General features: G+C 42.2%; 6 protein-coding genes across 11 annotated transcripts; 1 reads left to right on the forward strand and 5 right to left on the reverse strand.

The window, feature by feature from the left end:
- Window positions 1-17,458: 17,458 nt before the first annotated feature.
- On the reverse strand, window positions 17,459-34,514 carry kansl1l (KAT8 regulatory NSL complex subunit 1-like). The gene is given in 17 exon segments (XM_056437024.1): window positions 17,459-17,916; window positions 18,277-18,493; window positions 19,331-19,451; window positions 19,780-19,892; window positions 19,987-20,080; window positions 20,394-20,477; window positions 20,479-20,504; window positions 20,870-20,967; window positions 21,218-21,364; window positions 23,235-23,351; window positions 24,516-24,690; window positions 26,072-26,231; window positions 27,068-27,171; window positions 27,368-27,520; window positions 27,999-28,164; window positions 32,363-33,430; window positions 34,264-34,514. Coding segments are annotated over 15 exon segments (2,838 nt in total). The 5' UTR covers window positions 33,427-33,430; window positions 34,264-34,514; the 3' UTR covers window positions 17,459-17,916; window position 18,277.
- A 1,704-nt stretch (window positions 34,515-36,218) lies between these two features.
- On the reverse strand, window positions 36,219-40,297 carry LOC130202084 (uncharacterized). The gene is made up of 5 exons (XM_056427359.1): window positions 40,101-40,297; window positions 36,899-37,066; window positions 36,808-36,823; window positions 36,508-36,729; window positions 36,219-36,431 (listed from the first exon to the last, which is right to left on the reverse strand). The coding sequence occupies exons 1-5, from the start codon at window positions 40,295-40,297 to the stop codon at window positions 36,219-36,221; spliced, it is 816 nt and encodes a 271-aa protein (XP_056283334.1).
- A 2,019-nt stretch (window positions 40,298-42,316) lies between these two features.
- Window positions 42,317-54,512, reverse strand: heg1 (heart development protein with EGF-like domains 1). The gene is made up of 15 exons (XM_056427360.1): window positions 54,092-54,512; window positions 49,256-50,726; window positions 48,914-49,028; window positions 48,243-48,684; window positions 47,786-47,899; window positions 47,573-47,695; window positions 47,336-47,439; window positions 47,183-47,238; window positions 46,610-46,770; window positions 45,589-45,723; window positions 45,252-45,294; window positions 45,123-45,160; window positions 44,877-44,964; window positions 44,026-44,203; window positions 42,317-43,838 (listed from the first exon to the last, which is right to left on the reverse strand). The coding sequence occupies exons 1-15, from the start codon at window positions 54,360-54,362 to the stop codon at window positions 43,695-43,697; spliced, it is 3,483 nt and encodes a 1,160-aa protein (XP_056283335.1). The 5' UTR covers window positions 54,363-54,512; the 3' UTR covers window positions 42,317-43,694.
- Window positions 54,513-57,124: 2,612 nt separating this feature from the next.
- Window positions 57,125-71,855, reverse strand: slc12a8 (solute carrier family 12 member 8). 3 transcript variants are annotated; one of them, XM_056437550.1, is made up of 14 exons: window positions 71,717-71,855; window positions 71,071-71,130; window positions 70,783-70,929; window positions 69,682-69,873; window positions 69,357-69,588; window positions 63,948-64,061; window positions 63,765-63,852; window positions 63,275-63,362; window positions 62,664-62,810; window positions 59,751-60,369; window positions 59,549-59,646; window positions 59,333-59,450; window positions 57,905-57,965; window positions 57,125-57,634 (listed from the first exon to the last, which is right to left on the reverse strand). In XM_056437550.1, exons 2-14 carry the CDS (start codon window positions 71,122-71,124, stop codon window positions 57,466-57,468), a joined length of 2,127 nt encoding a protein of 708 aa, XP_056293525.1. In that variant the 5' UTR covers window positions 71,125-71,130; window positions 71,717-71,855; the 3' UTR covers window positions 57,125-57,465. The 3 variants fall into 3 exon arrangements, with proteins under 3 accessions (XP_056293525.1, XP_056293518.1, XP_056293534.1); XM_056437543.1 differs by having other exon boundaries at window positions 71,010-71,130; XM_056437559.1 differs by lacking the exons at window positions 71,071-71,130; window positions 71,717-71,855 and having other exon boundaries at window positions 70,779-70,866.
- Window positions 71,856-72,436: 581 nt separating this feature from the next.
- Window positions 72,437-82,180, reverse strand: znf148 (zinc finger protein 148). 4 transcript variants are annotated; one of them, XM_056434308.1, is made up of 7 exons: window positions 82,087-82,180; window positions 79,578-79,963; window positions 78,180-78,305; window positions 77,938-78,061; window positions 77,680-77,763; window positions 77,465-77,583; window positions 72,437-77,130 (listed from the first exon to the last, which is right to left on the reverse strand). In XM_056434308.1, exons 2-7 carry the CDS (start codon window positions 79,938-79,940, stop codon window positions 75,493-75,495), a joined length of 2,454 nt encoding a protein of 817 aa, XP_056290283.1. In that variant the 5' UTR covers window positions 79,941-79,963; window positions 82,087-82,180; the 3' UTR covers window positions 72,437-75,492. The 4 variants fall into 4 exon arrangements, with proteins under 4 accessions (XP_056290283.1, XP_056290269.1, XP_056290259.1 ...); XM_056434294.1 differs by lacking the exon at window positions 82,087-82,180 and adding an exon at window positions 80,964-81,237; XM_056434284.1 differs by lacking the exon at window positions 82,087-82,180 and adding an exon at window positions 80,059-80,939.
- Window positions 82,181-92,352: 10,172 nt separating this feature from the next.
- On the forward strand, window positions 92,353-120,118 carry LOC130201469 (dehydrogenase/reductase SDR family member on chromosome X-like). Its single transcript, XM_056426508.1, has 7 exons — window positions 92,353-92,504; window positions 93,295-93,402; window positions 101,887-101,955; window positions 111,356-111,457; window positions 112,123-112,330; window positions 116,176-116,383; window positions 119,033-120,118. Exons 1-7 carry the CDS (start codon window positions 92,399-92,401, stop codon window positions 119,207-119,209), a joined length of 978 nt encoding a protein of 325 aa, XP_056282483.1. The 5' UTR covers window positions 92,353-92,398; the 3' UTR covers window positions 119,210-120,118.
- The last annotated feature ends 1,778 nt before the right edge of the window (window positions 120,119-121,896 follow it).

A 121,896-nucleotide genomic window follows, 5' to 3' on the forward strand; every position in this document is an offset into this window, starting at 1 on the left:
TGTGTGAGTGTCTGAGACCAGGTGTGAACGTGTGTGAGCGTGTGTGAACCTGAGAGCGTGTGTGAGCGTGTGTGAACGTGTGTGAACCTCTGAGAGTGTGTGTGAGCGTCTGAGACCAGGTGTGAGCGTGTGTGAACGTCTGAGAGTGTGTGTGAGCGTGTGTGAGTGTGTGTGAGCGTCTGAGACCATGTGTGAGCGTGTGTGAACATCTGAGAGTGTGTGTGAGCGTCTGTGAGTGTGTGTGAGCGTCTGAGACCATGTGTGAGCGTGTGTGAACATCTGAGAGTGTGTGTGAGCGTCTGAGACCATGTGTGAACGTGTGTGAACGTCTGAGAGTGTGTGTGAGCGTGTGTGAGTGTGTGTGAGCGTCTGAGACCATCTGAGAGTGTGTGTGAGCGTCTGAGACCATGTGTGAGCGTGTGTGAACGTCTGAGTGTGTGTGAGCGTGTGTGAGTGTGTGTGAGCGTCTGAGACCATGTGTGAGCGTGTGTGAACATCTGAGAGTGTGTGTGAGCGTCTGTGAGTGTGTGTGAGCGTCTGAGACCATGTGTGAGCGTGTGTGAGCGTCTGAGACCATGTGTGAACGTGTCTGAACATGTGTGAGCGTGTGTGAACGTGTGTGAGCGTGTGTAAACGTGTGTGTGCGTGTGTGAGTGAGCGTGTGTAAACGTGTGTGAACGTGTGTGAGCGTGTGCGAACGTGTATGAACGTGTGCGAGCGTGTGTGAATGTGTGTGAACGTGTGTGTGAACGTGTGAGCGTGTGTAAACGTGTGTGTGTGAGCGTGTGTGTGAGTGTGAGCGTGTGTGAGTGAACGTGTGTGAGTGTGTGTGAGCGTGTGTGAGTGAGCGTGTGTGTGTGTGAACGTGTGTGAGCGTGTGTGTGTGAGCGTGTGTGAGTGAGCGTGTGAACGTGTGTGAGCGTGTGTGAGTGAGCGTGTGTGAGCGTGTGTGAACGTGTGTGAGCGTGTGTAAACGTGTGTGTGCGTGTGGTGTGTGTGAGCGTGTGTGAGTGAGCGTGTGTAAACGTGTGTGAGCGTGTGTGAACGTGTGTGAGCGTGTGTGAGCGTGTGTGAGCGTGCGTGAGTGAACGTGCGTGAGTGAACGTGTGTGAGCGTGTGTGAACGTGTGTGAGTGAGCATGTGTGTGAGTGAGCGTGTGTGAGCGTGTGTGAGTGAGCGTGTGTGAACGTGTGTGAGCATGTGTAAATGTGTGTGAGCGTGTGCGAACGTGTGAGCGTGTGTGAGTGTGTCTGAACGTGCGTGTGTGAACGTGTGTGAGCGTGTAAACGTGAGTGTGCGTGTGTGAGCGTAAACGTGTGAGCGTGAGTGAGCGTGTGAGCGTGAGTGAGCGTGTGAGCGTGTGTGAGCGTGAGGAACGATGTGGCGTGTGAGTGTGTGAACGTGTGTGAGCGTGTGTAAACGTGTGTGAGCGTGTGTGAACGTGTGTGAACGTGTGTGTGTGTCTGAACGTGTGTGAACGTGTGTAAACGTGTGTGAGTGTGTGTGAACGTGTGTGAGCGTGTGTAAATGTGTGTGTGAGTGAGCGTGTGGTGGCGTGGTCATGAGTGTGTGAACGTGTGTGTGAGCGTGTGTAAACGTGTGTGAGCGTGAGTGAGCGTGTGTGAGTGAGCGTCTGTGAGTGAGCGTGTGTGAGCGTGTGTGAGCGTGTGTGAGTGAACGCGTGTGTGAGTGTGTGTGAACGTGTGTGAACGTGTGTGAGTGAACGTGTGTGAGCGTGAGTGAACGTGTGTGAGTGTGTGTGAACGTGTGTAAGCGTGTGTGAGCGTGAGTGAGCGTGTGTGAGTGAACGTGTGTGAGCGTGTGTGAGCGTGTGTGAGCGTGTGTGAGCGTGTGTGAGCGTGTGTGAACGTGTGTGAGTGTGTGTGTGTGTGTGTGTGTGTGATCTGCCAGGACAGTAATCCCATTCTCTGCTCCCTTTGTGTAATCTTGTGCTTTCCTCCAGTCTAGGTTCCCACTCACCCAGCTAAGGGTCCTTGTTGGACATCCTCTTCTGTCAGACCACAACCTCATAACTTTTGAATTTATACTACCGAGTGCACCAGATGTCTAACTGACAGTGCTTCTGTATTTGATTTCAATCTAACAGAGGACTCCTGGTCTAACTTTAGTCCGTCCCAGATTGATCATCTTGTTGACAGTGCCACAGGCTCTCTGAGAATGACACTGGACTTGATAGCCCTCTGAAGAAGAAGACAGTGAGGAAGAGGAGGTTTGCTCCTGGTATAACCCTCAGAGAGCAGCCTATTACTCATCAGTAATGCACTGTAGCCAGGCTGACAGAGAGTCCAGTGGTAATGACTTTATGAACTTCTTTAATGAAAAGATTTTAACTTAACCAGTGCCAATCTGTCCTCAAGTGGAATGGCCTTTGTATATTTGAGATCAATTATCTGGTGATGTGGATTCAAAATTGGTTCACGCATTCGTTTACTTGAGACTGGATATCTGCCTGATGGATCACTCCTCCCCACCGCCATCTGCCTGATGGATACTGAATTGAATTGGTTCTGGAAACATGTTGAGTGGCCTAATTATGATAATCATATATTTATGATTTTCTGTTGGAGCTTTCTTTAAATGGCTCATTGTAGCCCAGGCTCTGTTGTTTAACTTGATGTGCAATATTAATATATTTGCTTGTTTTTTATAGCAATAAAGACCCCAGACCCCCTAGGGGGTCTACGGTTTTCAAAAGGTTAATCACATATAAACGCGCTCTTAATCCACATAATTTAATGTTCTTTGTGCAGTTTTTTTTTCTTTTGGTAACTTCTATGGCTTTCATTGATTATTATTATTATGCTGGTATAAGTGAATGAGGGAGATTAAGCGATATTGAGGGAGAGGAGTTGCATCCCATTTTAATGTAGGGATTTGAATAAATGTGAGCAGAATCAATTTAAGACACATTTGGAAACCCTAATCCAAATTAATGGATGGGATTAATGGATTAATGGATAACCCTTGATTCAAAGTAACCTTATCTTTTACTCTGTGTGTCATTCAAAACTGTTTTACTGCATGTCTGGATAGTTACATGCCTTCAAGCTGATTTGATCGTTTTCACAATGCAGGGATAAGTAATGGGAAGAATGGGACAATGATGGAAGCTCCACTCTTTTTCCTTCAAACACCTGTGACTTCCACCCACACATGGCTTCATGTTCTTTGGTCGGCTGAAAGACCCTCCAGGAGGATGTGTACACATGACCACCTTCCATATGTTATCATCTTAGGACCTAGAAAAGCTGCCTCTTCTCATGAAAGTAGTCTCTTAAAACCGGCTGTTTATTTCCAGTAGCATGTCCCTTTCTGTGCCAAGGAAGAACATTTGTTTTCCTTAATCCTTTTTTCTTTTATTCATTGCCGTTTTGGACAGTTTACAATTCCGAATGTGAATTCTCTGTAAGGTGTTGATTCATGTGATATCTTGCAACATTTTTTTAACCCCCACTTTTCTGTTTGGGGTTTGTGGACAGATAATCTCATTCCTCTGCCAAGCAATCCTCTTTTAACATCAGCGTGTGGTTGATGCGTGGTGCTGGTTGCTTCGTGCAGCCTTCTCCTGCCTTCGATGGTTTGACCCAGCAGAGAGTTCAGCACACGGTGCAGTACGTTGTGTGAGGAAGGGTGCGATCAAAATAGGGTTTAGCGAGAGCAGATGGTCAAAGATTAAAGTCTACGAAAACAAAGCTGCTTCCCCTCCCCCTGGAAAACCTACCCACAGGTTACTTACTTACCCACAGGTTGCTTTAGAGAAGGACGGCACACACACAATAATGGATGTGTGATCATCTTTGGAAGTGCCGCAGTGAGTATGTCAACATAAAGCTCTGTGGTGCATGTGGTGGTATATAGCGTTGGTCCTGCTCTGAGGGGAATTGGTGGCCGTCATAATGAAGTTACATGATCGGATTGGTTTGTCAAGAGGAGAAAAATAGAGTAACTCTTGACACACAGCGTTCAAAAGGGTTAACTTCCAGATTAAAGAGTTACATCATCCAGCATCTATTCTCATCGAGTACCAAGAGACGTCTGTGTATTTGTACAGTGTGTGTGTGTCTGCGTTCACTCTGTGTGTGGGTCCTCGTGTGCGTAGGAACGAGTGTTTATGACATAACGAAAAGAGGCACAACTTGCTTCCCCAAAGACGACTGATGAAAAGAGGAAATGCAACACTTCAAAACAATGAAGGAATAATTCATGTTCATTTCTCCTGTCTGACTTGGAAGCTTTTGAGCTCTGAGATCCCACAGATCTGCAACACGTTCCCAACCGCAGATCACACACACGTTACAAAGCGTCTGGTGACACTCAGCAATATGGTGGTAAACTGGGAAAGCCAGCATGCCAGGCGATACAAAACAAGAATCCGATGTCAACTGTGGCCAAAAGGTGATTCAGCATTTGTCCTTTTTTTTTTTTTTTTTTTACATGTCGTACCCTCGCTGCTTGTTTCACAGCTGAGACTTCTGACATTTCCGGTTAATCTGGGGTGTAATGACCTATGACTAACCCTGTTGGTGTTAATGGGACTAAATGCCTCTCTGACCATCCCTGGCGTGAACAACTTTTCACATATCTTCGGTGCATTTATAACTGAAATTGAAGTTTTTTTCCATTCAACAGCTTCTGCGTCTGTCCTGCGACGCAGACCTTAAGACACCATCAACCTCTGTGCTCCACCAAGACACGCCGTTAAGAGGAGCCGGGCAGTAATACTGAAGCATTTCCATAAAGCGATGCCAGATGCATTCATCCTGACAAAGCGATTTCTGTGAGCTTATGTTATACAAAACCACTTTTCTGTTTCGCTCTGCAATAGATTATTACACCTCCATTGACAAAATGTCTCTGATGGCTGTAGGCTGCTATCAGATTGTGACACCTGTCATTAGTGCACAAATTCCTTCTGGAGAGAAGCAAGGAAAAAAAGATAGTGAAGGCCTGGGGATATTGGTGACAATTGACTGATATCTATTTCATTTTGAAGCCATTGTGGGAGGAAGTGGTGGATGGTGGGAAGTTGTTGGGCACTGGGTGGGTAGATGGCTGTCTTTGGGTTTCTGATAAGCCAGGTGAGTCCCACTATGTGCACTGCTCACACATTCATAAAGGTTTGTCCAATACTGTCTCAGATTTCTAATATAGTGTCTGTATCATTGTTAAGCATAAGGGTTGTCCAGCTGTCAATTAGAGCCCATTAATCATAATTGTTTACTAATCGTGACATTTTGATTCACTTCCCAATAAATATGTGCTGATTTACAATATATATTTTGTATTTTACACATCAAGTAATGTTATTACTGTATTATCAAGATTAAAATGCTGGTTGTATTGTTGACTTCCTCACTAAACAGTGTTTCTCTGACTGGCCAGCCGTTTAGTTGGACTTCTCTGCATATACTCTTCTAAAACACATTCAGTAAAACACAACATGAGAGCTCAGCTTTTGCAGCCGATGGCTCCCGTACTATTTGCCAGTGGTGTAAAGTAACGAAGTAGAAGTACTTCGTTACTTTACTTAAGTAGTTTTTTTGGGTATCTGTACTTTATTTACTTCTTATATTTCTGTTTACTTTTACTTTTACTTCACTACATTTTGCAATGAAAACTTGTACTTTTACTCCGATACATTTCCCCTGAAACAGTATCGTTACTTGTTACTACGGAAAAAAATAATCATGAGAAACATCGTGGACTGTTGTGGAACACACCGCAGCGCACCTGAACGCAGCACGAGCACCAGGTTGGGGATCAGTGGTCCTTGCCGCGTGTTTTCTCTTCCCAGTGATGCCCAGGATGTTAGCGAGCGGCTACAGAGACGACTCATTTCATGTGGAGCAGCAATGGAAGCTACTCGAGCAACCACGGGGACCAAGATCAACGTCCGTGGCCATATTAGGGCGAACTCTTTTCTTTTGTCGGAGTGAAAGTTCCTTCCTACCGGATGAAGTGCCTCTTATGCCGACCGAAAGCTACGGAGATATTGGCCTTCAAAAACTCCCCTTCAAACCTCAGGAAACACATTGAGGTAAATTAAGATTAATCCCATGAGCCGCAACGTTAATGTTTAGTCATCATAAACCTGTTAACATATCTAGCAGACAGTGTTGCCCACAGGATTGTAGTCAGTTATATCTTTGGCAGGAGGGGGAGGCAGGTGTCTGATTGTCCTACGCATGTTGTACGTTAGGCTAACGTTCGCTAGCTATCGTTAATTAAATGAGACAATTAGCGTGAGTGGAGTAGACGGATCTCTAGCGAGTTAATGAGCTGAAGAAGTGTTGACAGTTGTGAGAATTTGTTGATTTGAGTCGTCTTAGCTATAATATAATGCTAATCATTACAGCATTATTATAATTATTTGTATTAATATGATAAGAGTGACGGTCCAGTAATGGCGACGATATTGATTTGGGACTGTTGTTGTGTTTAACTACAGAGATACAAGTACATATTCACAAATCAACTCTGGATGCACGGACAGTGCATGAAACTAAATGTATAAACTTCAAATTAAAACAAACTATTTTGTACAAAACTTTAGGTTGGGGTCATGACATGTTAGGAAGTGTTATTAATTCTATCATGTCTGTAATACTCTCACTTTATTTCAGGAATGGACTAATCAAGCAGCACATGGAAGAACCCTCCCTGCAGCTATGTGATGCCACCAGGTCCAGTTCATCTGATGAAGAGGACTTCTTCGTCATCTCAAGCGCATGACAGCAGCAAACAGCTGGATGGAGACGTAGATCACGTTGACTTGATGAAATGCTGCTCTACTGTGTGCTGCTGTCTGTGAAGCGAGACACACTCTACCAGCACCATCAGGGCCTGTGAAGCTAGACACACTCTACCTGCACCATCAGGGCCTGTGAAGATAGACACACCTGCATCAGGGCCTGTGAAGCTAGACACACTCTACCTGCATCAGGGCCTGTGAAGCTAGACACACTCTACCTGCACCATCAGGGCCTGTGAAGCTAGACACACTCTACCTGCACCAGGGCCTGTGAAGCTAGACACACTCTACCTGCATCAGGCCTGTGAAGCTAGACACACTCTACCTACATCAGGGCCTGTGAAGCTAGACACACTCTACCTGCACCAGGGCCTGTGAAGCTAGACACACTCTACCTGCACCAGGGCCTGTGAAGCTAGACACACTCTACCTGCATCAGGTGAACGGCTCTTCAGCATCGCAGGACTCGTCTTCAGTCCCAGAAGAGAGACACTGAAATCTGTCCATTTTGAAAATCAACTTCTTTTGAAGATGAACAATACATTTTTCACTTTAAAGTGATGATTCTGGTTGTTACTTTTGGTTCTGCTTTTTTCTGTGTTAATCGTGTCTTTATATTTTAGTAATTTCATAGTATTCATATATTGCTAAGTTCATCCGAGCTCATACTCCTTGTTCATGGCGGCCACAGCACCCAAACAAATAAACTTCATAATTCTCAAAATTCTGACCCTTTTTTTTTTTATTAACAGCATTTACTTTTACTTTTACTTTCAATACTTAAGTACAAAAAAAATCAGATACTTTAATACTTTTACTCAAGTAGTATTCTCATAGGTGACTTTTACTTTTACTTGAGTAATTTTCCAGTCAAGTATCTTTACTTTTACTCAAGTATGACTTTTGGGTACTTTATACACCACTGCTATTTGCACATATTTAAAATACATTTGCCGCACACGTGAGCTTTGTGGCAAAAACAGTCCCATTCACAAAGCTCAAAGCTAATAGCCAAATGACTTCACAGGGATGGTGGGAACTGAAGTCAGCGTGTCCCGCCCAGACTGCACAGTGATCACGGCAGCAATGATTGTAGTTGAAGGCATTGTCCTGCTCCGCTCATCTATTTGGGGATGAAGTGACATGCTACAACGCCAACATTAGAAAGAAATTTAAAAATGAAAAAACAAGTTTATCAAACAAATTAAATTATATACAAAATGTATTCCTTACCAAAAACAGATACAAGATACATGCAAAAAACCTTTCCTACTAAAGGAGAGGAGAGGAGTTTGGTGAGCTGTGACTCACCCTTGTGTTTTTCTGGGTTGAGCCCACACATGTTTTTCTATGAGCTCTCTATCTGTTTTGTCGTGGTGGTGAGACTATGGCTCTATTGAGATATCTATATCCTAAAGACATCTGACATCAGACTGGTTCCAGAAATAAACTCTGCATTCAAAATTCTACTTGCAACTTCTGTTGATATATTTATGTATTAGCTCAGCAATGGAGAGCTGGCCTGTTGTTATCTCTGACAGTCTGCTACCTTGCTGCTGACAAGTGTTTTTTTAACTATTAAAAAGGTGAACTTTCTTGCGAGAGTACAGTAACTGTTGTAAAAAGCTCATAATGTATATACCATTGTTTGAACCAACATCAATGATGGAGGTTCAGTACGCTCCACACAGCAGTGGTCCTGGCGTATCCGGAGCTGACCGATTCGAGTGTGTTTGACTGAACTGATCTCAGCTTCCCACAAACAAAGGGTCAGTTAGCTGGACGCAAACTTTTCCTCGTGGGAGAAACAAAATCGTTGAGGAATAGAAACACAACAAGACACTTCTCACAAACGCTGCTCATATCCCTGTGCGGTGAAGCAGGTCTGTGAGTGGACCATGTGGATATCCTTCAGGTGAGGTGAGCCCTTTCCGCTTGAACCACAGACAAAAATATAGGTAGTTCCTGAGCTTCGACTTGTCAATGTGATGGCCCGCTGCCAGACAGAACTTTAAAGAACACTGAGGTCAGCATTATGCAGTCCTTCAGGACTATAACGCTAATCTAAGATTATCAATTTAATTTCTTTGATGATGGAACCATTGGTGAGATTTTCATTTGATGGACATGAGATGATGGTAAAGGCACTAAAATCTGAGTCTCAAAAGGTAAAAACGACCACTTAAAAGGTTGTCCATTCAATGATAATAAATGGATTGCGGAAAATACGTTTATCTCGAATCCATCTTATTCTACCTTGTTCTTTTATTTACTGTCCCTACCCTTGAAAAGAGGGCATGTCAACTTCAAGTGCAAAGATAAACGCGTTAATCCTGGATCTCAGTACTGGTGTCAAGGCAGTTTTCACCATATGACTCGAAGCAATCCGTAAACTGTTATTAATAGCTTGCTGTGCAAAGTGTCTATTGTGAAGTGACAACCGACTACACACGTCTTTGAGAAAATCACTTCTCAAACAAATGAAAGAGTCACATGTGGTTACTTTACGCACACGGTATTTCTGTACTGAACGTCTGCTACGTTGCACATAATATGTAACAGAAAGCAGAGCAGCAACTTCTCCCTTCTTCGTGAGCATGTTGACCAACAGGCTAATCTTCCAACAACCTAGAGTGCTTCACTTCGGCAGAGCGAGGGGGAAAGATTGGCAGCTCGCTGGCAGACAGGCTGGACCGAGTGTGTGTTGGTGCTACTGCCAGAGGAGCTCCCACTCTCTCTTCTTTCATACAAAGAGCTTTGCTATATTTCCTGTCCCTCTCTCTAACACTAACACACACACACACACACACATCAATCATTGAACGTGTGAAGCGAGGACTGCCCGTTTGTGTATTTTGAAGTGTGTGTGCTCGGCTGCCTAAGTATCTTTGTAGGAATCCGGATGAGGGCGTCTCACTGACCCACTGGGCTTGTGTAAAGCTGACCTACAGTCTTTGGCACCGCACTGGGACCTGGCCTGCTGCAGCACTCTACCTGGACGACTCACTGACAGCAGACTGCACAGAAGACCATGAAAATAATCCATGTTGTGATTGGTTCCTTTTGATGCCTCTCCAAATAATGTATGCAAGTCATATTTTACTGGCCATATATTACAGTTAATTCAATCAATCCTACCAACATTTTACAAATACTGTAAATGTAATTGATGAGATAGGTCTTGGAGTCCATTAGGCATGTAACACATGATCAGACAAAAAATCGTATTAATAACCTAATAGTCCAAACAATGTTCTCAGGAGCTGATTTATGACCCAAAGGATATACGTGTATCTACATTAGAGCTTCAGTGCAGTGGACTATGAAGTGGCCTTGAATATGAAGGTGAACACACCTTCTTATGGTCTTTACTGCCACATGATGTACCTGTAGGCAGCATCCACACCACTGTGTATGTTTGAAAATGCATCATCCGTTTTTTTGTTTGAAAATGATGACACGGACACCCACATTCACGTCTTCATTGGGGCTCGTCGGTCCTGACGTGTCCTTCCCTTATTAGCCACGCCCCTATCAAGTGATCCTTTAACATCATTGACCGTGACTATGAGAAGTTCATTTCAACATAGATAATGAATTTCAAGTGTCGCATGACCTTGTTGTCTATGCTAGCAGCTGTTGTGCAATTCAATTTGGCATTTTATAACACCACTACACTGTGAAGGAGGCCAGCTATTGTTTGAGTGCCATTGTGCGTTATGTGATGTATGTTTTCAGGTGTGATAGAATGGGCCGAGATATTTGTGAAACGACACTCTGGACAGAGATTGATTTTGTTGTAAAACGCAGTTTTAAAATTAAAATGTAGCAATGTGGATGTTGCCTTAATCTGTCCGTCTTTATTTTGGGTAACTCTGTTGGAGTCTAAAACACTGACACCAGGCTCCTCCTGACTGGCACCAAGAAGGGAGTCTGGTAATCCCTAAAAACTAACCTCCCTTAATTGGTTACGAGTTAAATAAGCAATTGGTTTCAAGGTTCTGTTTTCAAAGCACTGAATGTTTTGCTCTTTTCCTTACTGAGCTCATCTGGCCCAATTATTTGGTTTCAACTTGCCAGTTAAAACCAAAGGAAGATATTCAGTTTCCAGACTGCAGAATAGTTAGTCTCATTATAAGGTTTTCTCTTCTGTTGATGTTTTTAAATCCCATCTTTCAATCCATCTTTTTTGTTTTTTTGTATTTGTTTTATATGCAAATCCATTCTTCTAGGACAAATGGACATTTTTATCACCTCCACTCCTAATGAGGCTGAAATCCCAGGCTGTGCAAGGCACTCAAGTCGTGCTTAATCTATTCCGAAAAGTCCTATGCATCTATCTACATACCAACAAATGTCCCCTTGTGGGATTAATAATGTATCCATCTATCTATCTATCATACCAGTTGATATTGTTTGGTATTGCAGGAGGTCCATGAAAAAGAGCTTCCCTTGTAAGAAAACCATCATTGCTTTGGTTCATCTTCTGATTTCTCCTCTGATATCTGACAGTCTTCCAATCAAGCTTCCTTTGTATTCGACCGCAGTAAACACAGGCACTGATTCATTAGCTCAGGTATGGACCACCCATGCATCACCCTGACGTCTACCCGTTCGGCTGATGTCTTTGCAACTGATGAATACTTAATGAATATTCACTCGCTATCCAATTAGCTTCAGAATGAGGTTTCAGAATGAGGTTCTGGTACTGTGGTGATGAACACAAATCAGTAAACTCAGTCGACCATTTCACTTACACTAAATTTCACCAAATCTATATATCAAGCAGGGTTTTTCCTGCATAGAGAAAATGTGGGCGTGCGCCTAAGCCGTTTTCCCGAACGCCTATGACAAATCCCGAGCGCCTAAGGGCTCGATCACACCAGACTCGCCTCTCAAAAACACATAGCCCGCAAAACCATTGATTCCCGATGGTACGGCACGACTTTCAGACGCGCCTTTTAAACGCCACGCGGCGCGGGATTCTTGCATTTTTCAGGGGCGGTTAAAAGTTGAAATATTCTCAACTTTAAGCGCGAGGCGCGGAGGCGCACAGCTCATCAACGTCACACTCGGCCAATGCAGCCAATCGAATCAAGCAGGAGGCTTTCCTTCCTGTTTTCCCGAGAAGAACCTCATATTATATATTATATTAGCGGTATTTAATGACGAAGATCTTTATCATTCTAAATCTAAACACGACTCAAACTGACTCCTGCTCGGTCGGAAGTGCAACTGAAAGCCTCGCCATCGAGACACAACTCATGGAGTAGATGGTGGTGTTCGCCGTACTCTTTCCTTTCTTTTTTTAAATATATTGAACCCAAAATCAATGGTTGGTTGCGCACGCAGGTCTGCTCCACAGGGGCACAGCGCTGTTTTGCCAAGGCGTTTTTGGTGCGGCTACGTTTTTTATAGTCGCGTCTGGTGTGATTGTGCCTTAAGGCAAAAAAAGTCTGCGATGAAAAACAAAAAAAACTGTGTTCATCACGTGCATGTCAGCGAATATGTTCTCAATAGTATGTTTCAAGGAGGCTACAGCCGAACCCTCGTTCTGTTTTGATCAAGAGTAATCGAGTTGATAAGCGTGTCTTCTTGTCTGATCAATACGCAACTGTGAGGTGCGCGAATGGACAGAGAGACACAGACCGTGTGAACAAAAAGAAATGTTGGGAGCACCGAAGACCCATTTTGACCCAGGAAAAACCCTGTCAAGTATCGAGCGCCAATAAAGGGTAGTTTTACAGTAGCATGCATACACACACACACACAATCAGAGAGTTGTTAACACAAGATGCTTGTGAAAAACAAACGCTATATGTATAGTATGTCGACCACACCGATATCATGTCAGACGACGAAGCAGAAGATACATGTCAAGAGCAGCACGCAACAAATAAGCAAAGCTTTGTAGAGCCTCTCCTCTGTCCTTCTTCACAGTCGCGCTTGAAGCAAGTAATAGCCAAAGGAATCGATCAAGAGCAGAATATGCTCCCGTGCGCAACACTTCCAGCAGGCAAAAAGCCGACCTCGTGAGAGATGTCGATAGACGACCGACCTGGCCTTCAAGGAGTGTGAGCCCTCAGCGAGGAGGAGCGAGGAGCTGCTCGTCCCACCGTTCATGACTCGATGCACCCCAGCCTCATCCCGAACGCAGCAGGCATTTACATGTATCTGCACACTGTAGGCAAGTGGATGTGACAAAGGGAAAATCAATAGCCAGCCCCTTTATGTAAATGAGATTGAACTGAAAACTGCATGCACTGAACAAGACATCGATCGCGTTTAGGTTCACTATTTAATATGCATTCAGGATGAGGTAAACGATCTCTGAGGTGTCACAACCCAGACTGCTTCCTGAGCTGCGTTCGCTGAGCTGGCATTCCAAAGAAGCTCAACGAAGAGATCAGTGTCTGAACGCCACCAGCTTTCACACTCCGTTCCACATGGATTCAAACCACAACCAAAAAGCAAATACGCAGCAACTAAAATGTGAATGTTTCACATGAATCCCCATGGTAATGAAGACGATAACAAACATGGACATATTCGGCTTTGAAATTGTGTCTTCAATCAGAGAGAGGGAGCAGCCCGGCCACATGACTCAGCACCGACAGGTCTTTACCTATATCGTTGCACCGGTCTGACACTGTAATAAAGCAGCGTTTATGAGATTCAAAATCACGATAGCATTTCCATAAAGCCATGTCGTCAATGTGTTTGCGTGACCTCATGCTATAGCTTCTTATAACATAATGTGATATAGGCACCCTGCAGCGTTGCACTGCTACCGCAGCAAGGCAAGTCCCCGCAGTGACCGCAATCGGTAGCGGCAGAGGCTTCGTGTGGCACAATGCAGACAGCATCCATTCAACACGCCAACTAAAAGAGCATCCAACTGCGTAATTGGACCGAAAAGAGCTTCAGGCAATCAATGTGGATTACCTAGGTCCGAGATTTGCTTCCTAGATCTGTTGCTCGGCTACAATTTCCTATCGGACTTAAATCGTGTAACCTTACTAATTTAAAGCCGGCTGGAAAACAAGAGTCGAGCCAGGACAGACTCACGAGAAGCAGGACTCTACTGGAGACGAACAATGCGCCTTTCTCCAGAGGGGCAGCTCATCTTTTCAGCTCCAATGCGCGTTGAAATGGTCATTCACCGTCCGTCATTGACTGACCATTCAATGACACACAACATTTTAGTCGAATCATTGCACATTCATACACAATCTCTTGCATCATTCATCTGTTATAGAAATAAAGAAGACCTTTTTTTCTTCTTTTTTTTACCTGTTCGGTGCGGTGTCTCAGTGCAACTCCGGGGTCTATCGGACACAGAGGCTCCGCAGCCTACATGGAGCTAGTACCGTAGTGACGGTGCTAGTCGCGCCGGGACTTTTCTTCACCACGCTGCTCACGTAATTACGGTTTTGTGCTCCACGTTTTTCTGAAGATAATTGGAGACATAATTTAAAAACGCTGTGTGCATAACACTTATTGTAATGTGTGGTAATGCAGTGGTAGTGTACACGTAGCACTAACTCTACTCACCATGGCAGCAGAGCCAGCTATATAACCTATTTGTAGCCAACTGTATGTAAAATGGTGAAAATGTGCCCGAGGCTGGTCCTGTTTAGAAAAGTACAGAACACTAAGCCATAACGTTTCAATGGGCAACACGTGCTTCATAAACATTTCATGTTAAATAAAAAGGTATAAACGGATCTGTTTATGTTTATGTTAGCCTGGTTTAATGTCAGCACACACGTGTTGGAGAGCTAGCTCAACCAACTCCAACTCGTAACAACAACGTCTCTTATCTTAAGCATTTGAATGTATTGACATTACTTACCATTGTAGTATCTTTTTTTTTCCAAAACTCATATATATGCTGAGTTTGACGATAAGTGGATTGTGTTTATGGGCTAATACTCGAAGCCTTGGAGAAGAATAATTTCGCAGCCTGTCTTTCCAGGAGAGAGGGCGAGTACAATCACTGGCACCGACAACTCAATGGCAACTCACTGGCACCTCACTGGCACCTCAGTGGCACCTCAGTGGCAAGTCTGTGGCAAGTGCCACAGACTTGCATAGATAATGTATTTTTTTAGGCTTACTTACAATATGCAATACGATATTGCTGTACAATACTGCTGTACTATATTGAATATTGTTTTGCTACTACTACGTTTCACTTCGTAATATATAACACTTATATACCATGATATGTATAATGTACCCGCCTTTCTTTAATAATAATAAATATATAATTAATTTTTTTACCATGTCATACTGTTATACCTCCATGAAATTCTCCTTTGAGGAGATGCCACTGTTAGTCTAAAGTGTAAGCACTGGCACTCAGTGACACTTGCCGGCACTTGCCAGCAGTTGCCAGCAGATGCCACTACTAGTCAAAAAGTGCCACTACTAGTTAAAAAGTGCCACTACTAGTCAAAAGTGCCAGCAGACGGAGGGTCGGCCGCAGTGACGAGTCTGCGACGATTTAGTGACAAGCTTCACTGAAGTGCCCGGACAGCGGAAGAAATCACTTTCATGATCACAGAATGGAGGAGCTGCGGTTTAGCTAGATTGATAGATATATATATATATAATTAGTGTCTTTTTGTAGACACTTACTTACAATATGCGATAGTGCTGTACATTACTGCTGTACTGTATTTAATATTGTTTTGCTTCTACTACGTTTCACTTCGTAATATATTGTAGCGACCCTGTGAAGTGGCTGTCAATCACAGTGTGGCACCGTGCATGCTGGTCGAGGGGGCGTGCCTGTGATTGGCGGAGTAGAGGGGAGGCGGGGTTAACCTGTCGGAAAACGGGAGTTAAGGGTGGTTGACGGGAACCATTGTTGTTGACGTTCGACCTGCTAAGCTGAGAGGAACACGCTGTATGTGTTGGTGGATGCCCAATAAAGGGAGGATTAATAACGTCGTCCCGTCTCCGTGTCATCAGTGCCATAACGTCCGAGACGTTACAATATCATGGTATATAAGTGTAATAGATTACGAAGTGAAACGTAGTAGTAGCAAAACAATATTAAATATAGTACAGCAGTAATGTACAGCACTATCTTATTGCATATTGTCAGTGTACAAAGACACTAATTAAATTAGTGTCTTTTTATATATACACACACATCCATCTGTGTATCTAGCTATTTTAGCTATCTATCTAGCTAAACCGCAGCTCCTCCATTCTGTGATCATGAAAGTGATTTCTTCCGCTGTCCGGGCACTTCAGTGGAGCTTGTCACTGAGTCGTCGCAGACTCGTCACTGCGGCCGACCCTCCGTCTGCTGGCACTTTTTGACTAGTAGTGGCACTTTTAGACTAGTAGTGGCACTTTTTGACTAGTAGTGGCATCTGCTGGCAACTGCTGGCAAGTGCCACTGAGTAGCTGTGGCAACTACTGGCAAGTGCCACTGAGTGCCAGCGTCGCTAGGGGGATCTCGCCCCTACTGGTATATTGTGGTCGTGATGCTGTCGCATTACATGATGCTATCCGTCCACTGTCGGCTTGTTGATATGTAAGAGCACCCTCCGGAGTGCAACTGTTGTAGCTACATGCTTCTAGAAATACTATCCAAAGTGCTGCTCTTCGTAGTTGTGTCCAACAATGTATCACCAGTTTAGTCATATTATTCCAGGTCAATGAACAGATGTTTGAGGGATTCTGTTTTAATTGCAACTTCAACTGGCTGGCATGGCCCCCCATGTGGGCCCCAGAGGCTCTACCTGAGTATAATAGGCTTGTGAGTTCGCTATACTGCACATTTTACATGGCATTTTCTAAATTAAACCTGCTGCTTTCCAAGAACACAAGTTAAAATTAACATTTTCTTCAGCAGACATCTGTCGCAATGGAAATAGAAAACTTGATTATCAGCCAAATCCTATTTACTCCTACTAACTTCAGATTACTTTCTGTAAATGCATTTCATGTGGTTGAGTTTCTAACTCTGGGCACCCTGTCTCTCATCCCAGCTCTAAGGCAAATAGCACACAGGCAGATGAGAGGGATGACCTTGGGATCCATGGAGATCCAGATAACCCAGTAAACGCCCCCAACACGGTTCCCTACTCAGTTTGTCTTAAAGTGTCGTCTTTCTGCTCAAAAAAACACGTCACCATCACTTGTTTGACTCTTTCATAGAACTCTTTATTACTCACATCTACCATTAGGCCCCTTGGTAGATGTGAAGGATATTATAAGAGGAGGTTATGCACATTGGATCAAAGTACGAGCTGTTTCTCTAATACTGTCGTGGTGAACTCCATTAATGGTAATCACCCACATCCCTGAAATGACCTCACATTAGTTTGTCCTTCTAGTCCTATCTTGCATCAATGACTTGTAAAGTACACTTGCCAGATATATTACACGTGACTGAAATAAATGTGTGCATGTCTAAAGGCACCTAAAATACATACAGTAAGAACTGTTAAGGAATAAAATGTCTACGAATTGAACCTGTGCTCATCCATGCATGTCATAATTATATAACGGTTTCATCCTGACATTTCTGCCTCCACTTTCACACGCTGTGAGATGTAGCGGAGCGTTTTGAGTTTAAAGGAAACCTGATGGGTTTTTCTGTCCCCACCCTCATCTCTGCACTGGTTACCATTTGAGTCAGCCACAAGAAGACTCTCAAAAAGGTTCTGGCTGGAAAATGTTTAATAATAACTTTCATAAAAAATATATACCAAATGACGTTATCAACACACACAAAAACATGAAGTTAAACAGCACATGTAAATCAAGTAAAAGTTACATAAATATGTGTATGTGCTAAAGTCTTCATATGCTGACTTTTTAAGACAACTGTGAAAATAAATAGTAAGTGTCAACTACGTACAGTATACAAACCTGAGACCACAGTGGGGTTGTGCTGGTACACATCTCTTTACATACAGTACCTTTTATACATTAAAACCTGAAAGTGTAGCAGAAGCTACAGTAGTTATGCTACAATACTCACAAAGTACACCTACAAAACACTTTTTCTTTAAAGCATTTCGAAAATAACATCAAATCACTGTTCTGGAATGTATTAAGTATCCAAATTAAGGTTCCTATGGCACATGTTATGCTTGTGGTCCCAAGCATCAGGAGATCTGCAGAGCAAATAAAACAGTGAATTAATTTGAAGAAATATAAATATAAGAAATCCATTAACACATAAATAATCCTTTGTGCTATAAATTACTAATTGCACAGATAACTAAATAAATGACTAAATAAAGTATTAAACGAATGGCAAAAAAAGTATTTACTAAGTGACTTATGAGCTGAAGGAAAGAACTGAATTACTACATGTTAATTGTTTTAGTAATAATGGCATCCATATGATTTATTATAATTCTTATAATATATACAATTTTAATTATTTCAAAATACTTATAAAAGAACAGGATTTAGTAAAAACTTGCCAAATTAATCAACAATTTAAGAGTTTGATGTATTTCTCAACTCACATCAGCTGCCATGAGATGTGCTGCTCTGTCCACCAGGCGGCGGTGTAGCACCACATGACGGAGCTAGGGAGAGGCAGGAGTTGTAGTTCTTCGAAGTGGAGCAGGCAGAGCCAAATTCCGGCCATCCTGATGGGACTTTGTCCAGGTCATCAGCGAGAAGAGCTTCTTCCTCATCTTCATCCAAAGGAAACACTCGTGGCTCCCAGGGTGTCTGAGGCTGTCGGAGGTCAAAGGGCATATGAATGAAATGAGGAAAATCTACAATTCTGTTCATATTAGACACCTCTATAAATTAAATACATTGCTTTTATACCTTTAAGAGTTTAGTATTTTTTTTATTGATAACTATATATTGAGCTTTATATATGCTTAAATATTCTTTAACTACATACAAACTGTGAAATAATGTCCAAAACTCAATAATTGCTCCTCCAATATCCGTCCCAAGTACCTTCATTGAATTTAGATTTGAAAGGCTGTATCATGAGGGTGCATGGCTCTGATGTCTGTTTATCCTGCTTGAATCAAGGTCTGTATGGCTGCTGGAGGGCATAAGAAGTGTGAAGCAGTGAAGTGGGGGATACTTGTGGTGTGGAGACGGTTGATATGGGCAGTCTGGCTTCGTCCAGCTCATTCCTTCTCTAATCAAAGCAAAGTGGTTCAGAGCACTGCAATCAAAGTATCATCAACTGGTGCAGAGTGGAGACGTATCTGTGTGCGCTCGCAAGGATGCATCCAAGCTTTTTACTCACAATATGAGTATTGATTAGTCTGCAACACATTTGTTTGTTATTTCATACCCTTCTACTCATCTACAGGCTCGTCTGTAACTGGAACGTTACAGAGAATAGTCTTTCAGCAATCTCCAGAGATTGAAGAAATGATAATCTACAAGCAACGTACTTGTAAATCTCCTCTTTATAGCAAGGTAAAAATAGAAAACTGCTGTGTATGATAAGTGTGCGTTCCCTCTGATGGCACATAAATCATCGTACTCCAATATTCAACGTTTGTTTGGGGGTTGGGGCTTCAGCTGTGGTGCTTTTGATCTTACCAACCACTCCTCTGAGCTTTGCTGTTCACCAGAATCCAGCTGAGCACAACCCAACTCCATGGAGCTCTCCTCTCCTGATGTGCACATCCCGCCCCCGCTGCCCGACAACCTGCTGCCAGATCTGGAGAGAGAAAACAAGCACACCCCATGAAACTTCACAAGTGAATGACTCCACATTCCCCTTTCACACAGGCTATATTTATGTGCACAGACATGAACAAAACAAGTCTGCAAGAGTTGCACTAAACTTAGGGTTTAGTGCAATTGTCAACTGTATCTCTTCTGATAAAAGCTTGAAACGGGTTTGAGAAAGGCAATGCAATCTCCCCAAACCGACCTGATGTAATTCACCTCGTATATTGGCATCATCTGATGTCACGGTATTCATCGTAAAAGTGGGTAACGTTATACTTCTGAGCCTGTGTGAGTGTTTTCAATTGTGTTTCCACCTTTCAGGAAGCCTGCAGCATTTTCTTTTTCCCCATGACGACCAGCGTAATTTCTCCCTCTGCTCCACGTCCAGGTGTCTCTGTGCAAACACTGTGTGAGAGAGATCCTCCACCTGAAACACACACACACACAAACACACACACACAAATAAAGATGGTATTCTCTTCACAAATTGCACTAAACAGCTCAAAGGGATGAGACGCTACCTGTTCCTCCTCCTCCTCCTTCTTCTCCTCCTCATCGTCGTCCTTCTTCTCTGTCTCGCTGTCCATCAGAGGCGATGTGTCAATTCCCCGCCAACTGCAAAGAAAGACGCACATTTTGAGGTGACAGACAATGATGGTGGACAGGATCCCCTTTATATCAAAGTCACATTTAATGACAGCCAAAATGTATCTGATAATCAAAAGGCAAATTAATACATATTAATACATACATAAGAATAAGGAGAGGCATTGTAAGTAATTCTGATTCATATTGTTTGGAGACGGTGACCACCCACGGTAAATGATACGTGCTGTTAAAATTATTAGCTTTCAAGAAATATATGCTCCAAAATACAAATCCAGGACCGTAATTCAATGTGAATCCATTCTTCACTTTCGCTCCGTACCTGGGTGTCAGGATGTCTTTGTACTGCAGCCTTTCCACTCTAGCCAGAGACATGGGGATGACAATGTTGTCGATGTTGTACACACTCTCCCTGGCGTTTGCGAGCAAAGCCCTAAAAGGAAACGCGGGATGACGTTTCACACCAAGATTCACAAGTGTTCTCATACATCTTCATCCCCAGGTTGCCGTGACACTGGTTTTCTGGAGTAAAGCCAGCTTGTTTCCTTAATTAACTCATCAAGAGAAGTCAAGAGATGCTTTTTTATTTTAGTTTTATGGTTCTGTTTGAGCGATTTAATATGATCTTGACCTGGTTTTAGGGTCATGGCTAATGTAGGTTAGGTTAGGGGTAAGGGTCAGGGTTCTGGCATCAAAAACCCTGACATTAACCCTGTACATGTCAATGAGAGTTTTCACAAGTATACACACTGTGTGTGTGTGTGTGTGTGTGTGTGTGTGTGTGTGTGTGTGTGTTACTTGTGAGGCCTTCTTGCGTGAGAAGCGTGAGTAGCTCTCCTCCAGCACTTCATCTGAACTGTTTAGGTCACAGAACTGGTACAAGACGTCTTCCTCATCTGGATATAACACATACACATGTCAACAAAATATTGTTAGGCTGGAACAGGCACTGTATTATAAACAACTTTTCGTATTAAAAAAAGGTCATTTATACCCCCCTCCATATATATTATTTTAAAATACATGTGCTTCCCAATCCTGCTGCTCTGGATGGAGCATATTCACCAGAGCCATTTAATGAAGAAAAGAAGATTGACTGTACATGTGCAATGCAGTGTGAACGTATACTTGCACACACACACACACCTTCTGTGAGCCTGTGGATGTGTCTTCTCTTCCTCTTCCTCTGATTGGCTCTCCTGCATTGACTCTGGGCGGAGCCTGCCCTCCTGATCGGTGACAGACCCATAACGCTTCTTTTATGATGCCGCGCATGCTGCTTGTGTGTGTGACCTATAATGACACACACACAGGAATGTCCTTTCATCCCGAATGGCTCTTCAGCTCCTCAGGGATTTCATGCTTTGGTTGAAGTGTACAAAAGCTAATCGTTAACCATTTGTCTTATTATTTTAGCAGTTGATTTCCTGTTTCTAGCTCGCACCACACCAACAGCTCTATTTGCTTCACAACATGAAACCGTGCAGTTAATTAAATGAATTTACTGTCCTGAAGACACGTTGATGTTTTTTTAGGGTTTTAAATAGTAACTTTGTTTCTCTTACATCGCTCAACATAACACTGCCTGCCAGCAGGACTAAAACGAGTTATTGATGCACAACCACAGATGTGCACACACGCGTCTTCTTCGCCCTCGTTCTAGTGATGTTATCGTCCATGATGACTGTAAACTGCTGATCCAACTGATTTCATAAAGAGAGGAGGAGGACAGAGGTAATGGAGGAACAAGAGAAAAATGATGCCTGGAATCCACCTTTCCTTCCAATCATAAAGTACATCACACTGTACAAACACCATAGTGGTCTATTTATTCATCTACGTCATCAGTGTTTATTCTCCATGCCATTTGCCCACATTTCCATCGCTTTCTTGCTTTGACTCTTTATGTAATCTCACTGTCTCAGGGGACGCCGACTTGATTCCTTTCTCTGTTATTGACAGAGGAGAAAACAATCATTCAAGCTGACAGGAAATCAACTAAGTGGTGGGTGAGTGAAGTCTTCCTACGTTTACAATTGGCCTCCTTTGTGTCTCCTCCCTTACTCTCTTTCTACCTCTCATACACCCCTGAGAGCTTTAATTCCCCCTCACCTTTGTATTGAACACAAACCATCTGGTACATCCTGTCGAGTCAACTCACCCTGGGCGAACAGGGAACATTCTGTGATCAACCGATCACTGATCAATCTACAGCGTGGACAACCATGGGAGCAGGAAGCACTTAAAGTCCTGGAACCACAGCTGCGAGAAGTAAATGACCATTTATTAGCTTCAGACTAATGTAAAGAGACATATATCGAGTGCCAACTGATTTTATTTCCACCTACTGCTCGGTCAGAAGCCTCAGACAGACCCAGTGGGATGTCTGACGTGCTCGGAACCGCTAACGATGCGACACAAGGAGATAGCGAGCAGGCGCAGCAGCGATTTGATCACAACGACCAAATGGGAGAATTGCCTAAACAAGATGAATTGTCAGTTTATTTTGATTTGATTTTAATTATTTATAACTTATGGTTTAGAAACAATGTAAACTACAAAAGTAATTTGAATAAATAAAAAAAAGTCAAATGTTTTGTTAGTATAACTAATATTCAAATGTTCACAAATGGTATATTTACAATATATTTTAATGTAAAAATAAACACTGGTAAATTAAATATTATTTCATGCTACGTCTTATCAAAAGGGGATCAATGCGCCAACAGTAATGTCGTTACAGTAATTCCAATAAAACCCACTGTTGAAAAGTTTGGACTGTGATGCAGCAGCAGGTATATAGTGCTGACTTTGCATTAACGTCAAATTGCCATCGGCTTCAAACACAGACTTCGGTGCAGCTCCACCACAACAAAGAGAAGTGGATCAAAAGCCAGTGAGGCTCCTATCTGTGCGAGGAATCACAACAACAACAAGAATGCAGGTGCTGCCTTTTGAACCCTTCTCCTCGTGTCATCGTCTTCATCGGTTGTCTCTACGACAACAGAGCGGGTTGCGGGCATGCTTCAACAGCTCACCGGCAGCGGCGAAACATATCGGCCGAGGAAGGTGCGCCGGTATACCGTGGCAACGGAAAAGACAGGGGAGCGCTCGGGAACAATACAGGGTGTGCGATCAATCCCGGTAAAGGGCAGCTTCTTACTGTTGTGCAGTGGTGTGGAGCTGCGTCTCTTGTAGTATGCCTGACTGGATGGTTGGACACTGATGAGCAGGGGCCTTTGGGACCACTCTTCTCTGGCCTGCACTCTCAGAGGAGTGTCTGGAAGAGAATGACAGAGAAGGATTTTAAAGTATGCGCTCAAAACTGTTTTCACGATTAACTACTCAGCACGCCTCAATGTGCAAGCAGGCAGTCGAGGGCAACACGATGATCGTGCGCATCCATTGCTTTCTGTGTAAGCCCACACGCAAAACACACACCCCTGTTCTAGTCGACGTGCCCAGTTATCACTACGTCAGCGTGGCACAGGCGTCGACTTGCAAGCGACCCGACTCGGCCGGTTTGTGTTCTGAATAGTTCGGCCAAGGAAGCAAAGAAAAGCCTCTCGTGAGCCTTTCAGAGAACAGAAGATGAAACAATATGACAATGTTTCTTTCAAAAGACAAACAGAGTTGCTTCAAGTACAACGGTTCTTTAAAAACAAATGTTTTACTGGGTTTATTTAATAAGGGACAGTGCACATTAATAAAAACATTTCAGTAAATGTGCCAGAGTTAGCCAAGAGGCTATTTTTCATCTGTAGTCCCAAAGATGCTGATGTTACTTTTTTTTAGTTTTTGCTGATGTTATGTTATTTTTCATCTGTAGTCCCAATGATGCTGATGTTATGAAAACTAGAACCTAAAAACATAAGATTACATATACAATCTACAGACAAAGCAAATAAAAAAAGGGAGAACAATGTTCAAATGGACAGAATAAAAACATAATATCAGAGACACAATGTAAAAGCATACAGACTAAATGAAATATAACCGCAAACAGGTGGACAACAAGAGAAGACACGCAGGTGGAGTAAACGGTGGACCAGCAAAGTCCAGACATACAGAGACCGGACAACAGACAGTCAACAACTGACAGACAAAGTGAAAGTCCAACCCGGACAGATGGAGGAGGCGTTACAGTCTAGTGCTGACAGAGCTGGGTAGTAATGTACCATTTCTTTGTCTCAGCTTTAAAAGAGTTGAATGATTGTAGCTCTCTGATAGATACTGGAATGTCCCCTCTCGCTGCACCTCTAGTTGTGAGCCCATATCCAGTTCGTGTGGTGACAAATTGTTTGAGAGGAGGAGAGCTCAATCCATGTATGATGTCGTACATCAGACAGACGTGCACATATTTAATCAAGTTATCCCAACTAAGCAAGTTGTAGTTCCCTCATCTTCCCACATGGCCAACGTGATGAAGTCATGTTCCTCCTACCGAATGAAAGCGAGCGCACGGGGCGAGGTGTGCTGTTGGGGGCCCTGAAGGACAGGGACCTACTGGAGCTGCAGTCTGGATCAGAGCACAGGTCTACAGGGTCACAAGACGAGCAACAGGAACAGGACGATGACGAGAGAGAGGAGGAGATGGTAGACGAGGGCTTTCCGGAGTCCTGACGCACAAGAGAGAAAGAAAACAAGAGAAATCTTTTTTTCACACGATGAACTGGAGTATTAACCTTGTTTACTCGTTGTGTTTTGTTAGAGTATGAGTCACAGGGATTTAAAGAAGCTGCTTTCCGACCACACTGATTAAAGAAATTAAGTTGTTAAAGAGCTTTCTTTGTCATCTGGCAATGTCTCAACGGTGGTGGCTTTGATGCTGCTTCGTTTTCCAATAGCTACAAGCACTCTGGGCTTTACGCTCTGCTATGAGTAGCATTGTGTAGCAAGATGTTGAAAACTACTCCACGTTAATGGTATGATATGTTGACATATATATGTTTGTATACATGTTTCTATCAAAGGCGCCATTGATTCAAAATCCGCTCTGACCCTCTCAGTTACAACAGAATAATTATTTTAAATGTGGGTCAAAACTGGAACACAATCGGTTAACTATTCACACACCCAGCAGGCACTGAGCAACCTAATCATTCATTTGAAGTTGTTGTTTTTTCTGGCCACCTAAATCTTTATTAGTGCAGGTTTAAGTAAAGAGATCACCAAAAAATGTACACAAACCTGAAATTAAAGTATCGTGCATGTAATATTGCACATACAAGTACAACGAAAGTAGAGGTGTTCTTACTAGAACTGTGTGAAGCTAAGCAGAGCAATGCCAACCACTTGACTTTTGACTTGTCCAGAACAGCGTGCGTCTAATGTGAGAGCTTCAGAATACTCACATGCACTTCTCTACGTGAAGCAAATCCAAGAGATATTAGTGCTTGATTAAAAGCAGGTCTGCGGCTTTGAACATTAACTCCAGTTTAATTTGATGACCTATTTTAGTTATTTGGCATTCCAACACTGACACCCGACAAAACACAACTGCTTTGAAGATGCATCTGACATGGATACGAGGATAATCTAAATGTAATAAACTAATTAAAAGGTTTTGTCGCCTTGATGCAGTGACCCACTTTTTATAATTTTCCAAAATGTATTTAAAAACCAAAACGGGTCTACGATTGGAATTTCTAGGTGGAGCAATGTAATGAAGTTAATCTGGGCAGCCATACAGTAATTCGGCATAGTTCCTCTGGTGTCCTCTTTATTACCGTCTTTACTGCCGACTCCTCGGAACAGAGGGTGGAAATGACAATGCTGCTGTGTTTCGGCATCCATCCATTACCGACACCACTGTGCAGGGACATGGGCGGCACACATGAAGACACACTAATGTGTCCCTGTAGTGTGTGTTTCTGAAGCACAGAGCGGTTCTAAAATAAGAATAATCTCATGGAAGAAATAATTAACGGTACTAACTGGGCCCAATGGAGCAGCAGATCATCCCAGAAATGAAATGAAGGAGACTGCATGTGTGCCTACCTGTGGACTGCTGGGGTTGCAGGACTTGATGGTGAACAGTTTAGGCTTGTGGTAGGTGACCAGAGGTCGGGTCCGGGCACACACGCACGACACATCAGCTTTGGCGAGCCTCCTCCTCGTAGAGCTCCCAGGATCAAAAAGAGAGACTCCTTTCTGACCACTGCACGGACGAGATCAGGTGAGGTCACGGAAACGTCAGGGATATGATTCGTGCTCAGATCACAAGTATTAAAAAAGATTTCCAATGTGTTGTTTGTCTTTGGTATTCTCTGAGAATAATGATCCAAAAAAACTTTTTTTCACATGGCTTTTATCTTCAGAGCCAGATGGAGAGTTAAAAATGCAGCGGGGATTTAAGACACGAGGAGATGATTCAAGTCGGGCCAGATGGTGGGGACCGGCCAGGCTGTTTTATCAGGTTATATAACCTTGGCCAATGCCAACCTCTGTTTTATATTTTATATTACATGTATGCTCTGTTATTGCAGACACAGCTCTAACTATCAGGCAGTGTTGTAGCACTCCAGCTTGGTTTCGAGACTGGTGTCCAGACCGCTTTAGAGGGCCTTGGAATATTCAGTACATTTATTCCCTCTTGTCTCTGCCCCCGACAAAGATGACAACACCAAGGATATCACTAAAGTGTCTATGCTTAGTCTGATTTAGTTGTGATTGCTCAGACTTCAAAAAGTAAACCAATATCTAAGACATTTCCTCATTGCATACATATATCGTACATTTACAAAAAAAAGTGACTAAAGAGGAGTTTTCATTTCAGGAGTTTGCATTTGTTTTCTGTGGGTGTTTTATCAAATATATACAGCAATACATGATCTATTTCCCCCTTGTATCTCGTGTAATCTAGCATCATTCAAAAGTCCCATGTATGAATATTTCCTCTGGCAATCATCTACTGCAAATAAGTGACATGCCCCCAACATATTCCTGTGTATGTGTGTGTGTGTGTGTGTGTGCGTGTGCGTGTGTGTTCTCTACCTTGTGAAGGCGCTCTTGCCTTTCCAGGTGTGTGGTTGTTTAGAGAGCGGTGAAAAGCTGTGAGGAGGCATCAGACTGCTGACAATCTGGCTGAGCTGAGCACTCTGCAATGACAACATCATCCATGTCGTACTCTTCACAGGTGATTCAACTTCAGGGTGAAATGCAACTAATCTCTCCAGTAGCAACACAACCCCAAGTTCTTCAGACTGATAAAGCAGACGGATGTTCTCTTGACTTCGTGTGCCGAGTTGTGTTCCCCCGGTATTCAAGGTGTGCGTGCCCGGTCATCCCTCCTACCTGTCTCTCGATGTTGTGCAGAAGGCGTGTGGGGCTGCACGGGTCCATGTCAGCGTCCGAGGCTGTGCAGGACAACACGGCCATCTCACTCAGCAAGGTCTGCTGAATCTGTCTGTCCGTCAGCGGCTGGGACTCCGCAAGCACCACTCCACCCTGAGACACACACACACACACACAAACATGGGCCTCACCTTTTAACATACACCGCCCTTTGAGGGTGGTCTGCCTGAACATAATACATTTAGACATTTCATTTGTACACTATGCCACAAACCTCATCGTGATCATACAATAATTACAACGGGGCATTTCCTCTGAAAAATGTACATAATGACCGAAAAGACGAGTCCGTCGACGCACAAGAAACCTTTCACGGTGACAGCAGTCCCTGAAAGTGTCATCGCTTAATGCCACATGCAAACGTGACTACGGTAGCTCACCTTTCTAGAACATACTTTCGCTGTCGTGCTCGTCATATTTATTACGTTGGCTGACCCTACACATTCTCTTCACGCTAAACCGACTTGTATCAAGGCCTGAATAAAAGCCCTTAATAATCTATGGCTGCCCGTTTTGGCATTATCTGTCAGCTGCCCTTTATCAATGTTGGCACAGAGGACATTTGTCTTACCTTGGTCGAGCGGATGTGCTTGTAGAGCTCCACCAACCGCTGTATCCTCCCCTCCAGCTCGGCCAGACGGAGCTGCAACCAAGTCCATCTGCTGCCCAGCTCCGCTCTCTCTTCCAGCCACGGCCCCTCACAGCTGCTGCTGCTGCTGCTGCTGCTGCTGCTGCTTCTGGAAGGAGCGGCAGGGTGACGGATCACAGAGAAGGACACTTAGACCCATGTTGTGGTTTTATAGTGTCATGTTCATTAGACCCCAACACAACCTTGCGAGAAGAAATTTGGAATATGGCCAGGAATGCAGAAAGAAATGTCAGAAGAGTAAATGCAGTCCTTGTCAATCCCCGTGTTTGTACTGCAGCACTGTGTCACCTTATGACCTATGTTACACATCCATGTAGCATGTGAACATGGTTAAGCATCCCAGATGCCCAGGGTGCGAGGCGGAGGGACTTTGCCGAGGCCCACAAGCTTATCTAGGCCACAAAACACAACACATGGCATTGTGTGGTGTGTACATAGAGGAGGTTTCCATGGCACTGGCCTGTTCAGTTAGCATTTATCTTCTGTGTGGTCTGCTGGCTTCAGCCAGGCAATGGTTGCTATGGCAGTGCGCTTGGACCTTGGCAGGGAGGGACTCCCCCTACTTCAAACACTCAGTTGCAGGCCGAAGAAAGGTTAGGCCAATATGCAAGCAGCTCTACACGGGGGGGGGTTCGACTGTACCCTTTGGTTTTGTGAGGTAGTTGTTTTAATACCAGCCCTTTAAGTTAAATAACCAAACTGTTGTTCGCTCGCCTGATCGTAGTTACACTGTAACAGTTTAGCTCCACTCCTTCCTTTTTGGATTGGTTGTTTTTATCCTGTCACTAACTATCACGTCATTCCAGATCCTGCTTCCCATCTCGTCAATCCAACTCCCCTCACCTGCCTCTGATCACTCCCTCGTTAGTCCCTCATTCCCTTCACCTGGTCCTCACGACCTTCTCACCTGCCTCTGATCACTCCCTCGTTAGTCCCTCATTCCCTTCACCTGGTCCTCACGCCCTTCTCACCTGCAGCCCATCCCCTCATTAGTCCCTCACTATTTAGCTCCCTCACTTCCACGTGTCCTCTGCCAGATTGTCTTGTGTTTCTCAGACCAAGCCCTTGAGCGTTCCACTGTGTGTTCGTTTATTCGGTCTGTTCCGTTCCTGACAATACTTTCAGTAAAGGATCTTTATCAGCATTATCTGTCTCCTGACAGATAATGCTGATAAAGACATACACACAGTTTGTTGTAGACATGAAGGTGAACTTTGCAGTTGAAAACAAAGTCTATGATTGGTTAATGACTGCTGCTGAACTGCGTTCCACCTGAGCTTATATCGGAGCAGGTTGCCTCCTTCCTCTACTAACAATGACCAGACCAAAGCTCCACTGCAGCTCCTTCCAACTGTATAATGAGAAAATTCCTGGAATTCTTTGCCAAGCCGTCGGCGAGTCGGTGGGAGAGGACAGGAGAGGAAAGGTTGCCTTGTGCCCGTTGGTGTGCAAGTACATATTTCTCGTGAAGGTTTTTGCATTGCTGAATAACATGTAGGGTGTAGCAACCAGATGGCAACCCTCCATGGTGATAACGTTTTAGAGACTAATCCTGGTTGAATGAAAGGCCAGCCCCAACAAGCTGTGGTGGGTTTATGAATGATCCCATTTGGCTTGTGTTTACGGCTCTTGCAGCAGCATTAAGGCTGTTGGGTGTGTGCTGCGCCTCGACGTTCCAACCCGTAGCCGATCTTATATAGTACCGTGAATAAAACTACAAAAATGTACAAACATACTGAGAAGGAGCCCTGGAGGTATGAAAGGCATGTGCTCGTGCCATGGCAATGTGGCCACATGGTTTCAAATTAAAGTCCAACCACGTCACCGCTTTACAAGTTCTCAATGTTTTCTAGAAAGGGGGACGATGACCCGCCCCGCCGACAGCAGGAGATCTCCTCTTCAAGGAGGAACCTGCCATAAAAACGCCCCAGGGGAGGTTTACTGATGCAGCATTATTCAACTGACTTGTACAAAAAGGCAAACTGGCGCTTCCAAGATGACTGGAGCTGGACAAATAAAAAAGACACACACACACACACTGGTGAACAGCCTGTTTCCTGTATAAACAGTTTGGGGAACTGCTCCTGTTTATTGCACTGATACAGGAAATAAACAGAAGTGTTGAAGAAATAAAATGGTCCTGCACCTAAACCAGACTTGACAGGAAGAGAACACTAAACGGAGACCAAGCCGTTACCAATAGCTTCATAACTCTGGCAGACAGCAGACATCTCTCTCCAAAGAATCCTCTTTCCAAATGAGGTGTATTGCCAGGTATCGATTTTCAGTTGTAATTCCGTAAAGCTAATCAGTTTTATTTTCAAATAAAATGATAATGGGCAGTAAATATTTTTGTCTGGAATTTCCTAAAGCACATATGCAGTAAAACGCTCCGCAGTGTCACTCTGCTCCCATTCCCTGCATGTTTGTGTGTCTCATTAACATAATGTATTCCTGGACATTTGCCACAATATCAACAAGACCAATCGAAAGACTGAACAGGAAAATAATATATGTGCACAATTCTGATTGCGATAGTTTTTGTGTGCAATGTGCAGTTTTCCTGCCAGTTGATACGGTCTTGTGGTTTCATGCACAAACCAAAAACAACACCCCTTATGGGATAGAACATAGAACCAGGGTTTTCATTAATTTTGCCTCACCTGGGGTCACGTGCAAGAAGACACACACACACACGCACGCACACACACACACCTAAAACAAGGCAGAGCACTATGGCCTGTTCCAGGCTTGCTGGCAGCCCGTGTTTATTTCCCCGCCTGTGGGCCGAGGGAACTGGCTCGTCTGTTGAATGGATGACTGCAGCATGGAAAGAGAGCGTGTGTACGCAGGACAAAAAAATGTCATCACACTCTCCACAGCTGGGGAGGACAAAATGTGAGCTAATGACAACCACACTGTGAACTTCACTGAGCGCCAAGTGAAATATGCAGCTCAAGCTGCAGAGACACAGTGGACCTCAGACACGGAGACGGCTGACTTTCCAAAACGTTTAGGCCTCTCCCATTGACACCATATGTGTCTTCTTTTAAAATAAGTTCCCTCTCGCTGGGTCTCAGTGTCTTCATCGTCCTGCACTGAAGGGCTGTGACAGTCCACCTCTGTGGACCCTGAATTGAAACAAAGGCATGGCTCCAGCGTGAAGCACAGCTGGCTTCCGGCAACCACATCCCCCAAAAAGCAGAACAAATATGTTGGCAGTGAGAGCACAAATAAGTTTGTAAAATATATATTTTTTACATTTTCTTTCAAACTAGCTGCTCACTTCATAGTCGACGTGGTTCACCTCAACTTACTCGGTTCAGGGGATTTCTAAATCTTCTCCTGTGTAGCTTGTTTAGTTAGGTGGAGTAACCAGCTGTGACATGTGATCCCACTGTGGCTCTCAGAGATACGTTCAAAATAAGGAGCAGGCCTCGAGGAGACAAAGGAAACTGGACTCACTTAATTTGCTTGTAAAAAAAAGACCGTTCTGTGTGAATGTGTGAAAAACAAGCAAAACAAGTCCACAGATTAAGTAACAGTTTGTAAAGCACATACAACCAAATCCACTGATGACAGTGGAAATCCAATCAGTTCATAGCTTCGCATCATATTTGAACGGTAGCGTAAGAATACAATGTGTTACGAAGTTACATTTGTCTTCAATGATTGGCAGCTTATTGGATTTTAGTCTTGACCTTTATATCCCAGCTGCCAAAAGAAGTCCGCTGTCGGGCTTTACGCTGCGTTCACACCAAAAACTTATTCGCGACACTTTACTCCATTTGTGGCTTTACGCGCGTTTCGCTTTATTTGCGCCTTCGAGGGGGGCGGGGCTTATCTCCATGGCTTTACTTTGTGGAAACGGTTATCATTTCCCCCATCCACAATGAAAGAACGAACCACTAGTTCTGCTTTACTTGTTGCGGACGTCCCACAAACGTCGGAACATCTCACGCCCTCGCGTTTGTGTTCACAACATCCCCCGTCGGCTCACGCAGCGACAGCACGTCTGGATGACCGCTGCTTCCAGCGCCATGACAGCAGCAGCAGCAGCCAATTAGATTCACCAACAGCGGAGCAGCTCGACGCTGATTGGCTTTCGCAACTCGGCGTCGGGCACATTTTTCGGCAAAGTTTAAATATTCACGCATCAATTGCATCCATTTCCGTCTGTACATTGACTTTGCATGGGATCTCCTCGCGCAAGAAATGTTCAATGCTTTTGGTGTGAATGCAGCATTAGAGTTTGAGTATTGTTGATTCATGAAGCTTCTACTCACACAGGTGAAGTCTTGGTTCTGCCAGGGATGTTATCCTCCTCCTCCTCCTCCTCCTCCTCATCTGAGCAGCTGCTGGCCGTGGCCTCGGAGTCCAAAGCCTCCTGAATGCCCCTCAGCACCGCATGGCTGGAGCGGCTGAACTCTGTGAGCTCTGTGAAGGAGCACGTTGCTGTGGACGACTCCCGCCAGGAACAATGGGTTTCACTTCCCACTTGCGGAGGCGGGACACCAGAAAGCGTGGAGTCCAGGCTGTCGAGAGACTGACCGTGCCTTTTCAGCCCCTCCAGCTGCTGGTCGCAGTGGAGCAAAGCGTGCGTTCCGAGCAGGGCTTGCAGTCTCCTCTGGAGCCTCTGAGCTCGGCCTACCTGCTCCGTCACGGCCGCCTCCAGCTCGGTTCTGGACGGCAGCCGGTGAGAGTTCATCCTGCCGCTGCAAGGCCGCACCGAAGATGGAAGACGTCGGCCCGTCGCAGCCGCTTTACCCCGTGTCAGCGTAGGCGGACGTGCAACGAAGGGAGTGTAAACCTGGGAGTCTCTCTCCCCATGCGAACACGAAGGAGGAACACTGGTAAGGATAAGAGGGAAGTGAAGCACACCATCTGGCCCACATTCAGGAGCACCACTGAGCCCATGCAGCAGGCGAGCCTCTCGGCTATTGTGCTCGGGGTCAGGGACTAAAAACATGTCTGGTACACCTGGGAAGACGCAGGCCGCCTGATGAGAATTTCGCAGGACTTTGTTGAGGGAAAAGAGACTGAGGAGGGAAGCAGGGCTGGGATGGAGCACCGTCTCACACTGGCTGGCGGACGCTGGCGGACACGGGGAAAGCAGAGGGTCGGCAGGGAAGTCCAGGAGGATGGCAGGGAGACCGGAGTCCAGGGAGGGACACCGAGACAGTGTCAGCCACAACTTCTGGAGGTCTCCATTGTCTATGGGCCTCATTGGAGACTCCAGCTCAGTACCACGCATGGCTCGAGCATCCAAGTCCATTCTGACAGTAGCGGGAGGCGAGGACAGGTGGATCCCATGGCCATCTTTCAGGACTTTGGAGAGAGCTGGGACCATATCCCTGACGGTTAAAGTAGCCAATGCAGCAAACGTCAGAGTCTGCACCTTAAACCACCTGACAAATAATAATACAAAAATAAAAAGTAGATTGTAGTTAGTAGCTAATGAATCAAAAATAAATTAAGAAAAAAAATCATCCTAAAATGTATTAAAAAATAAATCAGAAAAATGTATTACGAAATAAATCAGAAAAATGTATTCAAACATAAATCATGAAAATGTATTCAAAAATAAATCATGAAAATGTATTTAAAAATAAATCATAAAGATTTATTAACAAATAAATCATAAAAATGTATTCAAACATAAATCATAAAAATGTATTCAAAAATAAATCATCAAAATGTATGACAAAATAAATCAGAACAATTTATGACGAAATAAATCATAAAAATGTATTCAAAAATAAATCATGAAAATGTATTCAAAGATAAATCATGAAAATTTATTACAAAATAAATCATACAAATGTATTCAAAAATAAATCATAAAAATGTATTCAAACATAAATCATAAAAATGTATTCCAAAATAAATCATAAAAATGTATTAGCTACTGTGTCTCTGGTTGAGACACACTGCAATGATTGAATATTGGTTGGGAAATTAGACGAACGCCAACTGACGTTGACGCATTGCGTGACTAACGGGTCGACAGGTAACGTTCGCAGGGAGCTCTGTAACGCCAGAGTTCCGTTAGTTTAACGTTGAATTAACTTCGCCGTGACATCACTTAAACAGTGTGAAATAGAATAGCTACGCTAGCTGAGCTGTGTCCAGTGACGGACGTTAACACGCCGGAGAGTATTTATGTTATAACGTAAACGTAACTCACCTGAGGGAACGTTCAACCGTCGATTTAACATCGTTTATTCCAGGAAGAATTAACGCTACGGCTCAACATAACGTTAACCTAAATCTTCATCGTTATTTTACCCCTTTGCGGATCCTTCCTGAAAATGTAATCTGACTAATTGTCTGGGGATCCAAGCGGCTGTCCAACGGTGACATTTATGTTGTTCTCCTCTCCTCTCATCCGCCGCGAAGCCTCCTCCTCCTCCTCCTCCTCTTCTCCTTCACTCATCAACTGTAGAGAGGGCGAAACACAGCTGAAGGAGGCGGAGCCGGACCAGACTCGTGATGCCTTCACGACCTCTTCAGAAGCTCAGACGTTAGGAAATGCGAAGTGTACAAATTCCACAACCCATATTATGAAATATAATTTGTTGTCTTACACTCAAGTTAGAAATATAGCGTCACGGTTTGATTGTACCTCAAAGAACCAAATGTGGGCTCAAAAGTTGTTTTTAAATTAGATGTTAAAAGTGCACTGCATTCACCAATATTTGTATTATTTTTATAAATTAATCCGTCATTTTTGTACCTTGTAATTATTTATTGTTTTACGTATCATCTAATAATCAACAAAACCTAAATGTGTACGTTGAGGCAAAAGATCTTATGTTCATGACATTCCTATCTCATAATTATCTAAAAAATACAAAAACATTAATCGGTAAGAAAAGACATCTGAATGTCATAATTATGTCGCCCACGTTTTAGTAACATGCATGGTTAGATTTTCTCATAATGATAAGTCTTCATAATTACATCCTAATCGTGAGTTAGTTATCTGAATCATATTACTAGTATTATATGTTGTATATATATACTAAGTCACAATAACTGAATATAGTTTTCGTTGATGAACGCATAGCACTTTCATTGAATAGCAACTACTAAAACTTACATTTTATTTCACAAACAGCTACTATAACAGCTGGTGCAGTTGCCTTGTGTAACTGGCTGCTATCACTCATCCAGTGCCAGCGAAAGAGGGCAGAAGAGCCCAGTGTTTGAGATTTGACTGGAAAAAGAGGACTCTCTTGTTTCGTTACAACTCTATGAATCCTGAACTGTTGACATGTCTGAAAACTCAAAAAGTAGCAGGAACCATGAAAGATTTAGGCCAACAACAAACTGATGAAGAAAATGTGGACCGATGTGACAGGATAACAAAACCACAAAACAATATGGGGATTTATTTAGTATAATTTGTTAAGTATATAACAACAACACAGACATCATTTAAACCATTAAAAATGTATACATGTGATAAATGTTTGATACATTTTAATATTGAGACTTAAATAAGAATTACAAAAGAAGCATACATATGTACTCCTTTACACAGAATGACATAATATTAATCAGTGAATTACATTAACTTTGGAGCTATTTGTCAAAAGAATTGGCACAATTCGACAACTGGTATTTCGCAATGCCATTTTATACATTTGGATCGTTTGACCCTTCTTATTTATAGTCTATGGATTGACCAGCATCAGAGGGGAAAATCATTGCCTTTTAACTGTATACATTTTACAACTGTTTCTTACTGTATGGTATTTTTAACATAATAAGTATGTCAACCCATCAAGCTTGTTAGAGAATTTATTGAACTCAGTTAGAGGTAACACATCACTTATTTGTACCTGTTTGAGGAATGAGGGTTGCAGAAATTAATGAATTTTAAAAAAGGACATTTTCTTATTGTATTTAAATATATTACTTGAATCTAACAATTTTCCAGCTGCAAAATTCTGAACCAATGCACATTAAAAATAGAAGTCAAGCAGTTACAAAGCTATATATATATATTAGTAATATTAGTAAAGATACAATTGTTTACATTTGAGGGGGCCTCTATATGTATATCACATGAAACAAACCTTTCACATACATCTGAGGTATAACGAGTTCCATATTTTAACAGAACATGTCAGGAGCTCAGAACTCCTCTGATAATGTTTCAAGCTTCAGGCGCAGCTCGCATACATGTTGATTGAAGTGTCTTATCTTTACCTCAGCAGAGCCCTGGTCTTCTGGTTTGAGCTTCAGCATCATCTTCTTCTTCAGACGGTTGTACGTGAGGTGCTTTGCACCACTGAGCTGCTCTAAGCCAGATGTGTGCTGCTCTCTGCCTGAATACAGCCTGACCAGCTCCCAGGTTGAACAAGGTGCCCGACATGTACAAGTTGATAACAGTAGAATCAGTAAAATTATACGTTTTCTTTACCAACTCCCCCCCAGGAAAATCATTGAACGCGGTCCAGATGGCACAGAACGTATACAGAACTCCCTGTAGGATGCCGGTGACGGTGACCCTCAACTGATTCCTTAACTGTGGACAGGACATACATTGTCCATTTGCTACCATGCGACGCATGTGTCCACCCAGGTAGAGTACAGTAGAACCACTGGACATCAACATAACACAGAAACAGCAAGCAAAGTGGACCTTTAGTATAGAAAACACAATGACAAACAAATTTCCCGAAAAATGTTCAAAAGGATTGTTCTCAGTGATGTGACGAACCTCTGTGGAATTGTTGCTGAATCCAAGTCCACAAAATTGAAGTAAACACATGGAGGTAAAGTACAAAAAACTGTAAATTCTCTCAGTAAACCAAATGCAGTAGATGATGGATTTGACATTCTTCTTCATCCAGATGAAGAAAGCTCTCTTTGCAGGTACAATCTGGCAGCAGTAGAAGAAGTTCAGCCAGACAGAGGAGGTCATACTCGTGTACATACCACAGACCATCACCAGATAGAATAATTGGGAAAGGATGTTGCTGTTAGAAAAGTCCACCACAATAATTGACACCACGTAAGTTATTGTACAGCAAATAAAGGACCCCAGGAGAAGCTTCAGAGGTTGTTTGATCCGTTCTCCAGGAAGTGGAAAGACCATACAAAACATGTAAAATGCAGTAGTCGCGATGCAAAAAAAAATTAACAAAATATTAATTATGTAATATGTTAGAAAGTCCATCTTTAATCTGTTTGCCTGTCCGTATTGGTGTCTTCTTCCCTTGTCGAGAGCTTACAAATAAAGCTTGTAAGGCTCTCCAACTCTATTCAATGTACTGAATCAGAGGTATTTGCATCGAAGGCAAATCAGAGTATTTAAATAAATCATATTCTTGGGAAATTGCCAAGAAAAAGGAATACAGACATTACTTCATGTTTTTATTTCATGGGTTGTTAACTATTTTACAACATGACTATTTGTGATTGTCTTTACAAAGTTGGTTTTGGTGATTTCAGCATGCACATCGACTCCTGTGAATGTAAAATAGCTCCAGAATTTCTGGACATGCTTGGATGCTTCAACTTTCCTTAGCATGTCAATTTCCCCACCCACAACCACCGCCACACCCTGGACCCGGTCTGCTCCACAGGACTCACCATCAATCACCTCTCTGGCTCTGACTTCACCATCTCCGAGCACCTAGCCATCGTCATGGACATTGACATACCCATGCCAGAACTCAAACAGAAGCACAACCCTCCGTCATATCAAGTCCATCTGCCCCTCATCCCTGTCAGCTTGTCTCACTGAAAAACTCTCCACCTCACAGACCTGGTCAACCTCTACACACTGTCCCCCTGCCTCCATCGGCGTTCCCGTCTCGACACCAGAAATGTCTCTTTCACCCACTCTCCCTGGTTCACACCTGAACTCCGCCTCATGAAATCCCGTAGAAGTCGACTAGAGCAACTCTCCAACAAAACCGACTGTAACTCTCATCCACGCCATGGACTACTGCAACAGCATCTTTTACGGCACATCCACCAAAACCATCAACAAGCTACAATACATCCAGAATTCAGCTGCTCGTCTGCTCTCCCACTCCCAGAGACCACATCACCCCAGTCCTTCAAAACAACCACTGGCTCCCCAACCAGCAAATAATCCAGTTCAAGAATCTCCTCTTCACATAGAAAGCCCTTCACTACCTCGCTCCCTCATACCTTTTTGACCTCCTGCGCCGACGCCCTCCCGCGACCTCCGATCTGCAGACGCCAACCTCCTTAACCCCCCTACTCTGTCCAAGCATCGGACCTGGGGGGACATGGCCTTCTCCGTCACTCCCCACTTTCAAAACAGCACTTAAAACTCACTGATTTTAATCAGCGTTTGACCTGTGATGCTAGTTTTGTATGTTTTTGTTTTATTTCTTACTGTTATGTCATCCCTCTTGTTTATTGTTGCTTCTATTGTTTTATTTTTTCCATGTTCGTTGCCTTAAATACCTTTTAAAGCGCCATGCAAATTAAATATATTACTAATATTATTATTGTTTAAACTTCAAAGAAACGCGGAGGAGAAATATGGATCAGATATGTATTTAGTGCTTATCATAAATGCATAGATCTTACATGGCAATATTTCCAACAGGTCATGAAGGTAAAATATTCAAGTTAATTTATTCAAGTATTTATGTGTATGTGATTGATGGAACGGTATTGTCATCATTCTTGATGTTTTGCCCTTTAATTACCTTTAGTGGTTTTGAGGATTTGCCAGAAAAAAACATGAAATAAAGAATCATTGTGAGAAATGACTTCTACCCAATTTAAATCTCTTCTAAAATTATGTTCCTGTATGTGTGTGTGTGTGTGTGTGTCTATGTGCCTGTGTGTGCAAATTGCCTCGTGACAAATTCCCAAAATGGAAACAAATTAGCATATTTTCTAAAATATGGACCAATTTATCTAAAATGCGAAAATAATGTTGTGTGATAGCAAATGTCAGAATGTTTCCATTCTTTCTGACTCAACATTTACATATTTTTGGCAAACTACTTTCCACTCATGGAGCAACTTTGTTCTAGTTATCCTCATTATGTTAACCATTGACATGTCTGAAAACTCCAAAAGTAACCTAATAAATAAATTAATAAAGTAAATTAATAATTTATTCATTCAAACTATGAAACATGAATACATGTGATTACTGTTAGATACATGTGAATAATGAGACACAGTAAACTTGGCTCTTACCTAAGAATTAAAAAGAAGCATACATATTTACTCCATTACACAGAATCACACAACTTAATATAAATCAATAAAATACATAAACTTTGCAGGCACAATTCAACAACTGGTATTTCGCAATGCCATTTTCATACATTTCTTAAATCGTTCATGGTAGATTTCAACATTTCCAACGGATCCTGAATGTATTATTTTGGATCGTTTAACCCTTCTTATTTATAGTCTATGGTCAAAACCTCTGTCAGCAACAAAGGGGAAAAATCATTGATAGAAATATATATTTCTATTTCTTTTTTGGGGGAATATTATTATTTATTTGAATATATTACTTGAATCTGACAGTTTTACAGGTGCTAAATTCTGAATGAATGCATATGAAAAGCAGGAATCAAGCATTTACACAGCTGTACATATCTAATATATATTAATGAAGATATCATTGTTTACAGTTGAGGGGGCATCTAATGTACACAACATAAAACAAACCTTTCACATACATCTGAAGTATAACTAGTTCCATATTTTAACAGAACATGTCAGGAGCTCAGAACTCCTCTGATAATGTTTCAAGCTTCAGGCGCAGCTCGCATACATGTTGATTGAAGTGTCTTATCTTTACCTCAGCAGAGCCCTGGTCTTCTGGTTTGAGCTTCAGCATCATCTTCTTCGTCAGACGGTTGTACGTGAGGTGCTTTGCACCACTGAGCTGCTCTAAGCCAGATGTGTGCTGCTCTCTGCCTGAATACAGCCTGACCAGCTCCCAGGTTGAACAAGGTGCCCGACATGTACAAGTTGATAACAGTAGAATCGGTAGCAGAGTACAATACAATGCCCCCAGGAAAAGCACTGAACGTGATCCAGATGGCACAGAACGTATACAGAACTCCCTGTAGGATGCCGGTGACGGTGACCCTCAACTGATTCCTTAACTGTGGACAGGATAGACTTTGTCCATTTGCGACCATGCGACGCATGTGTCCACCCAGGTAGAGTACAGTAGAACCACTGGACATCAACATAACACACAAACAGAAAGCAAAGTGGACCTTCAGTATAGAAAACACAATGACAGAAAAATATTTTTCAAAATATTTCTGAACATCGTTCTCAGTGATGCCATTCTGAACCTCTGTGGAATTGTTGCTGAATCCACCAAAATCAAGGAGTAAATACATGTAGGTTATGTCCAACAAACTGTAAATTCTCTCAGTAAACCAAATGCAGTAGATGATGGATTTGACATTCTTCTTAATCCAGATGAAGAAAGCTCTCTTTGCAGGTACAATCTGGCAGCAGTAGAAGAAGTTCAGCCAGACAGAGGAGGTCATACTCGTGGACACACAAGAGACCATAAACGCATAGGATAATCTGAACATTTGGAAGGTGCGACTTGAGTTCAGCGCGATATCTGACACAGTGTAAGTTATTGTACAGCAAATAAAGGACCACAGGAGAAGCTTCAGAGGTTGTTTGATCCGTTCTCCAGGAAGTGGAAAGACCATACAAAACATGTAAAATGCAGTAGTCGCGATGCAAAAAAAAATTAAAAAAATAGTAATTATGTAATATGTTAGAAAGTCCATCTTTAATCTGTTTGCCTGTCCGTATTGGTGTCTTCTTCCCTTGTCGAGAGCTTACAAATAAAGCTTGTAAGGCTCTCCAACTCTATTCAATGTACTGAATCAGAGGTATTTGCATCGAAGGCAAATCAGGGTATTTAAATAAATCATATTCTTGGGAAATCGCTTAGAAAAAGGAATACAGACATTACTTCATGTTTTTATGTCATGGGTTGATAACTATTTTACAACATGACTATTTGTGATTGTCTTTGCAAAGTTGATTTGTTTGTAGAAAGTTACAGAATACAGTGTCTGAAATGATTTGGAGGATTTTCCGGAATAAAACATGACTTGAACAATCATTGTGAAAAGTGATATTTCTGCCTGATTAAAATATATTCTATGTGTGTGTAGTAAGTTATACCAACATGCCCTCTTGGAAACAACTTCATGCAGCTCTTTAAGAAATAAAGAGTAGGTCGGTAATATAAGTCTTAACCTGAATTCATGTATATAAAAACAGAAATCAAGTATTTTCCGATCTGCGAATATAATTTATATCAACGAGAAAGAAAAAACTGTAGAAAAACTAAATTGAGTACTTGTGAGGAATATGCGTTGTGAGCTTGTCATCTTAATGAAGACAGCACAATAGCTAACAACAGGTCAGTTATTTGTACAGCAAATCATCACGATGTTGAACATAGCAACAGGCCGTGTTAGGCCACAGGTTAGAAGGTCCAGTCTAATGTTTGAGTCCCGCTCAGGCTTCACCCTCTGAAGTCTGCTGTCCTTTGGAGAAGCTGCTGACTCATTTGTCAGGGTCTTCTTCCCTTGTGGGGCTCTTCCAGACAAAACATCCGAGATACTCCAACTCTGAGCAATGTAGCAAATCTGAGCTATTTGTATCATATGCAAATTAAAATATGGAAATAAAAGGTGTTTCTGCTGATCCCATAGAGATAAGTATACATTCATGTATCCATGTTTTTATAATCGTTTACAGCATGATTATTTGCACGGGGGAACTCCAGGGATTTAGTATTATACTTGTGGAGACTATCACTGTGTTAATGTTATTTTTAAAACGCTTCATATTTGTAGTGATTACTTTATCTTATATCAATTCATTATTAGTAACAAATAGAAGAGATAGGGTGACAACTGAATTGTTAGTTTTAAGTACTGCAAAGAGAACCAAAACATTGGGCCTGTAGCAGCATTTTGATCGTAAAAACAGACTTCAGCATGTTTTAAATCATTTGACATAACATGACCTTTTTCACAAATAAATAATAAAGACTTGTGTTCGAACAAATTCTCCTGTTATAGGCATTGAGCATTCAGTAAATGTGCAATAACACTTTGTTGAAACTATTTTAACCTGTATAAAGTCAAACTCAAACTGTTATATAATAGTAAATATTAAAGTTATCCAAAAATAAAAAATAAATGACAAGGGAGTGTTAGAAAAACTGCCGTGCAAATCTTTTTATTTAAATAAGCACATCTGACTAAAACGCCAGAAACAGATGCCATAAACACAAAGACAAAAACAGTCACATAAAAATAATACTTCATGTCAGAAATAGCAAACTAATTATGATACAGCTTTACATTCTTTGCAGTCATTGACAGTTGTGATCCTCGTGGTAGTTAATTACCACACACACACACACACACACACACACACACGCACACGCACACGCACACGCACACGCACACGCACACGCATCCCTCTTCAGTCCGTCAGTGTGTATATGAGATGTCCAGTATGCTACATGTCAAGGACGTGGACATATAGGAAATAAATACATGTTGGCACCAAAATTCAAATTGTTTCATCAGTTTAAACAGAACTTTGTGCATCCTTCAGTGGTTTGTCATCGTCTGCTTCCATCAACACTTCATTCTTAGACTATTATCTGAGAAGAAACTGAATATTTTCAAATCACAGCAGTGGCACGCACATTTTCATATTCCAGCACTTAAATGACCATGTCAATGTTTTTGCATGTTCTAGTCTATTTGCTACACTCCACAAACACTTCACATCACTGCTGGTTCCTTGTTTGTTCTTAATCTGTGTTGTTTCTCTACATCCCAGAGATTAATAATCACAATAAATCACATTCCTGTCTGTGAGCACAGTGACTGAACACAGTGAAGCCCTTGTCTGCTTGGAATCATCGTGCATCAACGCAGTTGAGATTTGTTAAGCAGATCTGCACTGCGTCATCAGGGAGCAAATCGGATTGTTTACTTTCAGGAAAAATCTACCTCAAGCACGTTTAGAGCGTCTGCATATTGCTTTTCATCCCACGGTGAGGAAGTGAGTCAGCAGCCGCCTGTGAGGCATGACAAAACAAATTAAACTGTCAACACAGCAGCAACACAATGTGTGAGATAAAGTAAATGAGCTAAAACATGCAAAATACTGAAATGGTCACACAATGACACGAGGGAAACATTTTACTTGCAAAAAAGTTGCACTTACATAAAACGCCCACGCGCACACGCACACACCAGCATTTACATAGTTAAGTGTGCAGCCCTACAGATGATCAACTGGGCTCTAAGTGTGACATCAAGTGTAACATGTTTTGTATTTTACTTTTATCTTACTTGTATACTTCTATATCTTTCATCCCTGTTTCTTATATTTTGCGTTTTGTTTTTTATTCTTGTGTGTTGCTGCTACTGTCACGACAAATTTCCCCTTGGGGATTAATAAAGTATATATCTATCTATCTATCTATCATATCAGATCACACAATTTATAATTTAAGAGACAGTAAGTTTATGTGTATGTGTATGTGTGTGTGTGTGTATGTCTGTGTTTTTTTAAGGTTAGTTAGAAGTAGTCTCGTCTTCGTGAATCGTCACTGATGAAGGAGGGGTTCCACTGGGCGGGGTAGATGCACGAATGGCGAGAGCCCGGCAGACCCGTGAACGGATACAGGCCGTTTCTCTCAAGGTCTGAGTTCCGCAACGCAGGCTGAGGAGAAGAGCACAGTAAGAGAGAAAATGTGTAAGAGGCAGTGAACGGTTTCTTCTCTACCGATAAATTCGGAGTAAAGATTCATCAGCTCTAACTCAACGAACAAACAAATGCGTCACTTGAACAATGAAGACAAATCCAGCAGTGGGAGATGAAGCTAGAGTAGCGTTGGACGTCTCCTTACAGAGTAGTAAATGTCCGTCATCTGCAGCAGGTTCTTGGTGCTGCCGTTCTCTTGCATCTCGATGGTCTCCCTGCCCCACTCCGTGGAGATGCGGTTATTTTTGGGGAAGTCTGTGTATGGGGACATCTGCAGGTCTCCACTCTTGAAGATGATCTTGTTGATGTCATTCTTGTCTTTCCTTTAAGATCAAACATTAAAAAAAGTCAAACCTGCCAAACGTCACCAGCATTTTTCCATTCACCAAACCCCTGAAAGCAAAGAAGCTGTGTGTCGCGGATGAACTTTAGCCTTTAAGTGACTAAATGTTCGGCGAATTGATAATTGCACTTGTTGTATAATAGGACTTTTTGTTTGGTATTCATCAACAAACTAATACTGTTAAGCAAGGCAGATTACTACTTTAGTATCTGTCATGAGGTGTCACGGATGTCACAGCGAGAGAGGACGCAAATGCTGACATAACTTCTGCAAAACCAATATTTAATTTCCACAAACTAGACAGGATGAAAAAAGCAGACCAAACGGTACGAAGCCACCACTGGGGAATGAGACAACAGGGTTTACATACACAGGCAGGCGGAGGTGATTGGACAACGGGAACGAGACACAGGTGGACACAATGAGGGCGTGGCCAGCAATCACACAGAAGGAAACAATCAGGACCAGGGCAGACAATCACAGGGAGACAAGACGACACAAGAACTTCAAAACAAGACACAAAACAAGACACAAACTCCGGGTCGTGACAGTATCAAGGAAATGTCAGTTTTAGACCTGGAGATAAATTACACTGCAAACCAAGAGTTTAGTTACCACGTGTTGTACTAACAATAGCATAAGATAAGTCTTACTTGCAACAGGTGACAATGAGAGCAATGATGAGCATGAGGAGCAGAGCGCCTCCTGCAGGTGACACCACGATCGCGATCAGCTTGTAAACTGCAACGTCAAATAACAACATATTAAATGCTACACTTTAAAAACCACAGTGAAGATCATTAGAGCAAATTTGTATTTAGTTCACAAAATATATCTTTCATTGAAGATACATGTTTTATAGTATGCCTGTTCAATGCCTGATTTTTAAGACCACTTACAGTTTCCACAGTTGAATCCCCCAAATCCAAACATGCACCTGAAAAGTAGAAACAGAATCTGCAGTGAGAAAGTGGAGTAAAATCCCTTTATCAGTTCTGTTCGGAGAAATGTAATCAAGTTGAACTTACGAAACACAGGTGCCATTTTCCAGCTTGTAGCCATCGCCACATTCTGAAATAAGACGTTTTGTTCAGAAAGAGTCCAATTCAAGTTTGGTAAAAGCAGTTTCAAAGCCAATATTGTTTTTCTGATATGCTTTGGGCTTCATTTCTCTGAGTTTCATGTGAAATATTCGTGTACATTTTGTTGAGAAAGCATTTACGTTGTCGTCATTTGAATCAGGTTAATTTCATCTTTCATCATATTATAATATGCACCTTTTATTGTCATTGTTGCATTCAGACATTTAAAAAAAACACACACACATGCACTCACAGAAAGTAGACAAGCACACACTTAGCTCACCTAAGCAGGACAGGTCATCGGGGTCGTGTTTGTAGTAACCTTGCAGACACCGGCAGTTGGCTGTGCCGCTGTTGTCGGTGCAGGTGGAGCGCTCTGCATCACACTGAGTCCTCTGGGCCACACACAGACTTTCCACTGGAACACAGTGTGGACACAATTAATTAATCAATTAATATGCTCATAAAACACAGAGGAAGCTGCCTTGTTTGCTTCAACTTGCTATTAGGTTTTATCTCACGTGGAAGTCAGATGTTATTAAGAACTAAGAACATAGATCACATGACTCCTGTGTTCGCTGCTCTCCACTGGCTCCCTGTAAAATCGAGAATCACATTTAAAATTCTTCTCCTCACCGAGAAAGCCTTGATTGGTGATGCCCCATCATGTCTTAAGGAGCTAGTAGTACCATATTGCCCCACTAGAGGGCTGCGCTCACTAAATGCGAGGCTACTTGGTTTTCTCTGGAGAGGGATCCTCCTCTGTGGCTCTCCTGAAGGTTTCTCCCCTTTTTTTCCCTGTGAAAGGTTTTATTCTATTTTTGGGAGTTTTTCCTGATCCGATGTGAGGTCCTGGGAGAGGGATGTCGTATGTGTACAGATTTTAAAGCCCTGTGAGGCAAATTTGTAATTTGTGATATTGGGCTACATAAAATAAACTGAATTGAATTGAAGTTGTCCTTCACAACAACCATCTTGCATAAATGTTTTCTGTATGTGTGAGCTCATAGTGAGCTTATTGTCGTGAGGTATGGTTTTGTACACATGTGCTTTGCTGCTATGGTAAGATTAATTGAAGCAATTGTGAAATATAGATTTTGAGTGATGTAAAGATGTAACTGTGGGACCTGTCTATGGCTAAATGGTGCCCTCTAGTGTCTGTAAACACATTGACAGCTACATTTGGTAAACTGTCATCAAAAACATTCGAAGTAGGCCAGTTAAAAACTGTTTTAAGTTTGGCTAAAATGAGCGAAAGTAAACCTTATGATTACGATCAATCAGTAGCTTTCACGCTGTATTACCGTGGTAACTGAGCTGGTGGTGCAGGACCATCCGGCAGTGGGCCACTGCGGAGCTGCAGTTGCTGAGCGACATCTGGATGCTGTTGTAGACCTCTGTGCTCGTCACATCAGTGGTAATGGAAAACATATTGACAGCTGAGATACGAACCCCGTCCTCTCCTCTGTGGGGAAGAGATCAGAGGTCAGCACACAGGTAATGTTGCATCATTCAATAAAGAAATGTGATTGCTGGTGGGGTAAATATAATTGAAACCACTTTGTACTTTTGTGATTATGTACCAAACAATACAAAATGATCACAATTACATGTACAGCCCAAAATCACAAATTTGCCTCAGAGGGCTTTACAATCTGTACAGCATACAACATCCTCTGTCCCAGGACCCACGCATCAGAAAAGGAAAAACTCCCCCAAAAGCCCCTTTAACAGGGAAACAAAAGAAACTTCCGGTAGAGCCACAGAGGAGGGATCCCTTTCCTAGGATGCCCAGAAGTGCTATCAATGCCATTTGTACAGAATGAACAACTTGATAGAATAACTATCTGAATGGTTTCGTGATGGCAAGGACTTACTTCTTCATCAGCGTTGAGCGGCTGTATCCTCGGAGGACTGACAAAGAAGCATTGAGCTGAGGTGGAGACAGGAAGAGAGGAATACACATAAGCCCACTTGAGTATTTCTCATGAATGAGCAGAGACAATGCAGTGGTGTGGACTGCCTCTCACCAGCTGGATGATCTCTCTCTGGATCTCATGCATGGTGGCGCTCTTGAAGATAACAGGGTCATGAGGCAGTCTGTCAACACTGAAAGTTCCCAGAAACGCCTTTGCTGTGGAAGAGAAATATACTGTCAGTAAATCAAAAGAACCGACTTTGTGTTCACGTCCACATTTTGTTTGCATATTTCCGACATCCGTGATTGAATTGTTGTTTTTTTGGTCAGGTATTAAAGGGGGTGTTACCTCTGGTGCACGTGCGTCCATCCTGCAGGTCGAACCCGAGCGGACATTCACAGCTAAAGGAACCTCGTGTGTTGACACACCTGGACCCGACGGGGCAGGGATCCCTCTCACACTCGTCCACATCTGGACACACATACATGCTGGTATTACAATACACAAGTTAAAGTAGCATGCGTGCTGACAATGTTGTTGTTGCAGAGGAAGGAAGCTCACCCTGGTTGCAGGTCGGCCCTGTCCATGCCTGCTGACAGCGGCAGGTGAATTGATGCCCCTTATAGCTCACACACATCCCTCCGTTCATACAAGGGTTGGACACACAAGCGTCTCCTGAGAGATATAAAGTATTTGTACCATACAATAGAAACAAATGTAACCATAAAAAAAGTTTTAAAACAGTGGAATTATTTGACGCCAACATTCATCACGTCTTATCAACCTCATCATGTGAATTGAGCTAATTTAGGTATTTATTTCTATTTTTTGTAATAGCTGTGCTTCTTTTACATTTGATATTATATGAAGCTTTCATCTGTCGTCAAATCTGTCATGTGATCTGGAAGTGTCACGCTGTTTGGGTTCACAGCGACAAAAGAGAGTCACACTTTGTTGCTGTGAAGACAGAACGTCAAGGAGGTTCACTTCAAACGAAGGAAGAGTGTAAACCACTGACTTGGGGGTGCTGGTGCCTTGGTGGGTGGTGGCGTGCCCACCAGCTCTGTCGTTCCTCTCTCCGTCTGTCTCCCTGTGGTCTGCAGCTGCGCCGTACTTTTGGTTGAGGCGATGCGGGTGGAGGTGGCGGTGACGTGAGGGCGACGAGTCGTGGCGATTCCTGAAGTGCCTGAGCTTGTTTCTGTCTGCAGCTCGGTGGCGTTTGTGGGGTTAGCCGTCCGAGTTGGGGGCTCCGGAGTTTGGCTGGGTGACGAGTGGCGAGTATGCTGCGCTGCAGAGGTCAGAAGGGCCAAGGTGGAGGATGTGGAGGAGGATGTCGTGTGCGGGATGGTGGCCTCGGTAGGTGACCCTGGGGTGGAGCTGCGAGCGGAGCTGATAAACATGGAGGGTGAGGTTGCAGCTACGAGAGGAGGGGTGGTGGGGTTGGTGGTGGTGGTGGTGGTGGGGTTGGTGGTGTTGGTGGTGGTGGGGTTGGTGGTGGTGATGGTGGTGGGGTTGGTGGTGGGGTTGGTGGTGGTGGTGGTGGTGGGGTTGGTGGTGGGGTTGGTGGTGTTGGTGGTGGTGGGGTTGGTGGGTGGTGGTGGTGGTGGTGGGGTTGGTGGTGGGGTTGGTGGTGGTGGGTTTGGTGGTGGTGGTGGTGGTGGTGGTGGTGGGGTTGGTGGTGGTGGTGGTGGGGTTGGTGGTGGTGGTGGTGGTGGGGTTGGTGGTGGTGGGGTTGGTGGTGGTGGTGGCATTGGTGGTGGTGGACGCAGTGGCTTTGAAAGGGTCTTCCTCTGTTATCTGTGATCTGTTAGAGATAACTGTTTTTGAATCCAATATATTACAGAATGACAATTTTTGAAAAGACAATTTGCTAAAGTTTTCATCTCGAATAAACAATATTTCTAAATAATAACAACATATTTTAAAATAATAATAATAATTTCTACTCTGTGCTGTCGTGCTTGCGCAACAACATAATACCTTTCCACGAACCATTGTCCTATCTTCTATTTAATTATTGTAAAAACCTACCTTTCAGTCACAGTGACAGGTGTGCTGGTGAGGAAGACCTCAGTAACCATCACCGGTGTGTCCGTCAGAGAGGCGTCTGCTTCAGACGGACTGCTGCTGACTGTCGGTGTCGCTGTGGACAGACCCACGCCCACGCTGTCCCCACTGGTCGGGGATGAAACCCCCTCAGTACCCTCCTGGTTCTGAGTGCTGGATCTGTGAGCGATGGTGGAGGCCTCAGTGGAGGTTGTGACACTCGAGGCCGACCCCTGCTCCGTCCCTGAGATGTCAGTGGGGCCTTGTGCAGGTGAGGTGACAGTAGCTATGGAGGTAAAGGACACTGTGGATTGGTCAGTGCTGGGCTCAGTCACTCTGAGAGGTGGTGTTGAGTCTGAGGTCTCCTCTGATGTGGAGGTGTATTGACGATGGCTTGCATTAGGTTGTCCGGTTAAACTTTGGGTTCCTCGGGACCCCCCTGTGCTCCCCGTCTCTGGAAATAGCCCCTTAAAGGAGTGGGTCATGTGTTGGTCTGTTGTTTCCCGTCTGTCGGTCCTTGTGGACGGGGAGCTCTGGGTATAGTCCTCAGTCTCTGTAGACCGAGCAGGAACACCCCAGGTGGAGGGGGGCTGATGGGAGTTGGAGTCCTCTGTAAAGGCGGAGGAGGTGCTGTTGCTGGAAGAGGAGGTGACGGACAGCAGGGTCCTCTCCCCGGCGCGGCTGATGGTGGTGGAGGTGTCGGTGTGGACGGCATCTCCGAGCTGGAGGGTGGTGTGTGGGCTGTCCTGGAGGAGTCTGGCCTCCTCTGTCGACATCCACGAAGTAGCCTCCCAGGACCCAGCAGGGGAGGAGTCCGAGACCTGGTCTGTGTTTGTCATGTTCTTTTGGTCCCTGCTGCTACTGCTACTGCTACTACTACTACTACCACCACTACTACCACTAGTACTACTAATACTACTACTACCACTAGTAGTACTACTACTACTACTACTACTACCACCACCACTACTACCACTAGTACTACTAATACTACTACTACCACTAGTAGTACTACTACTACTACTACCACCACTACCACTAGTACTACTAATACTACTACTACCACTAGTAGTACTACTACTACTACTACTACTACCACCACTACTACCACTAGTACTACTACCACCACTACTACCACTAGTAATACTAATACTACTACTACCACTAGTAGTACTACTACTACTACTACCACCACTACTACCACTAGTACTACTAATACTACGACTACCACTACTGATACTACTACTACTACTACGACTACTACTACCACTACTACTGATACTACTGCTACTACTGCTGCTACTAATACTACTGCTGTCGCTACTACTACTACTACTACTACTACTGCTTTCAGTCGTGGCTACAGCTAAGGTGGAGGTCAGTGGTTCAGTAGACTGACTAACGTCCTCTAGTGACCCGCTGCTTGTTTCCGTGAAGGTTGTTATCCGTTCAGTGTCTGTGGAAATAGAAACAAATAAAAGTAGAAATAAGTAACATTATCAATTATGCTTTTTTATATCACTGTACATTGAACATGTTTGACTTTAGACAGTGTAGTAAACTGTTGTTCAACAAAAAGTCAAGTGGGGTGATGGCATTTTCTTTTTACTATTTCCAAACACCAGACAACAATCCATCTCTTGACATTTTCACTGGCTGGATGTAAACTCCTTTACCTTGTCATAAAAGTCATGATTACACGAGGAATTGTTTGTGTGTTTTGAAAGTAGCTATGTCCGCAAATCAGAGAACATTAGATCTCAGCAGGTCAATGGCAATACGGGCCACGAGCCCAATGTTATGTGAACTATGTAACTTAGTGCCGAGGCTGATGTTAACTTCTTTAAAAACATGAATAAACAATATCCGTGGTCTGGCTGTTTCTGTACTTTCATTTCGATAACTGTGCATATTGTGGCTCACTTCCAGCTGTGGCCACCAGAGGCTGCGTCTGTCCGGATGGACTGCGGAACAGGGGAAGATGTTGTCAGGAGAAACATTGCTTGCTGCAGAGGCAATGCATGTTGTGTGGAGAACAATTGGCAGCCCGACTCGTCGGCATGAACAAAGGCTTGAGGTACTAAATATGGCGTTGACGGCCTCCCTTGGGAATTGGCCATTTCCTTCCTAAAGCTGAGTGAGCACAAGGCACTGGCAGACAAATGTCACCATGTTCAGCGTCAGAGGACAGTTGTTGTTTTTAGCCTGGCACAAAATGTTTTTTGAAAAGGGACCCACGCACTAGTGACTGACAGTTGATAGTGGAGATAAAAACCAAAGACTAGATAGCGATGATGACATGCAAACAAAGGTCACCAATAGGAATCAACCTGCAGGGTTGTTACAATTCGACAGTGTGGGACGCCTCTAAAGACCACTGTCAAGTGTAAATAAAGCTGTATTGTTGGTTGCAAAACAGTGAATATGTTTGATACCAACTCACTACTTTAAAGCTGTCATGACAACATTGACATATAATAATTTGTTTATGTAGACAAGGTGAAAACACGTCCATAGAGTTGCCTTCATTCCCCCAACCAGCCGACATTAGCCTTCAATCGGACATGTTTTAGTTTCATATTTACTCTCATGTTGTCCTCGTGCTCCAAGCTGTCCACAAGCTAACTTTGTTTCATAGTTGTTTGATGCAGAGCAAGTTGTGTAGAGTAGCAGAGTTTCTTTCGGCTGTGGTTGGATATAAACCCGCCATGAGAGCGTGAGACTTAATTGAGGTTGTGGGCCATAAAAACATCATAATGAGTTGGGAGACTCTAAAATGCATCATAGAGCTGAGGGGAAACGCAGAGCTGGGTGATAATTATCTGTGGATTCATCACTATTCCTGACACAACTAGTGAGAATAAAGAGAAGTCTTAAAGTATTAAGTGCATGTGAGAGAAAAAAAAAAATTTAACGCGAGTTTTTCTTTCTTTCTCTGCCCATCACTGATGCTGTGCCGTCTGACAGCCTGTTACCGGGCCCGCCTCCAGCCTCCCAGAACTGTAACAACAGCACTCAGAGGCTGAGACAGCGGTACTGGACAGCCTCCTGACAGCCAACACACACACAGCCACCAGCAGCCACCAACGGAGGGGAGAGTTCAGCTGCAGAACAGCCCCGTCCACTGGGAGTCTGTGAGGAGAACTGGGCCACTGGATATTTTTCTCTCTCACTTCCTCTGCATGTGTCTCTCTCATTATTTAATTTTTTCTCTCTGGATAAAGTCCGGGCAACAAAACTCAGACAGGAACGTGGTGTTGGCAACAAGAGAGGGACACTCCCAGATTCTCTGCTGTTTATCTCTCGGCTCTCAACTATTAACACCAGAAGCATCTTACTGTCAGCAAATGCAGTTGTGTTATCATATTGATGAGCATGGACGCTGCAATGAGGTTGTGATTATGTTGGTTGATGTTTTATTGCCTAGAGAATAAGTCATTTGATGCTGTGTAAATGTGTAATAGTCAGTGACTACATATTGAGCTGTATTTGTCACCTGATGACTGTGACCCGGAGACCTGGTTCGGAACAGGAAAGGTGGATCTGGGTGAAATCAGTGTGAGGACAGTGAATCATATCCACTTTATCTTCAGAGGGAGCATTTCAGACTCACATTGTCTTCCCTGAATAGTTCTGGGCAGCTCCCAGTCTGAATGGATCAGGCGTAACGGAAACCAAGCAAAAATCTCACTGGACAAAAACAAAATCTTCACTATGGCCGACTTAAGTCATTCCTGACATCACTGTTAACTTGTAGGAAGTATAGCCTGTAATCACAACTTGTTTATGTCTTTATGTTTATAAATGCAGAATACTCCGGGTTCACTTTAGATTCATATGTAGCAGCAAATGACACAGTATGTCGTAGTCTCGCTGGAAGAGGAGCCCATTCATTGACACAGTATCCATAGTTTAATACATCACTACAATTAATAAATTATAGCATAAGTGAGAGACATATGTAGAAAGGTTTTTATGTTTTCATTACAAAACTTCTGTATGTACCTAATGTGCTGCACGTCTATAATTAGTAGGATGGCAAACTGTAGCCTTAGTCGTGTTAATAGTAGTGGTAGTTAGTAGTAGTAGTCGTAGTATGTTAATAATAAGAGGATACCTTGTGAACCACATTTATGGATCAAGGTAACATGTTAACTATAATTCCACTATAAGTCTTATGTCAGTCTTCATAAAGGTAAAACAGTGAACTCCACATACAAAAGCACACAGTATGAGCCTTAAGAACATTTTTTAGATGAAAGTATAAATGAAACAATTAGTCGAGGAATTAATCAGCGGCAGAAAATGTATTTGCATCTGTCAACAAATCGTTCAATTCTATTTTAAAGCAAAAAATGCTAAAATAATTTCCTCATTCCAGCTTCTGAGATGTAATGATTTTCTGTTTTCCTCAGTCTTATAATAAATTGACGTTTAAATATGTAAACGTAGAGCCTTAGGGAATCTAAATTGACAATGTTTACATGACTCAAGCAATGGAGAAATTAAAAAACAAAAATATTGAAAGACAATAATTGATAGCTTTCAGCTCTACACTGATGCAAACTCAACAAAAAAGAGCCAAGCACTTGTTTCATGGCACTTTGTTATATCATTTAAACTAATTATGGCATGCAATGTTGAAAATGGCCTTTTTCATTCATGCAATTGTTATCATAAATGATCTTTGCTGGGGTATTCCTACTGTACACACCTATCCAACTCCAGCTTATGGCGCTATGGTTGAAGTGAAAAGAAGAACTATGTAACGTGTGGCGGTAAGTTGCACTTGTCGCGCCCGGCCACAGTGCGTGATCTTACCGACAGCAGCAGCAGCAGCGTGAGCCTCAGCGGTGTGTGTGAGCAGGACGTTCCTCTGTGATGGGGATAAACTCTCGCTGGAGTGTGAGGTTGACGTTTCATTGCTTTTCATGTTCCTGAGTTCATCTGTGGCGGTTGAATAAGAAAATCCTGCCGTGACCGGACCCGTGCTGTTGATGGTGGGGGAACCTGCCCCGAGGGGCCCCGGCAGACCCAGCAGGAGCACCGACAGAGACACACAGAGGACCGGATTCAAGAACCACGTTTCCATGATTTCCAAGACCCCCACACGGTCGCCGATTGTTTCCGTAAAGTCGAGTACAGGCCGGGGAGTCTCCCGGGGACACCATGGGAGGAGCGCTCCGGCTAGTAGCGAAGTTTCATAAGAATTAAATAAATCCTGGAGCAGGTCCGGAGGAGATCCGCGGCTCAGACGGCGGGGAACGGAAGATAACGGAGCCGAGGCAGCAGCCTATTATCACAGCGAAGGAGCCCGGGCTCCTCCTCCTCCTGCACACACACACACACACACACACACACACACACACACACACACACACACACACACACACACACACACACACACACACACACACACACACACACACACACACGCGCACACACGCACACAAACACGCGCACACACACAGACCACCACGAAGTGATAGTGTTTTTATTAAACCCATAGTAGACAATTCAACCCGGTGCTGCCTTCAGGTGTTGTCGGAATGTTCCCCTTCAGCCCCGAGAGACTTGGAGGTTTTGACAGATCGTTAATCTGCTCTGGATGATGATGGCAACTCATTTGTCATTTCCATGAACACTTTCCATTTCCATTAATTAAAAATGATGTAATAAAAAAATCTGAAGATAAACATGTTTGGTCAAGTCATATAATATATTAATATTATTTTAAATAATGACACTATCTCTTCATTATGACATGTCCTATTATTGAAACCATATTAGTACATTTTAAAGCCTTACTTTTGATTATCTGAGCCATTCAAATAAGATGTAAACACTTTTTAAAAATAAATGTGTTACTTTATTTGTTTACTTGGTGGGGAAGGGCTTGACATGGCTAAAAGGTTATTGAAGAATGACATTTTATTCTGCAGTATTTTAGACTTTTAAGGCAAAACAATATTATCAATAATACATTGTCTAAATACTGTATTCTTTTGACCTCTCTCACTTCATTATGGCGGTCTGTTAATGGATATTGACAATATTACAACAGACTCACTAAACTGGCGATGAAGGCCGGCTCCATCATGACATGATTGTCCATAGTGGATAACCCGGACCACCTTCTGCACCAGCTACTGCAGGGACAGCGGAACACGTCCTCCAACTGACTGCTTCAGCTCCGCTTCACAAGGACAGAGACAACTGCAATAAGACTGTATAATAAATCACCTCTGGCCAGAGCCTCCTCATATGAACATCTATAAACCTTGCACTGCTTCACTTTATACATTAGATACACTGTATAAACTTTCATTTTATTTATTTTTTATTTAAATTTCCTTTATTATTTAAATTCTTAAATGTCACTCCTTTTCATTTTATTGTATTGTATATTTAAACATGTTTGCTGCTGCTTCACTTAGTTTCCCCCTGGGTATGAATAAAGAAATATCCCATTCCATCCTTGACTTATGTCATTAGAGCTAAATGGTTGGTGAAAAGTAAAATAAGTGCATTTACATTACTGGAATACAAATACCACTATATTTAGCCTGAAATGTTCAGACCATACATGCTGCTGCTTTCTTGCCTTCATGACAAAAAGCACACATCACTGCTGCAAAGAGTATTTCCATATTTCAAGCCATCACTATTAATCTAAAACTGCTCTATTAAAGTGTAACACTCTGTTCAGTCCCATTCTTCAGCCAAAACATCTTGAGTGTTGTCTACTCTGGATGTAAAACCCTGATGTCTCAGGACTGAGTGAGTAATCCACAGATAAATTGATTACGAGGAAACAAGGTACGAGTATCTTTCGGCCTAAAGATATGCCAGTTGCCAGGTTTCAGAGCTGATAACAAAATGCTGTGAGGAAGTGGTTTTCAAGGCTTTGCTTGTAGAGCTACTATAAAAGTGACTCTTCTAAACTGTGCGACACAAACACGTCACTCACATAACATGACCTTATGTATCATACAGTCTATTCGGTATGTATTTTTAAAAAGTGTTATTCCTTCTGCCATCAACCGATCGGAAGCTTTTCCTTATACTCAATCAAAGATCATATTCCCAAGATGCACTGTGGTATCAGGATGCTGCTTTGAACAAACGGAGGGACTCGAGTCTCCTTCACAGAGAAAACGCCAATATTTAATGATGGATTCAAACATTCATAGCGTGCTGTCGTAGATTCAACCCACTTTAAACACATTTTCCTTTGACATTGTCACCGAACATCACTCATCTGATTTGGATCAGATTTGAGGAATGCATCTTTGGTACTGCGATACAGTATTTCAATATTTAGTCAAACATTTACATTTTAGAACGGTCCGACTTCTTGGTCTGGTCTGTTTATTTGCACATTGTTGTTGCTTTGTTTTTTGTTTTTATGTAAAGGACTCAACTGCCTTTGTACAATATCGTGCTCTACAAATACATTAAATCAAATTTATGCCATTTGTTATATATTTTTAGTACACAAGATAATTATCAGTTAGACTTATACTACTGTATATAAGAGGCATTTAGGAATAGGCTTATGATGCATCCTAAACTACAGAAACCATTTTCTGCATTACTTATACAAGACACAGCTCATTTTACCTTCTGATATTTCTTTAATGTTTTCCTGTTAAACAATAAAGAGAAGTGAGATATACATTTTCTGAGTTATATTCACTCAAATCAGATGCCCCCAGTGAATATGACCATTTCTTTATTCTTTGTTACTTCTAATTGATTGTAGGTCTGCCATAATATGTGTGACTAATGACTTCAAAAAGCAAACTCATGACAACCCGAGATAAATGTCAATGATCCATACACACGCAGAAGTGAACTCACATATTTTAATGAAACCATTGTACCACATGTACACAATATATTTTAGCTACATGAGCACCATGGCATCTGGACTTCCTGCAAGTGACCCAGTCATCTGTAAACAACATTTTTTCACAAAGATTGCGATACTTCAAAAGTTAAACCAATAAAGTATATTTAGACATCACTTTTAGTTTATATATAATAATAATTATATATATATGGAAGAAAAATGATCTGAGCCACCGTACGCATGTGCAGAATATGGCGCACAGGACGACTGAAGACATGGGTTGAGGCAGAATGTGTGGTTGTGGGCTGACGGCTTGTAGCGGAGGCAGTCTTTAAGTCAGTCAGTGGACCGGTGGCTGCACCATCTTGTTGACCCTGATGAATGAGGATTGGTGATAGCGGTGGCGAGAGGCAAAGTCAGCGTTTTCTTCTGTGAGCTGCTTGGTTTTCAGCCTAACCCCAGTCAGAGGGGGAGTGACTACGAACTCATCCTGAGGAGATCGGTTCCTCCTGACAGATGGAGAAATGTGTTTCAGGGGACAGCGTGACATGTGAAATTACTAACTGAAAATCGTATCTTACATGACTTAGTAATACTAGAATGAATAGATGACAAATATGACATTTTACTTTGATTTCAGTCTGTGATTTGTCAATGATCAGAACAGATAATTTAGCATCAAAGTGTTTTATGATGAATGACATTTATATGCATTATTCATCCAGCACTTATTCCTATAAACTGATTGATCATTTTGGACCATAACAACCACACAATACCTGCAGATGCTATTTAATGTTGATTTGAGCCATGTGAAAAAGCTGAATCGAGCTGCAATACCTGCAAATAAATCAAAATACAAACTGTCATCTGGAGAAATGAGCTCAAAGAGTTCATTTCATTCCTAGCTGCAGAACACCCCAAAACTCCTCTAATATTATTATGCAACAATGTACACAAATGTAGTTAAAGAGCGGGAAAAGCATCGCTTCAACACTTGAAGGTATTGTGCTCTAAAATGTCGTAAGTCAGACAGCTGAGGCACGCTGTGCTGTGGCGAGTTCATTGCACATTGCCGGGCGTCCCATCCAGCCATTCTAGAAACCCTAAGCCACCACAACAGCTGCCATCCTGCCAGGCAAAAAGACCACAAGTGAAACTCCCATAAATGTGCTCGAGTACATTAGCAGGTCACATTACAGCCGAGCAGGGGGTGACCAAATCGTAATCCTAAACTGCAAATCAAGCGGTCTTTTGTTGGACATAATGGGGTGATATAAATGATCCAATAACCCAAGATAAATGCACAAGGGAAGATTGCTTTAGCTCATATAAAAGGAATTACTTGCAGACAACTCTTATTATAAAAGGCGTCAAATTAAACAAGTTTATGGAATTGTCTCGTCATCGTGCCACAAACATAACACCAGGCAACGAGAACACGTTTCCTCCTTTCAGCAGAGTAAACCGATCAAGTACATATCATATGTTCATTAAAAGCATTTGATTTATAGAATATAAAATGCATGGTGAATGGTGATTCGCTGCTCAGTAAAATACCTTTTAATTCCAGGAGACTCCTCTGTGCATACCATGGCAAAGACCAGTACGCCTTGTTTTTACAGTGCGTTAGTAAAATGCATGTTTTTCAATGAGAAGGCTTTACCGAATTAGAATTACTGCCTCACATTTGACAGCTTACATCCGTGTCTGTCCAAAAGGTAATCACTTCATCATTGTATACTTTTAGAAAAGGGTGTGAATTAGCATAGGAATTCTTGAGTTATGGCCAAAATATGTGTTTTGTAAGGACACAATGACCTTGACCTTTGATCACTAGTTCAACCTCAAGTCCAAGTGGACATGTGAACCACATTTTAAGAAGTTTCTCCAGGGTCTTCCGGATATAATCGCTCACGAAAATGGATCAAATGCATTTTATGTCTAAAGTTCACTTTGGCATTCCACACTGGACAACGCTGCAGAGGTGCAGTTGGTAGATATAAGTAACAGACAGAAACGACTCCTTCTGTCCTACATTATGTTACTATAGCATTCCATCACTTTGATTTTTCATTTTGTAATGCATATATTCTCTTTACATGGGACTGTGCTGTCCAAGCCAAGACCTCTGGTGACCCTGACAGGACATCACCGTGGAGCCAAGCTAAGAGCGTCTGAACAGGAAATGAACCGATGGAAATCACCTATAGGCAGTCCAGGACTTGTTTTCCCGATGTAGAAGAAGAGCAGCAAGGCAAAGACTATGTTTGCCAAGGCATACGCCCACTGAATGAGAAACATAATCAATATGGAGCTCAATGCCTGAAAGAAAAGAACATCATGAAATTAGGTAAATATTATCTGAAAAAAAATCATTAGAAGATACATAAATAATGTAGAGCATGAAATGTGTTGCCTACCCCGATAAGAGCAGCCCAGTGGTTGCAGAACTTTGCATGCAATGAATCCTGCATGGGTTTGATCTCAAAGCTCTGGTGCTCGGCTTTACCTCCGACACCTGAGTCAAAAAAAAGGGTCAGGTTACAACAACAAAAAAGAAGGTACAACCAACTTTTATGATCTCTTCTCCTAGTATAGTGTGTGATGGTTGCAGCTGATCACCTGCAGATGAATCCTGCTCAGCATGGTTCATTTTGGAGTAGCATTGTAATTGTGGTTCTTCTCCAGCCATGGGCTCTGTGGCCCCACACGGCACCTCGGCTTCCTCTCCTTTCTCTTCTGAGAACATATTGCCGTTCAGGTCCAAACCAAAGCTGTCCATCAGCTTCTGCTTTGTGGTGACATTAGCTTTTCTGCCCTCGTATTGACTGCCGAGCTCTGCATTGTAGGAGGTCTTCCCAGACCCAGCGTCACCATCTAACACAGGGGGAAAGATCTGGTCCATGTCCTTGGTGAACTCCAACAGAGTGCCTTTACCCTGCGGACTCTCGCCTCCACTCCCATAGCTTGGAAGATTGGCATCAATCAGCGGCTGAGAGCTCGGCCTGGTTGAGCCACGCTGGGTTCTTTTGGCCAGGACGAGGGTTTCCCTCTTCTCTTTAGCCTGCAGCTGGAGGTTCATGGTCACACTGAAGAAGGAGTAGTCGATGAAGCTGTAGGTGAGCAGGAAGTTAATGGTGACGATGGGGGCCAGCACATTAACCTGACCGATGAAAATGAAGGCCATGGTGAGCAGGCTGGTCAGAAAGATAGCTGCCACTGGAGTCTTGTTTGGTCCTTTCTGTCACAATGAAAAAAACAGAACCAAAACTGGTGATTTTTTTTCTTCTTCTTCCGATTATAACCATAATCATAACTAATTAGCCACCGGAAGAAAAGCATCGTCACAAAGCTGAAGTCAGTCCTGTTTTTAATTCACTCACGCCGATGTTTTGGAGATACTTGGTTCACACGACGGTGGCACCATGTAAATGCATAAAGTCAACACAGTGAGGCTGGGACACGGAATATTGTCCCATTCCTCCCCGATTGAGATACTGTAGCTTTGCAACCACACAAACAGTTACTCGTGGACAGGAAGGAGGAACAGCCATCAACACTTACATGTTATATTCGAGCAATATAACACCAAACCAGGAGAAAGTTAGCAATTATTTTTACATGTGGTTTGCTAAGCAGCTTGCTTTTACTCCCCGGGTCCCGTCACACAGTTTAAGGAGCACTGCTGTGCGCTTGGCGGGCCTCCAGAGCTCACAGCGGAGCTGGGCCCTGCCCGTCGCCCTTCCTGCATTTGTTCTGAAGCTTTGATTTGGGCCAAGATGTCTGGGGCCTCATTCCAGCCCACTGAGAGGTCAGACACTGCTGCTGGGGTGGCCGGGGTCAGGACGTCGACGTGACTGTGTGCGCGGACAGTTGTGTAGCAGCAGTGGGTCGTAACTCTTTGCTGTAATGCAGTCAGTCAACTCACTTCTATGAAGTGAAGAACACACTCTATAGTGAGGCAGTCCACACACACACACACACACACACACACACACACACACACACACACACACACACACACACACAGTAAAATTAGATAATGTAATGTATTACAAGTACTCACCACAGATACATTATTATTACACATGCATTAATATAAAAGCAGGACTTGGTTGAGGTAAAGCTAATTTGGAACTATTTTGTTCAACATTAATGATTATTTTCATTATGGATTCATCTGATGGTTATTTTATGCTTACTCCATTAATACATTGGCTTGTAAAAATTCTAAAAAACCCAACACAATTACAGAGGGCCCAAAGTGATACTTTCACAATGCTTGTTTGGTTCGGCTAATAGTACAAACGTCAAAATTGTGAAAATAAAATAAATAAAATGGAAAAGCAGCAAATCCTCTCAAGCTGGAACCATGAAATGTTTCATGTTGTCTCAAATATATATTAGATTAAATATATATGTAGAATAGATATGTCCATTTTAATATGTTTTGTGAGTAAAAAGTACAATATTTCCATCGGAATTGTAGTGACTGATTAATATGATTTACCTCGTAGTTCACCAATATTTAAAGATGTAGATTTATTTCTGGTTAATTTTACAGGGTTTTTTCCAGAGTGAGTAATACATACTGATTAATGCGGTTATTGCATTTTGCTCACTTCATGGTTTTCTAGGTCAACATTTACTAATGTGTTTGTCTCAGTGTTATGGGGGACAAGCTAACTCAAAGTACTCATGTTTCACTGAGCTTCTGATGGGTTCACAACGGTCTTGATCAACAGAAGCAGATGTTGCTCAGTTGTCATGGAGACAAATTTGTCGACATGTGACCTTAGAAGCCATTTCTGTTTTAATCCAAAGTACTTTGAAGAATTTCTCATCCATGATGGATTACAAATTGAGCATCCAAGTTTAGCAGAATGCAGTTGAAAACTGCAGAAAGCCAGTAAGTGTACCGATAGAAATTGTTTTCTCCAATTACTATTCGTAAACTGAATAACTTGAACGTTGATGATTAATTTATGGTGTTAAAAAAAGATGAGAATATGCTTCCCATATACTTTATGAATGGATCCAAGCTGGGAGAATCTCATTAGTTAGAAATACAGAATGCAGAGACGTACAAAGGGGATTCACGAGTTTGTCTAAAAATGACTAGAAACCAAAATAGTCATAATTATGAACAGGAAATTAAACTATCCCTCTGGTCTTATGTTTGACTCTAATGCTATCAATGTTATTCTGGACTATCGTGTGTGCAAACAGGGCAACAATTAGGTTTACACTAGGGAAGTAATGAGATTAAAGTAGGTCCTACTTACTTGGCTCATCTCTTTAATGCCAGCACATAAAATACCTGATAATGTTATTGTTAGAATTTAAATAATCATCGTGAGGTATTACTTAATTTGGGTTCAGTCCAAATGATCATTCTGAAAACAAGTGAACTCATTGGTGGATAAACACACACCCTCACCAAATAATCTAGACTTCATGCTGAATATAGCTCAATTGTGTTCAGTATAGTGTTAATGTGCAGACATCCCTCCCTTTCTGGCCCCATTCACCCACCCCTCTTCCCAGGAAGGCCAGCGCGGGGATGACCCTCTCTTGGGCAATGCACTGGAGGATCCTGGGTGCTCCGTACAGGCCGCCCATGCAGGAAGCCAGGGAGGAGATGTAGAGGCCCAGCAGAAAGAGGAAGCCCACCAAGGAGACCTGGAGGAAGAGGAAAAACAAACACATGGTGGAAGAGGATGGGGTGGGGTTGAACGCACACAACAGCTACACCCAGTTCAGTTCCGCTGCAGCCAGTACCTTATAAAAACAATGACAACTACCCACAGATGGCAGGCAAGGATTTTCTAGGATTGGTTAAAGCAAAATCAAATATTGATATGAGCATTAGTCTGGCAGTGATACTACATTATGTGTCCACTCTAGTCCACGCCGTCATCGCTGGGTAATGAGACGGACACAATAGTTTTTTTATATTTTTGAACCGTACATTGGTATACTCCTAAAAAATCAGCAATGGTTCCTATAGCTCAAAACTGAGGCAGTCAGAACCTGAACACACCACATAAACAAAGTGAGCCATGATGGGCAATCCCCTCACCTCAAGCCTTCTGTTCAGGGGGCCGCTCTAACGGGGCAGGATGGAAACAGAGACAGGAGTTTACCTTTTCTGCTATTAAGAAGTCATAGTGCAGAGCTTCTCTGGTGCAGATGGCCCCCAGAAGGAAGACAAAGACCAGATACAGGAACCACCTGTGGGTCACCAACAGCACACCACACAGGATTATTACAACTGCTGCTTTATCACTATTAATCGGGGCACGTGTCATCACAGCTCTACGAGTGAGTGCCTGAACATGGGTGTGTTTGTTCTCTCCAATGAAGGTGGAAGAGGTTGCCCTTTTGATGGAAGATACCACAAAATGATCTGAGAGCATCACACAAGTAAAATCAAAACCCTTGGCAAGTACCATTTTGGATGACTCATACCTTGGAGGGAGAGACCCCAAAGTATTATATTTTTAAATTATCCTTGGAGCAGGCCATGTGGTTTAGATAGAACTTTGAAAGGCAATAATGACATGTTTGACATGTTCTTATTTTATGATATTGTTATATTGTTGTGTGCGTGTGTTTGTTGAGATATCGTCATACGAAGTGAAGACGGCTGCTAGCGTTCCCACAGGGATGTTGTGTTCAGGCCGCTGGAGGTCTGAGCTCATGTTGAAGCCAGCCATCACCCCTACACACACACATACACACACACACACACTGTTATTTACAAGGTTTTGTTCAACACAATATTAGATCCAGAAGAGATGTTGGGGGCCGCCTCACCTGTAGCAGCAGGGAAGAAGACCCCAAAGACTGTGAAGAAAGTTTCTCCCGTGGTGTAATCTGGCATCGTGTTGCTGCTGAGCAGCCCGGCTGAATAACCGATGAAACCATTTTCTAAGAGAGGAGACGACGACGACAACAACAACACAAAGCACATTAGTTCTGAACCTTATGCCAGGATTAACAGCATGTTTTCACTGAGTAAATCAGTCATATGTTCTGCTTCTGGAAAAAGTTATAAAATCAACTTTTACTCGAGGGCTATATAGCGCTCGACTGCAGGATGCTAGCTGTAATGCTACACGCAAACCTGCCTTAAAGCTGTAACTGTGGTTTTCATTTGCTTGTTGTAAACACATCATGTCTGCACCAGGGGATTTCTTCCTCCTACATACTATAGGTCTGAAACATTGGACCAGTTATTTAAGTTTTTCAATACATGGTTAAATGATGCTGGTGGCCAAAACAATATTCTTATTTAACTTTGTTATATTCCTCCAAATGTATTAGAGCACTCCCTGATATTTCATGAATGCAATTGTTCCGTTATGCCTTTCTTGAACCCCCGAAAATGGCATAAATAAGAGACTGCAGTCTAAAGTCATGACAGCCGGTTCAGTCTAGGTCAGTTTGTTGAAAGTGCAGGGGAAGAGATTGTTCTGTATCGGTGAGGGCCATTTAAACAACACAGCCTGAAGGACAGGCCTGAGCTACAACACCGGACATTTCCCTCTTGGTTATCTTGCGATGGGAAAGAATGTGTTCTCTCAGATTAATGACATGTTTATCCAAAAGGAAGTCACCACCCTTTTCAGAAGCTCAGCAGCTTCCAAGTTTGAGCAAGGAATGAGAGTGAGAGTGTGTGTGAGTGAGTGAGTGAGAGAGAGAATAAAAATAAGTTTTTGACAAAAGCCCAAACCATGAGGGCTGGTTTGAAAAGTTACTCCAAAGTATGTTTTCCTGGATGGGAATTTAGGGAGGCGGAAAAAACTGACATCAAACTGGATTATGTGCCCAAACTTGTGTTCACTCTGTGACCCCGTGAGACCGCCCTCTGTCAAAACAATCACAACGGATGCAGGGCAGTCAGTGTCGGCACCTTGGGCTCCCCGCCATATTAAAACATACCCTACAATCCAATGCCTGACTGGGCTCGATTGAGGTCATTTGTAAACAATTTATATGAGGACAGAAACGGCAAACAAATGTGTCTTTCAAGGAAGACCTTTGTGCAAGTTGTCCATCCTCTGGTGTAACAGCATATTCACATTAATCATACCATGCTCCTTTAGAAAAAGGCATGGTCAGATTTACTGGATTGTGAGCCGAGAGACAAAATATTGCTGTTGGGCCGAATTTTCTTTCAAGTGCAGTGCACACAGACGGCTGTAGACGGCAGCTCCCTTACATGTTTCACAGTGAGTCAGAAACTGTTAAAATACTAACAGCATACACGCGAAACACCAGCCTGTTAAAAGTGTGATTGTGGGCATGTTAGAAAATTAAATAATTAATTAAATAAAAATAAAATAAAAAATAAATAAAATAAATGATCATGTTAGCATGCCGATGTTAACATGAAGCTCAAAGCACTGCTGGGCCCAAGTCCACCCTGACTGCATGGCTGTAAACTCAGTCTCGTTGACTAAAGACCAGCTCGCATCAAGCTACAGTTGTTAGTTATACAATGGATGGTGCTTAATATCTTATCTCATTTCATACAACTTGTTGAAATCAACTGTAAAGGGAAGTGGGTAGACCGTAAACAATTATAATAATCACTTGCTTCACTTAGAAAGTAAAACTTTTTGGGGATAAAGCTGTGGTGAAAGCATTCATACGACAGTATTATATTATCTGAAGAACAAGTGTATAGGTAGAGTGGGGTTCCTTTCTGAACTCAGCATTCCTCTGACACAGACTGGAATGTGTAGTCAGATTACATGAGGTCTGAGGCCTCTCCCCCAGTCTGACTGACACACACAAACCAGTATAAACAGCTGTGCACGGAGAACAGGGCCGGCTGTGATGTTACTGAGGTGGGACAGGTCCCACTGGGATGACTGGGAACTATATATTATAGTGTGGATCACAGGAAGAGATGATGTAGCGGTCTCTGGAGCAGCAGGCCTCAGATCTCAGTTCCGGCCTTCCCTCTTTGTCATTTAAAAAAAATGTGGGTGAGTCTGGTTAACACCCTAAGCCCCAGACCCAAGCAGCACATTATGGCATCCTGTTCTGCTTATATTAAAAAGGGATGGGTGACAGATTGTTTTTTGTATCTTTGCACCACAATCATACGGTTGAATTGTTTAGCTGAAGAGACAATAGAAATAAACTAAATAATTGATACACAAAGACATGAATTATTCCCATCAGGGATGATAAAGCACCGTTCTGACCTACCTTACATGTTGCAGCTATGCAGCGTTTTAATGATACTTTGCACAGAACCGCAGGAAGAATATGTCATAATCAGTCACTTAACAGATCCTTAAGGCTGGGGAAATGAGGACGCTTAGTCAGAGTGTTCATGATGTAAGAACACACTAAATCCTTCCACTCACAATGTCAGCACGTTGTAGACATTAAGATAGTGGCTGAGTGTGTGTTTTGACTGAATAATGTAGCGGTCAACTGAATAAATATATGACTTTACAGTCTCAGGAATACCGAAGCTTTTTGGATATTAACTTTAGATGCACTTTACAATAAACTTTACTGTTTGATTTGAACCAACACCCCAGGAATTCAGTCTTACCGTTCAACAATCTTTGGTGTTGAGGTAACATCAAAATCAGGGGAAGTCTAATAACTGAAACTTAGCATGTAATATAAAGACAAAACTTGAAACTTGAAACTTGAAACTTGAAGAATAATCGTAATTATTATTATAATAAAACAGATACTGATTGTTTCATATTAAATGTTCTAATAAATAAAAAATGCATTCGATGAGGACAGCAACTAACAATTATGTTCTTGATGTTTGTGTAGTTTAGAATAACAGTAAAAATAATTTAAATAGAAAATATTTAAGATGAGATCTTCAAACATCTTATTTTTGTCCGACTCAACCCCAACACTAAAAGATTTTCAGTTTACAATTATATTAAACAGGGACAAGCAGCATGTGCTCAAGTTAGACAAGCTGTAACGAAACAATGTATGGCCTTTTGACGAGAAAAATACCTGAAAACCATTAAGCTATTAACCGACTAATCATTAACTCAAAATATTATCATTTCAGATAAAGAATACTGACAGTTTTACATTACATGTCATTTAGCAGATGCTTTTATCCAAAGCGACCTACAATAAGTGCATTCAACGTTTAAGTTTAATGTCCTGTTTTGTTTTAAATACCAAGCAAACCGGCAGCAAGCCAATATCCCAGTATAGCTTTCATATAGTAGGCTCGGTCACTTGGCTGACCTGATATAATTAGCTATGGCAGTTTCCAAAAGTGTAAATAGAGGATGCGATATCAAACTTTGACCATGTTTCTTTGCCGGTGACTCCTTTCCTTCTGGATGTGCTTCAGCATTTACTCAGTGCAGGCTAATCTGGGCTGTTTCAACAAGCTAGTGGACCCGCTGGTCCTCGGCCAACCATGAGATCACCACCAAAACACACACAGAAGCTCTTAATTGGAAAAACCTGGAGTAGCCATTACGGGTGGTTCTCCAACAGTTCTTCAGAACTATAAAGTGGCCTCTGCCTACTGTAATGTGAAGAAGGTAGGAGGTTGGGAGCGGTGAACAGTACAGGTTAGGCTGTTAGGGCAAGGTGGAATTAGATCCGTTTTGGTTTTTGACACTGCGGTTTGAGAAGTTGTAAAGCTTAATCTTGGAAAACCTAGCCACAGCTGGTCACATGCACTATGAGTACCTTGTGGTTTGCTAGGGAAATAAAGAAAAAAATAGGACATTAGTCCAAGTGATTTACTGAAGATGTATTTCTCATAGTGTACATGTCAAATGGGTTTTCTGTTCATGCAAGATACAAAAGGGTGTTTTGTGCCTTTTATGTCCTGTTCACATAAAGACTGGAACACTTTTATCCTCCCACTGGACAGGACGTTGATAATCAGTGAGAACAGGAAATGTGGGGAAGGACTTCCTGACAGGCAGCAAAAGAATACAATCTACTAAAAAAAAGGCAAACATTTCCCAACCACAAAATAAAAATCTTCTAAATAAACACAGTCTCAGACTTGGGTTGAGCCATGATAAAACTGCATTTTATAGAAGTTTCTAACTAACCTGACGCACCCCTGAGGGCAAAGAAAGTTCTCATCGGAGAACAAAAATGTGTACAATCTTTAGAACGCTGGACCAATACTGACCCAATTAAATAGTACTACAGCTACATCTACTGGCCTGAACAGGTCACAGATATGCACCACTCAAGTCTGTAGTTACCAAACCTTCTCAGTCTACTTTCATAGTCATGCTTAATTTCACACAGCACGTCCCTGCAGTTTTTAAACATACAGGAACAATGGTGTGAAACCTACTCACAAAAGAAGCTCAGCTATAAGCAGGTTTATCAATCCAGTTTGTTGTTATAGCAGGAAAACACATGTGGAACTAATAATGTTAACGAGAGCTGCAGTCCAGCATTAACTGCCATGCACTGCCGCAATCAATTTATTGATTACACCTGTGTTCCAAAATTCCAAATTGCGGGTTGTCTGTCGTACTCTGAGTATGATACTCATAAATTCTGCCTAGTGTAGTAATGCTTCAAAAATCATTAAGAAGGTGTGAAGATTATGTTGCAGAACAATGTGTTTGCCACAGATCTTTTTTTAATTTTTTAAGGAAAAAATTATCTACAAGTGGGAAAAAAAACTACGGCTTTTAGTCAAAGGAACCAGTGTGTTTTTGAATTAGTGTTGGTAATGGCAGTTATGCGTTCTAGAGTTTCCTTCTGTAGTGACATGTAGAATTCTTCAAATGTACAGTTTCTTGATTTTATATCAAACAGTGTGACAAGAAAAGATTTGGAGATTAAATAAATGCACATAATTTCTAACCTATTGTATTTCGACCCTTAATTAATGCTCATGTTTTCTTTTTCTCTGTTGATAAAACTAAAGTTTAAAAAAAGAGAGAGAAACAAAACAACTGTGTAGTGTTTAGCAATCCAGTCTTTGAGTTCACAGCTCTACACTTTGTAGTTTACCTAGTTTCCACATAAGGCAGCAAAGATTTCACTGAACATAGTTTTTTTGATGATCGCTGGACGTTGTTTTCGGAAGGTTCACAGAACATTTGTGGGAAGTTTTTTATAGTGTTCACAGAATGCCTTTGTGATCCTTGCGGTGGATCTTCAGTGTCAATGGATCTCTTAAAGGCAGTCTAAACCCTTCATATACGGTATATTCATGACCCCCAACCCTACCTGGATCAAGGTGCGTAAAGGTGCCTATGACAAAGTCCAGCGTGGAGACAGCCAGCACGGCCAGCAGCAGCAGCTGGAGTCGGACAATCCACTTGACACCAGCCAGGTTGATTCCAAGCAGTGCCAGCAGCACCACTGCCGACATGCCACGCACCGCCCACTGGCTCTGCAGACCGAGCAGCTCCGCCACTGACTCAGAGAAACCTGTGATGTACATGGCTCCAGCTACGCACTGCGAGAAAATGGAAAAGAAAAAAGGATGTAGAGGATCGTCGTTCAAAATCAACCACAGATGGCCCACTAAAAGTCAGGATTTGTTTTTCACCTGTCCAAACACATAAAGCAGGCCCACAGTGCCCCCGACCCTGCCTCCCAGGACGATAGAGATCATGGAGTAGATTCCTCCACTCCCAACACCGCACTGCTCACACACACCAATCCCCGACATCACCGTCACTAAGGCAACCAGCACAACCAAGGAGACGAGGAACATCCCGAGCAGCACCCCCGTGTTCCCCTGGATGATGATAGGAGACAAGATGACACAAAATACTTAATCCCTTATGCCAGTATGTTTCCATCGGCAGCTGTAAATTGTATATTGTATCATGTACAGCTTGTACTACACCGTCAGCGGGCCAAGACCTTCTATGCTACTTAATGCACAATTTGCACATCCCATAAACATGCTTATATATTTTTTTCTCCTATATTTATTCTGTTTATACGTCTTCATATTTGTCTTATCTTTGTTTATCTCAGTATCTTAAAGAAATAGTCAACCTTTGGGTTGACCTATACACTCCTGTGTTCAAACCGTTGGTTATGCGTTTAAAGGTCACAGTTGTAAGGAGAATAACACTTTTTTACTCCGGTCTTAATGTGTTTGTCTTGCTGTTTTAAATCCCCATGCCCATTAAAGTGTTCGGGATCAACTGGGGAAACAGGGTTAATGATGGATGCAGATCAAAATAAAAATGCAAATCTTCCAACGGAATTTAAAGGAGATTGTTTGAGAAGCACACCAGCCATGTGACTATAACAAATAAAATAAACAAAATAATAAGTAAAGTAAAAGGAGGGAATTGGAGGAGCTGGGGTTGCTCCATTTGACAAAAACGTCCCACATTTCACCAATTCATATTCAAACAAAGATTGTTACAGCATTCAGCCGACCGGTAGCACAAGCTTAAGGAACAATGACCTTGAGCATGCATTGGACACACAAAGAGGTGGCATGGATTTTGGTTATTTAAATCTTTACCGTCTGTTATTTAGTCTCTTTAATAAAGAGATCTCTTCAAATGTTTTGCTTCTCTATTAATGTACATACAGACAAATGCAAACATAGTAAGACTTCAGTCTTTCTCTCAGCGTCACCTACTATCTACAATGTGAAAGGGAACTGAAAGCAACACATACTAACCACCAGGTAGCCGGTGCGCAAGAATAGCACCACACCAAAGATGTTGATCATACAGGTGGTGAAAACTCCATCCCAGGTACCGAAGAGCACTGGCTCCCACACAAACAGTTTGATCCTCCACCACGGCTGGCTGGACTGCTGGCCGCCCTGATCGAAGACACACGAGCGGGAAAGTTACTGGCTGATAATTCAACATCAACATTCACTTTGAGGAGCGAACGCCGTACCTGTGCATCTTCATGAAACAAATCATGGACATGTGTGTTGGTGTTGGTGTCAGCAACTTGCCCCTTCAACAGCTCGGCCATGTCTCCCTCCTGGTGCAGTCCAACCTATTGGCATCACAACCTACACGTGTAGACAGGAGGTTAGCAGCCACACGTGTGCTCATAGATTGAATATAAGGCCAGATACTCAGTTGATGATGTCAATTCATCAGCAGGCTTAGATGGGTTTGTGTTGAAAGGGACAGTGTTGGCTCCGCCCACCCCCGTTAAACAACAGGTGCAGCACGAGGACACCCGGATGTAGCAGGGTGCGTCTCTCCAGCTGCGGCTGGAGAGACGTCAACGATGAGCCGCCAATTACGAGCCAAGACAATAAATCAGTCGAGACAGCTCGCGGTTTAAACAAAGGTTGCAATAAGTATTATCGTCAAACTACTGTCAACAGATCTTGACAACTGTTTCATCTCTCCTGTTTAAAAAAAAAAAAAAGAGTTGGACAATAGTTTACCAAACCTCAATAAAACTGTTCCAGGGGGCGAAAGTAAAATATGCGGTGTCACCCCACTGACATAAGCAAAACGGCACTTTATTTAAATTCTACTTATTATTGTACACTTTTTTAAATTCCTAAATTGACAAACAAATTGGCACAACAAGTCACAATTCGCTCGCTAAGCCCAGAAGGTTGTCCCCACGCGGAGCCTCACCTTCCACAGGGGCCCGGGTCATTCCACGAGGACAAGAAAAGGAACAAAATGCAAAAGAGAAAAATAGTCAGCTATGAAGAGACAAATCAGTTCATCGTCGTGGTTCAGACTGCGCTGGGTCCGAAGCCTCCCGGCTCCTCCTGCTGCTGACAACGTGTGCAGCCTCCAGGGTGTGTTGCGCTCCGCTCCAGGAACCTGTGTTAGCTTTGGCGAACCCTTCAGTGTGTTGACCAATCGTTCACGTGGAGATATGCACGTCACAGTCTTATCTTTTTATGTGTGGAATTATTTCCAAAAACTTCATTTTGATTGAGACTCCAGCTTTTGGAAAAGCAGATCATTGTTGTGGGCCATGAGGCTGTTTGTAGGCCCACATTCGGATGACTATTCCTGTACGTTTACAATCACATATAACACAGACAACAAATCCTACAGGTATATTTTTGGTATTAAGACATCAGAAAAAGTGTTTTGAAAAGTGAAGTGATGCAACCAGCAGTGGAATCACCTAGGAATTTAACTTTCTATAGTTCCACCTTCTAGGAGTTGCTGCTTTTCTGTCATTTGATTGTTAACATTTGATCGTTGAGTTTGGCACTTAGGTGACAAGAAATTGTGATAAAAATGTTTCAGAAGTTTGGCAGACTTAAAATAAATGCCGAGCATCCCACGTAAAGCAGCTGAATAGCCTTTGGACACCAGAATAGATTCAAGGTCAAATACTGTGAATTTATTTTATTTATAAGAACATGACACACAACAATCAAAACAACAATTTAATAAGATTGTTTACAAATCATAATATTGCAAAAATCTAATCATATGGGTTATTTGACTGAAAATAATCATCTACGATTAAAGCTGCACATTATTCATAAAACAAGTTCACTCGACCCAACAAGTTAGTGACCATGCAAATAAACCTTACCGTCTAACTTAAGCTCGACCTGACAGGGAAGCAGTCGGGCTTCCTCCTCAAGTTCTTAAAAGTATGAAAAAGCCAAACGTCAAAGAAGGAGTATCCCATCGGCAATTGAAAGATCTTGACACAAACAACTTTTACAGAGATAAACAAGGGTATCAATAGTGACTGCATCTGATATACTGTACATTTCAGTGTCTTAAATGACAGGTTTCAAAAATATTTTGTATCAAAAAATTCAATAATCCAGATATTTTTACCCAAAACATTTTCTCTAGTTTATACAAGGACACTTATGGCCAGCTAACCTACAGTTAATTAAAATGAACGAATACCATAGCACTGTTGAAACAACTCGTGAACAACCCATCAGTTCTGCATTTTAAATTACTCAATTGAATTTAAAACAATGAACAATTCAAGGGGGACAATTTACCAAAGCAGATTTACTCCTCTGCGTTGTGCTTTCAATAACAGTTGACAATGAAATGTGTCGCTCGTGAAATATTATTTTGTGTTGTACTCCACCCAAAAGGTATTTTAACTGACATGAATTCACGCCGACCACAGCTGCTGAGGACAAATACTTGATAACAATAAAAAAAGACAGATTACAGGTTGAGTATTACTTTAAAACCAAATGAACATTTTCTGGGGGGGTGGGTTGTCATTACCAACAGTTGTATACAGTAAATCCCATCATAATGCACAATCATCTGCATGAATTTACAAAAGAATAATCAAAATTAAAGTTAACCTGTCATCAATGAAAAGTGTGAATCTTCTGATAACAGAGGTGATAATATAAATATATATATATTTATATATATATACTGTATATATACATAAACACACAAACCTCAGAGAGCCACATCAGCAAGTGAAATGGTTCATTGTCGAGTGTAATAAATGCTGGAAAACTAATAAATGTGCCTTCCACTGACAAAAAGTGTCTCTTGCACAATCATGGTCTCTCTATTGACACACAGATCTGATGGATCTTCTCTGAACATGAACATAATAATGTATTTACAGCAGGTAATCTTCTATACATTATAGTGGGAATGTGGAGAAATAGCGTATTTGATGATGAATGCGGGTGCTGTCTGTCTCTGATTGTCCGGAGAGGTGTAACATGAGGGAGTTTAACATTGATTATCAAACCTAATCTGACGGTGCATATAAAAACAGTGTTTTAAACAATAGCACCTAAAACATCGCACATACATGTGCTCACGGAAAACAATCAACAGCGTGATGAAGCCCAGATGAGAACTTACGCAGTTCTATTTTTCTCCACAAGGCTCGGACAAATGTGGCTTACGACTGAATCCTAGCGATCAAAACCACAAGTCTGAAACAAGATTCTGTCCTCGCATACTGCGCAGACAACGACAACACGTTGTCCTTCTAACCACTTGTCAACGTTTTGAGAATTAAACTAGATGACATTTCTGCCCAAATAAAAAAAAAAATCAAATATGATGGGTACAATTAAATAACGCTCCCAGATCTCAACGTGTTACAGACCGAATACGTTGGTCGCTTATGTGTTTGTTGTTGTTGTGCAAGTGGAATTAGTTGCCTTCGAGCTCGGACTAAGAAAAAACTGAAATACCTAAACGGGAATGAGTAAAGAAAAGCCTGGAAGAAAAAAAAAGGCACATTTGCAAAACTCATAAAGTGGAAAAACCAAGCACCCCATTTCCATGTGGACTTTCATACTACAGCCGTAATACAACTTTGAGTTTCAATCAAAACAAGTGGGTCTCATCACGTCGTCGTCTCCCCAAAACATGGGCATCGTCCACCAAGAACAATCAAAAGTACTGAACGACTGCAGCTCTGACTGCTGCATCAGAAGTGACGCCTGCAATGTTCAAATAACCCAACTCTGAAAGTACACACTACATTCCTGTCGTGAAAGATTGTGTACATTGTGCAAAAATTAAGCACAATCCTCAAAAGTAATTTCATTACAACTCACTTATACTGCTGAAGGAAAACAATAATGACCCTGGAACCAATTTGATACCTAAATCTAAATCGTATTTTCTTTCCTGCCTCTGCTGCACTAGTCACCGAAGTACGTGCCAATACATTCATCCACAGAGAGAATAACTTATTACTTTGTTTATTTAAGAGAGCTATTTGTATATTTCTTTGGGCCATCACACCAACACAATTAAGCTTAATTTGCACGTGGAAAATAAACTAGATTCCATATGAGAGGAACATCATCGGTTTCCTGCCGCATTCACTACACATTTCATTCGGACACACTAATCTCAGGCGACAGTAAAGTGACTTAAATTGAAGAATCAGCTACGGTCTAATCATGGCGTCTTTTCAGGAGACAACGTAACAGGAGTGACAAAGCTGGAATAATAAGGTTCTAGGAGTGGACTTAAATTTAACCAGATAAACAGCAAGGGGAGCTACGAGCAAAAAGGCATATATATATAAATAGGGCCTATGTTTTAATAAGTGGAAATATTGCATTAAGCAGCACGAGTGACTTGATCATATTTGTGCAAGGCAAACTGACAAAACATGAAACATAAAGTACGTGGCAACGGTATGAGAGAATACTCTCAATGTACATTCTGGGGCAAGAAATACATCCATGCACAATTACAATTGTTTGCTTCTTTTAAGGGGGAATGCCAATTATGATACACATGTTCAGTATTTCCATTTTATGAGGTTGCAAAGAAAGAAAAGTTATTTCCACGAAACAAAACACTTTGAGGAAGAGCACATGGTTGCAATGGGACTTGTTTTGGCAAAACAGGAAACGTGAGATAAAGTGCCGCTGAAATTATGAACAGAAATGAATTGTTCACCCCTCCCTTCAGCCAAAGGTTTCACTGGCGGAAACATCAGGGGAGGAGTTCATTTGAGACCTGGTCTCAGTGACTCTGAGCGAGGGGAACTCTGAGAAGTCTGTGCTGTGTCCTCGAAGACTTATGTGTCCATTGGCAACACTAAAAAGCGAGGAGGGTCCAGACCGTGACGTCTGGAAATTAGACTTGAAGTTCTGATCAAAGGAGCTGATTTGAAAAGTCTGCAGTATGCCTTGTGAAGAATCCGTCTTTTTGGAGGGCGAGACTTGCTCCAGGAAGTCCTCCTCAGCTGGGGACACAGCGGAGGGAGGGGTGGTCTCATCGCCTGAAAACGAAAACGAGTGCTGGGAGTCCCCGACCAGTAATCCAAAGTTGGGTTTCTCTACAGTCGACCTCAGCGGAGAGCTTATCCCCGATTTGAACCTGCTGGGGGAAGGAAACTGTTTGTCGGTGGAGAACAGCGGCTGTCCGGCTAAGGTGGGGTTTTCGGAGACCAAGCTGAGGCTCTGGCTGGTCAGGTAGCTGTCGTTCTGGCTGGTCCTCTCCAATGCTTGCTGGAGAAACTTGGAGTACTCTTGCAAGAGGCTGACCTTCTCAGTCGCGGGCTGCGCCTGGGCGCCGGAGGCTCCGAGACTCTCGACGGGGCTGCTGTCTGAAACATCAGAGGAATTGATGGAGATGCTCGATGTCACCTCAGTGTCCGCCACGCTGAAAGAAATGTCCGATTGCCCGTTGGCTTTGTTGGAGTAATGCTCCAACAGCGTCTGAAGAACCTCGTCTGGCAACACACTCTTGTCATGCGGCGCCTTCGTCTCCGTGTCGACGGGCTGCGGCTCCAGGATGGTGGCAGGCACCGTCTCGTCGATAGCCGCCGACGCCGCGGTTTGCGTCGCGGGCGCTCGAGACGGAACGCCGCTCGCGTTGGATCCGTAATGCCGACTGTTGTCGGCCGCCGCCGCCTGAAGATACCGCTTCTTTTTGAGAAACTGCATGGCGTCGTCGTAGTTTGTGCTGCTCGCTGCTGGCTTCCTCGGTCCTCCTTGAAGAGATTCAACCGACTCGAGTTCAGGGTTGCGTTCCACTTCGAGAAGGCCTCGCTTGTCCACGATTTCAAAGGTGTACTGCGCGACCTTCGGATGTTCCCCGAGGGAAGACACAGTGGACAGGCAGGGAGGCGTTGGCTCACTGGACGGTTTGAGACTCCTCTTGGGGACTTTCTTCAGGACGAGTTTGGGAGGGGTCGTGTCTTCCGATGACACGTCGCCCTCTGGGTGTTGGCTCGCCGTTTCTTCAGCCAGCTCCTCGGAGTAATCTGCGATCACGTACTCATGTTTGACTTTGGAGGACACGGCATAGAGAGGTAGACCGTCAATTTTATTCCGCCTTTGCTCGTCCTTTTCCTCCATTTCGACGGCGGTGACGGTGTGTCCATCCGTCTGGGCATTGGTGGAAGCGACTGGACTCTTGTCTGCACACTTTTGCCGCTTTTTCTTGGGCAGTGAGCACTCTTTGGCAAAAAAGGGGAGGCCCGAAGAATCGGCTTCGCACAAAGGCCCAACTTTACCGGCTGCCTTGTTGGTTTTTCTCTCTCTGTTCTCGTGGCACATTCGTCTGTGCTTTAAAACCCGGTCGGTTCTGGAGAAGTACTGTTGACAGAAGATACAAAAATATATTTCATAGTGTCACTAAAAAAGACGCAAAGTGGTGATAAACCTCAAGTGAGGAAATGTAGACGCTTTGGTTGCTGTGTCTTTATTTTTCTGTGCAACTCGTGTAAATACTGCGTTAGCGATACACAGCCATTGGCTCGCATTGTCATGAGTTCACTCTGTATGTTCTGTGTTCACATCATGCAGTCCAGCACATTTAAAGACCAATACTATGAGTACCCATTCACATTGATGCTTATTCTAACATATATTCAATTGTCATGTTGCTTCCAAGTGCAATAATGTACGAGCAAATAAAAACGGAGCCTACTTGGTGACAGTAGTCACATTGGTAAGGCTTCTCGCCACTGTGAGTCCTCTTGTGTCTCTCCATGTGGTATTTCTGGATGAACCTCATCCCACACTCATCGCAGCGAAAAGGCTTCTCCCCTAAACAAAAAACACAAAAAGGGAAGAGGGAAAAAGACTCACTTTGGATTCAAATTAAACCAAATGAAAGTGCAGACCAATGTATTCCTCACTCACCAGTGTGGATCTTCTCATGTCTCTGGAGGAGATATTTCTGAATGAAGCGCATATCACACTGGCTGCACTGATACGGCTTCTCACCTGGAGTTTGGGTACAAAATTGACACTATAGAGTCACTGTATTTCATGATACTCACGGTAACTTCTTCATTTAGCATTGCCCTTTTTTCCCCTCAACTTTAAAGATATGATATCTCATTTCAAAGCAACAAATGAAGATGATGGCTTTTTACAACCCGACAAAGTAATTCATACCAGTGTGAATGAAGACATGCCTCTGCAGATGGTAGTTGGTTCTGAATGCAGCATTACAGTGAATGCAGACGTGACACTTGGGGTTTTGTAAGCCCAATGATTCATCATCATTGATGTTGAGAATCTGCCACAGCAAAATTAACAAAGACATTAGTATTCGATTGATTCTTAGTTGTCATGATGGAAAACTGTCATACAGATGCAGATCGAGATATGATGTCTGAGATCAAATAAACTGGCACCTTTGCTGGGGAACGTTGCTTCCTCTTTTTTTTCTTTGGACAAATCATCAGGTCCGTAACTGCTTTTTTGTCCTTCTTCATCTGGACCGCTGTCTCAGACTGCTTCAGTTCTTGCTTGATGCTCAACTGTAAAACATAGGAAAGACATTTAACAAGGCACAAGACATCCTTTAAAGCCCACTCATTCTTCTGGACGCTTATCACGGTCAGGCAGGTGCAGTTTGGCAAGTAGAAGATACTAAACCAATGGGAAGGGACCTCACCTCGGAGCAGCTTAAAGGTGATATCTATATCTATATCTATCATATGATCTGGGAGCATTTCTATTGCATCTAAACGGCTCTCAACATGGCGACGGTTGAGCAGAAGGCTTGCAGCTAAAGATGCTCACAGTGCAAACAACGGCAACAGTGCTGACCGAGCTCACGGTGTTTTCCTGAAGGGGGACCAGGAAGGTGGGTTGTACACTTCCGGGATATTGCCATCCATTTGGTTGGCGGTCAGCTGTAACTGTCGTATATATGAGAGCAGAGCGACGGTCGTGAGCGAACCAGTGGAGCACGCTCACATGCACAAACCAAACTAAAAAGGCCCATGTCAACACTGCAAAGAAAAGCAGCGACTTCATTCTCCGCTCATGTCTTTACATTGTAAATAGTTATTTGCTGCTATTTTAGTGCTCTAAATATCAAATATAGCACATTTTTAGAGGACAGTTGATGCGGTTCTAGCTTCCTCTGGATGGTTACGCCATGCTGGAGGCATAGTGATCTAAATGGTCCTAGAAAACAGAGGACCGGTTGAAAAATCACATCTTTCTGCCGGCCTGGGAGCGTCTACGGAGGACAATGTTTTTCTTACTGACAGAGATAACAACGGCCAGAACTGTGGATACATCAACGTTGTAATGAACAGGAACTAAGCCGCCCTAGGCCTGATTCTGATTGGTTTGGGTTATCCTTGATGTTTATTGTCTTTGAAATTCACATGTACTGTATCTTTATTCCATTAAGATGCAAAAATATTGTAAAAGCGCAAGCATTTCAGCTAATGCCTTTATCGCTGTGAAGGCTCCTGACTTTTTTACTCCAGAGGTTATGCATCTCAACAACATATGATCCTTCATGTTTAAGTAGTTTATTTTCAATGCTGTACTGTGGGGTGGGTGAGGTGGTGGGGGGACAAGCTTTTCCACTAGTATTTGTGTAATACACTTAGATCACAAGTTTCATATGGACCGGTGACTTTTGAGTGTTGAGGGAACTAATGTCTCATCACAAACATTGCATGGGATGACACGAATAAGATTCACTATCATGACATGGAGACCATAAGGACAGTATCCACACAAATAATCGTATTAATGCACGATCTACTTCTTAACTGGCATGAACTCACTGGCATATGAAGCAAGCAGGGGAACTTATTGGTGAGTTTTAGGGGGAAATGCACTCCCACCTCGCCTCCTCCCTCCTCCTCTTCTCCTCCTCTACCATTCTTTGTCATTTCCTCCTGCATCATCAGCTGCTCTGGGGGGACCAGGTCGTGTGTGACTAGTGAGCTCCCAGTCAAGTCCTCATCTTCGTCTTCGTCATCATCATCGTCGTCCTCAGCCAACAGTGGGTGGTTTGCCAGTGATCGTTCCCCCAGCGTCATCACCACCAGTCCTCTTCCACTGCCAAGCCCAACTCTCCCTCCTCCATCTATTCCCCCGCTGCTGCATTTCAGCAGCATGCCCTCCAACTTGTCCTCAGTGTTCATCTTACATAGAGTAGTTATTACGTCTGTGAAGAGATAGAAAGAGACAAGATGACTGGGCAATGGTGGCAAGCTAAACACCAAACAGACAACATACCAAGAGACAGTTTGTTATACTTACTTGACATTATGATGAAGAGGAAGGGAAATCACACTTGGGATCTACATAGGTAAATTGTGGTGTTTACTTACTATTGAAAAAGGTAACTCCCCTCCACACCCCCAATTCCTGGCACCAACCCATGTTGGTGCTGAACAAGTTAACAACTCTAGCTATAGCTTGGTTAGGATGAGTATGCCCAACCTGATGAAGGTGGTCTTCAATATACTGTTGCTATAAATATGATGTATATTCTAGTCTCAGTAGCTTACCTTCAACCATGTCTTAAAACCTAATACCTAACGAGGGCTACGTGGGCTTCTACTAACAAAACATTCAAACTTTTGATACTCTATACTGCACAATATCACTCGTGTATCTGGCTCAGCTGTTGTTTCTGTGACCTCATCCTAACCTTACACATTGTAGCCTACTATACAGCTCGACAGGTTGAACATTCATTTAAATATTGGTTTTCTAAGCCTGCGTCTTACAAATTGTCAAGTAGTTCGTAAATAATAACGTTTATGTTACTTTACTTAGGACATAGGTAGATCTTGTTGGGGAGAAAATAAACATTTCTTTCCAATTGTATTCTACGTTGACAACCTGGTATACTCGGAGCCGAAAGCTTGTCGTTAGTTAGAAAACCAGCTGCACGTGTATTCGCTGCAGCATTACCCCAGCGTCGCCCTCACTCGGAGTTACACTTCAGCTAGAGCTAATTAGTTAACTTGCAATCACTTGATCCTAAAACGGTAACGCTTACGTTAGCTAACGTAGCACTTGTGGACCGTTTGATAACAGGTTTGACAATGTAGCATATATATACACATATATTTGTATATATGTATATATACACATTCCGCAGGAGACAATGATGCAGTCAAGTATCACCACGAAGTTCCATATGTAAACACACTCACTGTGTCACTTCGGTGAAGTGGGTTAAAAGTATTTTGCTAGCCAGCTAGCTAGCAGCGCTTGTCAATACTGCTGTATGAAATAGTTAGAAACCGGGGAAAAACACGGAAGAGACGCGACGGTGCCTTCAAAGTAAAAGCTCGTTCGCCGCTTAATTTGGAGCGCACTGCGGACAAAACGAATAGTGTACATTTTAAGTTGTTCATAGAAACATGGAAAATGCCGCTATTTATTTGTTTGATTACATCTCACACTATTGTTTTGTTAGTTAATTTAATATTATTCTTTAATGTTTTGGATATAGTGCATTTTTATATTGTTTTGTTAGTTAATTTTATATTATATTCTTTTTTTGAACACATATTGTGCATTTTCATGAATTCCTTTACTTATTATAACATATCTAGAAATGCTTGCTTTACTTGTATGTGGAAATTCTGCTATAGCAAAACAATGTCCCCTTGCGAGATTAATAGCCCACAGTATCTATCTATCTATAAGTATGTAACATGTACAACATCAACTAAACCAAGTAAAAGTCTTAAGTACACACCACCTTCATTGCCAATATTTCAGATGAAGGTAAGGTACATTTACAACGATGACGGAGTCATGTTATATTCTTGAAACCACAATACAGTCCACGCCAAATCTGCCAACCAAATTCGATGTCATACATAAAACATTAAGAACAAGCGCGTCACTAAATGTTTTACTTTGAAGGCTAAGGCCGGAAGTTCTGTTTTACTCGCATTATCTTGACAAACGTCTACGGCCTGTTTGCAGCTAGTTAGCTAACTTGCTGCAAACATTGGTCCGCCTGTGTTTTTCTTGGATACAGTTGACGCTGCATCTGCACAACACGTGCAGAATCCAATAATACATTCTAGCTCGCATCAAACGACGCACGTGGCACGAAACACAACTTCCGTTGTGTTTGACCAAACTTGTCAGCAGGGTCACTTCGCCTTAAGCTTCCTCAGCCACTCCGCTCAATAGGCCACATTGTTACTGACGGCTAGTGAAGCTAACGTTTGCACACGAGCCGCTACGAAGACGCACAACAACGCACCATAGTGCACTAAATGATGTGTCGACGAGTAAAACGGGATTGTTTCTTCTTACCTGCCGTGCTTCTTACACTGGTGTAGCTGTCATGATTGTGATGCAAGAATACAGTGTAACGATGGTGTGCGGAATAATCAAATACACCATCACATTTCACGAGGGCTTGGATTTCTTTTTTTCTTCTTTTACCTTTGTCTCCATCTAGTGGTGCACATCGTTTGGTGAAGAACAGTGCGCTCCTGATCATGTTCGCCCTATTTTTGCCCTTATAGTTTGACGACCTAGTTCTATTGGCTAAAAATGATCTTCAATAATAATGTCTTAAATTGTTGTTTTTTAATGACATTTGTGTTGCCTTTTTGAAATTGGCAATTTATAATGGGATATACTAATGAATAGCTGAAGGTGGCATCTATAATCCACGCAGACATTAAACGCGGCTATATTATTTGGTTAGAGGCTATGAATAATCTCTTTCATGCAGTCATACATGAGATGGGGTGTATGCATTTCCGTATGGTTACAATAGTTTAATCTTCTTGCCTGAAATACGAAAACAAAGCCTAATGTTCTGATTGTGATGGCTGACAGTCATCATGTAAATAGAACCATTGTAGGTTTGGCACTTAGTCTGTAAAGCAGATGTCACTACCAAACTCCCCTTCAAATTGCCTTTTCAAATATGACAATGTCAAAATCAAAAGTTTATCTCCTGCATATACAGCTTATTTATGACGTTATAACATGACATATCCCGTCCATCTGTCCTCATTATTATCGAATATGGTTCTTTTTGAAAGGGTGCGTAAAGGTAACAATACACAATCAGCAGTTAAGGACGAATCAAGTGCAACTGCGTTCAATGCAATACGCACATGGATTCATTCTAATCCTTCGACTTTGACATAAAAAGGAAGAGTGGATCTGGAGACAGACGGCCCACTCCTGCGCGGCTTCTAAAGGGAAGCCCCCACGCGTTGCGCGCCTGGATCGCTGATAGAAATTCGCGTCACGGAGCGCGTGTGCATGTGCATTGGGCTCTAAATGTGTGTGTTCGCGCAAGACAAAAACCTCAGCTCCGTCCTCAACAGTTGCTACCGGAGCGGCGGAGAGGAGAGGTGGAGCGCGCGAGAGATAGCAGACTGAGGACGGACGGACGCGGAGCCACGCCGCTCTGCCCGGCTCTGCTCCTGACATGCAGTCGATCATCTCTCCAGTGACTAAGGCCATCCTAGTAGCGCTCTTCATCTTCGCCATACTCCTCATCCTCTATGTGATCCTTTGGTACATTTGCAGAGACGTGGACTGCGACCACGGCATTTGAGGATTCCAAACGGGAATAATGGGAATCTCGATCACAATGGGGCGCACACAAGAGCCCGCAGAGCCCAGGGTCATCCCGTAAGTCTGCTGTCTTCATTGTGTCTTATTTTTCTTCATGTGTGTTTACTAGGTTATCTGTAAATGCATGCGCGCGTGTATGTGTGCGCGCATGCGTGTGTGTACACGCGCGCTTTCCTACCGTGCGTAATGTTAAATGCGCTCTGGTTAGAAGGCAGGTGATGACCGAAGCGCGTCCCTTCCGGCACCCGGTATCCCAAAACCATGAATGAGCAGAGCCCCACATTAGTTTAACAGCCGGCTCGTGTACTGTCCTGCTGCTGTAAGTGACAGTGAATTGTCAAAGGTGAAACAATGTCATCAAGAGGAAATCGAACTTGGAGTCCGTGCGGGCGTGCGAGTGTGAGGGCTCTCAATAAATGAAGTAAACGAAGATCACCGGTGACATTGCGGTAAACGGCGTGTGTGTCCCTTAAGGTCAATCTATACAGTGTTTACATCAGCTTGCCAATATTGTTGTGTCCCCCCCCTCCTTCTCTGAATCCTTCTGTATATCTGCGGCATTAGTTCATGTTCAGTTCATCTGTCTGTGAGGATGCTCCCACATTGGCATTTTACATCCCACGAGATAACGGGATTATCTCCATTGGCTCCTGTGCGTCTTATTCCCAATCTGTTTTGTGCCATGTTCCTGCCATGAATCCTTACCATAAATATGGCGCTAATGCTTTTACGCACGGTGCATTTAAATCCCCCCATGACATCCGTGAGTTTGCTTAGAATTCTGTTACCAATATTAGTTTCGAAAATGGTCGTATATGCAGGCTACTCTCTCAAACGCACAGGCACATACAGCATTGGCCACGCTTAAGACTTCTCAATATTGCAGGCACGTTGGCCCCCGTTGCATACGCTGTCACATGGTCCGTACAGCTATTTAACATGTGCGATATAAGGTGTCATTTTCATCTGGGTCTCAAAGCATTTGGCTTGCATCCCCCAAACCAGGGAAATTAACACATTTTGCACATTTTAAAATGGATAATGTGAAGGACACACCAAGGACATGCATATTTTGGGATATTTAAGCAGGCGGATAATAACACACAGTTGTTTATGTCTTTATTTGCACACAAGAGTTAGTTATCTTTTTAGATTCATGGGGGAATTTATCACTTAAATGTTACACACCTTAAGCATGGCCTTTTTACGGGGGGAAAGGGTGATTCGATTCAACAATATTGCTGATTGTTGAATTATATTCGCCAACTGCAGCTCTCACTGTAAATATAGCCACATCTTTATGGAACACCACATCCCTACTTTCCACCTTAAACACCCCTGAGGATTTAACGAGCCGAGCATATCCCCTCACTCAGAGAAAGTGCAAGTTTAGGCCTACATTTTTAAACCTTCTTATTTTGAGCTACATGCACCATAATAATAAAAATAAATCTTTAAGTAGCCTGGATGCATCCATGAGGAAGGAACCCTGTTGCCTCCTAAACTGTTGTGTGTTGCTCCCATGGAGAAGAGGAGGGAGTCTGTGAGATGGCAGATGCCCTCTTTGACTCGACTACAAAATGATTGCTGTCAGCATGAGTAGATACGCAAGTGGCCTGTATCACCCCACAAAACACCCTTGCTACACACACAAATCGACTGTAAATGACAGCCATAGTCTCTTGCGTGAGAAAGAGAGCAACAAGATATATGACAACTGTCTCAACTCTGTCTGTCTGTTTAAGCGTGTGCCCTGGATTGCCGGTGTGTGTGGAAGTGTGCTGTGTTTAGGTGGAAAGAAGGGAACAAGCTGTGTTCGAGCGACGGAGTATGTTTGTGCAGTTTGTTAAATAAGAAAGGTGGTGTGTGTGCGTGTGTGCGTGTGTGTGTGTGTGTGTGTGTGTGTGTGTGCGCGCGTACGTGCCAGAGTGGGAGGGGGTTAAATACTGACATGCTCCAGAATGACAGATGAAAGAGAAAAGTGGAGCAGGGGAGGCTCAGAGGGACTGAGCATGGGGGACGGTGTTTGTTTGTTTGTGTGTGTGTGTGTGTGTGTGTGTGTGTCTTTGCATGCATTCAAAAGCATCTCTGAATTTCACTCAAGTTTATATAATTTTTTTGAAAATGTTTTCCTTTATTAAATACATGTACGCTGCAATATTGCATTGTATTAACCGCGTAATTGCAGAAGTAATGGTTAATAATCATGCACACATTAACGACTGTGCCGAGAGGACAGTGACCAGATTCTACCGAATTTTAACTGCAGTCATAATTTTCTTCCTGTTATCAGCCATTTATTATCAGAAATAATTTATGATGGTCGGATAAGCTAAACCCCCATTTAAGCATCCCATCTGACCTCAAACCTTTTCTCGGTTAGAGGTCAAGGTCATTTACAGAATGGTACTGGAGCTTCAAGGTTTTGCTCAAAGACACTTCAATAGGAGTGGACACTTAATGGGAAAATGACTTGAACATGGCTCACTGAGTCAAAGTGTTCATAGTTGAATGTAACATGTGCCATTCAAACAGTTGAATAATAGTTCAACAATGTTGAAATATTCATTGGACTCTAGCTGCTTTCCTTGAAGGATACTCGGCATTTCTCAAGGTAACACTCAAATCAAGATTTGACACTGGAGTTTATAACCCTCACGTGTAATGGGTATCTTAGACATTCAAACGTCCTGTTTTAGGCAGTTAAAACATATGATATTATATATAACATTTTAAATGTTTTAAATTAGTTTTTAAAGTTTTTAAATGTTGGGCCTTACGGTAGGAAAATAAATGTAAGATGGTTTTCAGTAGTTAAATATATGTATTAAAAAAAGAGTAAATTAATTCAAGATGAAGCCCCATTACTAATTATACTCATTATTGTCATTATTGAGTTCAGTTGTTGTTTCAAAGACCCTTTCAGTGACTACATTAATTATTCTGGACCCTAATCCTAACCTGTAATCTGCATTTAATAAATCCAATTAACATTTCTAAATGTTATGGTCTGTTAAGTAACACTATTACCTTTAGGTTATGTTTGTTTGTGTGTTTATTAGTGAACTCAACAACATGTTCTGTGTAAAGAAATTCAGTTATGCCTTGGGCCAAAAAATAAGGCTAGTGTGTGGAACTAATCCAGGTCCAGGAATTTGAACAAGGCTCTCTGAACATCATGGCAGGGTAATTTCACCTTTTCACGTGAACCACTTATGCACCGGGGCAAGTATCCCAAGTTGTTGTGTCACTGGTTGTATTCTAATGCATATCCAGAAGCAGATTCAAACTTCTAAACATTTGCTCTCATGAGCAAAACACATTTAGATTGTCCAGCCATTTACTCCTCAATACTCGCTGTAAATACCAATGATTAATCTCATTAATCTCAATTTAGCACTTTTTGGACCTTCTCCACCTAATTTATTCACTATCATCAGAACTACAACGCTGGGGCGTAGTGTTGCACTTTCTCCTCCTTGTCTCCCTCCTTTCCTTTCCTATTAGCTCTCTAATGTACTCTCAAAAAGAAAATGATCCAAAACACCTAAATAAGCTCTACATCCCAAGTGTGCGTCCTCAAACGGCTCCGGAAAGGCTTGAAGTCCTCAATACCCTCAAATTGGCTCTCAAAAGGATAGAAGCAAGGGAACACTCAGACACACACAAACACACACCCCTACACACTAACGCACACACACACACACACACACACACACACACACCTCAAAGTCATACAAATAGATTGTGAAGCCGTTATGTAGAAGTCCATCTCTGATAGGGCGACTCGGGGATGTTGATGTCAGTTTAGGTTCGGGGCACTGGTGCTGAGGTGACACGTGTCTGCTGTGTTCAAGTTTCAATATACTTCACACATGTTCACACAAACACACATACTTTTTCCCATAAGCGTGTCTGTATCAACCACCTGTCATTAATAGACAGATGTGCTGAAATGAGCTTGATTGTAATGTATATGTATCGCCTGTACTGCTTTCCTATGGGTAAACCTTACCTTGTATTTATTATATTGAGACATTTTAATCATCTTTCATGCAAATATGGCCTCCCTCCCTATTAACCTGGGCTTTTCCATCCTCACTTGAATGGAATTCATGGAAACACTTTGTTTTTTACTAATTGGGAAGGCTCAAATAAATAAAAAATCTGATTAAAAAACTTCCACCCAATAACTCACACTCCCCCAGTACTCAGTGGAGACTTTGTGATATGCCGTCATGATCTTTCCATCATGCCATACATATTCAGGAGCTTCATCACATTCGGTGTTGTCGGGTTGAATGGAAAGTTAGGTGAATCAAAGCCAACAAAGCAAAACACACAAACACAAACACACCTTAAAGTATCACTGAGTGCAATCAGCCCTGGAGTAGGAGAACAAGATGTGAGATAGAAGGTGAGAGAGCAAGAGATGAAAGAGTCTCCTCTCCGTCCTGTCTCAGACAGAAGCAGAGACACACACCGACTCACACGCTGTTAAATTGGATGTGTCTCTGTGAATGTGTCTATGTGTGTGTGTGTCGCACAGAGGTAATGACAGATTTAATTTGGGCAAGCACATATCCTCCCCGCGACTCCTCATTCCACATCTACTAATGGAAACCCAACCACTCCCCAAAGACAGTAAGAGGAAACAGTGTTGATGAACATGAGCATGCATATTATAATCTGGAAATGTAAAATCTAAAAAGTAGCTGCATTTAAAATGGATGCAAATTTATTTTTCATATATTAACAATATAGTTTCTCGATTAACAGATGTGTGTACCCACATAATAAATAAATAGTGCATACAATTTGCATGCAGTTACTGCATAATAATTCATCTAAAGACAGAGAGATATTTTAAACTAAAAAGCATCCACAGACAATCAGGTGAGCCTGACCCTGTCGATGCTGGAACTATCCATAATATATAGTTAATGCCGTTGTCTTTGTTCTGGTTTTAAACTAGGTTGTAGAGAAATGAAAGGAAGCATGGTGCTGCGTCCGCATGGTTCATTCCTTCCCTCACATTTTACTCAGGTGTTTGAGATTAGAAATGTGAAAAGCAAAGACTAATTAAGAGGTGCGTCAGGTGTGTATTCAAATGACCACATCTGAATTGTGTGATCGAATGGACGCTGCCCACAGCTGGCCCGGCCTCTCGTCTCGGCCCTATCGGGCTGTGAGGCATCGTAAACAAACACACTTCATTCAAACCCAAGGAATTGGCAGGAGCTATAGGTTGTGGAGCGGTTCAGCAGTGTGAGTGCTTGTAGTGCCGTTGGCCTTTAGCCAAACACACCACAGACTGTTGTCCCCCATCGTCGGCGCGGAGCAGTGGCCGGGGGTCGCGGCAGGGAATTGCTTGTTATGAATAAAACAAGCAATATAAGGCGTTTCGAGAAAGTCGGTTTCACTGTCACCTCAAGAGGTTCTTGAGCATGCGTAGCCATAACTGGACACACACAATGTTGTGCAGTTTGCTATGAGATGCTGACTGTGAGTTATTGTGACCCGGTTCCAAAAATAAAAGTGTGATTTATTCTCTGTTTTTTTGAGTGCATAGTTTAACCTTGTCTAGACAGAAAGCTAGTGCTGGGTTCAAACCCCATTCTGTTGTGCGTCAATAAGAGCCAGCGGGTGATTAGATTAGCGACCCAAACAAATCAGCCATATATCAGCACCTCTTTTAGCCATTTTAGTAGGCGCATGTTTTTTTCTCTTCAACAAAGCAGCTAATAAAGACAGCTGTCAAACAATAAATGTCTGATAAATGTAGAAAAATAAGGACAATTATGTACAATATTTCACAGTTGAGTAAAGGTGTTCATGTCCTACTTTCCACTTCTGCCAGAAACACTGTGTTACACGACAACACATGAGAGGCTTCTTTAAGCATCTCCATCTTCCTTCATATTCACAGATGAACACCTGCTGCTATTTACAAACAGCAGATGTATTCACACACACACTCACTTATATACACACACACACACACACACACACACACACACACACACACACACACACACACACACACACGTGTACATAAAGACCCTTTTGCTTCAGGCTGCAAAATAAGCCATCCCCAATGGGTTTGTCTTACATGATACACGCTGCCTCATTAGGGGCTGGACACTGTGTCCTGCAGCTCTGGCTCAGTCTCTCTGAGTCCATCCTTGATGATCTGCCTCTTAGAGAGAGGAGAGTTCTCGGGGGAAGCTCTGAAAGAAGCAACTCAAACTGCAATAAAAAGATGGCATCAATTCACTCACGCTGTAGCACTTTGGAGCTCAAATTGGCCATGAAACACCCAGAAAATCCCTTTTCTTCCCAATATGACACTTCACCTGCCATCTCCTCAGGGTGGAAGTTGATTAGTAATACAAAATAAACGTGGGGTAAAGTATTAAGGAACAGCATATCAAACTTTCTCTACCTTTTAATCTCATCAGGTATAAATCTATGTGAAACATGAAATAAAGAATATATTTGAAGTGGCTCTCGAGATCACATATAGCTATTGTCAGCCTGGATTTATAAAACAAGACAAGTTGGGCTTTGAAGCCAGCCAGTGGCTGTCATACAGGACCAGGTGACTGTTGGTTGGAGCTATTTTGTGTCTCTTGTGTGCGTACGCACATCTTCATTTGCGTGTGTTTACGTGTGTGACGGACTGTCTCCCTGATGTCCCATCATCACAAATAATCATCCCATCGTCATGCGTGAGATTGGATTTCCTTTAAACAATAGCAGGCCAGCTCGCCTCGCTATTGTTATATATGTGCACGCAAACACACGCTTCCTTTCAGCTGGCATCAACACATGCACAATTCAAATACACACACAGCCTCCTATCCTCAGCCTCCATCAGGGCACTGCTCATGAGTCAGTAGTTTTATGTTGCTTCTCATTTAATTGCCGACGAAGAATACTTTAATATCCGTTTTAGCCTGACCTTAACGATTGGATAGTGGGAAAGACACAAACCAAAACTAATGATTTCCCTGCCAAAGGAAAAAGAGATGTCACTGTGAATGCCACTGACCTGTCTTTAGCTGAAATTAGTGTAATTTAGTTGAAAAGGAAGACATGGAGAGTTTGGTTGGCCTAATTTGAATGCCAGTGATAATTCAGCTGATTCCTTCCTGCCCTGCGAGCCAAACACAATCCATCACAGCAGTAAGTTGTGTGTTCAGATCTGTGTTGTATAAACGAGAACATATCTCCGATATATTTATCAGTTCCCTTACTAAAGTAAAAGTGCCATGTACAAATTTAAAGTCCAATTTAAAAACCTGATTAAGTGAAAGTAAATAAGTATCAGCAAAATCTACTTAAAGCATACAAAAGAAAATTACTTGAAAAATCACAAATGTGACCAGTTATTATCACATTATCAGATGTTAATACTGATTAATGTGCATGTTGCTGTCATAGCTGGTCGTGGTGGCTCTAGTTTGAAATACTTTCTTGTTTGATATTTAGCCTTTGCTCTTTGATATTTAGCCTCAGGTCACTAGATAAAGAATAAAGTTCTGCAACATATAATCTTATATATTTTTGGGACTTTTCTGATTTTACTTGAGCACGATTCTCCCGCATGGCTATATTTGATTACTTTGTATTTGATAACTGCTAATATTATTACACTATGTCCTTTTATATACAGGTAGTAATTTAGTTAATTTGACAAGTTGTTTTCATCTTGGCAAAATGAGATCACTTCAACACTGCACAATTATAATAATATCTGTTCTCCAAAGCACCAGGAGGCTGAGCTGGAAGGGACAAACTAGGCTGCAGAAAATATGCTAAACATTCAAAGATAGAATCATTAAATTATTAGAAATGTCAACTGTTTTCTATTTCTTGGGAGTTTTTCCTGATCCGATGTGAGGTCCTGGGACAGGGATGTCGTATGTGTACAGATTGTAAAGCACTCCGAGACAAATTAGTAATTTGTGAAATTGGGCTATACAAATAAATTGAATTGAATTGTTAAGCCCTCTGAGGCAAATTTGTATTTTGTGATAATGGGCTATACAAAATAAACTGAATTGAATTGAACTAGACATTTAATTATGTAAGTTTAGTAAAAGATTGAAGATGTTCAATACCCAGGGTGTATTAGTGATTGGAAGTCAGTATGTGACTTGCAGTGTTAGTACCTTATCTCTGGGAATGGAAAATGATTTTACTCCGTTACTGAAGCTGCATTAAAGACTCTTTAGATACCTGCCACATTATTTATTTTAAATGATATTTACTGAATAAAAAACAAAAGTGGAATACTTGTAGATCTTTTTGCAATTCATTGGGTTTCACTTTATTCTGATTGAATCATAGTGATCAACTATGCAGGTACACATCTTGATTAGCTTAAGTCCTATCAGACTAATTATCACAGCAGCATAACTGGCCTCTAATAAGTCTGCTGTGATCATCACTGGTCATCCAGCTGCAGACACGAGCTGCACTGCTCCAACAACATTGTTCGAGAAGTCTGTCCTGGGAAATTATGGATGAAACTAATGTGTCATGCCTCCGTTGCATCTCGCGAGTGACCTCTCTGTTTGCGGTTAATGAGATAGTCAGTTTAGCTGAAGGGAGCAATATGCTAGATGGGTCTACAGAGAAGGGTCATCCGGCACATCAGGCAGCCAAGCGGCGTCTCCGGCCTCCATCGTACAGTAATCCTCTCCACGTGATGGATGAGCCCTGCAAAGAATCCGCATTTTCAAGGTCGACTCGACGACTAGTCAGTGAGCTGTCAGAACAATAAGTACATCTCAAGAAAGCTCTTTAAAAAAAAAAAAGAGTCAATGTGAATACGTTCAGGCAAACCCTCTCCACTGTTGCATTTATTCTAAATGTGTATTGGAAGATTTGACAAGGAGAGAAGCGAGGTAGGACGAGTTCCTATTGGAACGTGTCCCATAAGCGGAACTGCACTTTCTCCCCGCAGCTGTTCCTCCTCCGCTGCGCTGCGCTGCCTCCGTCACAGGACGAGGCAGACATGTTTGCTGCAGTTCGCTCTTGTCTTCTGCCTATTATCAAACTGTACCTGCTCGGTTTCAAGGTGCTGTTGGCTCAGCTGTTCAGCGCACCCTTCCGGTTGCCAGGTTGGTTCCAACGGACGTTACGTGTACTTTGGTTAAATGTTAGCTAAGCTAAAGCTAGTTAGAGATAAGCTAAACACGTTAAACACGTGTGAACGTGAGGGGGATTTTGTGTATTATCATTGCCGAATTATCCAGAAGAGCTTATCGCCTCTTCCTCTTCTTAAAGTAGCTTCTTAGAAAGCATTTACGTTGGTCGCCGATTATTTGGGTTTCAATTTCCACTTTTTGTAACGCAGTTTGGTGAACGGATCATTGAACTAATACTGCAGGTGAATAAATACGCATGATACTTAGTATATTTCGAAAAGAAAAGAAAAGTGAAGTGCAGAGACTCAGAATTGTGCTCCAGTTGTGCATTGTTATAATCCCGGAGTTACATTGATGCATTCATTATATTGGAATATGTTGTTATTTTGTGTAATATAGATGTGATTAGATTAACGCTAAGTGAGCAGTTCGACATGCATTGCATGATACATTAGCATTAATTATTATTTAACATAATCCAAATGTGAACAGTATTTGTAAGAAAGCATAATAGGAAGTGTTATCCATGATCATATGCATGTACTAAAACGAATGAGACACAATCGCCTCGATGAACCCAAAGAAAAGGTGAAATCATGCTCAGGAAAACCCCACGTATGTGGGACTTGACTTATCTGGGTTTATCAGGCCATACAGGTCTTACTACAAGGACTTCTCATGTCTTGAAATAAAGTCATAAAGCAGCTTCCTTGTCAAATGACATCCTCGCTGACATCTGTGTGTCCTCTTCTGCCTCTGCCAGTGATGCCCAGACAAGATGGCAAGGTTGCCATAGTGACAGGAGGAGGCAGGGGAATCGGCTATGAGGCAGTCCGCCACATGGCCAAGCTGGGGGCGCATGTTATCATCGGTAGAGTATCGAGCACCACACCACTGGCATGCAAACAGGACCGAGGCGATACCACATTTTACAGAACAAACACACACATGTGATTTCAAGAGTTTGGGTTCCACCTGTTTACACTAAAAAGTACAACCGCAAAAATAGTAATAGTAATTATAATATTAATCTTTATATTTGTAGTGCATTTCAAAACTACAAAGTGCAGTTTTTCCTAGCAGGCAGGGCACTTCGATAAATGAAGTGATTATTTTGAATTTGTATCGCTTACAAATGAAATTATCACCGTAGAGTGCAAATTGTGTCTCGGTCAGAATCACCTGTGCAGAGCCGCGAACATGACAAAGCAATCTGTCAGAGCACTCGCATGCGGACGCAAAACTGATGGGAGATTTGAGCCGTGTCTCGTCACAGTTAAGCACGCCTCAATCAGATTAGTTTTACCCTGTTGTTCAGCAGTAATATTGGGGGAAGGGAAAAAAACCTTTGCAGGCTGAGTAGAGGACATGACTTTCAGAAAGTAAGACGAAAGAAAAATGATGAGGGGATTTTTTTTTTCAGACACAAGTTAGTTCAGGTTATGACAAATTTAAAGAGAGCAACGGGAAAATCCAGAGTACTTCCAGACAGTGGATCCGATCAGACAGAATATTCCATATATTGCTGCAGGTTTAGCTTTTTCATTATTATTACAGTATCTGCCTGGCTGGATACCAAATGGATTTCTTTAAGATGAATGAAATGTTGTTTGGGTTACTGAGCTTCTCGGCTACGGTTCCCTTCATATTAAAGGCATCCTCTGTGTGCCTATTTAAAAAGCCTGTCGCTGTCAGAGACCCTTAATTAGGTTGAGACGGTCAACAGCGCATTCAGATGCCTCTTTAGAACCCGTTGATCCTTCTTAAGCTTTGGAATAATATCAAAACTGTTTGTTTTTATCATTAGAAAATATGTGAATTTCCACTGACATGATGTAAAGACTTGTTAAACTCTGCTGGGATTAACAGGCTGTTTTCAAACCAAGTGTTACATGCAAATGTAGGATTATAAGAGGCTTTTGTGGAAAAAAAATGATCTGGTATTGTTCCATAAATTATGTCGTAATACTAATTGCAGATTAATGCAATATGACCATGTTTTATAAGGGAAGCATCTAAGGGAAACGCCATAATTGTACTGTGCACAAGAGCATTTATTCCATATTCATAGAGAAAGTAACAAAACAGAGGACATTAATTACTTTTTAAAATTGTTAATATAATACATAATATCATTAGGTCTGAATTTATAGCCGCAGAAATCAAACATTTGATATGAAAAACTGATATAAACCAAGACTGCGTATATGTACTGGACATACTGTAGATCCAGCTGCATGCCTTCCAACTGCCACTACATCTACATATTTGTCTTCCTTCCTTGAAGTGCCTACTTATCAAGGTGATGTACGACATCGATCACTCATTCATCTTGTTTCGCGCGCTGCTCGCTAAAATATGTCGATCACTACCCCTCTGATGGCGTCCCTGTCTTTCCCCTTAATGTTATGCAGTTCAAGGCTCCATCTGTGATTGAGGGCTCAGCTCCTTCACACACTTCAGCACGTTGTTGAGCCCTCTGAATTGAGGCTCTGAAGTGAATTGTTTGGTGCACATTGATGAATCTGTAAATACGCCACGTTTTGACTAAAGAAATCATATTTCTCTCAAACCAATTCACAGTCGTAGCTGTGCTCGCTGCTGCTCTCGATGACCGATGCATGTTGCAGGAAGAGCCTCTTGCTGTAAGAGATTTGTATTCAGGGTGCGATGTCGCCACGTCATTGCCATTGAGCTCGGGCAAGGAAGTTTCCCTGGAGCAGTAACTGATATATTGTGTGTTCACAAGTTAGTTGTAATGCTCTGTTTCGCCTCACAGGTCATTTGTTGAGTTGTTTTGCAAATACAGAAAGTAAATTCACATCTGAAAGAGTCTTTAGCTACTCATGGCTGAAACACGCCTTTTCTGTTATTCGGGGACGATTGCATGGCTGTTTCTGGTTGACTCCCACATGCAGCTTGTGGGAGTCAACCAGAAACAGCCATTTCTGACACTTGACACGTTTAGATTCAGTTCACAGAGACATTTGGATTTCTTCTTTTTTATGGAGCTTATTGACTGCATTTCTGAACAAGCAAAGTTCTATTCCCTAACCAAACAAGGGCAGAGTTAGAGATGCCACCCCCACCCGGGGACTTTGTATACTGCGCTCCCCAAGTAGTGCCTAATGTAAATCTGAAAATAATATCAGTTAAAAATCCTGTGTAAGAAAAAAAACGGTGATTTGTCAAGCAAAACTTGCAAAGAACTGCAGATCAACTGCTCGACTGATCTGGAACAGTGACGGGCCGAATCATAATCTGCCCAACGGCATCTGAAGCTGTTTATATGCTGATCTGTTACATCTGCGGTGGGACCACAACTGCGGTAGGATGCTTCTGTTTAATTGTTTGTATTGTTGTGCATTGCTCTTTTGTCTGGAGGATTTTTGGGGAATTGTATTTTGAGCACGTGCATTTTCACCTAAGATTTCTCCCAGCAACACTCCACAACTGGCAGCTAAGCAAACTGTCATTAGCATCTCCTCAGATGTACACCCCCGTGGGGCTGGATGTCATCTCTGCTGCTCTCATTAAACTAACATGATCAAGTTTTCCTCTTTATTCTCTGTTTGTAGTCGACAGTTAGACTGGGTCTGTTTTGATTTCAAATCAATCATCAGGGCATTGGAATAAACCACAGGCGTCTCTGAGACTTGTAGTCGAGCAGTGTTTCAAATGTAAGAGTTTACATTTTATATTCTGTATAAATACCCCCTTGAAATGCATTACATGATTTACAGAAATGACAGGAAGGTTGTAGATGAAGCTGCCCATGTAAAAAACTCCATCTATTTACAATCACTGCAACTCCTAATTTGTCAAACGAATATTATCTATTACATTTTCTTAGGCTTTAGATAGTGTCTTTTGCTTTTCTTCAACTTTATTTGTATTCTTCCTACAAAGATAAGACCGCAGTGTGTTTTGGAATAAAAGAAGAAGAATCTGATAGTTCTCAAGCAATTTCATGTAATCCCTTCACTGGGAGGTGCAGCAGGGAAGAATTCGAGAAACTACATTTACTGAGAGTGTTCATGGAAGACGACCCGCTCCGTAGGAAGATATAAATTGCTTCGGAAAACATACCAATTCTTAGTACTGGGTGAATAGTTATGAATAATATATTTAATATCTGCCAATAACCTCACCTACATTTTACACACATTGATTTCATGATCTGAAATAAAATCTTGCACAACACTCTAAAAAGGAGAAAAAAGATTGTACGTTAATCAACAGAAAACTAATTGGCAATTATTTTGATAATTGATTAATCGTAAATGTCAATTTTAAGAAAGAATGCAAACAAATCCCTGGTTCCAGCTTCTCGATTGTGAAGATTAACTTATTTTGTCTTAGTCAAAGAGGAAACTGAATATTTTAAGTTTTAAAGTCTGGGATAATGAGATATTTAATGACATTACCTTGAGCTTTATAAAATTTCCACTAGCATTTTAAACCATTTCCTGACATTTTATAGACTGAGCTATCGATCGATTAATTGTGAAAATAATCAGCTGGCTGAACGGCGTATGTAGAGCAGTGACGTAACAACAGGGTTTTTCCTGGGTCAAAATGGGTCTTCGGTGCTCCCAAAAATTAGTTTGCGCGCTGTGCGCCCACGGTCTGTGTTACCATGTCACCGTAATTAGCAGACATCTATGTATTTATTATTATAAATAATGGAGGCTATGCTTGAGGAAATCATTTTGCTTCCACTTTAGATTAAAATAGATAGGCTAATAGATTGACAATAGTCCAGGTGTATTCGTGCACGTCGGGCTGTTGAGTGAGTGATCAGCAGCTGGCCGCTCTGTCCATTCGCGCACCTCACAGTCTCGTATTGATCAGACAAGAAGACACGCTTATCAACTCGATTACTATTGATTAAAACAGAACGAGGGTTCGGCTGTAGCCTCCTTGAAACATACATATTCGCTGACATGCGCGTGATGAACACAGTTTTTTTTTTTTTTCATCGCAGACTTTTTTTTGCCTTAGGCGCTCGGGATTTGTCATAGGCGTTCGGGAAAACGGCTTAGGCGCGTGCCCAAATTTTCTCTATGCAGGAAAAAGCCTGAACAATAACAATCCTACTGTTCCACTGCAGAGAGTCAAGCCAGCGAGAGAGGAGTATGAGGAGGCCACGTTGTGCAGCGCAGTGGACACCTACCTCAATAATTAATGTCATGATTACCGTTACGTTTTTCTCCCCAAATGTATTTTTCATAAAAGCCTTCTCCCACAGCACGATCTACCTCCAAAGATGCCGTGCATAGAACAGCAATATGTCTCCATGCCCTCGGCTTCATTCGGTGTGTGTACCGCAAAGTCAATGTCAGAGTTTCCTTAGAGACGCTTGAAGCAGAACATAAACAAGACTTGAACCCGACGTATGTTTACACACACAAAGTCAATATAGGAGGTGCGCTGTCTGTTGTTCAACCCTATCTGTATTGAACCTGATCCTCCAGGACGATGAGTGTGTCTCCCTCTCAGATATCCACACCTCCTTGAGATAATTGATAAAGTGAGAATATTTATGGTAAAGTAGATTCCTCTATAAATGGAGTGGCTACATATTTCAGGTGGAGTGCTCGTGAGGAGAGTACGGTCGAGCCTCAGCACTGCAATTCTGCTTGAAGTGTTTTTGAGTAGATTTTCAATTAAAGTTGTGCCTGTTTGAGTGTTTTTAAGATAAGACAATACCATTTGGAAAATGTATTATTTGCAGCTGCAAAATCTGAATGGAATGAAGTGAATAGACGAGAAACATGAATTAAAGCATGTACGTTGTGCATCGCAGCATCTGTAGATCCTTCCTATAACAAATATTTAAATATATTAATGAAGGAAACTACATTCAGTTCAAACTGCACTCAAATAGCACTTGTGCAGTTTGAGTGGCTTTCTTCTTGAGTAATTTAATATAATACATGCTATTTTAGTTTTTGACAAACATGGACACAGTCTTTGTGGACTCGAGATAAGATAAGCCGTTATTGGTGCACAGAAGGGGAACAGATGCATCAGCATTGTCGTGGTTAAAAAAAGGTTACTAACCTACGTATGAAAACAACACTTTTCAAGTATCTTAGAGATACAGATTTCTTGTTTTCCTTCTGACTCCTGATCAGTGCCAATGTCCTTCACTCAGTTAGTCACGAATAAAGGCCAAAGATCAATGACAGAATCCATTTATCATGCGTGTGCAATTAAATTAGGTTGATTGAAGACATTATGAAATGTAAGCTGGATGAATTGGACTCGCAAAACAAATCCTATTTGTGTTTTGGAAAATTATTGCATTCGTTATAGCGGAAGAAGAAAAGGCCTGTGGAGGCCAACTGTGCTTCATTAAATTGATGGGATGAGTGTTTTCCAGTCTCTGTAAACAATTATTATTACTTTTTTAAAGTTGAATTGTGCTATGAATTACACATATATTAACACACAGACTTAAGGTTAATATTGAACTCATACAGGTGTGAGTATACTTTTCCAAGTGTGAGGCATGTGTTAGGACTTTCTTACTCTGCGTCACGCTCCTTTTATCCATTTGTTCAGATGAAGCAAGATTATTTCAGTAAATTAGTAAGGGTACATTTTTAACCCCCAGCCCCAAAATATTTAGTAGGCAAATTCCTCGGGGCATTCCTTTTCAATCATAGGTAGGGATGGGCATCGAGAACCGGTTCTGTTTTAGAACCGGTTCCCAGTGAACCGATTGTTTGGGATCGTTAGCCAAATTCTTTAACGGTTCTGCTAACGGTCCTCTGTGGCGTTGCGCATGCGCAAACTTTTTTAGTTTCTTCAGACTGCAGCAAACATGGCAACTAGGCAGAGGCGCTCTAAAGTTTGGCTCTATTTCACACGACAAAATGACAACTACGCCACTTGTAACGTGTGTCAAAAATCTATTTCGTCGAAGGGAGGAAATACAACAAAGATGAAGAAGCATTTGAACACAGCGTGGAATTAAATGACAGGAGTGTCGTGTGTTCGATGCAGCAGCTCAGCTAACGTCGGCGCTTCATCTCTTTCTGTCCAAGGTAAACTCCTCCAAAGTGATCACAACCACTCACTGTGTGAAGCCATTTGCCTTTATTGTGTGTAGTCGATCAAGTTATCTTCTGTCCTTCGTTTGAAGCACACATTTGAGCTCGGCATTGGTCTCCATTATCGATCACTTCACGTTTGGATTGAAAGTCCAGTTTTGAGAAATGTTTGATCGTAACGGTATTAATTATTGAGGCGTGTGTTATCAGCAAACGTTCGCGTTATCGTGTTTACCCATTATTAAACAGCATATCCATCTCTAATCCATTATTAAATTTAGCATATAGCTACGCTAGCTTAGCTACAGAATCTTCCATTGTCACCCTACATTGAGGCGAGGTAGTGTTTGCCTCCCCTCTTAATGTGGCTTTATGTCAGCTCAGCAAATTCAGCGATTTTGTTAGTGCCATTTGTTTCATTGTGTAAACCAGCTTTCACTATATAAATAATCTCCATTGCCATCCAATTTAGCTGATGAGGTTCAGAGTCAGACCGGTTCAGAGGCTGGTCGTCTGTCTGGGTCACAGGCTACAGCACGTCTTGGACACCTCCTCATATCTTTGTGTTCAGGCATCCTCCACCCCATCTGAGAGAGTGTTCTCCACGGCTGGAGACACAATAAGTCCTGAGAGATCGCGTATCCTCCCGGAGAAAGCAGACATGCTTATTTTTCTGCACAAGAATTGTTGATGATCCATACAATTGATGGTGCACACTTGGTATTTGCCACTGCTAGTTTCATTTTTGGCAGCTCAGTTCATATACCCTTTAAAAAAAAGGAAGGAGCACTGTAATTTCTAGGAACATGTTTAAATTAAACAGAATACATTTTATTTAAGTTATGTAAGTTTTATTTTAAGTTCAAGAGTAATATCGTATAAATGTTTTTGCTTATTTAAAAAAAGTAAATGTGTATGTATACATACTGTGTGTGTGCAGCATTATATAAAAGAAAATTAATGTGAATAAACCCGTTTGTGCTCTTTTTTTCACCCCTTGCCCAAAAGAATCGATAAGAGAATCGATAAGGAATCGAATCGATAAGCAGGAATCGATAAGGTATCGGAATCGTTAAAATCTTATCAATTCTCATCCCTAATCATAGGCTGTTTTAATGCGGAGCTCTGAGTGTAAGCATTTGTGCAGACATGTGTGTTCAATAACATGCAGCGTTCTAAGTGACTGTTGGAGAACAACTATGACTCTTTGTTTCAAGGGATTTATTTGCGTGAGGCCCTCGTGTTTATGTCCTGTTTGCGTGGCCCCTGCGTCGCGTCAACCGACGAGCCGCATCCTTCAGCCCAGCCCTAACCGCAGTGCACCTGGGTAAATGATGCTGTGCCCTTGAAAAGGCATGTGTGATAATCCAAGGTGTGTGTGTGTGTGTACGTGTGTGTGTGGTTGCGCGTGTGTGTGCGTGTGCAGAGGGACCATTAGAGTGTGTATGTTGGCTTTTTGTGTGTATGGGTTTGGGTAAAAAGAGAGTTTTCCTGCGTGTGTGTGTGTTCTTACGGTGTGTGTGCAGCCAATCCGTATGTTTTAGAAGTCTGAACCAGCTACTGTTTGGCGAGCCGAATTGTCCGCACTAATTTATCGGAGGTGTGTGTTTATCGGTGCCCCTGTCCGATTCTCTTGAAAACAAGGGACAGTAAAGGAGACACGGGCACTTTTTATCTTCAAGGGCCCTTCTTATATTTTCGTATATAATATATTCTCCTGTCTTTCGTAGGGACAGGGTTCACTGGCAAACATCTTTAAACAAACTATTTCCTGAGTCATAGAGTCGGTGACTCTGTTTCACCAGGCCATCTGAGATTGTTAAAGATATTGCAAAAGTCACACGCTGTTCTGTCAAATTTTGTATTAATATAGTACCCCCATTGTAAGGTTAATGCACCTTATATTGTGTTAGTTATTTATACTTTGATCATTGGTATGTACATGTTTTCTTCTTTTCAATACATTAATGTTTTGGTCGCCTCCCTTTGAGACAAAAATATGAACAAGCTGGATCATGTTCCTTTTTCACAACTAGTTTGTCTCTCGATGCCAGTTTCATTTATAATGAGGCATATTTTTCATTTGATATGTCATACATATTTATTGGCAAAATTAATTTTATTTTTTAAAGCACTTATAGTTTTTGAAATCAGAGTTCTACCTTAAGGGCTGTGAAGAACTCTTTTTGGATACACGTTTTTACAAGACTGAAAACTGGAAATGGAGTGTTATTTTATGAAAAGCCTCCAAGGACTTTTCTGACAATTCATCTGTGTGTCTCCTTCTCTTCCAGGTGGGAGGGATGAGCACGAGGGTCGGGTGGTCATCAGAAGGATCTGTGAAGAGTACAAAGAAGCCAAAGGTAATATTGAAAGAATGTCTGAAAACACACACACACACACACACACACACACACACACAAATGAAAATGCTTGCCCGTGTGTGTACTTGTTCTCATGTGCCACTGTTTGTAGATAAAGGGCAAAGCTGCGGCAGTGTGTCCCTCAGGCTTGTTTCAACAGTTTTTACTAGACACAAACACACACTCTCCCCCCACCCCCACACATAATTGCACACACTTGCAGGTATATACTCATACAGAGACACACAGAGCTTCCACGGTGGCTGTGCAACGTAAGGAGTGTTGTTGACGCCCAATGAGGAAGAGGAGGATACAAGGGAAAAGCCTATGGACAGATGTCGAGGGGAGAAAAGTCAATTTACATCCTCCTCAGTTTTTCCTGATCCGATGTGAGGTCCTGGGACAGGGATGTCGTATGTGTACAGATTGTAAAGCCCTCTGAGCAACATTTTTGGTTTCGGGTTATACAAAATAAACTGAATTGAATTGAAGCAAAGTGTTGGCGAGGAGGTGTGAAGAGCGGATGTGGAAGGAGCGAGAGGCGCGACGGGGAACATGATAATTGGGCAGATATAGGAAACTAAAAGAGGGAAAAGAAAGACGAGGTGGAGGGAAAATCGAGGCGCAGATGTATTACTCCATTGATTAACGCTTACAGTGTTCTCTGTTACTCCCATGTTGAGAAATTGATTCGGCTTTGATTCGGCTGACCTTCACAGCACCATAAATTCCAGCATAGTCTCATGACTAAGGAGACTCATGAGTGTACCAAACGGCCTTGAGTCTGATTCACTTTGCAAGGCTCGTCAGTAGGTTTTTAGTTTTAACGTAAAAAAAAAAGATTTAGCGTTTTGTTCACTGTGTGAGTCCGTGTGTGCGTCATCATGGCAAAGTGCGGCCCTGTGGACATCTCGGACTACTCTCATATCTGGATTTTGTGCCTCTTCATCTCCTTGATCCTCCTGCTTGTGACCCGGAAATCGATCTCGGTGCTCCAATTTGAAGACCATTAAGATTCCGAAAATCCAATCTCGAGGAGCACGGAGGCTTGCCGCGGGGATACACCGGTGTATCTTTTGCGAAAGCCTTTTCGGTGCCCATTCATCCATCCATTATCTTCGCTCATCCGGGGCCGGGTCGCGCGGGGCAGCAGACTGAGCCGGGTATTACAGACGCTCCTCATTTTCTTGCTCTCACTCGAGGACCCCGAGGCGTCCCCAGGCCAGACGAGATGTTTAATCCCTCCGGCATGTTCTGGGTCTAGCCCTGGGCTTCTTACCAGTTGAACTTGCCCGGAAAACCTCTGAAGGGAGGAGGCATCCTGGTCGGATGCCAGAACCACCTCTCCTCACCTCTCAACACAGAGGAGGTCTGAGCACCTCACCCTACCTTTAAGGCTGAGCACAACCACCCGACGAAGGGAGCTCATTTTGGCTGATTTATTAGCTGATTTATTCAATATGCTAATAACTCTAATTGACCAACATACAATTCTTAGCAACCAAGCTTAATCGCATCTGCTATATATCATATTTTAATCATAAAAGTTCAGAGGAAACCACATTGCTGGGTTTCTAATAGGCTACATAGGAGTTTCCAGTAGACTAAATAAGAAACACGCTGTGGATTGTGTTGCTCGGCCTTCCAGTGGGGGAGCGGCAGACAGGCGGCTGGTTGGCCCTGCTTGTGTTTCAGTGGCTGTCAGACGGCGACCATGGAGTCGGTGTCATTGAAGTCGATTTCCCTAAAAGGGGCCGTGGTGGAATTGATTACTTCTTTTGTAATTGGCAAGCAGTGAAGCATAAGGGACACGGGGGTGTCTGTAGCCAGATGCTTGTGCACTGAATGATAATGTGTTGGTGTGTGTGTGTGTGTGTGTTTGAATTAAACTGTAATAGATTCTCATTAGTATGTGAGGCAGGAGCTTTAAACATCTCGGTCCAGACACTTTTTGGCATCCTTCCTCGTGTTTGAACATGTGTCTGTTAACCCTCCTGTTACCTTTATATTTACTGACATATTTTACCCTCGGGGTCAATTTGACCCCAGCAATTAAAACCTCCAAAAAATTATTAGAATTAATATTGTTTCCCAAGTTTAAGTGTGAGGTACTTTATGTTTGTTTGTTGACTACCTAAATAGCCCTTTAAATATATAAAACAAGTTGATATTTCTTATATGTTTGACACAGTGAAAAACAGCCTGGGGTCAAATTGACCCTAAAGGTAACAGGAGGGTTAAGAGAAATGGGAGACGGCTCATAATAAACTTGTCGGCTGCAGAGGTGGTTCTTAAACTGGAAACCTGTGTACAGTTGTCTTTTTGGGGATTTCAACTTGTCACCAATAATAATTTAATTTCACTAAAAGCTTTTTAAAATATATTTTAAAGGATGTGTTCATGGGAGTCGCATAATATTCTGGATTTGTCGCAGCACTCGTCAATGTCACACCGGGCAGACAATCTAATCAAGCAAGAGGCTTTACTACTTGACCACTGCCTTCCTGTTGTAAAGCGAGAGAGAGATGCTGCTGGGCAGTGAGAAGAACGTTTGTGAGAGGCAGAGGGGATTCATATCTCATGTTGTGATATATTTATGTCGGAATGCAGCGAGCCAGAGAGGGCGAGTGAGCACATTGTCCATTTTTACCTTCGCATTGAAAATGCCGGAAGGTTATGTTTTGATCGCCGTGTATTTATTTATTTATTTATTTATTTGTATGCGTGTTATTCGCAAATCTCAAAAAGTATTGAACCGAATCGCATGAAATTTGGTGGGATGATTGTTTATTATCCGGGGACCAGTTGATTAGATTTTGGGATCGATCGGGTCAAAGGTCAAAGGTCATGAACAGGTCAAAATCTTCGCAGAACTCAAAAGTATTTAACCGAATCGCATGAAATTTGGTGGGATGATTGTTTATTATCCGGGGACCAGTTGATTAGATTTTGGGATCGATCGGGTCAAAGGTCAAAGGTCATGAACAGGTCAAAATCTATCGCAGAACTCAAAAAGTATTGAACCGAATCGCATGAAATTTGGTGGGATGATTGTTTATTATCCGGGGACCAGTTGATTAGATTTTGGGATCGATCGGGTCAAAGGTCAAAGGTCATGAACAGGTCAAAATCTTTCGCAGAACTCAAAAAGTATTGAACCGAATCGCATGAAATTTGGTGGGATGATTGTTTATTATCCGGGGACCAGTTGACTAGATTTTGGGATCGATTGGGGTCAAGGTCAAAGGTCATGAACAGGTCAAAATGTTCTTGAATCGCATGAAATTTGGTGGGATGATTGGTTATTATCCGGGGACCATTTGATTAGATTTTGGGATCAATCGGGTCAAAGGTCAAGGTCAAGGTCATGGAAAGGTCAAACTCTTTTTTTACCATAGCACGATACATTTTTGTCCAATTGGCATGCAACTAATGCCAAAATGTTCATAATTCAATGCCCAATCTTGTGATATGCGAAGGTATGCGCTCTACCGAGTGCCCATTCTAGTATATATATGTTTTATATTTAAAGGTGTTTTGAACCATTTCGTATATGTTTGTAGTTTATTGCCTTGTGTACGGTCTCTGGAAAACCCCGAGTACATTCCTGTGGAAATATGCTAATGCATTTTGGACTGCATGTGGGCTTTAGTCAATGAGGCTTAAAGCATTTTACTTTAAATTATAAACACCCACACTAACACACAGGGTATTTCTGTATTTCTTGCCAAAGGCATTGCTGTCGGTCCACTAACTTTAGTCACGGTGCATTCAAAAGCAACACTTTGTGCCTCAAACCATGGACCTAGATTACCGTGTGAAGCGAGGCAACCTGTGTGTGTATGTGTGGATGTTTGTGTGTCTGTCTGTGTCTGTGTGTGTAAACCAGCTGCTCCCTTCCTACAAAAACTGTTATCATTTTACCTAATCTCTTTCACTCCAATTAACATCATAAACACATACAAGTAATTAAACCTGAGCTAGAATTTAGTTATTTCTAAGTTCAAAGTTTATAAAAATACCGACTGTTGGTTTGTCTTTGTACATCAACATATATGTTTTTGTGCACATTACAACCATGACATGGTGTACATTCTTAAAAAGCTGTTGCAAAATGTTCTGTGTATTATTTCTGAGTTATTGTGTGTGTATGCAATATATGCATGTGCTGTATGTTTATTTGTAATATAGTGCTGTATTATTTGTTTGTGTAAGACAACCTTAATATATATGCAGAGAGGGATTCACAACTCTCAACTTTATCATTCCTTTAACATTACTAGCTGGCCCTCACCGGACTCCTCTCTCCCCATCAGCTAAATGAAAATGTCTTTGGCGGAATGAACACAGGCACCATGCCCAGACCTCATATTCTTACATATCACTGTGTTGTTTATCAGGCAGTTCAAAGTGCCATTATGTATACTTCTCACCCCATAAGAGGTAGAGGGGGGGCAGTCCATTGATCCATTGATCCATTTGTGTTTTTATCTCTTTTTAGACAGCAGAGGTGTGAAGAAGGAAATTAAAACTGGCTTCAGATCAGCGTGAATTTGACAATCATCTTTCCTAGTGTTGCATTTACAGCAACAAATAATCCAACTGATCTAGCAAACAAGTCTCGGATGACCGCATTAAGTCCTTGAATTTCCAGTCCAAACTGTTGTTTGACCTCTGACATCACGTCAAGGTCTTCTTGAGTCAACTTGTCAACTTGCTCCCTCCTCTGTCCTTATCGGCATGTTGTTGCCTAAAAGAAAAGCTGAACAAACTCTACAAGCCCAGTATAAACCTTTTGAGGGATTCTCAGTTGGAGCAAGATTTTATTTATTCAGAGACTTTGTGTAAAGTAATCGACAGCACAGACTCTGATTGTGCACTGATGTGGCAGGAAGCAGTTCCAATCATGTTTAGTGTTCAACATTACTGACACTATTGGATAACACTCTTGTGTCTGCTTTTCCATCCACAAAGACCAACTGGTTGAGCTGTGTGTGGCAGAGGAAAAGGGGAAGAGGGAAGAGGGAAGAGGGAGCTGTTGGTCCACACACTATGAAGCAGATTTAGAAATCGCGACTCTTCCATGAAACCATCCTTTGACTTTCGCCCCCTTCAAGACTTCGCAAGTCATAAATGTGACATGGTGCGTTCAAGTGTCTTTGTTAGTAAGTAATGCCAAGTACCACACTGTGGCGAAAAATCTGTGGTTTTGTGGGGCAACAGTAAAGTTGTTGAGTCTTTTTTTGTTTTTACTGCAGTCACAGAAAGAAAAGCACAGGTGTTACTAAAAAAATGAACGATGGCTCTTTTCTATTCAAGTATCCGGAGAAGCTGTGACTGAACCAGCTCGAACAAAACCAGGACCCTGAAACTGAGGCAGCTAAATGCAATTCAGCCATAATGGATCTTTTTTTTTAAATCTGTGCTTTTCCTACTGTGACATGACAAACCCTATGTCTGTAATAACATGATGAGAGCACAGTGTGTGGGATTTGGTGGCCTCTAGCTGTGTGGATTTCAACCAACTTAAGACCCTTCCACTTACTCCTCTTTCGCTCAGAGGCTGTTCTTACCATCGTAACACGACTTTAGGAGGAACGTTAGTCAGAAGCGATCCGCCACTCTACGGCTCACGAACCTCGGCTTCATCAGCATGTCGGAGAACGACGAAGCCTTTACGTGACGTAAGGATGTGAACGGGTCTTGCTCGAGCCAATGTTTGGTTTGTCCATTCTCGGCTACCGTAGCAACAAGGCGGCGCAACATGGCCGACTCTGTGAAGAGGACCCGCTCCATATTATTAGATAGTACACTACACGCTCATTCTAAGCCAAGGAAAACAGAACAGTCCTCAGTTTCATTTTGATGATCATACTTTAATTAAAAGAAAGTTAGAAATATATTATTTTTCCATTTATGCTAATAGATCCCCAAAGTGCTACCCACTGGCCCTTTACTGAACAGATGGAATTAATGAACTGTTAAGATTGGAAGTGGGATTTAATGCATTTTATCAACTCTGAATTTAGTATTCAAAATACCGTAATCCTTTTAGGACCTCTCTGTGGCAGCTGGAGTCAATGTTGTTGAGATGAAAAGGACTAAGATGTTTAATAATCATGGCACAATACATTTTGCAAGATCCGAGCCAAATGTGTTTTTTTTACTGCCCTTCAGCCGTCGTCCTCTCCCTCACCTGTGTTGCTCAGGGAGATGTGCCACACAATTCACTCAGTTAGACTGCTAAATTGATTTTAATTGTATAAACATCTAACCAGTGAGTGACTCAAATGTAATACTTATTATTATGATTATTATTACTATTATTATTATCATCATTATTATTATTATTGTTATTATAATATTATTTATGGCTTTATACAGGCGTCCACCTAAAAGTAGCAACATTATCAACTAGCATGCCATAGAAATGTTTGCAATGTTTAATGAAATCGCTTTAACACTTTTAGTAAAAGACTCAGCCCCACTTTAACTAAAAATTGAAATATAATTAACTTGATGTTCAATTTGCATTTCAGTTTAATTCAGGTTAACATGCAGTGAAATGATAATAATTCTAAATTGTAGACTGTGGATGGATGCGGTGGGTCTTAAACAGCATGTGCTCCTGCACTTCATTTCCAATAATTCCCCTGGAATAAAAACTGTGTGTTTGAGTCAAGGAAGCTGAGCGTTATGGAGGATCCCGGTGTTAATTGAGGGCCGGCAGCAGCAGGCCCATGCCGGGTCGATGGCATATCAACCCCGTGGGCTTTCTAGACATCACTGGGATGCCTGAAAGGGCCCGGCCCCAAGGGAGCCCACAGGAGAGGAGAGGAGAGGACACACACACAGACACACACACACACACACAGACACACACACACACACACACACACAAACACTTGCGTGCTAGTATATACACTACCGTTCAGAAGTTTGGGGTCACTTAGAAATGTCTTTATTTTTCAAAGAAAAGCACTGTTTTTTCAATAAAGATAACATTAATCAGAAATACACACTATACATTGTTAATGTGGTAAATGACTATTCTAGGTGGAAACGTCTGGTTTCTAATGAAATATCTCCATAGGTGTATAGAGGCCCATTTCCATCAACTATCACTCCAGTGTTCTAATGGTACATTGTGTTTGCTAATCGCCTTAGAAGACTAATGTCTGATTAGAAAACCCTTGTGCAATTATGTTAGCACAGCTGAAAACAGTTATGCTGGTGATATAAGCTATACAACTGGCCTTCCTTTGAACTTGAAGTTTGAAGAACAAAATTAATACTTCAAATATTAATCATTATTTCTAACCTTGTCAATGTCTTGACTATATTTTCTATTCAATTTTCAATTCATTTGATAAATAAAAGTGAGTTTTCATGGAAGACACGAAATTGTCTGGATGACCCCAAACTTTTGAACGGTAGTGTATACATTCCAAATACACACACACACTCTCACTCGATAAGCTATAGTTGTGGTTAAGGTCATCCAAATGCACACACTTGTTTTTTCCTCTGCTTCTCTCTTCTTCTTTTCCCTCTCTCTCTCTCTCTCTCTCTCTTGCAAACCAACAAACACACGCACTCAGCATGAGGTGAGTGGCATGGCTTGGAGATAAGGCTGCTATCAGATCTGGAATGGCTGCACTCATCGGTCACAGGGGCTTTTTTCTCCATCAGCTCTCCTTCCTCGGTCCTCTTCCTGTCTTTATCCATTTATAGTTGACCCTCTCCAGGCTGAGGAGTTATAGGGGGAAACGATATGTCATTTTCCTGATGTTTGAAAGGCCCGGCCTTCGCCCTGTATCACGGCAGTTCACTCATGTTTTCGTGCTTTGGCGACAGCTGTTCACCCAAACAGGATTGATCAAATATCAATAAAGTCACTCTGAGCCCAACAAGAAGATTTACACATTTGGGTGGGGTTCATCCCTAATCTCTCATGCATTTTGAGGGTTTGGCTTTGATTGAAGAGAATATGACATTACTATGAAACGAGTCCACACACAAATGATGCTGAAGCTTTGGGCATCTCGAGTCATATTTATCAGTGTGGCTGTAGATATCCGCACTTAAATTCTTATCCTTGATGCCAGACTGCTCTCTCTGATACTGTGAGATAGAATCGTACCCCCTGTCACCTCGCCATCGAAAGTTAGAGTGGAAAACAATGTCACTGTTGAATATTAAAATAACTCTATGGTTTCCCTGATCAGCCTGAGCATGAAACATTGCACTCATTAGCACGCCTGAAATATGGCACAAGAGAACATCTCTGTGTTTGAATTTCTTACACTGCATTCATATTGCTCTTTAGGGATTATTGAGACAATTTCCAATTTCACATACAAAAAAAGGAAGTGCAAAAGTCACAAAAAGGACACAAAGTATTTATAATCTTAGAAGTAGTTTTTCGAGCAGAGAAGTGCCAGCAAGTGAAAGCTTGTCGAGGAGGACGGAGAGTGGAATTTTCAAGCCTGTCTTGACAAAAAGAGATTTACATCTACTTTTTAAGATTAGGAGTAACTCTGCAGTCCTGTGGATTTCATCAGTAAAAGGAAAACAGAAAGTTACAAGTTAGGTTTGAAGAACAAGTCCAAGAACAAAGCTTCAGAACTCTGCAGAAAATCTAAACAAAAGAGTAAATTCTAAATCAGAAGTTTTAGAATTGAATTGGCAAAACTCAATCCAGCAAAAAGAAAAACAGGCTGCTGCAGTGGAAAACTCAATATGACACACATTCTCCAAGGGTTGGAGGAGTGACACGAGGGACACCAGACAATTTACAGTCATCCCATATCATGTTTTTCTCGTTGGGTCTCGTTTCATTGCTGTCGTATTGTTCTGGAGGTTTACAATAACAGGGCTGCTTGAACAGTTACAGTCTTCACACTGGGCTCAGTAGACCACAACAAGTGACTGTCGGTCAAGGTGTTTAAGAATTGCAGTGTTCATCATCCTCAAAGTAATTTATCTGCATATAGTACTTACACACACACAACCACACACACACACACCCTTACACTTACACTGAAGCACACAGAGTCACTTTCACGCTCTGATGATATCAGCTCCTGGGCATTGCTGTCCTACCTGTGTCCTATCAAACATTAGACCAGATATACGGGTGTTAAGCTTTGATGGGACTCAGGAAGAAGAATTAGGTTTAAAATAATGTGCTGGAGCAAAAAAAGCGTAGCGCTCCCAGCATCGTGCTTTAAAAATACCCCACAGAGCCGACTGGAAGAGAAGATTAATACACTCTTTGATGTCTTACAGCCAAAACGGCGAGCAGAAATAATCAGTTTACAATGGCTCTGACGTGTGTGTGTGTGTGTGTGTGTGTGTGTGTGTGTGTGTGTGTGGGGGGGGGGTCTTTCCGTTTCAGTGGATTTCATCAAACTGGACTTGGCCTCCTTGCAGTCTGTCCGTCATTTTGTCCAGCGCTTCAAGGAGCGAGACCTACCACTAAACATTCTAGTCAACAATGGTGAGTGATGAAGATGTCGCCATCTCGTATTGAGTGAACGAAGGAGAAATCATAAAGGAGATTAATTTAAATGGCGTCACTGGACTGAATTTAGACGGATTTAAAGCATCACTCTTACATTCAGTATATTTCAAGTTCAAGTACTCCTTCATCGACACACTCTGTCATCCTCCAAAAGTATTTGGGTTCGGGTTAACATTTATTTTTACAGCACATGAAATGATGAAGGCACTTGCAAATGACACAGTAGTACCAAATGTAAACCACACTTTGGTGTTTCATTTTTACCTCTTTTACTGAAGATTTAATTAAACATCTTTTTTTTCCTTTACAAAATGTACCAACACACTGGCGATGAGAAAGATGAGGAAGATCTTGGGTATAAAACTGATGCTATTTAAGTGTAAAAATGGATATTGTTGAATACTTTTTCCCACAAAAGACATTAAAATTCTTAAATGTTCAATGTTCAGACATAATAATAATGTTTATAATACATTCAACATCAAATACTGAAATGTATTTGTGTGTGTGTGTGTGTGTGTGTGTGTGTGTGTGTGTGTGTGTGTGTGTGTGTGTGTGTGTGTGTGTGTGTGTGTGTGTGTGTGTGTGTGTGTGTGTGTGTGTGTGTGTGTGTGTGTGTGTGTGTGTGTGTGTGTGTCAAGCGGGTGTCATGCTGGTTCCTGAGGGCCGTACTGAAGATGGATTTGAGCAGCACTTCAGTGTGAACTACCTCGGCCACTTCCTGTTGACCTGGCTGCTCCTGGACATACTGAAGGATTCTGGGAAATGTGGTTACTTCTCACGCATTGTCAACGTCTCTTCCTCAGCCCACCGCGTTGGCAAGATCGGACTAAATGATTTTAATAGCTGGTAGGCTTAAACACACACACACACACACATACACGTTAGCAATCCCAACAAAATAACAATATATATTACAAAGCTGACTAATTTAATTCGTATGTAAAGAATAATTCCAATTTATTTGAACTTGTTTTGGACTTGTATCAGTGATAATAGCATTGGACCTAGTTAATTGATGAGATCTGGGTGCACATGGAAATCGGTTAGATAATTAGACGGGATGTAAATTCCAATAAACAAAACCACAAAAATGATACTCTAGTTGTATTAAACAAGAATAATAACCTACAACTATGTGTTTTTTTGTAAGATACGAACATTTCAAGTCCATCACCAACGGCAGTGTCACATTTTCCTGTTGCTATGACGAGAAAACAGTTGGCACCAGTGGGCTCAGTATCTTTTCAGTAGGTGTGTGTAGCTTGCAAGGCTTTAGTGATGCCCTCAAGGGTGCTTGGAAGATGACTGGAAAAAAAGAAACTGTCTGTATACTCCCAATTGTTTCCTTTCCGATGACTCAGAATTTCCCACCAGTACGGTAAAGGAAATATTATGATTGTATTATCCTCCAGTGTATATTAGATACTCAAACAGTCTTTCACAGATGTGTTTTTCAGTGTAATGAGCTTTTTTACATATTCAATATATTATTATAGTGAAACAACAATCCACAGATATGTAAATCTAAAAACTACTTTGCATGTTGAAAGTCTGCAAACACAAACAGCAGATGATTAAAAGAAGTAAAAACAACTGCAGTGTAGCGCTCACTGCCTGGCAGCTGTGGAAACTGCAGATACTTTCCGTTCCTGTAGATGGCGAACATCAGCATGCGTACACCTTCAACTGCTGCTGCTGCTGCAGCTACTTCTATTGGACTAGATCCTCACAGAAGCTGATGTAGGAAGTTACAGCCTCTGTGTACTCATCCAGGCTGTTGGTAGCAGTCCTGAAGACATCCCAGTCAGTACAGTCAAAGCACGCCCGTAGATCCTCCAGAGCCTCACTGGTCCACTTCTTGAACTTCCTCACCACAGGTTTGCAGAGCTTTAGTCTCTGCCTGTATGAGGGAATCAGATGAACCATGACGTGGTCAGAGTTTCCCAGTGCAGCTCGAGGGACGGCGTGATAGGCCCTGCTGATTGTTGTGTAGCAGTGGTCCAGAATGCTCTTCTCTGGTAGGGCATTTAATTAACTGTCTATATTTAGGAGTTCGTGGCTGAGGTTTCCTTTGTTAAAATCCCGAGTACAATAACTAAAGAGTCCGGGAAGGTCCGCTCCACACGCCGTATCTGTTCAGCGAGTGTCTGTTGTGCCTCATTCACGTTCCCCTGCGGCGGCATGTAAACTCCGCCAGGATGAATGAAGCGAACTCACGTGGGGAGTAGAAGGGTTTGCAGTGGATGATAAAGATTCCAGGTCCGCGAACAGTGCTGTAGAATCACCGTTACGTCGCTGCACCAGCCGTTGTTGAGGTAAAAGCAGATTCCTCCACCCTTTTTACCGGAGAGCTCCGAGACCCGGTCCGCTCGAACAGCTGGAAGCCAGCGAGCTGGAGCGCAGAATCTGGTATCGAGCCACTAAGCCATGATTCCGTGAAACACAGAACGGAGGATGAGGAGAAGTCTCTGTCTCTCCCACCAGCAGCTGGAGTTCGTCCAGTTTGTTGCACAGTGAGCGGACGTTGAGAGAAATATGCCCGGCAGCGCTGTACGAGATCCCGTTTCGTAGCCGCACAAGCGCCCCGAACGCTTCCCTCTCCGCGCGTTTCACCACGTGGCGAAGGTGAGCACACCTTTTACAAAAATGTCCAGTAACTCCACAGAAGTTAAAAACGTTGGAAGTAAATCCGCTGGAGTTGTTCCCCTGATGATCAAGAGCTCTTCTCTGGTGAAAGAGCTCTGGGAATCCCAGCAGAAAACAGTATTTAAAACGAAAACAATAAAAAACATCGCGCACCAACACACCGAGGCGACCTTTCGCGGCGCCATCAGAACTCTTACATTCAGTACATTTCAAGTTCAAGTACTCCTTCATCGACACTGTCATCCTCCAAAAGTATTTGGGTTCGGGTTAACATTTATTTTTACAGCACATGAAATGATGAAGGCACTTGCAAATGACACAGTAGTACCAAATGTAAACCACACTTTGGTGTTTCATTTTTACCACTTTTACTGAAGATTTAATTAAACATCTTTTTTTTCCTTTTCAAAATGTACCAACACACTGGCGATGAGAAAGATGAGGAAGATCTTGGGTATAAAACTGATGCTATTTAAGTGTAAAAATGGATATTGTTGAATACTTTTTCCCACAAAAGACATTAAAATTCTTAAATGTTCAATGTTCAGACATAATAATAATGTTTATAATACATTCAACATCAAATACTGAAATGTGTTTGTGTGCGTGTGTTTTAAATGATTGTGTCTGTGTGTGTGTGTCAAGCGGGTGTCATGCTGGTTCCTGAGGGCCGTACTGAAGATGGATTTGAGCAGCACTTCAGTGTGAACTACCTCGGCCACTTCCTGTTGACCTGGCTGCTCCTGGACATACTGAAGGATTCTGGGAAATGTGGTTACTTCTCACGCATTGTCAACGTCTCTTCCTCAGCCCACCGCGTTGGCAAGATCGGACTAAATGATTTTAATAGCTGGTAGGCTTAAACACACACACACACACGTTAGCAATCCCAACAAAATAACAATATATATTACAAAGCTGACTAATTTAATTCGTATGTAAAGAATAATTCCAATTTATTTGAACTTGTTTTGGACTTGTATCAGTGATAATAGCATTGGACCTAGTTAATTGATGAGATCTGGGTGCACATGGAAATCGGTTAGATAATTAGACGGGATGTAAATTCCAATAAACAAAACCACAAAAATGATACTCTCGTTGTATTAAACAAGAATAATAACCTACAACTATGTGTTTTTTTGTAAGATAAGAACATTTCAAGTCCATCACCAACGGCAGTGTCACATTTTCCTGTTGCTATGACGAGAAAACAGTTGGCACCAGTGGGCTCAGTATCTTTTCAGTAGGTGTGTGTAGCTTGCAAGGCTTTAGTGATGCCCTCAAGGGTGCTTGGAAGATGACTGGAAAAAAAAGAAACTGTCTGTATACTCCCAATTGTTTCCTTTCCGATGACTCAGAATTTCCCACCAGTACGGTAAAGGAAATATTATGATTGTATTATCCTCCAGTGTATATTAGATACTCAAACAGTCTTTCACAGATGTGTTTTTCAGTGTAATGAGCTTTTTTACATATTCAATATATTATTATAGTGAAACAACAATCCACAGATATGTAAATCTAAAAACTACTTTGCATGTTGAAAGTCTGCAAACACAAACAGCAGATGATTAAAAGAAGTAAAAACAACTGCAGTGTAGCGCTCACTGCCTGGCAGCTGTGGAAACTGCAGATACTTTCCGTTCCTGTAGATGGCGCACATCAGCATGCGTACGCCTTCAACTGCTGCTGCTGCTGCAGCTACTTCTATTGGACTAGATCTCCCCAGTTGTAGATCTTTGTGAAATAGCTGGAGCTCTGCAGCCGAATGAGGTTGTGTGGTTTCAGATGCTGCACATCAATGACACCGTGTGTCCCTGTGGGGCCTGAGGATGCACAGAGGTCTCGTTAAGTTTCCACTGTCAGAAGAGCTTGGCCTTATTCAACAGGACATATAAAGTAGTGTGGCAACAGTTAATTAAAATGAACTGAACAAAACTGAGAAAAACGGTTTCACTGCCTTTCATCCTTGTTTTACTTAAAGGCATTTCATGGTTTTAATGTTTTAATGTCTTACAGTATTCATTGGTTTCTCTCCTCAGCCAGTGTTATTCAGCCCATGCTGCTTACTGCCAAAGTAAGCTGGCCCAGCTGTTATTTAGTTCCCACCTCCACCAGGAGCTGCAGCATGGAGGTTTCCCGCTGAGTTCATGTGCCGTGGACCCTGGCATGGTGGATACTGCTCTCTATCGCCACCTCTGGACGCCCTTCTGCCTGCTGCAGTGCGCCGTTGCTCGCCTGCTTTTCAAGGTAAAACACTCTGCTATGCTTTCATCTGCTTTAGTCACACATTTATTGACATTGATTTATGTCATCCTGCAAGTCAACAGAGCAGCTATGATATAAATATTAAAGTACACTTGATACACACAAGTGGTAGAATATAGCTTTAGTTTGCACATATTCCACTATGTTTCTGAGTACAATATGTTTATTTCTACTTAACCACTCTGATTCACCATGTTCCCTCTCAACTCACAGTAGTTTGTCTATAACCCTTTATTTTGATTCAATTACTTTATTGTTACAATATTTCTTTCTAGGACGCCTAGGCCTTTAAATCAAAGATCATCTAAACGTCATGCCTGAAGCTTCACTTAGTTATGCTGCTTTCTGTGAGTTGAATGGCGAGAGTGTAAATGTCTCAACGGTCAAATGTGGCGTCTCGTTCTGCTTTTTCTCTGTGAAAGATTTGCAAACCAATCGTATTGTTGCATTGAAAAAAAACCGATCTGCAATCAAACTATTTGTGCAGTGATGAAGCACATAATGTATCACACACCTTTATCATCCTCATGTCACACACCTGTGTCTGCTTCATTATAATGACGGACGCGCCCGGCATGTAAACACGTAAACTGGGACGCTTTGTAGTTCCTCAACAAAACAAACCAACATGCTCTCCTGGAAAGGAACTGCTGCGACACAACATCCCTTTGTTCAAGGTGTCCAGCTGTGAGCTGAGAAGACAAACTTTTATTTGACAAGATGAAGCGCAGACAACCAGACATGCGCAACACGCATACACAGTGAAAATGGAAGTGCTACTAAAAAGCAATGCTGTTCACTGTGTGCTGTATTTATAAAACATGTCTTGCCTGAAGCGCTGGCCGCAGGGCTGCTGTTAGTGTCCCTGGGATCTCATGGAAGGAGACGTCCGTGCGTGTTTGAGCCCAAAAAAAGACAATTGTCACAGGCATTTGCCTCCAAGAACAACCCGTGGGATAGTTCTGCTCCACATACGCAACATATTAATCGCACAAAGTCATGCATGTTATCATTACCACGCACATGAACACACACACACACACACACACACACACACACACACACACACACAAACGGTGTCTCTCCTGTTACGACACCTTTTTTATCTCGAGCCATAACATTTAGGTTCATTCAGAGCCAAAGGCGAGAAGATGGGGAGAGAATTAAAAAGACAGAGAGAGAGAGAGTACTTTATTAACCCTAAATCATAAAGCAAATAACAAAAGGATAATAAAGTCTGAAAGAGTTGAGCCATTAAGTCGACTGCCAGCAGGCACATTCAAAAACATATAATCGGATTGATTGGGGTGATGAGGCATTTAAAATTAACCGATTCATTTCCCCAACACTCATGCTGCCTTCACACCAAAAGTGTTGGGAGTAGATTCCATGCAAAGTCAATGCACGGAGGAATGGATGCCAAGAAAGCGGATTGTCGGCCAGTTGTGTATATACATATACAGGACTGTCTCAGAAAATTAGAATATTGTGATGAAGTTCTTTATTTTCTGTAATGCATTCTGGATTCATTACAAATCAACTGAAATATTGCAAGCCTTTTATTCTGATTTATTGCTGATTATGGCTTACAGCTTAAGAAAACTCAAATATCCTATCTCTAAATATTAGAATATCATGAAAAAGTATACTAGTAGGGTATTAAACAAATCACTTGAATTGTCTAATTAACTCGAAACACCTGCAAGGGTTTCCTGAGCCTTGACAAACACTCAGCTGTTATAAATCTTTTTTTTTACTTGGTCTGAGGAAATATTAAAATTTTATGAGATAGGATTTTAGAGTTTTCTTAAGCTGTAAGCCATAATCAGCAATATTAAAAGAATAAAAGGCTTGCAATATTTCAGTTGATTTGTCATGAATCCAGAATGCATGACATTTTTGTTTTTTTAATTGCATTACAGAAAATAAAGAACTTTATCACAATATTCTAATTTTCTGAGACAGTCCTGTATATATATCTTGCTCGTCAGTTTATTTGACTTTGTGCTCTTAGAAAATCATGTTTCTGTGATCGACGCTTCCCCCTTTTGATGTCGGACGGGCTCACGCAATCGTCCTGAGGACTGACCTCTGGTTCGAATTAACGAGACAGTTTGAGGGCAGATCATCCTGTGAGAATCTGAGATAGCCTGATGTCAATCATCGGGTTAATTTCAGCTGGATAATAGGACTGGAGCAGCTTCCGGGCCACGACCCGTGGGTTTCCCCCAAAGGCTCCAAGGATCAGCCAGGCACCAAGAGGTTTCGTTGAACGACATATTTTATTCACACACACGACGCACAGCAGACCGCAAAACCTGCGCCGCCTCTGCTCACTTCTCTCTGCTCCACCCTCAACTGGGTGCTTTTATGAGGGCGGCCTCGGCTGCTGACTGATTGCCAATCACCAGCAGCCGAGGCCAAATTAGAGACAGCTGCCACAAGGACGTTTGATGGACTTTGTTGACCCACGAACGAGGTTCAGCCCTCCTTTGGCATTCACTTACGAACACACACGCACACACACACACACACACACACACAAACACACACACATAAATAAATATGACTAATAATACTAATTAATATTGTGTGTGTGTGTGTGTGTGTGTTTATTTACGTCTTCCACAGACTCCTGCAGAGGGCGCTGCCACTGTATTGTTTGCTGCCCTGTCACCGGCCCTGGAGGGGGAGTGTGGTGGAGGCTACTGGGCCAAGGGGCGCAGGGAGATGACAACACCAGCGACCTTTGACCCCCAGCTGCAGCTAAGCTTATGGGAAACCAGCGTCCAGTTGCTGGGCCTGTAGTAGCATGGGAGGAATGGACTGGAGTAAACCCTCGAAGGAAAAAAAACAGATAAAGACCGTTACCACCAGCCACCTCATCCTCCACGATCCCGTTTTCTCCGTGTTTATTTCCGTCCATTACTCACACCAAGGTTTTCATAGAGATTTATGTTTACAATCCGCTGCTGGACTGTGATTGGTTTTTAGGGGAGTGAAGAGCTCCATTTGTTCCAGACCCACCAAAGAACTATTTTTTTTTCGCGATGAGCAAATAAACATACACCAACACACAATAGGGTTCTATCAATATATGATTTTGCTGTCAAAGTTACTGGGCAGCTGCTGGCCTTAAGTTCTTCACAGATATCAGTTATCATCCATCTCTGATGTGAAGTTTATTCACTGATCATAACTAACCTGATGTCTGGCCAGAGAAATCATTCCGCAGTGCTATGTTCTAAAATGTGCAACGGCACCTGCTCCACTCTGCCTTAATGTCATCCGCCTGGCTTTCAGTGCGTTCATCGTCCCTGTGAACTAACTGCTCCATCTGTAAAGTCAAAATATCAGCAAACATTAAAATGCTTTTTTGAAAAAATTATTATTACATTTCAAAGCTGAATGTTGGTAAACTGACTTCAAAATCACATGGCGGTCAAGCCCTAGCTTACACACACACACACACACACACACACACACACACACACCTCCAAGTCATGATGGTAATGTGATGTCATCAGTTTGCTTTGACACATCACAATGATTTCAGAGACAGTCCAGCCATCCCACTTGTTTGACTTTGAGCACTTCGTTTTTTGGGACATTCTTGTGCGTCTACTGGTTATTACTGAGTCCTAACATAAACTGCCAACAGGTGTATTGTAAGCAATGTTTTAGGTTCTGCTGTTCTCATAAATATTTGACATCTTAGTAATCCAACAAATGACATGTCTTGGGTACTATCGGGGGATTTGGGATGCCGCTGACAAAGGGAAGACGTCCCATGTAAAAGTAGGCAACATTTTTGAATAATTCCCCTTATAGACCGAAGATTTCTGAGACATTCAGTTCTGTTCTGGGGAATTCTTCTGCTATCGACCTTTGGTGAAGCCAGGATTTACCGACATTCCCGTTTGCTTTTGTCTGCTCAGAAACGATGGGGACCAACCGCCTCTTCTATCCCTTTTCCTTTCTGATCCGTATGAATCGGTTTTACTGTGTCTGTAATACATGTGTGTGTGTGTGTGTGTTGTGTGTGTGTGTGTTTATGCGCATGAGTTACAAATCAACTCATACTCTAGACCCAATTCATGTTGATGGATAGCACAAAAATGGCGATTCCTGGCGAAATGCCGATGGGAAGGAGAGAGGCAAAGCACTATTTTTCCCTCCAGAATTTAAGCGGTGATTAGTTCCTCATTTCCGCCGCTGCCGCTTCCTCATTTGGCGCTGGTCCCAGTGCATTGTGGGATTGCGATTTCCCTGTGTCATGAGAATCAAACTCCATCTGCTGAGCTGACGCACTGAGAAACATTGGAAGCCGTACATCCAGTCTCAGGCAAGCACAAACAAGCACACAGCAAACAAACGCGTCTGTTACTCATGCAGGAAAACACGCGCACGCTGCGCCATAATGCCATCTCCACTGTGATGAACCATTTTAGCTGTGAAGATAAGTTTGATCTCAAATGAATAAGTTTTGGCTAAAAACGCTGCCCCACATGCCATCCCATTGCTGTGTGTATGTTGCTCTGAATACTGCCACTGAGCTGCCAGCGTTTGTAATTATCTGCCGTATGTGAAGCAATAGTATCACTGGTAGCTAATTCAGTCACACAGAGCCAGACATTAGGAATAGGAGAGAAAAAAAGAAAAGTGTGAAAGCGAACAAATCAAAAAGATACCAGCTACAATTTTCCCGTAATATCAGGAATTCCACATTTCTCTGTCTAGATGTGTGCAAGCGCTTAATGAAGACCGTTGTGCTTTGTTTTGAGTGGTTTTATTTAAAGGATAGTTTTTCAAGCAGTTTGATGATTTTCAGAGCTAAAAGTGCACGGTGTGTTCAGGCTCTCCTTGTCGTCGCAATTATAGTGTATTTTATTTTATTGTTACCATCAAACAAAGGGCGCAGTGCGAGTTGTGACGTTTCACGTTAACTCCCAATGAACACCAGGCAAACAGTGGACCTGGCCACGGGTAAATAGATCCATGCTTCAGTAGGGGCGAGATCCCCCTAGCGACGCTGGCACTCAGTGGCACCTCAGTGGCAAGTCTGTGGCAAGTGCCGCTCGGTGCCAGTACTCAGCGACAACTCACTGGCACCTCACTGGCACCTCACTGGCAACTCACTGGCACCTCACTGGCAACTCACTGGCAACTCACTGGCACCTCACTGGCACCTCACTGGCAAGTCTGTGGCAAGTGCCACAGACTTGCATAGATAATGTATTTTTTTAGACTTACTTAAAATATGCAATACGATATTGCTGTACAATACTGCTGTACTATATTGAATATTGTTTTGCTACTACTACGTTTCACTTCATAATATATAACACTTATATACCATGATATGTATAATGTACCCGCCTTTCTTTAATAAAGAAAATATATAATTATTTTTTACCATGTCATACTGTTATACCTCCATGAAATTCTCCTTTGAGGAGATGCCACTGTTAGTCTAAAGTTTAAGCACTGGCACT

The sequence above is a fragment of the Pseudoliparis swirei genome, chromosome 2, assembly GCF_029220125.1.
Source record: "Pseudoliparis swirei isolate HS2019 ecotype Mariana Trench chromosome 2, NWPU_hadal_v1, whole genome shotgun sequence".
Taxonomy (NCBI): Eukaryota; Metazoa; Chordata; class Actinopteri; order Perciformes; family Liparidae; genus Pseudoliparis; species Pseudoliparis swirei.

Coding starts and splice junctions, on each gene's coding strand:
- LOC130202084 (XM_056427359.1), bottom strand. CDS start 40,297: ATGTTGATGTCCAGTGGTTCTACTGTACTCTACCTGGGTGGACACATG. Junction 37,067..40,100: donor TTTCCTGGGGGCATTGTATT/GTACTCTGCTAC, acceptor CTTTTCTAACAG/CAACATCCTTTCCCAATTAT. Junction 36,432..36,507: donor ATTTTCCTGGGGGGGAGTTG/GTAAAGAAAACG, acceptor TCAACCTGGGAG/CTGGTCAGGCTGTATTCAGG.
- heg1 (XM_056427360.1), bottom strand. CDS start 54,362: ATGGAAACGTGGTTCTTGAATCCGGTCCTCTGTGTGTCTCTGTCGGTG. Junction 49,029..49,255: donor CCTGTCACTGTGACTGAAAG/GTAGGTTTTTAC, acceptor TATCTCTAACAG/ATCACAGATAACAGAGGAAG. Junction 45,724..46,609: donor CCACCAGCTCAGTTACCACG/GTAATACAGCGT, acceptor ACTGTGTTCCAG/TGGAAAGTCTGTGTGTGGCC.
- slc12a8 (XM_056437543.1), bottom strand. CDS start 71,090: ATGGCCGAGCTGTTGAAGGGGCAAGTTGCTGACACCAACACCAACACA. Junction 63,853..63,947: donor CTTCTTCCCTGCTGCTACAG/GTGAGGCGGCCC, acceptor GTGTGTGTGTAG/GGGTGATGGCTGGCTTCAAC. Junction 59,647..59,750: donor TGAGCAGGATTCATCTGCAG/GTGATCAGCTGC, acceptor TTTTTGACTCAG/GTGTCGGAGGTAAAGCCGAG.
- znf148 (XM_056434284.1), bottom strand. Junction 77,584..77,679: donor ACATGAGAAGATCCACACTG/GTGAGTGAGGAA, acceptor TTTTTTGTTTAG/GGGAGAAGCCTTTTCGCTGC. Junction 77,131..77,464: donor AATGTGACTACTGTCACCAA/GTAGGCTCCGTT, acceptor TTCTGTCAACAG/TACTTCTCCAGAACCGACCG.
- LOC130201469 (XM_056426508.1), top strand. CDS start 92,399: ATGTTTGCTGCAGTTCGCTCTTGTCTTCTGCCTATTATCAAACTGTAC. Junction 111,458..112,122: donor AAACATTCTAGTCAACAATG/GTGAGTGATGAA, acceptor GTGTGTGTCAAG/CGGGTGTCATGCTGGTTCCT. Junction 116,384..119,032: donor TTGCTCGCCTGCTTTTCAAG/GTAAAACACTCT, acceptor CGTCTTCCACAG/ACTCCTGCAGAGGGCGCTGC.